General features: G+C 37.8%; 2 protein-coding genes and 1 non-coding gene across 4 annotated transcripts; all 3 read right to left on the bottom strand.

Moving 5' to 3' along the window:
• Positions 1-63217: 63217 nt before the first annotated feature.
• On the bottom strand, positions 63218-86154 carry LOC141605703 (uncharacterized). 2 transcript variants are annotated; one of them, XM_074424578.1, is made up of 11 exons: positions 84604-86154; positions 78655-79061; positions 78065-78264; positions 77349-77516; positions 74694-74751; positions 74437-74585; positions 71786-71941; positions 71561-71713; positions 69449-69649; positions 66545-66677; positions 63218-63616 (listed from the first exon to the last, which is right to left on the bottom strand). In XM_074424578.1, exons 1-10 carry the CDS (start codon positions 84938-84940, stop codon positions 66554-66556), a joined length of 1953 nt encoding a protein of 650 aa, XP_074280679.1. In that variant the 5' UTR covers positions 84941-86154; the 3' UTR covers positions 63218-63616; positions 66545-66553. The 2 variants fall into 2 exon arrangements, with proteins under 2 accessions (XP_074280679.1, XP_074280677.1); XM_074424576.1 differs by having other exon boundaries at positions 74437-74751.
• A 3539-nt stretch (positions 86155-89693) lies between these two features.
• Positions 89694-98675, bottom strand: LOC141605702 (zinc finger BED domain-containing protein DAYSLEEPER-like). Its single transcript, XM_074424575.1, has 3 exons — positions 98107-98675; positions 97964-98011; positions 89694-89797 (listed from the first exon to the last, which is right to left on the bottom strand). The coding sequence occupies exons 1-2, from the start codon at positions 98644-98646 to the stop codon at positions 97964-97966; spliced, it is 588 nt and encodes a 195-aa protein (XP_074280676.1). The 5' UTR covers positions 98647-98675; the 3' UTR covers positions 89694-89797.
• A 38843-nt stretch (positions 98676-137518) lies between these two features.
• Positions 137519-137625, bottom strand: LOC141609727 (small nucleolar RNA R71). The gene has a single exon (XR_012527643.1). It is a non-coding gene; the product is annotated as a small nucleolar RNA R71 (small nucleolar RNA).
• Positions 137626-144179: the final 6554 nt, after the last annotated feature.

The raw sequence follows: 144179 nt of genomic DNA, 5'->3' as shown, positions 1-144179 counted from the left end.
GGGTACTTTGTTCTTCGGTGCAACTAGAAGGAGGTCTTCTCTTTGAATATTGGTAAAGGAGGATCTTCCATATTTCATTAGCTCAAGAACAAACTAGATAGGTGATCTAGTTTGTGCCCAATTTTACCATCAAAATTAATGTAAGGAAATTGTTTTTCCTTAATCTTTATTATTATGCTTTTACATTAGCATGCATGTTACATAGATCACTAAAACAACATATTATAAGATAATTTGTTTTTAATTAGAGAGTTTAATTAGGATCTATGATCTTTCATAGACTTCATGGGATCCATTCCCAACTCATGCGGCAATGAATATATTTTAGTCGCCGTGGACTATGTTTCGAAGTGGATAGAGGCGGTTGCATCACCAACCAATGACTACAAGGTTGTGATGAAGTTGTTCAAAATAACAATCTTCCCCCGGTTCGGAACTCCACGAGTTGTGATAAGTGATTGTGGCTCCCATTTCCGGAAGAGCACGTTCAAGTCATTGTTGGAAAATCATGGAGTGTGGCATAAGACCGCCCATGCCTTGTAACACCCCCATCTACCAAAGAGCTTAACAAGACCTTCCCTAGTAGATAAGGACGTTACCATCTCGGTTGCCCGAGGAAAGTAATAATCAAATGTCGATAGAAGAACAGTTTTATGAATTTACAAGTGATATAAACAAAGTAAAAGGTACAACTCGTGACAACTATCAACTAGAAGAAACTATCTCTGCCATGACTCGTGGTAGACTCGTCCCTCTAAGCACCCAGCTATGATCCTGACATCGACCTGCTAAGACCGACTGCTCACCATAAAGGATCATGGCATACACAACACAAAAGACAACACAATAACACCACACAAGGTCAGTAACTGAAGGAACAAAAAAAAGGCTGACACAACAAACACATTAGCACGCATACACCACCTCCTCCAAGAACCCACACACCCCTGACTGCTCGAAGGTCCAGTCCTGCCAGATTATCAAACGCAACCAGTAATCCACACCGCCAGTTGGGGACCGCAGCCGTTCCCACCTAAGCCCCGCTCATCCAATCCGAGCGATAACCCATGTTCCTTAATGTGCACATCCCCTCTGTGGTGGGTTCCACATAGGGTGAATCAAGAGCATAAAGCCACTCCCGCAAGTTACTCCACTCAGCCGAGGACACACCTCGAGAACCACAGACAAACAACCAACAATGAACAACAGCAACCAGTCCACACGACCACCATGACACTAAGACAAGTAAACAATATAATCGACACACTAGACAACCAACAATACTCAGAAGGAAAACCTATTTTTAGCAAACCGCGACGATTCCGCGCACGACCATAAGATAACAAGCAATCACCATAACCACCTATAAAAACCAGCATAACCATCTATTACTACTACCATAATCACAACTGAAACCAAGGGAGACAATGACGATGATGAAAACATATTTATACAAAGCAATCCAGCGTCAAGACCGCTACCCGACTCATGCTTCCAATCCCCATGGTGTCTCCACCCTCAAAGGCTCCAAAAGGGTGACTCAAGGTGAAAGAGAAATGATATGACGGCATCTAGGTTTAGGAGAAAAGGAGAGGAAATTATTTGGGTTTGACGATAACACGACTTATAATTCCCCGCTGAACTCCCGTTACTTGATCGAGTAGGCAACTTACTCGATCGAGTGGCCTCTACTCGATCGAGTGGCCTCTACTCGATCGAGTGACTAAGTTACTCGATCGAGTAGCCTCCACTAGATCGAGTAACACGAACGCAAAGGCTCTCAATGTCACAAGATTAACTCGTAAGGTTCCCGAAGGACTAGATAAGTGTCTAAGGTCAGTCAACGATGGCCAACGGGTCTCTAAAAGGCCGAGTATTACAGTCTTCCCCCCTTAAAAACAACTTCGTCCCCAAAGTTCAACTCATCCTCCCCCACGACACAAGACAGAACGGAACTAAGGCAACCTACAACTATCCATTTCGACAAAGACAAGTACAACCATTCGTGAATACCACCCCGATATGAACGCTCACCAACCATCATCATCTACCTTAGCCCACATCATCCAACACGGCTTCCTATCAAGTCGTCAAACACACATTATACACGAGAACAATCAATACAACCGTTACTCTCACCTATTTCTATCATTACACAAGTATAAACCAACACAACTATCCGTTTACTTACCAATCAATTATTTATCAACAACAATTAGCTATCAATCACCAAGATGTAGTAACTTATCAATCACGTATATCACCAAAAAATTAGCATTCCTTTTCAAATTAATTCAACAACATTTATATTACCCCCCATAAACCATTTATATTACTCAACAATGCAGCAACAATTCAATTACATAACAACGTTGCGCACAATTACTCGAAAATGAAATACAACAAAATACAACAACATGATGAATTTGACCAACAACAACCAACCATTGTTCAAAGTACGATATGAATTACTTAAAATGCGATAGGATTGGCATAACTTTGTCATTTTCCCATGCGACGTTACTCTTCCCCTCTTAAAAGGAACTTCATCCCCGAAGTTCACCTTCCAAACAACTATAACTATTACACGAGACGTTAACTTTTATTCCATATTGACATTACGAGCACATTATACTATGAGTTGAGACTCACAACAAACATGGTACTTCATTGACATTACCTAGACAGAACTTTTGCATATTAAAACCATAGGAAAACTGGACAACACAATTACACATTCCGTCATCCCATTATTATATATGAAAATCAAGAAATTTCTTGCGTGATGTTACCAAAACATGGAACAAGAACTATGATCACCAATTAATATGTTAAATCCAGCAATTCAATTTAGGATCCAAAAGGTGTGAAGGCACCAAACCATAATTATATCGGATAACCGTACTTGAAACATGACAATGTCATTACCAACACGGACAAAGGAGCATATCATCAACAAGGTATACAAGTATGAAGACCAAAAACAATATTAGAACAAAACAACCGGCTTGCAGGGGTACTCGATCGAGTTAAGAAGCTACTCGATCGAGTTGACGCTACTCGATCGAGTTCATCAGCTACTCGATCGAGTAAGTCGAGTCCAATGAGCATTTCTAACCCACACCAGCTGTTACTCGATCGAGTGAGGGAAACTCGATCTAGTAGCCACATGTCACATTTATTCAAATAAATACGTTGCAATACCAAGGAAACATAACCAAGTCGGAGTTTCATTTCCGACGCTATCCACATGCATAACAAGTTTTAAAATCATCCAAAATACGGCCTTATGGCCAAATACAAAGCAAAATGTAACCAAGTGCCAACCAAAATAAGTACTAACTACGATGAATCCATGGAACAGAATATATATAAAACAAAAGAAAGAACATCACTCCAAGGTCGGCTCCTCCATCACCTCATCTTTGCATCCTCCTCTGGACGTGCCAGCTCCAGCTGTACCCTCACCTGTGGTAGCGCATGTACCAGAGTCGGCGCCCACTCCCCATGGTGTCAAACAACCATAGGGGTAAATCTTAGGGTCCCCCCATGTAGTCGAATCCACACCAAAGGAGTGAAAGACTCCATTGTCATCTCCAACACCTCTCCACCACACCGGTTGGGCTGAGGCGGTCCCAATGCTCTGGACATATGCCATATCGTATAGGTTCAGAGGCATAAAAGTGGCAGATACCCTCTCTCTAAGCTCGCTCACCCGCATCTTATGACTAAAGAACGAAGGGTAGTTGGAAAACTGATGTTGTGGAGGCACGGGCTGCTCTGGCTAGGTCTCAGCAACTCTCTCCCTCACCCGTCTCGGACCCCTCCCCACTCTAGGTTGCCGATCCTCAGGTATATCCTGATCCCCCTTAGTCGGCTCTTGCATCACCTCCAGAATACCATCATCAATGAGGTAGTACTGCCAAGTAGAAGCCTCCTCATCATCATCTGATTTCGACGTCACTACCGCCGCCGCCAAAGGCTTAGTCACATGAAGGTGCCCGGGGTCAGGTAGTCTCATTCAGCTCATACCCTATACTCTTCAAGCCAACTCACCACCCTCCAAAGTTCTCAACCATTTCTGGTCGAGGAAATAGTCGTAGTCCAAGGTAGGCACAGAGGGAGCCATAGGTGTAAGGGTCGAGGAGGCCTCAAAGGTGGTCAACCGCTCAGCTAACCATGTGGCAATGGCACCACAACTCAAGTACCGGGTCGCAGAGGTGGCCATCAAAGCTAGGCTAGCACAGACTATGGTCGGGGCACTGTAAGAAACTCTCGGGGCTTAGGTGGGGTTAAGATAGGCAAATAGCAACATCACCTCATGTGACTTCAACTTACTCACATTCTTCCGGTCATAGAGCAGACAAGTCAAGGCACGAAGAAATATCTTCAAAGTGACATGTTGAACGTCATTTATCAACATGTTACTCGAAGTGGGGGCGTTGTTACCGGTAAAACAAGGCATGTAACTACTAGCCCCACACTCAGTCGGGATATTCCTAAGGGCTCCCTTCTCCGGTCGAGCAAGGCCAAGGTGGGTAGCAAACATGTCCATGGTCAAGAGGAAACTGGTGTTCATGAGACAAAACTGTACGCTCTTAGCTGCCGCATCATAGGTGAAAGAGCTCATGAACTCCAAGGTCAAGAAAGAGTATGAGTGCTTCCTAAGACGATACAACCCTGTCAAACCCAAGGTCTCAAATATATGCCTCACATCCGCCTCTACCTTAAGGTCCTCAAGGATTGTGGTGTCAATACATCGAGTTGGTTTCAAGCGACGTTTCTATAACTCAACAAAAGCCTCTCTTTGCTTAAATTCAGCAAAGACAGCGGTACGATAATCGGGAACCAGTGGCACAGTGGGTCCCTGACTCCCCTCCCTAACTTCGGGCTTAGAAGCTCTTCCCCTCTTACTCTGACGGGCGGCAGCTGCAGGTCTCGATATCTGTTTCAACATACATTTAGGCACACAAACGGACACTTACTTGAAGAAAATAAACTTTTCAAGTACACATATGGAGGAAGAAAGAACAATGTAAACTAGCTTCCACCAAAACAATCAAAAATTTTTAAACGTGCTACTCCCACAATTCATAAAAGACGGTCTTATAGCTTTCAAAATACGAAAATTGTAACATCAATTAACAAAGGTAATTTATTTTCGCAGTACAAATTTTACTCATTGTAGTACTTTTTGCCTAATATTTTCCATTATCATACCGTTAATGAAAGAGAGCTCTAAACCAATTTCTCTAAATTTCTAACAATACAGTTCTCTTAAATTAATCATATTTCACAAATTATGTATGATAATTTGTACGTTGATAGCTAATTGATTTGTTAATTGCAAATTATTGATTAAATTAACGCATTTTTCCCCCAAATTCAATACAATTAAGTGAAGTACTTCCTCCCTTCACAGCTTTACACAAACCCTAGCTCACCTTGCTATCCCCAAATCACAAATTTAACATCGAACAACCATCGCAATTTTAATTATCCTACAAAATCCAACAATCAACCCGCCTTGATCGAACTAATTGAACTAATTCCCTTTTCAAGCAAACTCTAAATTTTCCATTTCTGTTCAAATCACGTAAATCTGGTGGTGGTATGTGTGGAGGGTCGTCGGGTTGGTGGTTTCCTACACCAGCAAATAGGTCATCCAGGCGGAGGTTATGGTGGAGGGAAGGTTAGTGATGGAAGGAGAGGTTGGTGATGGGGTGTTTCAAATCCCACTTTTTTCAATTCTTTTTTCTGTTGATGTAGCATCGTAGTACGAGAGAGAGAATGAGAGGGACATTTTTTCCAATAGTGTACTATAATGAGTAAAAATCGTACTGCGAAAATCAATACCCTTAACAAATTAAGGTATTAATCCCTTCAAAAATAGTTTCACAAAAAGGTAATCATCATAAAGATTTGAGGCGAATTTCGGTTTGGGGCACTTTTAAGACGGAGTTTTAAGACAAAATTTTGGGCAAAACTAGTCAAAATCAATCACCAAATATGATACCTACAACATACATTACTCAATTTTTCCCTTTACATACTCAAAAGACAAACAAAAATTCAACTTGTAACCCAAACCCTAGAAATTTTGGTCAATACATATTCTCATATAGGTTTGATTTTTTCTACTTCTAGCATCAATAATCAACAAACTAGGGCAAATTACAAAAATACAACAACCATAAACAAAAAATCATGAGTATAAATCGGATTTTTCAGAAAATCTAACACTTTCATATGGTTCTAATTGATTTAAAACAATGAAAAGATTAGCATTGTTACCTTGAATGATTAGTAAAAGGGTAGAACGAATTAATCAAGAAGGAAACAAAGAAATCAAACACAAACTTCACCAAGGTTTGAGAGAAAAGGATGATGATAGAAAATTAGGGTTTAGAGTATGAAGAAATAAGAGAAGAAAGAGTTTGGGAAAGTATAAGAATCCCGTGTTATCCCGGGTATTGTAGCACTTACTCGATCGAGTAAGTTGGGTACTCGATCGAGTGGCCTCTACTCGATCGAGTTGGAGCTACTCGATCGAGTTGGAGCTAGCAGTTCCAACGTTTTCGATCTAATAAGTCCACAACTATATCGAGTAAGGTCTACTCGGTCGTGTAGGCACTCGTACTCGGTCGAGTAAGGTTAGGAACGAGGTCAACAAGTTCGGTTAACGATTCTAGCAAAACAACAACTCGTGTCGATTCCAAAGTATATTTGGAACTCGTCACTGATTAGTTCATCCAATTACGATACATTAATACTAACTCAAATGTAACACAACTATTTTATCCGAACATTACACATATTATTCCGTCCTATATCAAACATTATGCAAGATAATTTGCTATGATATCAGCTTATACATATATACAATCAACACATTATTTCATGTTTGCTTACGCATATGCAAATTCAGTTATTCAACATGTGATTACACTACACCAAGCATCCAATTAGCAATATAGTCAACAATTACTACTCAAGTTTGCTCAAAGTTTCAAACATGTCATAACAATTCCCCAACCAGATATCTAACATAACTATGCCATGTCAGAAGAGTACGCAACATCATTCACCTATTGCATTCCAGATCATTACTTGACAATATACACTAACTAGAACTCATATAAAGACTCACAACCTATTATCACCATGACATTATCCAAGACCCGTATGCAACTCCTAGTACATTCACCATCTCTACCACATCCACACACACACACACTTCCAACGACTCACAACTCTTCATAATTCATCGTTACTATTTGCACGCACTAGACATTGCCATAGATTCCATCACAACTATTTCTAACCTATTTATCATACACATCTATGTACACAATTCCCGACTCGATTGTTAGGTTTATTTACCTCTTATTAGACTCCTCTAATAGTTAACTAATTAACTTCTTAATTATTTGTTCGTTAGATCTAGTGCATGCATAACAAAATAAGAGATTTATGAGAAACATAATGTCCCTTACATTATTATTTTCGGATTTATGGGCACAAGTAAGGTCTCCTACCTTCACTTGTTCTTGAGCTATGATGAATATTAGGATGATCCTTCAAAACTTTAAATTAAGAGCTCTCCTCTTGATTGCACCCAAGATTTAACCCTTATCACTACCAAATAATATGTGCTAGATATTTGTTTAGTAGTTTACCTTAAAATTGATTACTAATACTCATATATTACACTAATAATATTAGTAATGTTGTTTGAACAATTTGGATCATCGTTTCTCAAGTTTTTAGAGAAAGATAAAAGAGTAAGTGAGATTGCGAGAGTTTAGCATAAAATGCATGTGAAAAATTGAATGAATGAAAAATAAGAGCAAAAGATGCTCTTATTAGGAGGGGAGGCCGGATGGAGTAGTCCAAATAGGGCATCTTACTTTTCTCTTTTTGTCTTCACAAGAATTGGATGTGTAAGATGTGTAAGAATAGGTGTAAGGCTAGTTGTAGGTAGACATCATCATGCCATTTTATCAAATAAAATAAAACAACCAAAACCCACTAACAATCCCTCCATTTCGGTTCAACCTACATAAAATGGACTACCATTTTATTTTGTCAATTTGTCATTTGTCACATAATATGTCACATGTAGTATGTTACATGTTAGTAATTAATTTAATACATATTTATCACATAAATATTATTTTATAAATTAATTAAATTACATACAACAAATTGACTAGCGATACTTGATCACATAAATAAAATGGGTCATATAATTATAATTCACAACATCTTGTAATTATAATTAACCATTCATTCTTATCTCTATTGTTTCACAAACAAAATCAATTTTAGTAATAAAGTATTTTAATTACTAAAATAAATCTTATTTAATCCCATTACAATAAGATATAAACATTCTCTCTCACAAATTGAATTGTTCAATTTTATGGAATTGATTAACTTGTATCATCATACAGTTAATCAACTTTACTGATAAGGGCATCATCCTTTAGGTGTGACCTTAAGGGATCAACTGATCACCACCGTCCTACGACAGTAACGTCACACTCTAGCAAGTCAATCGTTACCGATTAATGTTGATCAGTTGACTATATAAATGTATCATCCCTTACGTATTCTTAATATGAGATTTAATTATGATATTTAAATCATGTGATCGCATTATTGTTGAGGACACATATTCCAACAATCTCTCACTTGTCCGAGACAAGTGTGCATCACCAATTCTCTTGTCCTATTACAATCTCCCACTCAATGCAAGGTGTCTCGCAGGTCGTACTTGCATTTGATCATATCTTGAGTGGTTTCCTCGATCTGGAGAGTAACTGTCTGACCGGAACTATCTACCGTAGATACCTTCCGAGCGTGGCCTCGCATTTCCAGTTCACTACTCCTCGAGTGGCCTTGAGATTTTAAACAACCCTGACAAGGGGGTGGACAATTTCTATCGCACTATTCCCTTCGTTTAGCCACAGTTCATCATAACCCAAAATATACCCATTTGACCTCATTTACGACAGTCGTAGAGCATAAATCAAAGCCAATCAGAAATTTGTGCCAACTTGGGCGAATAGTCTCTAGTCAAAAGAATTGACACATAAGAATATTATAGTAGCTCTTGCCATGACCAGGCTTTATGAATTACCAGAACTCTATAAGCGGTCACTGCCCGACAGAGTGTCCCATACAGTCTGCCTATGTGATCGACTAGTCGTCCCATATGACTCTATGGCACTTGAACTTGCCATCAATCGCATCACACTCTAGTCACTTCGAGACGTCACCTCATATAAGTAACTAGGGGCGAATACCATGTCAATCCAGTTCACTTTAATGAGGTTCAATTTGTCTCTACAACACATTTGGATATAACAAGGTAACGGGTGAGTTTAATAAAACTCAAACGATAAATGCGATTATCATATATGAATAGTCAATACACTATTACTACTTCATATCTTATAATCTTTAGTGTACCTTTTACACTTAGTTGAGACGCAATAAAAGCTTGGCAAGTGGATATACCCTATATCCATATATTCCAACTTTGTCGATTGGTATTTCCTTCTATTCAATGTTATTTCTTATAACTTGAATTTATCTCTAAGTATTTGTCTAGTCTTCTTACTAGACTTGGGCTCTTTAACTTGAAAGATGCTCCCATTGTTATCACATATCTTGACCAACTTATCACAATTTACTTAGATTCCTTTTGTAGAATCTGCAATGTACGAAACTAAAACACTTTTCTTTTTTTGGTGAAATGTGAGTATATATATATTGATATCAAACAAAAACAATTACATGAGAGACTTGACAGTTTATGCAAAACAAAACAACTCCCTAACAGCCAATACTTAGATCAAGCTACCACCAGATTCTAGACTACAATGCCCCATCTCTGGAGCCAAGTCCTTTCTTCATTCACTGCAGGTCTTCCCAGTTTTGACCTGATCCTTCTCATGGCATCCTCCCTGATCTGCATAATAAAACACTTTTCTTGTCTCTTACTCCTAAGTCAATAAGACATCCTAGGATTTCAACAAATCTTTTTCGGTTTGGAAACTAAACTTTGTGCAACCCTTCGACACATAACTTAGTTTATCATCCAGACATATGAACGAATCCTTAATTCTTCTCAAGAATCTCAAGGATGTTCTTTAAGTATTTCATAAGCCATATTATAGGAATTATCTTGTTATTGACTTATCATGCTTTAGGCATATGATACATCATGGCATGTGCGTCTCTTGGCATACATGATCATTCCAATGGCGGAAACATTAGAAATCGATTTCATGTAATCAACAACTTAATAGGTTCAGTGAACGACTATGGCTCCATCATAGTAATTCTACTTTCATCAACATGAACAGCCTATTCAACCTTGTTGATGTACAACAGATACGAAAGATCTTATCCTCATAAGATTCTCAACTTTATGCCAATATTCTCTCTCATAGATTCAAAAATCTAGAATACTATGCACCCATTTCCAAGTTTCCCAATCACTCTTCACAGAAGAGATCATTGGTACATTATTCTCAATAAGTAATATGTCATCAACATATAAGACATGGAGAAACAATTCTAGCTCCCACTTAACTTCATGTATAATCATGATTCTTCAATCATGTGAATGAAACCATTCACTATTATCACATGAACGAAAAGTATAATCCTTTAATGCTTGCTTAAGACCATCTTAGGATCACTTAAGAAAGCTACGCATAATATGTTAGGATTCTTAGATCTTTATCTAAGGTTTTGTGTTCCAAACACTTCCTTCTCTAAATTCCATTTTAGAAAAGCGAATCTTTAATATCATTTGCCATTCTTCATCAAAATGAAATGCGGCAATTCCTAATATAATTTATCTTGATTAACCTCTTCATGTCAATCTATGCACTTAAGTACTTTAAAGCTCTATTTACTTTTGAGGAGACCCTCGCCTTAAAGTAAATCTACACTTGAGTAACATTTTTTGGATTGTAATGTTATGGCTCGTATGTAACAAGGTCGATTTGGGACAAGGTCATAATACTATCACTTTCACAAAGCAATATTTTAACCAATAAGACATGTGCGATAAACTCCCACTGAACTATGCTCCCAATCTATCTTTATAGATTTATAGTTTAACTATACTCCCACTCTATAGTTCCATTACTTTCACAAAGTAACACTATAAGACATGTTTGTAACGATCCAATCTACTCCCACTCTATCTCTCAGAAATACATATATCTTCTTGAGAGATAGCTTTGTGAGATACAAATATAGATATGGTGGAGTATTTAGGAGTTTATCTAGACTATGCATTAGCTTTCAAAAGGCCATCCCTATCATGGCAGCTTGATTTATGTGATATGCGAGTCTTATCCATGTCATCTGTTTAATAGACTCCCTATTTTAGGTATCTTATGGTTGACCATCCGTTTAGAATTAGTTGTCCGTTTTGAATTGCAAATTCCCAAAATTGAGTTCAATAAGTCAAACCGACTCATTTTAGTTTGATCTTATGGGTAGTGACACTTGGTCATAATCCATATTTAATAAATCAAATTCATTAATTAGATCTTTGCCACTACGATCGAATCGTAATGCTTCAGTATTTTGTTCAATTGGTTCTCTACGTCATTTAGAAATTTCTCAAATTTCTCAAATGCTTCACTTTATATTTGATTAAGTAAATATACCCATATCTACTTAAATCATTGGTAAAAGTGACGATGTAGTCATAAATTCCCTTTGCGGTGATGCTCATTAGAACACATACATCGGCATGTATTAGTCCCAACAAATCACTTGCTCATGTCCCTTTACCACTAAAGGGAGTACAAATCATTTTGCAAAGGTGACAAGATTCGCATATTCCATATGATTGAGAATCAAATGGTTCATAAAATCTAGTCGACACTAGCTTTCAATGCGTTTCTCATTTATGTGACCTAATCAAAAAAGCCAAATGTGCAAATCATTTGGATCACTAGTTATGAGTCTTTTGGATTGTATTATGAAGATATCTTTGCTTGAGTTAGAAGTGTCTAAAACTTGTATATCATAAAGATAAGTGACATAGCTCACAGCCATGTCTGTTTTCAATAAAATACAAATCCTTTCATGTCTAACATAGAAATAGAAATAATGTTTTAGACAAAATGGGTACATAATCACCATTATATTGATTACAACTCAAAGTTATTAGCTAAAACAAGTACACAAGTCCCTCTTAAAGTGGCGGCTACCCTAGCTCCATTTTCTTGTCGGAGATTTATATCACTCTTGTTTAGCTTTTCCATATTTCCAAGTCCCACTTGGAGTAACAAGTCCAACTTTGATATCTCCTAAATACTTGGGGCAATTTCGCTTCCAATGGCCCATGACATTACAATAATAACATTCCTCATATGATTGGGCACCCTTCTTGGTTTTGGTAGTCCCACTATCCATTTCCAATTCATTATCAGGTTTGGGTTTCTCACCCATCTTTGCCTTCCCTTTAACAATACCAATACTCCTTTCATTTGCAAGGACACTTTTGCTAGAACTCCCACTTAATTTGATGTTTCTCCTTGCTTCATCAAACAAGGATACCTTGGAATTTTGTGAGATTATCCTCATATGATTCCCTTACCAAGGATGCGGTGGGCATGAATATAGAAGTGGGAGGTGTAGAAGTAGTAAAGTAGCAAAGATTTCCATCCTGACCAATGCCAATGCGTAATTCTCTAATCGTACCATTGTCATACTCGGAGCATTTTTTATCGAATGATTGGAGCCATGAATTAATGGTGATTGGTGTAGGAGTATTAGATGAATTCATTGCGTATAATTAACTACAAAAATGGAAATGAAGGAAATAATTAAAATCTATCGTTTTAATAATACTTTTAAATAAGTATTGCAATTATATAGTGACCTCTATCAACCTATTATAAATGATTCCGAGATCCAAATTCATATTAATACGGGTACGGTGAGCCGAGTCATCCCTTATTAATATAACTCGGTGGATTAACCTCTTAATCGATTCTAATTCTAGAACTCTCGGTCGATTAAAATTACTCTAATTTTCACCTTTAGCCCGGAACACATGCGACTACGGTCACGAATACTTCCGTTGAGCTCAATCCAAATTTCGATGTAATAACATTTTATTACCCACTTACCCAACGTAACAAGTTTAGCACCCTGGTGAGCCGAATCTACTTCCTTATGAAATTGGGATTCATGGTTTTGTTAGAAAACTAGATCTATAAACTCAACATATTCATATATGTTTTATGTTAATTTAGTCATAAAATTAAATGGTGATCTTATGCATGCAAACAATAATCAATTAAAAGGGAAATCTTCATCTTACATTGGTATTTCGGTTTATATGGGCACAAGAGAGTTCTCCTACTCTCTTGTTCTTGTGCTCTCCTTAATGGATGAACTAGGATTCAAGTGCAGAATCCCTCCCAAAGTAAAATACCCAAGGCAAACTCTTAATCAAATGAATATTATGATTACTAGAATAATATTAATTTAGTGTAAAATAGACCCAAAATAATATTTTGGTCTCTCTATAATTCGGTCAAGAGAGAAGGAAGAGGAAGGTGTTTATCTTTCTAAAACTTCTTATTTTAGATGAATGAATAATGAGCTAATACACTAAAAATTATTCTAGTGTATAAGATAAAATTTTTTAAGGCAAAAACCCTTGGCTTTGCCTTATGAAAAACCGGGTAAGGGGGAAGAGAAGGGAGCCAATGCATGCATGAGTTTGTCTTCACAATGACCACTAGGTTGCATGGCTAGTTTATTAGGGAAATGATTATGTTTACCACTAACATAATCAACACAATATCATCCTAATACTCTCCTTAATTTCGGTACATATGGATAAAATGGACTCCATTTTATCTTTGTCAAAATGTCAATTTGTCATATGTCACATGTCATATGTCACATAAATTTGTTATGTATTTTTAACATATTAAAAATCAACGTATTAATAAAAATACGTCATATACAAAAATCGACTTAGCAATTCATAATTGCTTGTACCAAAATATTTTACCAATTTATAAATCACAATAACTTGTATTTATAATAATTCATTCAATTTCAATTGTTTCCTTAAACAATAATTTCATCTAGGTAATGAAACAATTCGATTACTTAGACCGTATCTTATTTAATCAGATTATAATGAGATACGTAAATTTTGCTTCCAAAATCGTCCGTCAATATTTTAAGAAATTTAATTAACCCGTATCTGCATACGATTAATTAAATGATCAATTAAGAGTGTTACCCTTTAGGTATGACCTAAGGGGATCAACTGGTCACCACCGTCTCACGACAGTAATGTCAAACTCTAGTCAGCCAATCATTACCGATATGTGTGGACCAGTTGACAGTAAAATATTACTTCCCAATTGTATTCTTTAAAATGAGACTTAAACATGTGATCATCATGATCAACAGTTGTGATCGCATTATTGTCGGACGACACATATTCCAACAATCTCCCACTTGTCCTCGACAAGTGTGCGTCACCAATTCTCTTGTCCTATTACTATCTCCCACTCAATGCAAGGTGTCTTTCAGGTCGTACTTGCAAGTGATCATATCGAGAGTGGTTTCCTCGATCTGGAGAACAACTGATTGACCGGATTTATCCACCATGGATACATTCCGAGCGTGGCCACGCATTTCCAGTTCATTACTCCTCGAGTGGCCCTGAGATATTGTTATAACCCTGACTAGGGGTGGACAATTTCTATCGCACTCATTCCCTTCGACTAGCCACAGCCATCATAACCCAAAATGTGCCCATTTGACCCCATTTACGAAGGTCGTAGTAACACAAATCAAAGTTAATCTGAAACTGTGCCATCTTAGGCGAATAGTCTTTAGTCAAAAGAATCGACTCATTTGAATACTATAGTAGCTCTCACCACGACCAGGCTATATAAATTTGCCAGAACTCTATAAGCGGTCATAAGGCCCGACATAATGTTCCTAACAGTCTGCCTATGTGATCGACTAGTCATTCTCATATGACTCTATGGCACTTGGACTTGCCATCAATCGCATCACACTCTAGTCACTTCGAGACGTCACCTCATATAAGTAACTATGGGCAAATACAATGTTAATCCGTGTTCACATTAACAGGGTTCAATTGTCTCTACAACCCGTTTGGATATAACAAAGTATAAGGTGAGTTAATAATAACTCAAACGACAAATGTCGACATCACACTCGGGTGGTCAATACTATATTACAACCTTGTGATGCATATCGTAAGTGTGTAAACACTTGTTAATTGCAATAGAAGTTTAACATATCAAGTGTCCATGTGTTCAAACTTCTTTTTATTGCATTTTCCTTTACGTTCATGTTATCTATCATAGCATGAACCTTACCAAGTACAAATCTAGGTTCACAACCTCGGTTTCGGCTCCTTTTCTTGAAAGAACTTCTTTGTCGATTATCACATAACAAACGAATTTGTGGTGAATGATATGACTTGCACTGATCAAGTACTCCACCCACACACAATGCACTAGGTATATGTTTTGCAGAGTCTTGCAACAATTTGTCAAGATGATTAGCCTAGCACTTCTCACAAGTCCTAGCATTTTAGGAAAGATTAGTTTTGAGTAACTTCTTATTCAACTAAGTATCTTTCCAAACTTCCTATTTCTCCTTTTAGCTTGAAAAGTTTAGGATTTTCATAAATCCTTACGCGTGTTTGGATTCCTTAAATATGTGCAACCTCTTGACACATAACAGAGTCTTTCGTCCAACACTAAAAACGCTCATCGGATTCTCCTCGATAATTCATGACGTTTCTTCTATGGCTTACCAATGAATCATCATGTTCTTATGCATATGATTCATTTTGAACATGTGCATGATTATTCTAATGGCGGAAACATTAGTAACTAATAATCATGAGATCAACCATTCTTAGGTTCAAGGAACGACCATGACTGCTAATGGCAATTCCGTTTTCATTTACATGAATAACCTACGTTTCTCGTTGATTCGATGTGTATGTCTCAATACTTATCCAACATCTCATGATGTGATTGGATTCATCATAGTCCATTTTCATCCAGAATTGAAAACTTAAATACTCCTTTGTGAAGGAAGGTATTAGCTCGTCATTCTTCAATGAGTGATGAGTTATAAACTTTTACAAGATGATTGCTCCCACTAAATCCCATGTCTTCACATGATAATTTTCAACTCCCACTCAATTCCACATGTTTCGAAATTGACTACTCAATCGAAACATCTCAAGAATTGGAATATATATTTCTTTGCCAAGTTATTAAGATAAAACCATATATGTTCCCATCATATCCTTTCAAAATACCTATTTTGAAGTGGTCTCATTTTAACCTTATGGAAAGAGATTTTAATCTCTAACTTATTCATATCATAATGATGTGTAGCAATGTCATTATTCAAATATAAATAATATCTAAAACACGTCCTTCGAAATACCCTTTTGGAAGGAGGTTTAACCATTTCATTTTCAAAATGAGGTTAAGTAATGACATTTGCGTGGTTAATACTTAACTTAGCTATTGAGGATATCGGTATATCAATTCTTGTAACCTCTAGTCATAAATCTCGTTTATTTTCTAGGATGTTACTTTGGTTCATTTTAGGCTCTTAAGTAAATATCAAGGTTGAAACTATTGGTCAAAGTTTATCATAAACTAGTCAAAACTCTTGTTAAGACTTTACATTAGTCATTTTTCTTCCAAAACTTTCTTTTGGTATCCTCGTGTAGTTATCTTGAGAAAATATTCCTTTGATTACTTCACTTGGTCTCTTTTGTCATGTAGTTTTATTCGAGACCATAGATCTCATCTATTGGGTATACTATATAAATAGATATACCTTTATTCAAATCATTCTTCCTTGCGTAGATCTCGTATACACAAGTACACAAATTTATCTTGATGTTGTGTCCTCATTTTCTCCCACTCTATCTTTAGAATAAATACACTAGAGATTCAAAGATAGCTTATGGGACACAAATAATGATTTGAAGTATAAGGAGGACTATCTCATAGGTTTGACTAATAGTTTTAGATTTTGTAAGTGTACTTGGTGATTGACATTCCTTTAAGAGAGTTCATAAACTCAATGACACTTTGTAAATGATCATACACAAGCCTTAAGCATGTGGACATATAATGAATCTCATCATTATAATTGTCTATTAGATCACTTTAAGTGAATAATCATATGTTTCTATGAGCAAGCATGTAAAGACGAATTTTAGAACAAGGATAAAACGATAAAACGAGTGACTTGGGTTGCAAACCAAGCCACCATTATCCAAAATACAACCAATTATCCAAAATACATTTCCATGTCGAACATGGAAATTAAAAGGTTCTAGAATCCGAAACATAATTAAAATAAGACAATAAAAAAGCAAAGCTTCATGGAAGCTATTCCTAGCTTCTCGATGGTTTCTCAAGCTTGCTTTTCTTTTCCTTTGTCCTTGCTTGGTGGAGGCCCTATTTACAATAAAAAGGGGATACATTATCACAACTTTGTATCACAATACCATAGTTGAAATAGAAACATAAAAGAAAGGATAGTCATTTACCTACTGGAGTAATCTTTCCAACCTTAATATCACCAAGGTATTTGGAACAATTTCTTTTCCAATGTCCAACACCATTACAATAATGGCATTTATCAAGAGGACCCTTCTGGATTTTTGAAGTGCTAGCTTCATAAGTCTTAGCTTTGGTGAAAGTGGGAGCTTGTTTCTTACCCTTCCTCCCATTCTTCTTGAACTTCCCCTTACTTTTGGTGCTAATGTTAAGCACATCCTTGGGTGGGTTCACATTTAACCCCATGTCCTTCTCGGCTTGCACAAGTAACTTGTGCAATTCTTCAAGAGACATGTCCTTGTCTTGCATGTTAAAATTCACCCGGAATTGAACATACGCTTTGACTTTGGATAAGGAGTGTAGAATCCTATCTACAACAAGTTCTTTGGGGATTTCAACCTTTTGAATCTTCAAGGTCTCGACTAGCTCCATAAGTTTGAGCACATGAGGGCTAACCTTTTGGCCCTCTTTGAAGTCGAGATCAAAGAATGCCGCGGCCACCTCATATTGGACGATCCGCGGAGTTTGTGAAAACATTGTCACAAGCTTGGAGTAAATCTCATTAGCGGTGCCCATCTTAAAGGCTCTCCTTTGGAGATCCGCCTCCATCGCAAAGATCAACACGTTTTTCATTGCGGCGGACTCCTTATGGTAAGCCTCATATGCTTCCCTAGTGGCGGCGGTCGACCTAGTATTAGGTTCAGGTGAAGAGGCCTCGGTGAGGTAACGAAGCTTGTCGTCACCTTGGGCGGCTAATTTGAGTTGGGCATCCCAATCGGAGAAATTTGACCCATTCTTTTCAAGTTTACATCGATCCATGAAGGATCGGAGCCATGACGAATTAGCGAGAGGCGTGGCGTTTGGGTTTGGTGTAGCCATTTGTTATAAGAAAAAGAAGTGGTCTACAAAACAAAATAGAAGGAGTAAAACAAATGTCGTTTTAATAATAATACTCGTAAAATCAATTTAAACAAGTTTATAGCATTTTTCTAGTGACCTCTACCCAACTAGATAAATGATTCCAAGACCCAAATTCATATCAACTTAGGCACGGGATAGCCGATGCAACCCTTATTAATATAACTTGGTGGATTAACGTTTAATCGATTCTACTTTTAGAACTCTTGGTTGATAAAATTACTCTAATGTTTATCTATAGCCCGGAACACATGCGACTATGGTCACGAATACTTCCGTTGAGGTCAATCCAAATATCGAATAAATGTGTCCATGATCCAAATTCACATTAACTTGGGCACGGGATAGCCGATGCAACCCTTATCAACACGAATTCGGTGGATAGACATTTATCACCCACTTCCCCTACGTAACAAGGTTTGTACCCCGGGATAGCCGAGTGCACTCCCTCGCGAAATAGGTTTTCATGGTTTCTACTTTTGGTAAGGCTATGTCTCAATTGTTTATTTTAGCGAGAGGTCATGTCAATTTATTATCTATCACGTTTTAAGTGAACTAAAGCGGTGAACTACGATAAATCTAATTGACACGGTCGATAAACCCAATAAAAGATGATGCATGTTTTAGTTATGGCGATTTAGCGATGCATGCGACATATAATAAAATGCAAAACATAAAATAAATCCTAGTATGGCCTTCCTAAAATATAAAAACTATTTAACTATTACATATTCGGAAACCAACTCCATTGGTCCCTTGAACTTCGGTTGAGGCACGCATCTCGAGGTAACACCGTCTTTATGTATCGCCTTCTTGAATTACACCGTCTTCAAGGAACTCCGGAATAAATAAATTACATAACAAATTACATAATTTCCTATTATACATTTGTAATTAAAATAAAATAAATCTATTAAATTACAAAACGGTGATACGAGATCACAATAAATTACAACCGAATCGATATTCCCATACATTTCGGGTAATATCAATTAAAAACTAAGGCCATACTAAGTAAAATTACATAAAATAAAATTACATAAAATAAAATTATGACAATCATAAAGAAAATGCAGCATTATAATATGTATGAACATGCCCAATTTTATGCTAAATCGCCTTTAAGTAGCCAATATCGTATATTACACGGTTTTTACGGATTTGCGTGATTCAACGTTTTAAAATCACAATAAAATACATAAATTCATATTTATGCATAAGTTAATTACCCTAACCTCTTAGGACTCAAAATTAGTCTCCACTAACTATTTTACCATAATTAACTCATATTTCTAAAATTGTTCATTAATGGACCTAAAATTACAATAATAAGCTATAAACTTCAAATAAATCACAAAAATTCCAAATAAATTCAAAATTTGAAATTTAAAACTTGTGAACATTATGGAAAAATACCATGACACTCATAATGTTCAAAAAATTAGGTTAAAATTTCGTAAAATTATCGGAAAAACTATGTTGCGATTTAACGGATTTATCAATAAAAATCATAAAAACATGAGAAAAATTATATTCATCAATTTTTCAATTTTAGATCTGAAAAAGATAATAAAATGCAACATGTGATGTTTTTCCATAGTCATTGAGTATGTTTTAGGAATTATTCACTAATTAAGTCACTATTTATGCTATTTTTCTTCAAAAAAAAAAAAAAAAACATAAACCATGCAAAAAGACTTCAATATAGCCTATTATTTTACACACATCTTGTAAAATTGCATGTGACAACATACTAAATTTCTATGACCAGATTCAAAATTTATCTCATATTAACCTATTTTTCATCTAAATCCGATTTTAAACATGAAAAATCCATTTTTCGAGCATAAGAACTCCAAAAATTATGAAAATTTACAGGTCATCTCAAAATAATACATGTGATAACATATCCAAAAATCACTGGACAATTCGAAGTTCTCTAATTTTAGTCCGAAAATGACATTTTAAACATAAAATCACATTTTAATGTCATTATTGTATAATATGAACAATAAAAATCCATAAAATAACCAAATATCCTAAAAAAATTTAGGACCAGAAAATTTAACATGCATAAATTATTTTCGTGATATATCATAATAACACAAATTTACAAGTTTTATATGTTATTCGTATAACTCGGAAAAACTATAACCGATTTGCATGCAAACAATCAAGGCTCTTGATACCACTTGTTAGAAAACTAGATCTATAAACTCAACATATTCATATATGTTTTATGTTAATTTAGTCATAAAATTAAATGGTGATCTTATGCATGCAAACAATAATCAATTAAAAGGGAAATCTTCGTCTTACATTGGTATTTCGGTTTATATGGGCACAAGAGAGTTCTCCTACTCTCTTGTTCTTGTGCTCTCCTTAATGGATGAACTAGGATTCAAGTGTAGAATCCCTCCCAAAGTAAAATACCCAAGGCAAACTCTTCATCAAAATAATATTATGATTACTAGAATAATATTAATTTAGTGTAAAATAGACCCAAAATAATATTTTGGTCTCTCTATAATTCGGTCAAGAGAGAAGGAAGAGGAAGGTGTTTATCTTTCTAAAACTTCTTATTTTAGATGAATGAATAATGAGCTAATACACTAAAAATTATTCTAGTGTATAAGATAAATTTTTTAAGGCAAAAACCCTTGGCTTTGCCTTATGAAAAACCGGGTAAGGGAGAAGAGAAGGGAGCAAATGCATGCATGAGTTTGTCTTCACAATGACCACTAGGTTGCATGGCTAGTTTATTAGGGAAATGATTATGTTTACCACTAACATAATCAACACAATATCATCCTAATACTCCCCTTAATTTCGGTACATATGGATTAAATGGACTCCATTTTATCTTTGTTAAAATGTCAATTTGTCATATGACACATGTCATATGTCACATAAATTTGTTATGTATTTTTAACATATTAAAAATCAACGTATTAATAAAAATACGTCATATACAAAAATAGACTTAGCAATTCATAATTGCTAGTACCAAAATATTTTACCAATTTATAAATCACAATAACTTGTATTTATAATAATTTATTCAATTTCAATTGTTTTCTTAAACAATAATTTCATCTAAGTAATGAAACAATTCGATTACTTAGACCGTATCTTATTTAATCAGATTATAATGAGATACGTAAATTTTACTTCCAAAATCGTCCGTCAATACTTTAAGAAATTTAATTAACTCGTATCTGCATACGATTAATTAAATGATCAATTAAGAGTGTTACCCTTTAGGTACGACCTACGGGGATCAACTGGTCACCACCGTCTCACAACAGTAATGTCAAACTCTAGTCGGTCAATCATTACCGATATGTGTGGACCAGTTGACAGTAAAATATTACTTCCCAATTGTATTCTTTAAAAGTAGACTTAAACATGTGATCATCATGATCAACAGTTGTGATCGCATTATTGTCGGAGGACACATATTCCAACAAGTTTCTACTATTTGGTAAGGCTAATTCTCAATTATTATATGTGAGAGGTCTTGTCAATTTATTATCTATCACGTTTTAAGTGAACTAAAGCAGTGAACTATGATAATTGTAATTGACACGGTCGATGACTCGATATGATATGCATGTGTTGTTATGGCGATTTGGCAATGCATGCAACATATCAAAATAAATGCTAAGCAATAATAATAAGTTCCTAGTATGGCCTTCCTAAAAATAGAAAATCAAATAATCTATTACATATTCGAAAACCAACTCCTTTGGTCCCTTGAATCTTCAAGTGGCACGCCTTCCAAGAACACCGTCTTCATCGGATCACCTTTCCGAATGGCACCGTCTTTGAAGATACTCCATAATTACAAATAATAATAAAAATACAAAGCTATTGCTATTATACATTTGTAAAATGGAAAACTTGTGAAAATAAAAGTGATACGAGATCACATTAAATTACAACCGAATCAATATTCCCTTTCATTACGGGTAATATCGATTAAAACTAAGGCCATACTAATATAAAATTACATAATTCAAAATTATATAAAAGACATTCAACAATTGAAATATGCAGCATTATAATATGTATCTATCATGCCAAATTATGTGCCAAATTGCCCTATTTAACTTATATCGTATATATAACCCGGTTTTATGGAAATGCGTGATAATAACTTCTTAAAATCACAAATTAACATTTAAATCACATCTAATCTCAAGTTAATTATCCTAACACTCTTAGGATTCAAAAATTAGTCATCACTCAATTTTTGACAATAATTCAACTTGATTTAAGTTTTATGCTCATTTTTTACCTTAAAATCATAACATTTATGAAATAAATCCAAATTAAATTAAAATAATTTTGAATTTTGAATTTTAAATTTTTGAACATTCTGTAATATATCCATGACACTCATAATTTCAAAAATCATGGTTAAAAGTTTCGAATTAACTTTGAGAAAATATAGTTGCATTTTATCGATTTTATATCAAAAAACATCTAAAGTATTCAAAAATTAATCCAATAAATATTACAACCTCAGATCTGATTAGTGGGATATTTATGTAACCTAAAATAATTTTTTTAATGCCATGCAATTCGTTTTAGCTATTTATGCTAAAAATAGTCACTATTTATGCCATTTTTACACTAAAAATTCATAAATCATGCTAAATGAGATCATTTCATCTCAAAATTTACATACACTCTGTAAATCATGCATGTGACAACATATTAAAGTTTCATGGCCCAATTCGAAATTTAACTATTTTTAACCATTTTACCTCTTTTAATTCATTTTTATCTCATAAAAATCATAAATCATTTTTACAAAATATGCACGTGAGGTCATATAAAATTTTCAAGGTGAGAGAGTAAGTTTAACCATTTTTAGTCATTTAACCTCCATTTATGCCATTTTTAAACTAAAAATTCATAAATCATGAAATATTAATCACATTAATATGATATTTTACATGCAAAACATAAAATATTCATGTGAGGTTATACTAAAATATCACGGCCAGTAGTGAAGGTTAACTTATTTTAGTGAATAAAAGTTCATTTTACTCATAAAAATGTAATAAAATCACTAAAACTCATTAAAATGAGCAATAAATTTCCAAAAATCATAAAAATGACCTAAAAACACTTTAGGACCAGAATATATAACATGCATTATGATTTCGTGACTTACTCTTATAAATCACAAATTTTTAGTTTTATATGTTAACATTTTAACTCGGAAAAACAATAACCGATTATGCATGCAACATCCTATGCTCTGATACCACTTGTTAGGTTTATTTACCTCTTATTATACTCCTTTAATATTGAACTAATTAAATTCTTAATTATTTGTTCTTTAGATCTAGTGCATGCATAACAAAATAAGAGATTTATAAGAAAAATAATGTCCCTTACATTATTATTTCCGAATTTATGGGCACAAATAAGGTCTCCTACCTTCACTTATTCTTGAGCTATGATGAATATTAGGATGATCCTACAAAACTCTAAATTAAGAGCTCTCCTCTTGATTGCACCCAAGATTTAACCCTTATCACTACCAAATAATATGTGCTAGATATTTGTTTAGTAGTTTACCTTAAAATTGATTACTAATACTCATATATTACATTAATAATATTAGTAATGTTGTTTGAATAATTTGGATCATCATTTCTCAAGTTTTTAGAGAAAGATGAAAGAGTAAGTGAGATTGTGAGGGTTTAGCATAAAAATGCATGTGAAAAATTGAATGAATGAAAAATAAGGGCAAAAGATGCTCTTATTAGGAGGAGGAGGCCGGATGGAGTAGTCCAAATAGGGCATCTTACTTTTCTCTTTTTGTCTTCACAAGAATTGGATGTGTAAGATGTGTAAGAGTAGGTGTAAGGCTAGTTGTAGGTAGGCATCATCATGTCATTTTATCAAATAAAATAAAACAACCAAAACTCACTAACACTCCCTCCATTTCGGTTCAACCTACATAAAATGGACTACCATTTTATTTTGTCAATTTGTCATTTGTCACACAAAATGTCACATGTAGTATGTTACATGTTATTAATTAATTTAATGCACATTTATCACATAAATATCATATTATAAATTAATTAAATTACATACAACAAATTGACTAGCGATACTTGATCACATAAATAAAATGGGTCATATAATTATAATTCACAACATCTTCTAATTATAATTAACCATTCATTCTTATCTCTATTGTTTCATAAACAATAATCAATTTTAGTAATAAAGTATTTCAATTACTAAAATAAATCTTATTTAATCCCATTACAATAAGATATAAACATTCTCTCTCACAAATTAAATTGTTCAATTTTAAGGAATTGATTAACTTGTATCATCATACAATTAATCAACTTTACTGATAAGGGCATCATCCTTTAGGTGTGACCTTAAGGGATCAACTGATCACCACCGTCCTACGACAGTAACGTCAAACTCTAGCAAGCCAATCGTTACCGATTAATGTTGATTAGTTGACTATATAAATGTATCATCCCTTACGTATTCTTAATATGAGATTTAATTATGATACTTAAATCATGTGATAGCACTATTGTTGAGGACACATATTCCAACATCGATATTGTAACACCCCGTATTTTATTAAGTTGGATAAAATTCTTTTAATTGCTATTTTGAATTTAATTACATCATTTAACGATTTATATATATATGCTTAGCTAATTAATTAATTTCATCATAATTCGATACGTTAATTTTAATAATCATTAATAAGTTTATTTAAAGTTAGTTCGAGTTTATTGAAGTTAGTTCGAGTTTATTTATTTAATAATTTCCGTTTCTTTACGAGTCCTTATGAAAGTTGTTTTAAGTGAACCCGAGATGGATTTTGGGAACAAAACCGTCCAATTAGCTATTTTGAGCTTATTTCACTAAATTAGCAATTTTTATTAATATCCGTTAGTTTTGTAAAAATCGCTAATAATTCCGATTCAAGCTGATATTGTATTATTTACGTTAACTAGCTGAGTTTATTTTATTTTCACTCATTAAATTTATTTATTATTGATTCCGTTTTATTACTGAAACTTTTACTTAAATCGGTTAAATTTAACTCGACACGGTTTTAATAACGATCGAAGTTTCTTAACGACGAAGAAACGTACGTATAATAAATAGCAGGATGGCAGGCTGCTGCCTCATTTCTTCATCCCTTCACGTCTTCTTCTTCCCTTCTTTGTTCTTCTTTTCCTTCGTTTTAATTTTGATCTTCAAAATTGATATCGATCTCCGTTTGTCATCCGTTTTCAACTATTTTTGTTCCATAGCGCTCCTTTCGTCGTTCTCGTCAATCCGTTGTAAGTAAAATTCATTTTCGTCATGTATTTTTATAAACCCATTTATATTTTCAGCTTTATTTATGATAAGACGGTTGTATGTAATAAAATAGACGGTCTGGTAGAAGATTAAAAAGGTAACGATAACGGATTACTCGATATTACTTGTAAAATATGTTTATTTCGAATGCTGGTTAGTCTGTTTTATAATTGAGACGGTGTATAATTATATATAGGGATCCTTATGGATGTTAATTAGTCAGTTGTATAGTTGAGACGGTGTATACTGATATGTGGAGATGATTGAGACGGTGTATACTAACCTCTAGGGATCATATGGGATGCTAGCTAGTAAGTGGTATATTTAAGACGGTGTATGCTAACATGTATGGATTGTTTTGGGTGATAATTGGTGTGTTTTATAATTGAGACGGTGTATACTGACATGTAGGGATTGTTTTGGACTAATTTGGACTCGTGTGGGGCGATTTTTGTAGTCTTTAGGGTCTGTTTTTGAGTTGCTTTATACTTGTGGATTTCCGCTCTAAAACCGTTTTAAATGCTGACTTAGTTGGCTCAGCTAGGACTGTTTTTAGGCGCGAGAATGGAGTCTTAAGGGGACGATTGGTACTCTGTTTTGGGCAGGGACGAGAGCTGTCATCGTGGGTTTTCACTTTGCATTTGAGGACTAGAGTTGGGGTCGAACTTAGGCATCTTTTGGGTTCTGTTTTGGACTGATTTTTGGGTCAGGTTATGAAGTAGGGTGAAGGGTGGCTATGGGTAGTCGGGTGGTGGTCGTGTCGGACTCCTAGTGGCCTGGCCGTGGCCTAGGTAGTGACCTAGCTAAGTCACGAGTTTGAGGCCATGTGTAGTTGGTGGTTAGGCCGAGTTTGAGGTTGTCATAATAACTTTTGAGCCGTGTCCATAAATTGTTTTGACGTTAGTTTGGTTTATTTAAAATATAATTAAATTAATTTCCGTCTCATATTTTATATAAAGATAATTCGTTAATATCGTCCTTTCACATAATTATTTTAGGTGGCTCATATGTGGTTGAAGATGAAGAGTAATTTTGGGTTTTAGAAGCTTTCTCAAGTTATTGCTTGTCTCTTTGCTACCTTAAGGTAACTATTCCGAGTTACTCGACGAATTAATGTCACATTAGTAGCTGATGTTGTGTTTGTTGTTTGTTAAGTGTTTAGGTGATTGATAATGTGTTACTTTCGTTTTTCACATGATAGAAATTGGAAATAGCATGAGAATAATATTGCGATAAAATTTGTGATTTGGGCCAAAGTAGGCCAAGACTCTGAGCTGGGCCAGATTGACCGAACGAGTTTGGTCAAACTAGGTTTAAACCGGTCAGCCTCGATTTGACCGATGACCCGTCGCGGGACTCGGGTCGAGGGTTTGTCTTTGAGGTGAGATTGGTTATTGGATGTTTTACGTTGATGCCTTAATATTTGTGACTATCATTTCACATGTTGGTTGTTGGATGAATTGGTTGCCTTATACTTCAGTCTTCTTGTCTTGTTGCCATTTTAGCTTGTTCTCATGAATTATGAGATTAACGGTTAGCTGGAATTTGGATTATTATTGATATTGGAGATTTTGTTGGATTGTCAGCTGAATATGCTCTTGCGTAACCTTTCATATGCTAGGGTGTGTATGATCTTTTGTGTGTACAAGTTTGGACTCTTTGTCTCTCTTATGGTTAATTGGGTATCCTACTTGTCTTGTGTGGTGTGGGCTAAAGTATTCAAGCTGGGACTAGCTGGGACTAGGTCCTAGGTGAGTATTTCGGCCTTCATCATAGATAGGTCATTATAGTCTTTGACGAGTGTATGTTCACTGCTTAATAGCCTCTGTGTTCCTGACTTGGTGGGTTTATATCCAAGTTGGGGCATGACCTCGTTACTTATTTTGAGAGTAAATGGTCAGCTTAAGTACTAGCCAACCCTTTGGTGGACTCCTTAGGGTACTCACTTTGTTTTAAAAAAATTGTGGGTCTTGGGTGCGGTGGTGTGTATCCGCATGTCTAGGTCTGCGCAGATTTTAGGCTAGGGTTGTGTTGTGTCTTGGCCATGTTTTGATAGAACCTCTGAGCCAAGATACCGGTTCGATTACCTTCCCTACCTCGTGGTATAGACTCGATTCTGAGTGACTATTGACGGGACTAAGAACTTATGCCTGTCTTTGATATATTGCCCTTTCTTGTTTGATGATTCTATGAATCATAGAAGGTGAGATGCAAGCCGGCTATGGTTGATAGAGTTTGGATTCCTGGATGTTATGTGATTCACATGATAGTGTAGTATGAGTCGGTCTAGTATTCGCATGCTAGGACTATGTGTTGTTATATTGTTGTTCACATGATAAGCACGATTGTCTAGCATCTATATGCTAAGGCTATGTGTTATTCATATTCATATTCTTATGTTTACATGTTATATTAATTATGACATTTCGTGGCTGGGAGAACTCGGAGTTACTCCCCACTGACTGTGGCTTTCGTATTTGTATAAAATGCGATTGACAGGTAGGTGATGCATATATGGGGTACATAGACGAGCTAGCGAGCAAAGTAACATTGGAACCTAGATTGACTTTATTTTATTGTGACCCTTAAACACTTTTTATGTCACATACATTTTAGGGACATATGTCTCCCTCTTTACATTTGGTTGTATAATTTGCTATTCGCGACTTTAGCGATGGTTATGTTATGACACTTCTAGTTAGACCTTGTATGTTTGACACCTTCCAATTTGGATATTTTTATAACAGGTTCAGGTTTTAAAAATTACAGGTTTTTACCCAATTGAACCTATTACAAACATATCCATGCAGTTTTATTCTAGATTTACGTGTTTACTTTTCCGCAATAAATGAGGGTGTCACAGTTGGTATTAGAGCATATTTGCTCCCGACGCACGTTTGTGCATCCCAATATAAATAACTTGACCTTAAAATAATAAACTTGAGAGATGGGTAAGATGGGTAGACTTAGGACCTTATGTTGTAGTCTCTTTGTGTTTGCTCTTTGTTAGGTACTAACCTGTTTGTTGATTGTCATTTAATAATTGTTGCGTTCTTGGATCAATGACCGTGAGCTTATCTATAGCCAATGGAGTTATTACCCTTATTATAAAAAAAAAAAATTTGAACTAAAGGTTTTGAAAATATTTTATTGTTTTTCACTGGTTTTAACGTCAATTAGTGTTAAAGCTTGTTATTGGAGACGTCTGATAATTAGTTTTATCATTTGTTGGTGTAAAAATGTATTTTTATGTCTTTGAATTGGAATATTGATGTTCTTGAGCGATCGCCAAGAGTATCTCCGTTCCATTGAAAAGACACTTATATATTTTAAGAAGATCAAGATTTAGTGCCTATTGTTGAGGATTGAAGATTGTTCAACCTTTGAAGAATGCTTATACTTCCTTGAAGATGTTTCTCGTTCTTTTTGTATCTCGCCTTATTCTTAATCTCTTGGTGCTTATCCTCCTTCTAAACTCCCTTCTGTTTTACTTTAAAAGCTAAGCTTGTACTCCTAACTTGTCCTTTGTTCTTTGCTTATCCTCCCTTAACGCCATTAGATAGTACTCTTTCTTGTGAGGAATGTTGACCTTGGTTGGAAAATTCGACTTTTGAGGAGATTGTTTGTGTCTGACCCTTAACCCTGGCTTTGAGAAGTCGTGATGTTAGAAAGACTTAGGTAATGTGATGAGACATACTTAGTGATTCTTATACCTAGTTCCTTGACAAAGTGAGTATAATCGATTGGTGGATTCTTTGTGTTAGGAATGAGTTGCCTATGTTACTAAAGTTATAGAACTTAGCTTTGTTGTTTATGTTTGGGATTTGAAAGCTTAGTAGGTTGAGCGTCGTCGCCTTAGGAGTAAACATGAGATAAGTTTAGAATTTGAATTTGGAAGAAAACCCATTTTTAGATGTTAACAATCCCGTATAGATTGGGAATGTGATTTGGTGTTAGTGTTGTTTCTTGAGAACTTTGTTGAGAAGTCTTTGTCAATTTATTCTTTGGTTTTTAAAACATTGAGGTTGTGTCGAGTGCTTGAGATACAGAGATGCTTTTATACTTGAGTGGTATATTTGCTTTAGGGAAATCCTAGTATGTGATAAGATAGGTGGAAGAAGTATCTAACCGATTTATCACCCCTTAAGCGAGCGTTTATTTTACCTTGACCCTTGTTTGGGATTTGGTCGCTTTGTCATGAAGGTACAATACCCTAATAGACGTGACCTTGTTAGAGAGAACCTTAAGTTTTAGGAAGCGTATGGATTAAGCCTTAAAATCCTCTTTCGTACCATTAATCGTTTTCCTCTCTTTCGTTCATACTTTGGTTGGATTTGATTCTTAAGTATAAAAGTTTACTCGTTATTTCCTTGCCTTGAATACCTTCCTAATTCTGATATCTCTTACTGGTTGGTAACTAGTTATCTTTATGATTCGACTCTTTTAGTCTCACATCTTGACATGTTCATATATTCCTTTTTAAATTTCCTATCATTTCCTGACCTGGTTATTACCCTTTGTTTCCTTAGTGGAGTGATGACATTGTTGTTTGAGATTTGAGTATCTGGCGTTTCCTTGTTGTCTAATTTCCCTTTCTCCTTGATCATAAGCGTTACCGTTCATACCTCATTTCCTCGCTTCATCTTGCTCCTCCTTTAAGTTTGACATTCGTATCTTGTGAAACTCTATCTTTGACATCCTTGTAATTTTGACTTCAATTTTTACCCTATGAAAGTCATTATAGCTCTCTTGTTGGTTAAGTTTGAGCTCTCTTAACATACTTTGTTTTTATGCTATCTAAGTTACTTTCCTTTTTGTACAACTTCTAAACTTTCAAGCTACCAGTTTCGATTCATTTTTAAAAGTTTATGTCACTTCTGCAAACCTAACCTATTTTTAAAGATTTGAAAATGAAAATTTGATTTAGTTCCCTATTTCTTTCTTGAATATAAACTCATTTATCGTAATTTTAATTACTAGACCCGAGATTTCATTAAGTTTTGTCCAATTTCTGTTAACTTTGATCTATTTATGACTTCTTTGTTAAAGTTTAATATTATATTTCAGGAATTTAACTCCCCTTTTAGTTTAAAGGTGAAACCTTTATTTCTATTTTGGCTTTTTGCAAAAGAAAATTTGAGTAGATTACCTTTCTCTTATTTTGATTTTAACGTTGATGGGATGTTAGGAATCGTTATTAAAGGCGTCTAATAACTTGCCCTGCGCTTATCGGCGAATGATTTTTATTTTAAATCTGTCTTCGACATGGAAAGTTAGCGCTCTTGTGTGCACGACAAGGGCAATTTCGTTCCATGAATGAGACTTATACTTTTGAAAACTTTTCATTAATGTTTCTGAAAGTATTTTGATTTTCGATTTATACAAATAATTTGCTTTTTGACCTTATCTTTGATTTGGAATGTGATGTTCTTGAATGCGCGACGAGAACACTTCCGTTCCTCTGATGAGAATCGGTTCATCGGAAAATTTTATTTGAAACTTTTGAAAGAATTTTGATTCTTACGATAAGTGACCTTTTAAATGTTTTGGTTACCGATTCCAATTTCAGTTTTATTTTTATAACCTTTCATTTATACTTTCAAGTTTCGAGGACGAAACTTTGAAAAACATGGGGTGATTGTAACACCCCGTATTTTATTAAGTTGGATAAAATTCTTTTAATTGCTATTTTGAATTTAATTACATCATTTAACGATTTATATATATATGCTTAGCTAATTAATTAATTTCATCATAATTCGATACGTTAATTTTAATAATCATTAATTAGTTTATTTAAAGTTAGTTCGAGTTTATTGAAGTTAGTTCGAGTTTATTTATTTAATAATTTCCGTTTCTTTACGAGTCCTTATGAAAGTTGTTTTAAGTGAACCCGAGATGGATTTTGGGAACAAAATCGTCCAATTAGCTATTTTGAGCTTATTTCACTAAATTAGCAATTTTTATTAATATCCGTTAGTTTTGTAAAAATCGCTAATAATTCCGATTCAAGCTGATATTGTATTATTTACGTTAACTAGCTGAGTTTATTTTATTTTCACTCATTAAATTTATTTATTATTGATTCCGTTTTATTACTGAAACTTTTACTTAAATCGGTTAAATTTAACTCGAAACGGTTTTAATAACGATCGAAGTTTCTTAACGACTTAAGAAACGACGTATAATAAATAGCATTTGTGTCACGCTTTGCCTCATTTCTTCATCCCTTCACGTCTTCTTCTTCCCTTCTTTGTTCTTCTTTTCCTTCGTTTTAATTTTGATCTTCAAAATTGATATCGATCTCCGTTTGTCATCCGTTTTCAACTATTTTTGTTCCATAGCGCTCCTTTCGTCGTTCTCGTCAATCCGTTGTAAGTAAAATTCATTTTCGTCATGTATTTTTATAAACCCATTTATATTTTCAGCTTTATTTATGATAAGACGGTTGTATGTACTAAAATAGACGGTCTGGTAGAAGATTAAAAAGGTAACGATAACGGATTACTCGATATTACTTGTAAAATATGTTTATTTCGAATGCTGGTTAGTCTGTTTTATAATTGAGACGGTGTATAATTATATATAGGGATCCTTATGGATGTTAATTAGTCAGTTGTATAGTTGAGACGGTGTATACTGATATGTGGAGATAATTGAGACGGTGTATACTAACCTCTAGGGATCATATGGGATGCTAGCTAGTAAGTGGTATATTTAAGACGGTGTATGCTAACATGTATGGATTGTTTTGGGTGATAATTGGTGTGTTTTATAGTTGAGACGGTGTATACTGACATGTAGGGATTGTTTTGGACTAATTTGGACTCTGTGTTGGGGCGATTTTTGTAGTCTTTAGGGTCTGTTTTTGAGTTGCTTTATACTTGTGGATTTCCGCTCTAAAACCGTTTTAAATGCTGACTTAGTTGGCTCAGCTAGGACTGTTTTTAGGCGCGAGAATGGAGTCTTAAGGGGACGATTGGTACTGTTTTTGGGCGGGGACGAGAGCCGTCATCGTGGGTTTTCACTTTGCATTTGAGGACTGGAGTTGGGGTCGAACTTAGGCATCTTTTGGGTTCTGTTTTGGACTGATTTTTGGGTCAGGTTATGAAGTAGGGTGAAGGGTGGCTATGGGTAGTCGGGTGGTGGTCGTGTCGGACTCCTAGTGGCCTGGCCGTGGCCGTGGCCTAGGCAGTGACCTAGCTAAGTCACGAGTTTGAGGCCATGTGTAGTTGGTGGTTAGGCCGAGTTTGAGGTTGTCATAATAATTTTTTAGCCGTGTCCATAAATTGTTTTGACGCTAGTTTGGTTTATTTAAAATATAATTAAATTAATTTCCGTCTCATATTTTATATAAAGATAATTCGTTAATATCGTCCTTTCACATAATTATTTTAGGTGGCTCATATGTGGTTGAAGATGAAGAGTAATTTTGGGTTTTAGAAGCTTTCTCAAGTTATTGCTTGTCTCTTTGCTACCTTAAGGTAACTATTCCGAGTTACTCGACGAATTAATGTCACATTAGTAGCTGATGTTGTGTTTGTTGTTTGTTAAGTGTTTAGGTGATTGATAATGTGTTACTTTCGTTTTTCACATGATAGAAATTGGAAATAGCATGAGAATAATATTGCGATAAAATTTGTGATTTGGGCCAAAGTAGGCCAAGACGAAAGTGGGCAGATTGACCGAACGAGTTTGGTCAAACTAGGTTTAAACCGGTCAGCCTCGATTTGACCGATGACCCGTCGCGGGACTCGGGTCGAGGGTTTGTCTTTGAGGTGAGATTGGTTATTGGATGTTTTACGTTGATGCCTTAATATTTGTGACTATCATTTCACATGTTGGTTGTTAGATGAATTGGTTGCCTTATACTTCAGTCTTCTTGTCTTGTTGCCATTTTAGCTTGTTCTCATGAATTATGAGATTAACGGTTAGCTGGAATTTGGATTATTATTGATATTGGAGATTTTGTTGGATTGTCAGCTGAATATGCTCTTGCGTAACCTTTCATATGCTAGGGTGTGTATGATCTTTTGTGTGTACAAGTTTGGACTCTTTGTCTCTCTTATGGTTAATTGGGTATCCTACTTGTCTTGTGTGGTGTGGGCTAAAGTATTCAAGCTGGGACTAGCTGGGACTAGGTCCTAGGTGAGTATTTCGGCCTTCATCATAGATAGGTCATTATAGTCTTTGACGAGTGTATGTTCACTGCTTAATAGCCTCTGTGTTCCTGACTTGGTGGGTTTATATCCAAGTTGGTGCATGACCTCGTTACTTATTTTGAGAGTAAGTGGTCAGCTTAAGTACTAGCCAACCCTTTGGTGGACTCCTTAGGGTACTCACTTTGTTTTAAAAAAATGGTGGGTCTTGGGTACGGTGGTGTGTATCCGCATGTCTAGGTCTGCGCAGATTTTAGGCTAGGGTTTTGTTGTGTCTTAGCCATGTTTTGATAGAACCTCTGAGCCAAGATACCGGTTCGATTACCTTCCCTACCTCGTGGTATAGACTCGAGTTACAGAGTGACTATTGACGGGACTAAGAACTTATGCCTGTCTTTGATATATTGCCCTTTCTTGTTTGATGATTCTATGAATCATAGAAGGTGAGATGCAAGCCGGCTATGGTTGATAGAGTTTGGATTCCTGGATGTTATGTGATTCACATGATAGTGTAGTATGAGTCGGTCTAGTATTTGCATGCTAGGACTATGTGTTGCTATATTGTTGTTCACATGATAAGCACGATTGTCTAGCATCTATATGCTAAGGCTATGTGTTATTCATATTCATATTCTTATGTTTACATGTTATATTAATTATGACATTTCGTGGCTGGGAGAACTCGGAGTTACTCCCCACTGACTGTGGCTTTCGTATTTGTATAAAATGCGATTGACAGGTAGGTGATGCATATATGGGGTACATGGACGAGCTAGCGAGCAAAGTAACCTTGGAACCTAGATTGACTTTATTTTATTGTGACCTTTAAACACTTTTTATGTCACATACATTTTAGGGACATATGTCTCCCTCTTTACATTTGGTTGTATAATTTGCTATTCGCGACTTTAGCGATGGTTATGTTATGACACTTCTAGTTAGACCTTGTATGTTTGACACCTTCCAATTTGGATATCTTTATAACAGGTTCAGGTTTTAAAAATTACAGGTTTTTACCCAATTGAACCTATTACAAACATATCCATGCAGTTTTATTCTAGAATTACGTGTTTACTTTTCCGCAATAAATGAGGGTGTCACAGATATCCCCATACTCGGTGGCTGTCTTAAGTATATTGGGGCCATGATTTTGAAATGAGGGCGCCTTCTCAGCCAAAACAAAGTATCATCCGGGGCTCCCAACATACATACACCGGTTCATTTTATTTGACTCACTACGTTCATTGGGCTTATTAGTTACAGGTTCCAAAATCGTTGCTCTGATACACTTTGTAACACCCTCATCTACCAAGGAGCCTTAACAAGATCTTCCATAGCAGATAAGGACGTTACCATCTCGGTTGCCCGAGGACAGTAATAATCAAATGTCGATAGAAGAAGAGTTTTATGAATTTACAAGTGATATAAACTAAGTAAAAGGTACAACTCGTGACAACTATCAACTAGCTAGAAGAAAATATCTCTGACATGACTCATGGTAAACTCGTCCCTCCAATCACCTAGCTATGATCCTGACATCAACCTGCTAAGACCGACTGCTCACCATAGTGGATCACTGCAGACACAACAGAAAAGACAACACAACAACAGCACACAATGTTAGTAACTAAATGAACAAAACAAAGCAGACACACCAAACACAGTAACACGCATACACCACCTCCTCCAAGAACCCACACACCCCTGACTGCCCGAATGTCCAGTCCTACCAGATTACCAACTGCAACCAGTAATCCACACCACCAGTAGGGGGACCGCAGTTATTCCCACCTAAGCCCCGCTCGTCCAATCCGAGCGATAACCCATGTTCCTTAATGTGTACATCCCCTCTGTGGCGGGTTCCATAGAGGGCGAATCAAGAGCGTGAAGCCACTCCCGCAAGCGACCCTACTCAGCTGAGGACGCACCTCGAGAACCACAGACAAACAACCAACAATGAACAACAACAACCAGTCCACACGACCACCATGACACTAAGACAAGTATACAATACAATCGACAAACTAGACAACCAACAGTACTGAGTAGGAAAACCTACCTTTAGCAAACCGCAGCGATTCTGCGCACGACCATAAAACAATAAGCAATCACCATAACCACCTATAACAACCAGCATAACCATCTATTACTACTACCATAATCACAACTGAAACCAAGGGAGACGATGATGATGATGACAACATGCGTATACAAAGCAATCCGCCGTCAAGACCGCTACCCGACTCAACTTCCCATCCCTATGGTGTCTCCACCCTCAAAGGCTCCAAAAGGGTGACTCAAGGTGAAAGAGAAATGATATGACGACATCTAGGTTTAGGAGAAAAGGAGAGGAAATGATTTTGGGTTTCACGATATTATGACTTATAATTCCCCGCTGAACTACCATTACTCAATTGAGTAGGCAACTTAATCAACCGAGTGGCCTCTACTCGATCGAGTGACTAAGTTACTCGATCGGGTAGCCTCCGCTAGATTGAGTAACACGAACTCAAAGGCTCTCAATATCACAAGATTAACTCATAAGTTCCCGAAGGTCTAGATAGGTGTCCAAGGTCAGTCAACGACGGTCAACGGGTCTCTAAAAGGGCGAGTATTACATGCCTACCACCCTAAAATGAGTGGGCAAGTGGAAGTGTCTAACTGGCAAATCAAGGCAATCCTATAAAAGGTGACAAACTAGAACCGGAAAGATTGGTCACAAAAATTGTCGGATGTCTTATGGGCTCTCCGTACGACATGAAAAACACCATTGGGAACTACGCCCTACAAGCTTGTGTATGGCAAAGCTTGTCATTTACCCATTGAGTTAGAGCACAAGGCTTGGTGGGCTCTTAAAGAAATGAATTTTGATTTTGATGCCGCCAGAGAAATTCGATTCCTTCAAATGAATGAACGAGAAGAGTTGAGATTGGAAGCTTATGAGAGCTCCTAAATTTACAAGGATCAAACGAAGAAATGGCACGATGCCAAAATTGTGAAGAAAGATATCGATGTAGGAGACCTTTTCTCCTTTTCAATTCCAAAGTAAAGGTATTCCCGGGCAAGCTTAGATCGAGATGGTCGGGACCCTTCAAAGTGATGAACATATCTCCTTACGGTGCCTTTGGATTTTGGAGTGAGGAAGGAGGAACCTTCAAAGTCAATGGGCAACGAGTGAAGCGTTACTATTGAAGTGCTCTACCTCGGGGAACCCCTTCCCGAGGAGGAGACAAGATAAGATTTTTGAACAATAAATGGGTTTGGTGGAGTTCCTCAAGAACCACCACTTGTAAATAGCATGCATTTTGGTAGTTAATAAAGACTTTGGATTGTTCATACTTTGTTCAAGTTGGTTAGCGTGAGGAAATGAGGCGGTGTCACCTTGAGGAACACATGTTTAACCTTCATTTGACCGATTTCCCGATAAGACACTCGGGTTTGAATGTGGAAAACACGACCCAATAGTCAAGTGAGGAAGTTATTTTTCTAAAGAAATTACAAGATGCGATTCTACAAGCAAAGAAGTGCCCGTACCGGTGGACCGGCAACCGGTGCCCACCATCGGTAGCGAGCACTCTTAATTTTTGATGAAAAATCACGAACTGAAGTGAAGGAGGGGTGTGTGCCGGTAGTCCGGCAACCGGCTCACCAGTAGGAGCATCCCCATTGATGAAAACTGAAAAATTTTTAAGGAAGGAGTATCCTCTACCGGCAGGCCGGCAGCTGGCTCACCGGTAGAGGAACCCAATTTGCAGTTACCACGAAGAAATTTGAAGGAGGAGAACTCTCTACCGGTAGGCCGGGTAGCCGCTCACCGGCAGGGAGCACCTGTACTGAGGAAAAAACGAAGGAAATTGGAGAGGGGGGTCCTCTACCGGTAGACCGGCTACCGGAACCCCTACCGGTAGCCAGCTACTTTTATTTTGGAAAGAATTGAAAATTTTGAAAAACTAACAGGGATTGACACGGCTGCCGCAACCCTATCAAAAATAAACCAACCGGCGTTAACTAATATAGCAGAGGTAAGTCGGGTATCGTACTCCACAGGGAGGCTATTGTATCTACTTATCACTTAGTCTGTCACGGTCACAAATGGGGGGGTTTTTGAGTTGTTTAACTAAACTAATGAATGATATTAAAAGCAATAAAAGATGGAATAATTAAAATAGCAAGGACTGAAATAAGATGTGATCAAATAAGAGAGAAATATGCTAGGATGTCGGTTCACCATGATATCACACAATTCTGCTAAAGGTAAGGTCAGTCGGTCTGATGTGAGAAAGGTAAAGGAAAGGTCCTTCTGGTCCGCTTTTCGCCCTAAAATACTACTAACTTAGCTTCCGCCCTCATTAGAGTAATCTATTGTTCATAACAGGTCTATTCAATCCAATCTTCCAATCTATGTCTGAATTTAACCAGGTTAATTAATTTAGAAGCGTGCACTCAACTAAACAATTACAGTTATATTGCTATGAAACAATTCTCACATGTAAACCTCCTAATCTAATTAGAACATCATCGTTTTACTACCATGGCTCCCCTAACCCTAACAATAAAGGATTTAGCTATGCATATTCATAGTGAAACAAACAATGAATAATGAAATAATAGAAGACATGATATTAAGATGAATAAGAAGAAATTGCATAAACTAATAACAAAACAAATAAAAACATAAATTAAAGAACAAGAAATTAAATATGCAAAAAGAGAATTAAATTGAATAAAAGGGAGAAAGAAAGATTAGAAAAGTTTGGATCCGGAAATATAGAGCAAAGTAACGTCGAACCAGATTAATGATGAAAACTGAATGATTAAGGTAAAGATGAGATGATAAAAGATAACCTAAACCTAATGACGTCTTTCCTTTATATAGGAAAGATATTTATTCTTAAACACGTAACTTAAGAAAATAAACAAATAAGTTCACGCGATAAAAATCTCGCGTTCAGATAGAAAAGTGACCGACCGAGTACAATTCAAACTCCTCGATCAAGTACTTCCAGCCAAAAACCTCTCGATCGAGGACTTCTTCTTCTCGATCGAGGAAGACCATTTTAGCACATCTCGATCGAGCTCAGCAGGGTCTCGATCGAGGTCCTCTCACCATCCATATGCTCTCGATCGAGCATATCAGCCACTCAAACCTCTCGATCGAATACATTGCCACTGAAATCAACATACTTGGACGTTTGATTGCTTCCGATACGACTTCACGCTTCCCAAGGCAGTAACATTCCCGCTCCAATTCTTCCATCTCCATAAATGCAGGCTAAAGGGATAATAAAAGGTTCAATTTTGTCTTCTTTGATACATTCTTGCCAATAAGACAAAGCAAGCCAAAGTATACGATTCGGGGCATTTCGTAGTATAAAACTACGAGAATCGCATAGAAATACGTGCATAGAAGTCTTAAAAAGACTATATAAAATGCAGGAATCGGGGATCCCCTACCGGCAGACCGGCTGCCGGTCCCCCAACCGGTAAAAACCCCAAAATCAGTTTTAAAACCCACGACGGATCCCCTTTTCTTTCATTCTTTCATCTTCATTCTCCAAAACCTTTTCCTCTTTCTTCCCTCAACCAAACACCCTAACTCACAAAACTCCTTCCTACCTTCACCAAGCACTCAACCATGGCCGCCAAAAGAACAATAGGCGGTCTAGCAAGGGCTCAAGCCAAGCTTGTGGCTCAAATGGCTTCCGAGCCCAACCCGAATCCCGATTTTCCCGACGTTGAGTTTGTCACACAAACTCAAAAAGGTAACTTCGTCCTATTCAAGAATCGCCCTCTAACCCCAACTAGGTGGATATGTCGTCCGTCTATGCATAGTATAGGGTTAGATAAAGAAACCGAGTTGTTGTTTGAGGGTGTGGGAATGAAGAGCATATACGGTATGGTGGAACGGACTTACCCCCGTCTCACTTGGGAATTCTTGAGTAGCTTGAGAATCGACAAGCACAAGAAAATGGGCATGGTGGCAGCCATTCAGTTCCGCCTCATGAATAGAGACCAGTCTTTCCCTTGGCCGCCTTTGTAGAATTTTTGGCCTAGAAAACGCGGAATCCCATAAGGCACCCGATTAGCTACACTATTCACTGGTATGGACCGCTATTTCCGGTATTGATGACAAGGTCGAGGTGAAACGACCAGAGATTTCATGCCACAATGCCGCCATGAGAGTTTGGTTTCGGTTCATGGGATGCATGGTCTTCGCCCGAGATTAACCATGGGACATTCGAGCCCATGAGCTCGAAATTCTCGGCTCCTACTTGATCGCCCAACCATCAAAATACAAGATAAGCATCGGCCACCACATGGCCCTTCATCTTGGTAAGCTATCAAATGCACCGGGGGTAAAAGTGCCCCTCCATGTGGGTGGAATAATCACCCGAATTACTAGGTCCATTGACCGACCGGTGGATGTGTCCACCATAAACTTTGTGCCCGGGGAGATTTATCTCACTAAAGACTATATGACAAAGAACCTCGAGTGGTTCAAGACCAACCCAAAAGACGGGGTGGGGTATTGGCAAGTTAACAAAAGGAACTCCATCCCGCTTCCCAATGCTTGGAAGATGAAAATTAAACCCGGGGAAGCCTCCTACCTCCTTGAGCTTTAAATGGAGGAGGATCCTTCCGCCCTCATGAGAACCCACCGATTGTTTATGGGAGGGACCGCCGTGGGGAGGTACAATCCTCCCTCCGATACACCTTCCCTTCATCTCCTTTCTTCCCTGGGCCATTCCAACAAGGGGAGGGATCGTCACAACAACCCCCTCAACAACAACCAATCCATTCCGACTTGGTTACATTCATGAATGACATGAGATTGGAAATGCAAACCGCCGCGAGTGAGAAGCTTGGATTGCAATAAAGGATGGACCGAGCTTACTTTGATCACTCGGTCGGGCAAATTAAGGTCTATGATGACTATATGCGGAGGGGATATGAGCATCCTTCCGGCCTCCACCCTTCTTATTACGTCCTCCCGAATGGCAGACATCCGAAAGACGGGACTTATTGTAATACTACGTATTTATGAGTCTCTGGGTACTCTATCGAGTAGGCCTTACTCTGTCGAGTAAGGGTGAGTTGCAGTTTAAAATAGTTTCTGACCTGTTGGGTACTCGATCGAGTAACGTGGATACTCGGTCGAGTAAGGGGGTACTCGATCGAGTACCTTGGCTACTCGATCGAGTAGCCGGTTTACGGGGGATGATTTCTCGGGTTTTTTTAATAATGCGATTAGAGTATATATTACTTCCGTCATTGTTCTTTAAACACTTTTTAAAACCTATTCACTGTGAGACGAGAAATCAAACTACATCATTCGCTTTAATCGCATTGTTGGCAAATCCCGGAGCTTGAAAGGTCGGATTTTACCTTTCTTTATACCGTTGTGATCCTTGCGTCGAGGGTAAGACCTATATACCGTGTTTATAGCATTTCATTAAAGTTGGTTAAACCCTAATATTGGGATTTGGGTTTTTGTTGTTTTGTATGATTGGTAGTGATTATATGTTTGTATGTTAGGAGGAGAATCCGTAGAGGAAGCGTTTTGATATCAGCTGTGAGATCGTCTAATTGTGTTGTGCTTTCCAGGTAGGGATTCCCTACTCAGTATTAGTCCCATAATGCGTTGTTGGTGTTGTGTAATTGCTGATTATTATTATCATATTGGTTTTATGACGGTTGTTGATTGATTGTTGTTGATGGTTGTGATTGTTTGTCTCTGGTTCTCGAGATGCGTTCTCGGCTGAGTGGGGTCACTTGCGAGAGTGGCTTCACGCCCTAGTTTCGCCCTTCGTGGAACCCGCCACTAAAGGGGATGTGCACATTAATGGAACAGGGTTATCGCTCGGTATGATGAGCGGGGATTTGGTGGGTACGGCTGCGGTCCCCCACTGGCAGGGCTAGTCCAGTGGACAGTCGGTGACGGAGATTGATTGGTGTGGGTGATTGTGTGTGACTTTTGAGCTGTGTTGTTTACTGTACGGTTGATTATATAAATTGTGTGATTAGTACTGACCCCGGTTAATGTTTTAAAAACTGTGGTGATCCATTCGGGGATGGTGAGCAGTTATTGAGCAGGTATGAGTCGAGTTACTGGGATAGCTGGAATGTGCCACGGTTTGATGATAGAAGTCTTCTGTTGTAGCTAGTAGTTTAATAAACATTTCAGTTAGCTGATTAGACAGTTGGTTTGAAACATGTACTCGTATTTTTGGTTTTGGTTTTGAGATTGTAACCTTTCGCTAAAGTATTTCTATTTAAATGTTGTTTCATTATTGTTTATTTAATTATCATTGCCTCGGGTAACCGAGATGGTAGCATCCTTATACCTGGGTGGTCCTGGTAAGGCACTTGGAGTATGGGGGTGTTACAAAATGGTATCATAGCGACGATCCTGAAACCTGTAACCAATGAATATAGGGAGTCAATTAAAATAAACTCGGGGTAAAGGTTGTAGGAGCTAATGCAAAGGCTTGGGAGACGTCCTAAAGTCGCGAAATCGCCCTACAATTTTAAACCGGTCACATGGGGGGTGCACGTCAAGGTCGTATGTGTTGTTTGTTAGCTTGTGTGTGGATGTGATGAAGTATGTTGTAATTGTTGGATGTTTGGAGTAGGAGGTTGAGTTTGTGAATGAAAGGTTGATGAAGTATATAGAACTGTTGTTTGAACATGAAGCATGTTGGATGTTTACTATGTGGCGTTTGATAACATGATATAATTGTTTTGTTGATCGTATGAAAAGCTTGGTAGACTCGCATGCTTAACTATAGTATAATGTTGAGTTTATAAAGTTGTGTAGTATGTTGGGATATGATATAACATGTGGGTAGCATATTCGAGTTAGCATGACTCGATCGAGTGGGTCTGACTCGATCGAGTGGGTATTTGACGTTTTTGCAACCAGAATCGTGTTTTTGGGCACTCGATCGAGTACCTCGGGCACTCGATTGAGTAGGGGGTCACTCGATCGAGTAGCCTGGCTACTCGGTCGAGTATGTTAGAGATCAGAAGGTCTGTTTGGGGTCTGATGTCGAGGCACTCGATCGAGTATGGTGGGCACTCGATCGAGTAGCCTCTTACTCAATCGAGTAGGTTTAGGCACTCGATCGAGTGTGTTCTGGGCAGTCCGCTTTCGTGTTTTGAGGTTTTAGTACGTATGTTTATGTCTACCCTTTCTTATATAGTTTCAAGATGCCGCCCAAGAGAAACGCTTATTATGCGAGAGTTGAGACCATGAACATAGATGATGTAGTTAAGATGTTGGAGCATCAAGATGCTCTTACTGAAGCTTTAAAGAAAGTGGGAAAGGACAAGGAGGTTGATCACTCTAAGATCAGTCTCTATATAGCGAGGTTCAACCCAAAAGAGTACAAGGGGACCGGGGAACCAAACCTTCTTGACAACTGGCATCGTGAGATGGAGAATATACTAGACCTGGTTCATTGTCCAGATGAGATGAGAGTAGAGCAAGCTGTGTTCTACCTGAGGGAAGCAGCTGGCGAGTGGTGGGATAAGGTGAAGGTGAGTGCTAGGGAGATGTATGCGAACCAGGGCTTACCTGCTATACCTTGAGAAGAGTTTCGGAGGGCTATGAGGAAAGAGTTTGTACCGGAGCATGTGAGGAGTAAGCTGGGTAAGAAGTTTGATGGGTTTAAGATGACATATGATATGCCAGTTGCTGAGTACTACAAGCAGTTCAATGAGAAGTCTAGGTATGCTGTGGATATGGGTTTGAGTGAGGAGAACCTAGCGCTGAGGTTTGAGAGGGGGTTGACCCCAAAGATCATGGATAAGCTACCTGTAGGAGTCCTTACTAATGTTAAGGAAGCTTATGAGAGGGCTGGGAGAGCTGAGAGGTTAGTGGAGATGGCTCAGGAGAGAGTGGGTGTTGAGAAAAGAAAGGCGGAGAGTGAGGGTGGAGGCCAATCTAGTCACAAGAAAGGCAACCACAATCAAACTAAAGGGTTTTCTTCTGGGTCAGGGTTCAGTGCTGGGGCTTCCTTTGGGCGTGGCCGTGTGAGTGGTAGTGGTAGTTGGGGGATGACCTGCTATGGCTGTGGCGGTGTAGGCCACAAGAGACATGAGTGCACGAGATGCCTGGAGCTTTTCAGGGATCGGCTCGGGGGAGCTATTCTCAGGGACCTGCACAGAGTTATACGAGCAATAGACCGTCTGGGTCATGGTCTAACCGGGGAAGTCAGAGCTATCAGGGTGGAGGTAACCGCAATGTCGGTAATTCTTATCAGAAACCAGCTACGAACAACAACAACAATCAGGGGTCGGGTGCTAAGCCGGCCACATCAGCCAGTACTGTCCAGGGAGGTGGACAGAAGACCGGTGGAAAGTTGTTCATGATGGACAAGAAAGTAGCTGAGGAGGATGCACATGTTATCACTGGTACTGTTCTTGTTAACGGTGTTCATAACTTTGTTTTGTTTGATTCGGGGGCGTCTCAGTCGTTTGTATCTTTGAGTCATGTTAAACGGTTGGGTTTGAGGGTATATGAGTCTGTAAGTGAGAAAGTTTTTATACCTTCGGGTGAGTATGTATCATGTGGGAGGTTGTTTAGAGATGTGTCTATGATAGTTGGGCAAGTTGATCTACCTGTAGACTTGCTAGAGTTTCCTTTTGACGGTTTTGAGATGATAGTCGGGATGGATTGGTTGGGAAAGTATAAAGCTAAGATAGACTGTCATCAAAAGAAAGTGTCTTTGAGAGGGCCTAAGGGTGTTAGTGTGTCTTATCGTGGGTTTCTAGTCAAACCCAAAGTTAAGTTGATTGCAGTTGTCACCTTGAAGTCTTATCTGAGGAAGGGATGTCCTTTAATCTTCTGCCATGTGAGAGATGACCGCATAGAGAGTCCGACAGTTGATCGGATACCGAGTGGTGGGAGAGTTTGCGAGATGTTTTTCCGGAGGAGATTAGGGGTTGCAACCGAAGAGGGAGATAGATTTCACCGTTGAGTCGAAACCAGGGACGGGGCCAATCTCTAAGGCTCCGCACGGATGGGTCCTAAAGAGATGGAGGAGCTCAGAAACAGATTAGATGATCGATAGAGAAGGGATACATTAGACCTAGTGTATCGCCGTGGGGAGCACCATTTCTTTTCGTGAAGAAGAAAGATGGGAGTTTGAGGTTGTGCATAGATTACAGAGAGAGGTGAACCGAGTGAGTGAAGAACAAGTATCCTTTGCCAAGGATAGATGACCTGTTTGATCAGTTGAGTGGTGCATCAGTCTTTTCTAAGATTGATTTGAGGTCGGGGTACCATCAGGTGAAGATTAGAGAGGTGGACATACCGAAGACAGCTTTCACGTCGAGGTATGGCCATTATGAGTATGTGGTGATGCCATTTGGGTTATCTAATGCACCGGCTGTGTTTATGGACTTGATGAACAGAATCTTCAGACAGTTTTTGGACAAGTTTGTGGTGGTGTTTATCGATGACATCTTAGTCTACTCTAAGACTAAGGAGGAGCATCTGAGGATTGTGTTGCAGACTTTGAGGGAGCATGAGTTGTATGCTAAGCTGTCCAAGTGTGAGTTCTGGTTAGAGAAAGTTGCTTTTCTGGGGCATGTGATCTCTAAGGAGGGAGTAGCTGTAGATCCGGCAAAGATTAAGGCGGTGACAAAGTGGGAAGCACCAAAGAATGTTGCTGAGATCAGGAGTTTCTTGGGTTTACCTGGATACTACAGACGGTTCGTGAAAGATTTCTCCAAGATAGCTAGACTTATGACAGCTTTGATGAGGAAAGAGAACAGGTTTCGCTGGGATGAGAGTTGTGAGAAGGCGTTCCAAACATTGAAGGAGCGTTTGACCACAACTCCTATCTTAGCGTTGCCTGAAAGGATCGAGAACTTTGAGGTTTATACAGATGCCTCAAAGAATCGGTTGGGATGTGTGTTGATGCAGAACGGTAAGGTGATTGCCTATGCTTCTAGGCAATTGAAGTCGTATGAGGAGAACTACCCTACTCATGATCTAGAGTTGGGCGCAGTGGTGTTTGCTCTCAAGATTTGGAGACATTACCTTTATAGGGCGACCTTTAAGGTATTTTCGGATCACAAGAGTCTCAAGTACATCTTCACTCAAAAGGAGTTGAACATGAGACAGAGGAGGTGGATGGAGCTGATTGGCGATTATGACATGGATATTATCTACCATGAAGGAAAAGCCAATGTTGTTGCAGATGCTTTGAGTAGGAAGAGTGTACATTCCCTATGTACAGCTCTATCTTTGATGAGGTTGAGAGATGAGGTGGGGAAGTTTGGGATACATATGATGCAGAAAGGGGATGCTGTGGGAGATTTGACAAGACATGACCTGATCTTTACGATGATATTCGCGGTAAACAGGCTCTGGATCCTAAGATGGTTGAGTGGAGAGCTGGAGTAGAGAAAGGGACAGTGTCCCGATTCTCTATTCATACAGATGGTAGTTTGAGGTTCGATGGTAGGTGGTATGTCCCTAATGATGAGGAGCTGAAAAAGACAATCATGACGGAGGCACATTGTATACCGTATTCAGTACATCCAGGTGGTGACAAGCTATACAAGGATTTGAAGAACACGTTTTGGTGGCCTGGGATGAAGAAAGAAACAGCTGAGTTTGTGGCCCGTTGTTTGACGTGCCAGAGAGTTAAAGGGGAACAGCGACAACCACAAGGTAAGATTCAGTCTTTAGAGGTACTTGAGTGGAAGTGGGAATCCGTTTCTATGGATTTTATCGTGGGTTTACCAAAGAGTCAACAGGGTAACAACATGATATGGGTGATAGTGGATCGACTGACCAAGTCAGCTCACTTTGTACCAATAAAAGATACATGGACTAAAGCACAATTAGCTCTGGCTTATCGAAAGAATGTGCTAAAGTTACATGGAGTCCCTAAGGACATAGTGTCTAACAGAGATGCGAGATTTATCTCAAGGTTTTGGAAAGAGTTGCATGAATCTTTGGGAACAACTTTGAAGATGAGTACAGCTTTTCATCCTGCGACAGACGGTCAGACAGAGAGAACAATCAAAACTCTTGAGGATATGTTATGAGCTTGTGTGATGGACTTTGGTGGTAGCTGGGAACAGAGGTTGGATTTGATAGAGTTTTCTTACAACAACAGCTATCACACTAGTATTGGCATGGCACCGTTTGAGGCTTTATATGGGAGGAGATGTAGGAGTCCGATTTGTTGGGACGAAAGTGCTTAGGCAGTGGTTCTAGGACCAGAGATAGTACATGAGATGGTTGAACGGATAAAGATGATCAGGGAATGGATGAGAGCAGCTCAGGATAGGCAAAAGAGTTATGCAGATCTACATCGCCGGGATATAGAGTTTCAGGTTGGGGACATAGTTCTTCTGAAAGTGTCTCCTATGCGTGGGGTTATGAGATTTGGGAAGAAAGGCAAGCTGAGTCAGAAGTTCATCGGGCCTTATGAGATCTTAGAGCGAGTTGGGGAGGTTGCATATCGTCTGGCTTTACTAGCTGCGTTAGAGAGAGTGCATAATGTGTTTCATGTATCGCAGCTGCGGAAGTATGTGAGTGACCCGTCACATGTGTTAGAGGTAGAGAGCTTAGAGCTAGATGGGTCTTTATCATATCTTGAGGTACCTAAGCAGATTCTTGACCGGAAGGTTAGGAAGACTAGGAGCGGTGAGACAGTTTTGCTTAAGATCCTTTGGTCTAACCACGAGACTGAGGAAGCTACATGGGAGGCAGAGGATGCCATGAGAGAGCGTTACCCTTTCCTTTTTGATCAGGTATGTATGGTTACGGGGACGTAACCTTGTTTCTTTTAGGAGGGTAGGAGATGATCGCAAAAAGTTTTTAAGAGTTTTTTTATACCCTTTTGTGTTATGTCGGTATAGTTGTTGTCATTGAGTCGGGTTGAGTTTGGGTTAGTAACATGTTTTATGTTGAGTTTGTTTTGGTTGTTGAGTCGGGAGTGTCGTAGTGTGAGTCTTTGTTTTGTTGTGGTTAGAACTTCGGGGACGAAGTTCTTTTTAAGGAGGGAAGACTGTAATACTACGTATTTATGAGTCTCTGGGTACTCTATCGAGTAGGCCTTACTCTGTCGAGTAAGGGTGAGTTGCAATTTAAAATAGTTTCTGACCTGTTGGGTACTCGATCGAGTAACGTGGATACTTGATCGAGTAAGGGGGTACTCGATCGAGTACCTTGGCTACTCGATCGAGTAGCCGGTTTACGGGGGATGATTTCTCGGGTTTTGTTAATAATGCGATTAGAGTATATATTACTTCCGTCATTGTTCTTTAAACACTTTTTAAAACCTAATCACTGTGAAAAGAGAAATCAAACTACATCATTCGCTTTAATCGCATTGTGTGCAAATCCCGGAGCTTGGAAGGTCGGATATTACCATTCTTTATACCGTTGTGATCCTTGCGTCGAGGATAAGACCTATATACCGTTTTTATAGCATTTCATTAAAGTTGGTTAAACCCTAATATTGGGATTTGGGGGTTTTGTTGTTTTGTATGATTGGTAGTGATTATATGTTTGTATGTTAGGAGGAGGATCCGTAGAGGAAGCGTTTTGATATCAGCTGTGAGATCGTCTGATTGTGTTGTGCTTTCCAGGTAGGGTTTCCCTACTCAGTATTAGTCCCATAATGCATTGTTGGTGTTGTGTAATTGCTGATTATTATCGTATTAGTTTTATGACGGTTGTTGATTGATTGTTGTTGATGGTTGTGATTGTTTGTCTCTGGTTCTCGAGATGCGTTCTCGGCTGAGTGGGGTCACTTGCGGGAGTGGCTTCACGCCCGAGTTTTGCCCTTCGTGGAACCCGCCACGGAAGGGGATGTGCACATTAATGGGACAGGGTTATCGCTCGGTATGATGAGCGGGGATTTGGTGGGTACGGTTGCGGTCCCCCACTGGCAGGGCTGGTCCAGTGGACAGTCGGTGAGGGAGATTGATTGGTGTGGGTGATTGTGTGTGACTTTTGAGCTGTGTTGTTTACTCTACTGTTGATTATATAAATTGTGTGATTAGTACTGACCCCGGTTAATGTTTTAAAAACTGTGGTGATCCATTCGGGGATGGTGAGCAGTTATTGAGCAGGTATGAGTCGAGTTACTGGGATAGCTGGGATGTGCCACGGTCTGATGATAGAAGTCTTCCGTTGTAGCTAGTAGTTTAATAAACATTTCAGTTAGCTGATGAGACAGTTAGTTTGAAACATGTATTCGTATTTTTGGTTTTGGTTTTGAGATTGTAACCTTTCGCTAATGTATTTCTATTTAAATGTTGTTTCATTATTGTTTATTTGATTATCATTGCCTCGGGTAACCGAGATGGTAGTATCCTTATACCTGGGTGGTCCTGGTAAGGCACTTGGAGTATGGGGGTGTTACACTTATCTTTACGGCGACATGAACCTTCGCACGGATTACTTTAGTTCCTCGGTATTTTCCACACTGGCCTCTACTCAAGGGGATGGGCACAACACACAATGGTTCGGAGGAACCCCCTCCATCTTTGGTGATGTCGGTCAAGCTAGTGCCTCCGGGGCGGAGCCTGAGGTTGACATTGACCTCACGGTTGAGGAGCATGCCATGGGTGGCGCCGCGATGGCAATGAACCCGGATGACTTCATCCGAGACTCCGAGTTTGGGGTTAGAGATGATGATGATGATGATGATGATATGGACGGAGAGTCCTAGGTGGCCTACCCTTTTGACCTATTTCGCTCCCTTTACCAATCCAAAGCACAAGTATGATCCCTATAATCCAAATTCTCTCATTCATATTTATTTTCTCGTATGCATTTAGATAATTTGTAATATACTTAGCATAATTACTCATTTAGTTGCATTCATATAAGCATGCATTAGATTTCAATTTTGTAAAATATTGTCACATATAGAAATTGTATTCATATAGAGTAATTTGCATCATATCTTCCATATTCCATATAGGATAGCTCATGCATTTGCATCGTATCATCCATATTTCAAAAATATAAAAAAAATAAAAAAATAAAAAATCCTACAAAAACATGTTCTTTATTTTCGAAAAAGCTTTGAAAAATCCAAAAATATGTCATTTTATTTTGAAAAATTGCCTTCTCACCACACTTCATCCGTCATTGGATGTTGTAAATAATAAGTGTGGGGAGGAGGCCCAAAAAAAGAAAAAAAAACATGTAATTTAATTTTAAGAAAATAAAATTCAAAAACAACAAAAATATATTTTTCAATTCCGAAAAATTGCAAAAAACTCAAAAATATGTTTTCTTATTTTTCCCATTCACTCCATATACTTTTTTCCATTGAAGACAATATAAATTTCAAGTGTGGGGAGGGAAATATCCACTTGTGTATATTTGTTTACATTTATATATATATTTGTAAGGGTATGGGTATTGGCTTGGATTTCAACATTGTCAACGTATTTCTTAGCAAATTCAACTGCGACCTCATCCCAGGTAGTAAGGTTTTTCGGATCAAGGGAGTAGTACCACTAATGAGGGATCGGTTCCAAAGAGGACGGAAAGATCCGGGTGAAAAGTTCCTGTTTGACCACTTTAACGGCCATGTAGTCTTTGAAGGCACGGATATGATTGAGCGGGTCCTCCACTCCTTTGAACTTAGGTACATCAGTTAGGGTAAAGTTGTCAGGTAATTGATCCCCAACAGGTTCGAACCTTCGGTTGTTCTCAAGATGGATATTGTTACCCCGGGCTAGGAGCTGTTCTTCCAAGAGCTTTAGCCTCTTCTCAATTTCAGTCAGAGGTGGAGTATTATGTTCTCCAGTTTCCTTGTTTTCTAGGGCGTCGATACGGGTCTCGACGCGATCCAGGGTGACCTTAAGAGCGGTGAGCAGGCTGGCTAGCTGATCAGTCGTGACATCTCTGTTGTTATCATTGTTGTTGTTGTTGTTGACAGGCGAAGTTGAAGACGGGGCCATGGCTTTGAGGCAGAAAAACGGCTCACATTACAACTCAATTTGACACGGTTCAAAGACTGAACGCAGACAACACAAAGGACGAGACAAAGATCAGACTCAAAAAGACGAGGGTGATCGTGTGTGGTCCCTCGGTGCTGACTCAATTTATGACGTGACGGTGTTGACCGAACTTTTAGCACGTGTCCAGCATAACGGCGTAACGCCATTGGACGGGTCTTATGGTGAAACGACTCATAAGTAAAGACCCATAAGTACGTTTTCTTCGACTCGATAGACACGAGGCGGAATTGGAATGGTGGACTGAAGTTTTCGAAAATAAAAATTTTCAAAAGATTCATTTGTCACTTTGCGGACGGCTTCCAAAGATAGAGATCTCCGTAAGTCGGTCAGTAGAAAGGGTTGTCTTAAGTTTATTTGCAAAAGACGGTTTTGAGTTTGAATCGGCTCGGAAAACAGTGTATTGTTTCCCAAGACGGTTTTGAAATTCAAAATTGTATGTTTTGAAAATCGAGTTTGAAATGTTTGAAGAGGTCTCGGGGATGGTGCATGGTCCTCGGGATCTCGAAAGTGTCTCGAGAAAAGGGTGTGTGCTTTTCTCGGGTTTTGAAAGAGCTATTGTCGGCGCGAAACGGGTTAAAATCCGTGTCTAGACGCGGCGATTATAACGGCATGAAAAGGTGATTTGAAATGGTTGTAAAAAACCGAGTTTGAAAATCGTTATTACGACGGCCTAGAAAGGCGTGTTTGAAATGGTTATAAAAACCGGGTTTGAAAATCGTCATTACGACGGCCTAGTAAGGCGTGTTGAAATGGTTATAAAAACCGGGTTTGAAAATCGTCATTATGACGGCCTAGAAAGGCGTGTTGAAATGGTTATAAAAACCGGGTTTGAAAATTGTCATTACGACGGCCTAGAAAGGCGCGTTGAAATGGTTATAAAAACCGGGTTTGAAAATTGTCATTATGACGGCCTAGAAAGGCGTGCAACGGTCGGCGAAAGACCGAGGTTTGAAACGGCCATTATAACGGCGCAAAAGGTGTTTTTTTTTTAAGTTTGAAAATGACACGGAAGGACTTATGATCAAGTAGCACATAAGCACTCACAGTTCATTATATTATGCATTATGCTGACACGGGTTTTAGTTTAGAAGGGTGGGTTACACACCAAGCAATCAAACCCCGATTTGCGAGAGGGATACCAATCCAAACAAAATGTGTAAGGAGGGTGCCCTAGCCTCGTGCTAGAAAGTGATGAAAGCTCATTGACGAAACAGAAATGTGTAACGTCAATGGTATGCTTGACTCAATCGGGATTCGAAACGCGGAGATGAAAAAACTCACGCCGACGAGACGAGCCAATTGGTCGATAAAGGGTTAGGTTGTGGGCCCGGACAAGGAACCCGACCATGACCGTAAGATCAATTAATGCATTCCAACCAAGACCTCGTTCGAGTCTCACCATCTAGGGATCACAAAGACGTAAGTGTCCTAGTTCTCCCCAGCGGAGTCGGCAAATCTGTGGACGTAGCCACCTGCAGGTCCGGTTCGATCTGTGGATGTACAGCGGTCTTTCGAAAGCCACGCTCGGCGGCGTAAAAATGCTTTCGACCGGATCGTTTTAGATCGGTCGGTTTCGTCTTGGTAAGGGTCTCGAAATGATTAGAGATGTTCGGAGTCGCCACCAAGCATTTGTGGGATGCTTGGAACCCGTTCGAATCCACTTTATACCTCAGTCAAATGAAGCACAAAGCAGGGTTTGACATAGGTACTAAAGATAAGGAATCGTCCCTCTTTAGCATCCTATCTCTAGAATGACTCTCGTACGCCCTGGATAAGGTCGTCCACTATCCAAAGTTTTTGAGTAAGAGGTGAAGGTACGTATTGGGAAGCCTTTTAATCAGACACCCAATCCCGCCCGCGGTAGCGGCCTCTACTGATCGATCTTGGTTGGTTGAATGCAAAAGTTGATAAAATGGTTTAAATGCATGAATGCGCATCCAATAATTTAAACCTAACATGTGAGAGCTTTCTAAGTCGGTTGATTTAATCCAAGTATCAAGTATAAGATGTTGAGTTGGATATATGGTTGATTTGCATACAAGACGGGAATTAAACATCCATTTACCGTATTAGGTTTATGGTGCATAACGTGATCCATTTGTCTTAGTGAAGCATTTTGCAAATATGATTTTGAATGAGCAAATAGTCATCTGATCCGTCCTGTATCCAGGCTAACCAGAGTCGGGATCATCCTAGACTAATGCTGAAAAGGGAACACGCCCTGTACCAGACGGCTACATGAGGCGTGAGCCAGCCGGCGGTGTAAGGGGCCTCCCCTGGTTTTGAAAATGAGAATTGATAGGCCTGTTTTAGGCGCGGGTCAACCTACGGTGATATACCGTGTTCTGACCTTTTGAAAAACGTTTATAAAACGTATTGAAAAATGGGTATTTGACCCGATTTGGTTTGAAAGGGTCGTTTAGACCGCATTTGTTTATTTGAGAAACGAGACTCGAATAATCATCATTATTTGATAATCTTCGGTGTTGGGTTCGACTTTGACAAACTTGACATGAATAGTTTTTGAAAATAATTATGAACTAATTGTTTTAAGTTCATTTGAATGTAATTAGTCGATATTCATCATCGTACCCGGGTTAAAATCTGGCATGGTATGTAGAACCAAGGATGACTTTGTGTTGGTGACTAATATGCTTGTTTTGAAAATGTAAAGAAATTATGAAAGGCTTTAAAATACCTCCCAAAAATGAAATAAAAGGCTTTAAAATACCTTTTAAATGTTATTAACCAAATGTTATCACCGAAACACGGATTTAACCGTCATGGTATGAGGAACCAAGGGTGAAAAATGTTTTATGGTTAAAACAAATGAAATAAAATAAAAAAGGTTTGAAAATATTTGAAATGGTAAAACCTGATTACAAATATGAAAATGGATTAAAGGGAAATGATGAGAACAAACACGGTTGAATTCTGACCTGGACACCCCATTGAGGCGCGGGCAAGCCGGCGAACCAAGGGGCTTCTGTCTCAGACTAAAAATCAGTTTTGGCTCGTTTATTCCATGTTTTGGTTCATGTTATGCATGTTTTAGCATGTTGTAGTCATTAAACAAATAAAAACATGATAAAAGAAGGATTTTTACACCCTCATACTTACATGTTTAGTTATGGCGAGTGACCGACGTAAGTGTAACAACTCGTTTGGTCGGAAAAAACTCGGTTTAAAACCGTTTTGGTAAGTAAAAAGAGTGTTTTAAGATTAGTGATGGTGTAGTGGTCGAAGTGGTCGGTCAAGTGATTTAATGCACGATGACGGTACCAAACAATGTGTAAGGCTTGTAAGTACGATCGGTAGGTCGTAAATACGCGTCGGATTGTGACTTAAGAAGTCGAGTCGAGAATTTTAAGGGAGAAAAGAGGGGGTGGACACTCGCGTAAGTTCTCAAATGGGGGCATTTGAGGGGTATTTATAGGAAAATGAGTGGTTGTGTGAGTTTTGAGCGACGTGGCCACCTGGGCTGCTCAAAGAGGCGTGAGCCACGTCGCGGGTCTTCGAGTTGTCTTGTGGCTTTCACACAAGTGCAATCATGATTTGTTCTATCCTAGGATTTATAGTCACATGTTTGGTACTTGACCATTCATGAATCCGGGAAATCTTAGTATAGAAGGCTTTGAATGTTTTGTTTTGGTGGTTGACTCGGTTTGACTCGTTGTTGGAGTCGGGATTTGAATTTTTGAGTCGGCTTTTGGTCCGCTGTCGGTTTTGACTCTAGTTAGTGTCATTGTGATCCCGTCATCGTGCATTAAACACTCCAGGTACTTTTGAAAAGTTTTGAAATGTTTTATTTTCGAAATCGTTTAAAGTTTTCCGACGTAAAGTTGTACACAAACTGTCGATCAAACGCCGCGATTCCAAAGCATGTTATAGTCCGATAATCATCGGGTGTTTGTTGGAGTCTCAGCAGATACTGGATATCTACAAGTATCAACAAACTGCACAAATTGCAATCTAACTACACAGCAGATAAAGCAAGTATTCATTTAAGCAACTAATGAGCATCAAGACCGATCTACTTATTCAACTATTATGCGAACATTAGGTTGTTGATATCCTTGGGCATGGAGTCTGTTAAGGCGAAAGTCGTATCACCTTAATCAAAGAAATCCTATCTCGGTACTAACAAAATAGCTAGTGGTAAGACAAGCATCGAATCCACAGGGAAGCGGTAATATTCAGTTCGCTAAGATTTAGATTGTCTTAAAGTAACCGGTTTTCTTGGGGGTTTGTTTGGTTTGTTTGCTAACAACTAATTGCAAGTAAAATAAAGATTGTAAAACAATAATATTAAGAAGTCTAGGGCGCGGGTTCACTAGGTCAATTATCCGGGGGTGTATCTTAATCAGCTATTAGGTCAATCAAACTATCTAAGGTCACAAGATTGATTAATTCTATTATGTTCTTTAGATTAAGTTTAACATGCAATCGCCATAATTAAACACAACCTATCTGATTATCGCAGCCTATATTAATCCTAACCCAGTCGGTGAAAGTATTAATTCGCTACACTAATTATCGATTCTGGCCTTAAATCAAATAACTAGAATAAGAACAATAATCAAACGATAGTTATACGATATTACTAACAATCAATTTATAATCCCCCTTCTAATCAACCTAGATCCCCTTTACCCTAGATGAAAGGTTTAGCTACTCATATTAATAAGATTAACAACGATAATAATTGATGAATACATGATTAGAGACATATAACAAGAACAAAGAAATAATAACATAAACTAGATTAATGATTAATGAGGAAAGATTAATGTACCTTAACAAAATTAATGAGGAACGATTGTAGATCTCAATGTATGCTAGCCGACTAAAACTTAGAGTATTTTCGAGTTCTAAAAGTAATAAAAGCGTAACCTAATAATTCTCACAAGTTTAGAATATATAATACAAATAAGGCGTATTTTAGGAAAATTCGGAAAAGTGCTTAATATAAAAGATCCTCGATCGAGCCTTAGCATACTCGATCGAGGACAACACACTCGATCGAGCCTTCATGTACTCGATCGAGGATTCAGCCTTCCTCAGCTTATCTTCTACTAAACTTCACTTCTTTTCTTCAATTCTCCTCGTTTCCCGTGCCATGCCTCGTGTATCCTGCTATGCCATATCCGCAGTGCTCAACTCCACTTGTTTCACCTCGTAAATGCGTCATTTCTGCATTTAAACACAAAGTAGCGCCAGTATCGACATTCTAATGTAAAAGGCATATAAATGACATAATAAGCACGGAAACCGTATCAAAACCAACATGAAAGGAGTCATAAAAGTGTATATAAAAGTGATACATCAGTGACCGCGCACCTAAAAATGTAAAAGTATACAAAAGGAAAAGCGAAGCTCAATTTTTTAAAAAAAAAAACTTAGAATTTAATTTTACAATAAAAACTAAAACGACGTTTTGAAAAATCGAAGTAAAAGGTGTTTTGGTGCTACTCTCTTATATGTATTTTTCGGACTAACATTGTCTGAGTTTGAAATGAGCATGATGGAGAACTGGGAGTTTCCATGTCTTCAAATTAAGCAAAGGGTAGATGGAAATGATCCACTAGCAAAAGTACAACAAGTATAGGCTAAGTAAACTCGGGATTTCAAGTGAAAATCCTTACTCAACAGGCAACACACATAGTATCTACTTTTAAGTTTAATAAAGATGAAAATTGTAAGCGTGTTGATGAGACCGTATATAAAGGTATGATTGGTTCACTGCTGTACTGGTCAGTCGTCTTGACATTTTTTTAGTGTGTTATGTGCTCGTTTTTAATCAAGTTCCAAGAAATCAAATTTTCATTACGGTAAAACGAATTTTTCGGCACTTGATTAGAACTCATAATTTGTATCTTTGGTATCCCTCATATTATTCTTTTGAACTTGTACGAGGCTCGGATGCGGATTATGCCGGGAGTGTTGTGGATAGAAAGAGCAACTCTAAAATTGCTACTTTCATGGGTCCTTACCTCATCTCATGTGTACCACCTCGTATTTTTAGCAATCGATTAGCGATAATTAAATCCGATTATGAATTGCTTACTCAACCCTTAGTAAATTTAAGATGAGACTTCAATTTCTTAAACGAACCTTCATTTCCAATTCCTAAATCGTTTTATTTAAACACGATTTTCATTCCTGCGTAAGATGGAAATGGCATAGAAAAACGCAATGTAAATTTGCATACTGTCTTCGACAAAACAAAACCCTAAATTTATTATTTTTTTCTGAACCCAACGCAATGATAATATTTTCAGTTGTCATTTGCCCATTCTAAAATTCGTGTTGCTACTGTTTTGAATTGAGACTAGGTAGATTAATTTCACAAACTGAACTCATAAGTATGCCTCATGATACCTTGGCCCGTGCATCATTTAAAACTCTTAATATACTTTTTTGAGTACTGATTTTCGCAGTACACATTTTACTCATCATAGTACAATGTTTACAATTATATCACTCACATTTCTCCTCGTTGTCTCTCTCTAATTTCTCTCTCTAATGTATTATCTCTCCTTTCACACATCCATTTTCCTTTAATATTTCATTGATCAACATACGATGTACTACAATGGAAAAAAAAACTAATTGGAGTTATCCCAAGTTCGAAGTTTCTTGCATTTCCCACGAATCTACAAATTTAGCCAAGAATACAAGACATCAGAGATAGATGTGCAGTATCAACAAACTGCACAAATTGCAATTTAATTACATAGCAGATAAAGCAAGTATTCATTTAAGCAACTAATGAGCATCAAGGCCGATCTACTTATTCAACTATTATGCGAACATTAGGTTGTTGATGTCCTTGCGCATGGAGTCTTAATTAATTTGGACATAAACCACCACCGATAAATCATAAATCCCACCATACCACACTACCATTTTTAGTGGATGGTGCTCATTCATGGACGGATTTTACTCTTTTATGGAAGTGAATTACCATTATACCCTTGTCATTTAACAAAAATTACAAAACATTTAACAAAAGAAAAAAAGAAACAAACAACACATCACACAACGTAACTCTCTGCCACCACCACCATGCCGCCACAACCAGTACCACCGGCCGACACCACCCAATGGACCGGTGAGTCGTCCCCACCACAGAGTGAACCTGCAATCGCCGCCACACGAAAAATAATTTCAATAACCCTAATTAATTTGTGTCATTCAATTGGTATACTTACAAAGTTTAAAATGGAATTATTATTTGATTAATATGAGATCTAAGATGCATAATTGATGAATTTTACTAAGAATTTGATTAATATGAGATCTAAGATGTATAATTGACCAATTTTACTACAAATTTGATTAATTTTTGGGAGGAATAAGGAAAGGGGAAAAAAAGAGAGAATTTTCTCTAGAAGGGTAGAGGATGGAAAACTTATGAAAAAAAGTCCATGAATAAGTAAATCCCGTACATGAAAGAGCAACTACGTTTTTAATTAATACAAACATAGACCCTAAATAAAAAAAAGGAACAAAATTTTAAGAAAAAAGATAATCTAATCCCCTATTTACTAAAAGAATAGGCGAAATTCCAAATTTTCCCGCCTAAAACATATTTCCTAGAATAGGGCTTGATATTTTTAGCATATATTATAGGTATGAACATGATAGGTTATAAATGAACTTAAATGTAAATAATCTCTTAGATTTAAATATTTATAAATTAAAAGAGACTACCCAAGAGAAATACATAACATCTCCGGTGTTTTAATGATAAAGAAAGTCTTTTTTTTTAAAGAACTTTATGATAAAAATTCATCTTTTTATGATAAAAGATTGCGGCTAAAAAATATGTTATTAGTAAATATTTGTAAAATAACATCATTAAAAAAAATCAAAGAAAAAAGACTCATTTCATTACTTCTTACGATTGAAATTTTTATTTCTCAAATCAAAATACAATGATGAGAAATATGAAAAATAAATGAATTGTCAATTTAAATTTATAAATTATACACTGAAAAGTAAAACTTTATAGATACCGTGCATACATTGCACGGGGTCTATACTAGTTATTAATATAGGATTAACAAATCAAATACTTACTCTTCACTCGAATAATCATTCATAAATGAAGAATTTTGAGGTTGAAAAAGGTTAAAAGTTTAAACAATATAGCTATAGACGGATATACCCTGTCTATAATGAGAATTTGTGGAGAAAATAAGGTTTTGTTTTTTTTTAAGGCAAAGCGTCTTGCTTGTGACGGACACTATCCGTTACAAGCTGAAAATCTGTGTCCCTCTCACAATAAGGCAAGTGGGAGAGCATGGTGGTGGGGGGATGGAGCAACCCCACGGATAGTGACACTTGCAAATTGTGAGAGGGAAACTATTCGTGTTCAGCTTATAACGGATAGTGTCAGTCTTCAATAAGAATTTGTGTTTTAAAGGATAGACAAGTGGAAAGTTTGGTGCAAAAAGTAGTGTAATGAGAAAATTGTATTATGAAAATAAATTACGACTTTTTTTTGTTTGATAATTTTGCCCACAAAAGACCAAATTGCCCTTTTCATTTTTCATTTAATTTCTACCCTCCTCTATTTGTTCATCTAACATAATATACAATGAACTTAAAATCTGATCCATCTCTGCCCACGATGACCTTCTATAATCCCTTATATACTTTTGAATCTAGAGATCAATTTTAGATATATAATTTCTTCGCGATTTCCCCTCTTTTTCTCTATCTTAAAAAACCCTAAAATCCCAAACTTGAAGCTACTGCTACCCCATTCCACCCACCGTCCCTCTTGAGCCTCACGCGTTCGCCGGAGATGGGGCCGTCTTCAATGCTCTATCTCCGGCGACCTCCCACTCCTATCTTCTTTTAACTTCTTTAACCCGGTTCCATTCACTCTATTCGTTCCATTGTTCCCTCGTTTTTTTCGATCGTTTTTCCTTCCTGCCTGTGGGTTGTCTTTACGGTTCACCATCGACTTCTTCGTTCATCCATTTAGCAATTATGGTTGTGGTTGATGTTCTCTTTATCAATCCAATGATGATACTTTTTTATCAGAAATCAATTGATCGATGGTTTTTAGCAATCTGGATTTGAAATTTGGGGATTTGGGGGAGGTTTTTTTATTGCTTTCCTAGGTGTATGCGGAATGATTGCGCGTTGCAGGTTGCGTATGGGGCGTCCCTGTGTTCTGGTATTGTTGTCTATGTTTGATGCTTCGTTTTCGGTTTCGAAGTCTTTAATCGTCTTGTTTGCATCCTGGTGAGTGTCCCATTTCTTAGGTCTGGCCTCCCTTTCATCTTTGTCGTGTTTGTGTGTTGTTGTCCGAGTTCGTCTTGTCTCAGGGGTGGCCGTTTGACTTTCGCTGGTGGTCTTTGTTTGTGTTGACGGGTTTTGTTTGGTGTTGAAGAGAACATGGTGCTGCTGGGTGTTTTGGTTTTGGGAACATGGTGCTGCTGGGTTTTTGTCTTAGAGGAGTGGGAGTTGGGTGGGCTTAAGGTGGGTTTAAACGGTGTTGCTGGGTTGGGTGCAGTGGCTTTTCCGAACTTTCCTGTGTGCGAGCTCTTGTTTTTTACGATTTTTCTTTGGTTTTCTTTTTTAAAAAATAATCTACTCTTAGAAGAGTATTTGCTTTAACTTTCACTTATTAAAGGTTTTCTATCTTAGCTTTCCGAGTTGGGGTTGTTTTTGTGAAAAGTTATGGCTGCCATTTCTATTAATGCAATTTTCCTAAAACACTTTGTTATTGCACATGGAAATGGTGAGTTTAAGGAGGATGATTGGTCACTTTTTAGTTCTTTCTTACCAATGGAAGGAACCCTTTTGACTAAGGTTAAATTTCTTAAGGAGAGGGGTAATGATTTTTTTAAGCAAAATATGTTTGACTCTGCTGGCGGCTGCTATGAAATGGCATGTCGACTTTTATGTTTGGTTTTGGAATCGATGGAGGATTATGACGCTGAATCTGTATTGCAACTAGCAATATCTTTAAATTTGAATCTAGCGGCTTGCGCTAACAAGCTCCATGAGTATGAGGTGGCTATAGCTTGTATGAAGACTAAATGTTAAGGCTTTTTTTCGTCGAGCTATAGCTTGTATGAAGACTAATATGCTCATGGAAGCGCAAACTGATCTTGAAACTACGTCAATGCTTGAACCTAAGAATAAAGATATCCTTAGAGAACTGAATGTTGTCAAGAATCTACGGGCTATTAATCATAACGGTAAGAGAAGTATAGAGGACCAGTTGTCATGTGAGGTGGCTAGAGAAAGTAAAAGACCTATTCCTGATGAAAATACCGTGGACACCTTAGTTAAGGATAATGGGGGGTCTTCTTGTGGCTCTTGTGTTTCTCCACTTTCTGACTCCACTGTCATGGATACCTGCATCTCGGACGATGGTATTCCTATAAATCTCGAAGGAAATTCTTCTCCTAATTTTGAGTTGGATCACAATCACAAATACTCTCAAATAGGTGATAACGAGTATATTCTTAAAAACTCGGTTCATGAGTTCTCAAGAAAGGGTGGAGGAAATTCAAGGCTAAGGATCTCCGGTCAAGCTTATCAACAAATGCTTCAAGGTAGTAAGGTGAATTTTTACAATAAAAGAGACTTGTCTACTATGACAATTCGGATCCTTAATACCAAGGTCGCAAAGGAGGGAGGAATTGCAAGAGATCATTATAAGGGAAAGAAGAGGAGGAGACGCTCTAAAAAGCGGAAATCGAAGACGGAGGTGGTAAATGAAGACACGGTAATTGAAGACACGGTTTCTTATTCTGGAGCCATCAATGGGATTCATGTTGTTAATTCGAGGGAGTCCTTTATTGGGGATGTTAACTCGAACTCCTTCTCTATTTGTGACGACTTATATCCTTCTGGTTCTCAAATCCTCCAAGGAGACCATACGGTTGTCGCCCCTAATTCCTGCTTCCCTGTTTTTTTGGTGCATGACACGACCAACACCTCTATTTGTTTCCAAGCCCATAAGGATCCAAGTGATCATGAGTCATTCCTTTTTTCTGGACGTAAGAAGTGCAAGATTCCTCTGTTTGGTAAACGGTCACGTGCCTCGCCTACACGTAGGTTTTGCAGGAATCCCTCATGTAATCGTCAAGTGAGTGAGACGAAGAGAATTTTTAACTTCAAGAAGAATCATAGGCAAGGGGATGAATCTCCGAGACACAATGTATCTACTTGCTCTACAAGTAGGTCTTTCTCCCGTAAATCTCTACGTCCTCGAGGCGTAAGTGTGTCTTGTTGCAGTGTCTCTCTCGAAGCCCAACCGACAAAGAAGAGAAAAGAAGAATTCGCTCATTTGGGAAACCCAGATCGTCCCCTCAAGAAGCCTTTTCTTTTTGCTAACCCCATTCTTAGTTTATTTTCTATTTCAGATAATGTAATAATAAAGGCTGGCTCCGAGAGTCGGCTAAGCACTATGTAAAGAACCTTTCTTTCTCATTGCCAAAAAAAAAAATCCTCTATATACTAAAAGATTAACAAAACTATAAATTTTCCCGCTCAAATTTCCCCCCTAAATATTCACCATCTAATAGTGGCCCCCACTCAACATTAATTTATTTCATCATCTCTTTTTATTTATATATATGCCATAAATAAATAAAATCATCTTCTTAAGATTTTATTTACTAATAAGTAGTCTCTTTAAATTCTCACTTTGAAATTTATTTGTGTAAAATAAATTTATTGTCTATTAATTTGCCTAAAATCATCTCCTTACGATTCTTCCTATTGTATTTTCCAATTCTTATTCGTTGTATTTTCCAGTGTTTGATATGAAACACCACCAATAGAATATTTTATCATTAAATTTAAGGAGTTAAATTACCGTATTTTAATTGTTACAAACTCAAACATCCTTACCTATAAAAATCGTGCATTTGCACGGGAACTATACTAGTTGTGATTACTTGCATAAAACCCAAGTTGAACATCATCATCATAAACTCGCGTGAATTATTTTAGACCTGTGCATAAAACCCAAGTTGAACAACATCATCATGAACATCTAGTAATTTGATGTATTAGTAATTAGTGTGGGTCTGTGGGACAACCAAACAAGTCCGATCAAATTTACAGCCGATGGACAACCAATGACGAAAGAGAATTTTACACTCAAGAGTTAGGTTTCAGTAACTGTTAGTTGTTCACAGGTTTGAATCCCAATTGGACGATATACAGAAAGAGCTTTACACCTTTACCACTAATGCCTTGACTAAAAAAAGTCTAATGAACATGGTCTAATACTTTAAAAACAGTTGCGAATGCTAAACTCCTATTGACAACTGAACCACCATTGATCACAACCTTCATCTCCACCGTCTTTCAACAATCTCGACAAGATTGATAAAATCAAGCCCTTCGACCTTCAGTTCAGAACCAGTATCAAGCTGCGTTCCTGAATCATCATTGGACATGAGGACCATTCAAAGCAGACAAATTCAGTAGCTAGCTTCTCATGTTGACTAAAAGTTAGGTCGCCCACAAACACACCTGTGACATAGAACGCAAGAGCTTTAGCATTCGTGTTTGGATCAGTAATCTCAGTTAGAACAAAAAACATCATCTCCAATTAAGATTGAAAAAGAGGATAGATTACTTCAAATTTGCAAGGGAAGTAGGAGGCCAGACAAAATCTCACACAGGAGAACACACACAAGAATTGGATACGCAACATATTAGATAGAATGATGGTCAATCGACTGCAAGGACGCTATAGCAAACTACAGTTTTTTATAAAATTCAGGGCAACAAACGAAAGTCAAGCAACATGTTTATTGGCCGCGTGCATAGGGGAGGAAATGAACTAGCTAAGGAAAGCCGAAAACAAAAGAAATAAAGCAAACAGTGGAGCTCACAATGCTGGCCTGTTAATAAAAAAATAGCATGGGGGATTGTAAACAGAACTCATGATCTAATTAGCCCAAAAAAACACAGGAACCTCCCAAGTCCACACTAGGTTTAAACTTGCCAGCAAAAAATTTAATTGTGTTTCCTACCATTAAAGCACATGTAACTTGTTCCGTACTCATCACTGTCTTAGCAAAACATCTCTAAAAACTAATCATGCGTAGCTCAAGTGGTACAAACAGCAGGACATGAGTATAAGTGTAAAGAACAAAAGAAGCCAACCTGTACAAATGCCACGAAATACGATTAAACAAACATTTCTACTCGAGCTTCTTCTATCACGTACTCAATTTAGCTGTTCATGATACCATGGTTACCAGATTCGCTATTAATACACTCTAACCGATTAGCGATTCGTTCTTTTAGGATATGTGTTATTTTTATTTTTAGTAAGCAGTAGAATAGAATTCACTCTAAAACGATTCGCGGTTTGTAGGGTACCGAGTGAATCCGGTAACCCTGCATGATACTCAATCACAGATGTCTCAACTGCCACTACAAGTACCTGATGAGGCTACACAGCTAGTTATGACGCTGTTCAGCTAATAGCCAGGGCTCAGAACCAGATGGCATACACTTACAACAAGGAAGCATATGTGAATATTGTAGTTTGTCGATTTGTTTAAGTTATTCCCTCACCTTGATGGACACTGCTTGTAAACATCTCTGACAACATAATTTCCTTTACAATAACTACAGCGTAATGAGATGAGAAATAAGGTCACATACCCATTGGTACCATATAGCCTAAAAAGCAAAAAAATGATGGTGGCTCATTATATTCAACATTCTTGTTAAGATTTTAATACTCACCTTTTCTCATTTATATACTTTATTTATTGTTCAAACAATGTCAACTTTACCAAATGACACATGACTAACCCTAAGTCTCTGTCGACATAAATATTAGTTTGGTACATCCTTAGAAGTAGAGGCATGGCTAGCCTTTTAAACTCGATATGGCCGTCCGGAACGAGTCAAATGGTTAGACTCGAGGGCGGCCTTTCTAGCTTAGTGTGTGGGATACTCGCACCTTCCGCGAGGTATACATCATCTCTGTCATCCACCCAAAGTCCCAACACCGTCAACTTCGTTGGCACTTCAGAGGATAAAAGTACAATCAATAGCAAAGCTCCCGATTTGAATTTCATTCTTCGTGACTGGAAGGAGATGGGAACAATCGACAAATATATCCCCAATAAACACCTCATTCAGTCGGCACGGATGAGGTGAGAGTAATCAACATTTTCTTCAACGAAAAACCCCATTTGTATATTTCCGAAGGGATTGTTGATGTTGTTTGGTTTGACCGTTGGTATTGGGAGTATCCCATTCTCAATCATATCTTGAAATTCAACAATTTTGTTGAATTTTGTTCTTTAGTCGAAAGCACTTCTCAATATCATGGCCTTCTTTTCCTTAGTGAAAGGCACGATAAGCATTTGGTTTGTACCATTTGCCTTGGGTCCGGAGTTGGACCAATTGGTTGGTGCTCAGCCCTGTGCCATAAGTCTTTGTGCGTACGTGTAAGAGCCCATTCGTATATGTAAGTGCAGCCTATGTCGGTGAAGGTCCTAGGAGGGGGTTGCGCCTTTTTTGACGGACTATCTAAGAGATTGACCGTTTCTATATGATGGGCGTTAGCACGAGCCCCTCGTTTGGAAGAGGAAGGAGCTTGGTAGCCCTTCGATGATTTTTCGGCCTCAGCCAATTGGACACCGTCGTCTTCGACTTTGGTCCCAATATGCATCAACTCCAACTCTTTGAAAGTGCGTAAGTTTTGATATTTCAGAATATCTTGGTAGATAGATCGGAGATTCTTCACAAACTTATCCACCATAACCATTTCTTCAGGTTTCTTAGCTAATTTCACACTTTCAGTGTGCGATCTCGCTAGTGAGGTGAGGAATTCATTAAATCCTTCCTCTTTTTGAACCACCACTGTTCAAAACCTCTAGAGTTCGGATGTTGGTTAGTATTACAGCATTATGCGGTGGAATTTTCTCGACATTATGCCAATAATGCTGAAATACAAACGAACATCCAAACTCTAGAGGTGATGGTTCAAAAAGAGGAGGAATTTGGAGAGATCAATTTTCCCTCCTCCAAGACAAATCAAAATCCCTCCCCCATAGGAACGATTTGGAGGGAAATTGAATCCAAACACCCATATCCCATTCTCCCTCCCCTTCCCACCCCTCCCTTTCTTTCCCTCCTATTTTGGTGTTCAAACTAGGCCTAAACGTATTGGCCGAATTTGCATTACACCTCACTGATTAGTCATATTAACTCTGGACCGCTTCCACATCAATAAAAAAGTTGATAAAAAGAATAGCCATTCTTTAACATCTTGTGTTTTTTCATTGTTTCCAAGTCTTTTTCGGGGAAGATTCAAAACCACAGTTTCCATAACCTTCAAATAAAATTGATGGGAAACAACTGGAAAAAATCATCCCAGGATGTGATGGTAAGGGCTCCATTAAGTAAATATACAAGAGATAAGAAACTTACATTCGATGCTCAACGTTGGCGAGAGAAAGCTTTATCAAACAGAACTGACAATGGCAGATCTTCCCATCCTTCTAATTCCTCAGTCTTGACCTTGCTTTTCTTGTGTTTCTTTTCAGCAGTCTTCTTGTTTGAACTACCAAGGAAATAATCAGAAAATTATATTGTTAGTTGTCAACCCATCAGATAAGCAAGGCCCGCACATTTGATCAAATAATAATGTATCTACTATACACGGCCAACACAGGTGGGATTTTAACTAAACTTGCCAAAGCAAACACTAAAAATCAATCAGAGAAGGAGTTGATTTTGAATTGATATTCCATTGAAAACCTCGGAAAATTAACCTCAATTGCACCCAGAGTCCTATTCAATCTAAATTGAATCAAAATTTAACCAAAAAACATTGTGCCCCAAAAAAAACCCGGAACCCAAATGAATCTGATCTGACTTCCAACTGAGCTGATTTGACCCCAACCAAAAGAGACTAATTTTCTCATAAACACCCTCAGTCTACAATCTACATTAGTTGGATCATTAATTAAGGATTTAACAATAATACTTTGAAATACTATATAATCTATAATGCTCGTAATTAATAATGTTACTCGTGAACATTGGCTGATTTCTTCACATTTGATCAAATAATGTTGCAATTCGCAAAGTAGCACAAACCTATTAAAGGTAAGTGACCGAAAAATGAACATGAACTTAATTGAAACAAAATGTTGCTCCGACTCTTCTTATTCCGTTATGTAACTGTGTCCATTTGACACTCGGACATGGCACATGGATATGACACTAAGACACCTCATTTTAAGCCATAAGACACCTCATTTTAAGCCAAAAAAAACAGCATACTTTTCAAGAAAATAGCCAGGTCCAACACTTAGACACACACTTGTGTCAGATACTTTTAAAAGAGTGTAAGTAGCATAGCTAAGGCTCACCCGAATGACCTTGTTTTGATTTGAACAGATTGAACCCGAACCAAATGACCAGTTGACCTGCTCTAATTTTAACCATGTATCCTAGTTTTAGACTCATCTTAAAATACCTAAACATAATGTCTACTCCAAATATTTGTCGAGAGGTTCGAACTTTGAGCACTGTGCATGGAATACCAAAGACATGGAAAGTCTATGGTGAAAGAATAAAGCTATTGCAGAAGTAGCAAATGCATCTAAAAATAAATCCATGAGTACTATACAGCTCCATTCAATACGTAGGCATGCACAGTTAGGTACTTGGGTGCTATCAATATAAATTAGCTACTAGAACATTGGTCCATGAGAAAAGTTCCTCCTATCAGTGATGAAGACAAAGAGGCTACAAGATTAAGAAATAGGACAGTAGAGATGGATAAAACAAGAGAACTCAAAGGAAGAGACCATGTAGGACCCTGTAAAGATTTAAGGTAACGAAATTAAACAGTACCGAAATCAAAGGGTTAAAACATGGTACCATAAGATATAATAGTAGTAGGAAACATTTATGGTTTCTAAAGTTTGATTAAAATAACTGGTCAGAGGAAAAACAAGGAGACGAAAAACATAATATGAGAATGAATACACAGAAATCTAGAGTATGGAGTATAGAATCGGACAATAGGAAGGAGATATAGATAAGAACCCATATGAGTTGTGTTGTGACAGAAAAGGGAGACCCAACTATATAATAGATTATAATTGAATTGAAGTAAGAGTTTCAAAGGAAAAAAGGTGACAAAAAGTTCTCACGAACACGGTAACTGAATAGTACGAGTTGCATTGGTTCGCTTGATGCTCTATCAGAAACATTCATCGGTCATCACATGCATAATTTTATCTAAATCATAATGCTCCATGATATACTGGTAACAGGGGACCTCAACATGCATGTGCAAATAAGCTATCATAGTGTTTGCAGATTATTACATAAATGGTAGATTCCTGGAGGGTGATGAAAGATCTATCCACCAGTAATAGCATGACCGGGTGAGGAAACTATTTTGGGGGCAGAAGAAGCTTTTGTTATTGAGAATCCCTAAGAGTGTGTTTGGATTGAGGGATTTGGAGGGAAAGGGAGGGGAGGGAATTGGAAGGATGAGAAATCCGTTGTTTGGTTAGCAAAATGAAGGTAGAGAGATATGGAGGTGAGGGAAAATAGATCCCTCCATTTCCCTCCTACAAGGAAAATTATTTCCCCACCAACATAGGCAAGATTTGGAGGGAAAATCATCTCCTCCATTCTCCCTCCCCTCCCCTTCTTTTCCTTTCTCTTCCCTCCTTCCCCTCCCTTTCCTTTCCCTCCTTTTTTCCTATCCAAACAAAGCCTAAGAGTGCAGAGCTCTAATACCATGTTAAAGTATAACTCCAACCAAGACCTTAAGCTAACAGTTCGTGTTTAATGAGATGACTTTATTACTAACAAGCCCCCTCAGGTATGCCCTGTTGGGCATCAAACTCTACCTTGTGCAGAGAGGTTTCAAAACCATCAACAAAGGTTCCAGGATTTGAACTCAAGATATCTAGCTTCATCCTGCTTTCTTACCATATAAAATAATAGATACCCACATAATCTTAACTCTTACTAGAATAGCCTGAACACAATAAAATTGGCTAATAATTTTTTTTTACTATAATCCTAAATCTGAATGAAATAATTTCCAATATGCCAAGGCCACACTATCTGTTAAAAAAATTTTGGCATGACAAAGTTTAATGGCTGAAATTAAATACTAGTGGTACAAAACAGGATGAAGTAAATCATAAAAGCAAAGAACAGGCTTTTGTGGGAGATAACTTTTTCTTTGGCTCTATTTTTACGTTTCCTAAAGTAGATACATTTATATGAAACGTGTCAATAAAAAGCTGTAAAAAGTTGACAGGAAATAAAATCAGTTGAAAATGTGCATTCAAAATATACCTTTGCCTTTTCGGATTCTTTTTACCAGTCCCATTCTCCTCATTTGCTGAGTCTTCAATAGGCAATGAAACAAAGTCCTTTGGCCCAAGGGTAGGTCGCTCTTCTTCCCTGTCCACGAAATTGGATATAAGAGCAAGTTTCTGTATGGTTCGAGCAGCTTGAATCTGGGGAAATTCATGTGGACATAAGCTTTTCCATCTCCTGTTCCATTAAATAAACAACATATTTCAAATCAGAAAAAAATTAGCAATACTAGAACCATGCACAAAAGAAATGCCTATGAAAAATGGCCCTCCCACCAACAACAACAACAACAAATTCCAATTGGCGTCCATAATGGCCCTCCCACCAACAAATGTAATTAAAATAGGTTTAAATAAAGAATCATCTTTAAAAATATTTGGACTTCAAAGTAACTAGTTAAAGACTTTCAATCCTTTTAGATATACTTTCAAGTTTCAACATGTCTTTAAAAAGCAATTGGGATTTTTAATCTCTTATTTTCAAGTGTGGCTCTTGGGCCATATATAGCAAGCAACATGGGTCAAAACAAAAAATATTTGTCGCCAAAAGCTCCACCAGTCTGATTTTTCATCATTGGGAAAGACAAAAAGGCACCATTGCGATATCGCAAAGCAAAATTGCAGCTTTTGTTCATTAGTAACCTTAACCAAACAACCACACAAAAACCATTAGAACCACCATCCCATATGGCAATATAGCATTAAAATTGCAAAAAAAAAAAAAAAAAAAAAAACATGTGGGCTGTGATTTTACTGTTTTTCACAAGTACAAAAAGTAATAATCCCTCCTTTTCTCCATTTCTCCCTATTTGCTTATTACTCCCTCGTCTAAGAGGAATGATAACATCTAACTTTAGAGGTCAAACTAGAATGCCTATGATCATCTAACTCCCTACTCTTCTCTAAGATTTTTGCAGTTTACTTATACTTTGACATAATTTTTTTTAAGATAACTAACTTTATTCACTTAATCTCATACCTTAATAATCTATTTATGTTATAATCACATTGCCTCTCCTCCCACAAGGTCAGCCAACCATCCCTTGCCTAGTTACCGCATCCTAGCCCCTCACCTCCGAACGAAACCTCTCGGCCAGAACTGGACCAGTACCCTACAACCAGAAACTGTCCATAGCCACCTTCTACCTTACAACCCCTCCCCAAGTCGAAATTCCCTCTCCCACACTTCCCCTTCAAACTCGAATACCCCCCACTGAAAACCTCTTCCTCTGCTGAAACCCCTACCCCTTGCCAGAATCCCCTCCCCTTGCCGAAATCTTAACGTCCAGATGGCCAGATTCCCTTCTTTCATATCTAGAGTTTTTGGAAATGTGGTTAACAGTGGAGATGGGGGTATGATGGTGATGGGGAGAGACTGGGTTGACAGTGGGGAATAAGGAGAGACAATAACAGCAGAAATAGGGCAGTGAGCCAGTGACGGTGGTTGGTGGGGCTGATAGGTAGTGCGAGGCTTAGGTGGCAGAGGAAAGAGGGTGGGTGTAAGGTGGGTAGGCTAGGTATACAGGATTGTTAGCTGTTAAAAGGGGTTAGGGTTATTGAATAATTAAATCGATTATGAAAAGTTAAGTGGATTTAGTAGGTGTCATTCTTTGCTGACAAAGGCCATGGAAAATTATTGCGACATTGATGTAAGGAAATTTGGAAAGGAGGTTGTATAAGATTTAATCTAACTCGACAAGTATTTTCATAAACATTATACTGTTTATAGTGATCACTAGCATGAGTGCTAAACACTTGGTTAAAGATGAACATGTTTGACGATTGAAGTCATTGTGTCATTCATTTTGGGACAGAAATTAAACCAGCGTTGGCTTACAATCGATTTTGTGCCGTATTGTGATTAGCTTAATAAAGAAACAAATTATGATATTCCCAATATTGAAGGAAAGAGTTAACTAAAGGGTAAAAGCCATTTTTTTTTTAAAAAAAAAAAGGAAAAAGAAAGAAATTCAGCTGAAAAGAGAAAGGCTCCAGTTAAGAAGATTTCTAAATGATTACGAATTTACGATTAAGCAAAGCAGGAAATATGAAACAAATCACGGGAGTTGTTAATTTAAAGCTCTTGTACCTTAGGCAATGGTTATCTGTTCTCATAGGAACACATGTAGCAACTTTAGACCAGGAATATCCATGTTGTGCTACTGCTTCTCTAAGCTTCGTATCTTCTTCTTCAGTCCATTCACAGCGATTCCTTAAAGAAGGATTGAGACAATTTACCCATCTACAACCAGAATAAGCCATTAGAAGAACTTAATGACAATCTAATAGCGGACAAACTATCAAGAAGTTGTACCTTTCTCTACACTGTCCTTGGGTCCTTCCAGGCACAAACTGGGCTATTCTATGCCAGCTTCTACGAAAAAGAGTAGCGGCAACCTTTAAGCGCTTATCTTCATCGTCATTCCATTTCCCCACCCTTTTTCTAGCTGGGATCAAAGTTTTCTTCCACCTATAAAGATAGTCAGAGAGCATTTATGTTTAGCTTCGTACGTGCATCATTGGTTGCACCAGGTCCTTGAACCGACCAACTCACGGGCCAGACGCAGTAAAGCGACAACCAGCCACATTTAAAATAACAGCAGTGCAGCTCTACTGATTAAAATAGAAATACAGTTGCTGAAAAGCAAATGGCCGCACTTTAAATGAGAAATATCTTCTAAACCAAACTCTTCAAAAAAACAGTAATTAACAAATCAAGTTCAGTAAATGAGGATTGATGACAACAAATGCTTGCTCTTGGAGAAAAATAAGCGTCAGTTTTTTAGATAGGTTGTCTCTCAGCTATCGGTAGATATGCAGTCCAATATGAATGTCAAATGCCACTGGTGGCTCAGAATCAGATGACCCATGGAATGTTTCGGCCAAGATTATAAGCAACTTTAGCATGGTTTCAAGAGAAATGCAGCACCTGTGTGTTCTATAAACTGTATCACATGTCAATCAAAGAATTATGATATGCAGTCCACTAAGACTACTCTTATTTGTGCACATTATTTAGGGGAATTAACAATGCGAAATGAGTAATATCTGTTAAGAATTATGATATACTAAGAAGTGAAGATCATTGAGAAGGAAATGGAATTTGGTGACATGAGGACAATCTCTTGTCCTTGCTTTGAAACAAATCTAAAGAGAAGTTGCTACAACCTCCAAGCCGCCAATACACCATGAAAGGAAGTTAGAGTATAGACTTGAGCTAAGAGAAAGATATTAATTTTCAAGTACGTCTTAAAAGAATGCAGGCACACCAATAAGGATAATCTAAGGACATCAAAATGCATCAGAACACAAGAGGGGGTTTGAGAGGTGAGTTGAGGTGTTCTTTCACTTCCATCGTATTTATTATTGTTTCCAATGATGATAGTGGTATCGGTCGTAGCACCCATAAGTGCAGTCAACAGTGCCTCATTCTATATTCACGATAACGTACAAAACCTTCATAAAGCGAACAACTGGAGGAGGGATGATTTAACACGGGCGGCCTTTTTTAGCACGACATTTTTTACAAGTTAGAAAGTACCTTTGGGCCAGAATCTGACCAAGTAGGAAAACTTCCTTACAAGTTGAAAATCAATTACTTTTCTTATTTTTTCCGACGCAGAAGAAATTCCGACTAGTTAAGAAACGGAAGAGTTGATTTTACATCCTTTCACCCTCGCTTTTGTTTTCTTATGTTTTTCATAATTACTAATTTACCTTCACTTCAACCTTAATTAATCATTTCTCTCAACAAACATAACCTGAACAATTCATATAGAACCGCCATGAAACATCCTTCCTCTTCTAAAAATCTGTGATCGCCTACATGATTATCACATCAGTCCATGATCCATTAGACCATTACTAACTAGATGCCAATTTTCACATTATGGACAGCTGTAACTTTTTAATCAAGTTATCAACAGCTCAAATTTGTGGGATGGATGGGTATGATTAGTTACAAGAGATTAAAATGGAAGACACAATATATGATATGAATAGGACCAGGTGTGGGAGGAAAGGGCTAGAATAAATGCGCAAGGAAATAAGAAGAATATGACAAAAAGTTGCTCATTATTTGTTACAGAGATAACCGTTGGCAAACATAGATGTCCTATTGATTAAATTTCTCATCAAATGTAGGCTGAGTGAGTAAGGTGACAAATATGGCATTGTCATGCCAAAATATTACTCTATGAAATTGAGGAAACAAGACCTACATTTACTAAGTTCAAACACAACAGTATGATATGGATGTCAGGATGTGCTTTTAAGGGTTTTTTCACTAGGATTTAGGCTGTGGAGGAATGTCCTTTGGATTCCTTTTCTCGCATAGGCATTTTAACTGCAAACTACCAATAGAAACGGTATCAAGGGTCACTCAAACACACCATTTATAGCCAAATACATGGCCTTAGAGCAATCTGGCTACAATCCCAAATTACAGCGCGACTATATTTTAGATGGAGCTGAATTATAGCTTTTATTGTAATAAAACCAATAGACGACGCTATTTTAGGCTGTAAATTTCTTATATTATGTTCAACATACAAAAAAAAAATATCCAAAACAGTTTTAAGGGATTTTCCAAAGTTCTACTGATCAGCCACATCAAAAACATGATTACCTGAATGAAACAATTAAGAAATGATGACCAGCTGATTTTACATGCTCTTTTTTGACTAATATATGGACTATTAATCTGTACTTTAGCATGCATAATAAGAACAGCATTATCCTAGATCCTCAAAAGCAAAAGCCTATGGCGGTAAGAGGGTAGCAAGAATGCAGCCTTCATGTGTGAATTTCAGAAAGGCCTTTTATGCATGACTTTATTCAAAATGTCGTCAAGAATTGCATCAACCCACTGCTAATATATGATGTCCATATACAAAGGAAAAAAACATTTTCATATTGCATGAGAAAGCCCGAAATAGCCTGAAAATTGTTCGTCTGTTAACTGACCTGTTAGAGCATTGGGGACCTGTTCGTCCTTCCAACATAGATGCAACAGCTTGCCAGTTGCTGTCCCCATACAATTCTACAGCAGAGCTGAGCTTAGCATCTTCATCATCTGTCCAGGCCTTTTTCAAAATGCTCGCATTCAGACTCCTCTGATAGTGAGCCAAACATTCAAAAGGAGTCCTATTGGTTCCCAGATTTTGAGCAACAACCCTCCAACTATTGAATCCATTCTTCTCAATGAGACTTAATAGTTTTACCTCCTCTGCTTTTGTCCAATGATCCGAGTTTTTCAAGTGGTTTTCACGATTCAACCACCTAAATGTTTCAGCAGAAAGTATCTTATGAGAACTACATCTGAGGTAACCATCAAAATAATGTCCTTACAAGTAGATCAAACACAAAGAATGAAACAACGAAATCACAAATACCCCAATGTCTACTGTTTTATGAAGCTTCTGTCAAAGTTACCTTATCTAACTTATAGCGCAAGTTTACAAATGAATATTTTGCCGAACATTACCTAGCATTTACCTCATTTTCCTAAGAACTACCCGATGTTTTATTTTTTGCCATGAACTACCTAATATTTAGCCTTTTTTGCTTAACTCCATCAAAACTCATTTTCCATATTAAAAAAAAAAAAGTCAATTTTCCATCCTCGACTTATGGAAGCACATGACTTTGTAATGAAATCTGTTCGCACATTTTCTTTCCTCTATTTTCATTTCCCTTCAACTTTTAACTGTTCTTATATATAATTTTGCCTTTACCTGTTCATATATTCATTCTCTCAATCCTCAAATTTGTTCTCACTCCCTATTTTTTCACCTTCCTACTTATGTTCTCTCCTTGTGACCAATACCAATACCTAAACAGTAGCAATGTCAAGTAACCCCTCATAAAGACAAAGAAGCAGGTGTGCCATCTCGCCTTACAAATATTCAAGCAAGTACTCATTGATTCAAGTGTATCCAAGCACAGTTAGCACACATTGATATATTCATAAAGACAACGATGAAGACGACAGTGGATGACGACAAGGAATAAAAAAGGAATTCCTTATCAAATACTCCCTTCTATTCCTTGGAATTGCCTCCTTTTCTTTTTGTGATGTATTCAATGGAATTTCCCCATTTTTATCTATGGCCAATTCTTGGATATAAATCTCGTACACCCTTACTTAGAGCATGTTTGGCCTCGCTTTAGCAAAACTGTTTTTGCTTTTAGAAATGAGTTTAAGCTACTTCTTGATAAAACTGTTGGTGTTTGGCCTAACATTTAAAAAAAAAAACGACAACAAGACTTTTCACGTAAGCGGATGAAAAAATGAAATTTTTTGCTGAAAAGTATATCAAGATGGGTCTCGATTTGTAGAGAATGAAAAAATATGAATTAATAAGAATTAATTTTAATTTTTTTGACATGCTTACAACATACAATTTGTCATTTATGCATTAAATTTTTTTAAAATAAAAGTAAAAGCTAAGCACCCAATCTTCTTGGCTCTCAAAATTGACTTTTGGGCTTAAAAGAAGTTGTTTTAACTTCTTCAAAATAGTTTGTTTGGCCTAGCTTGTGCTTGTGCTTATTCAGTGGAAAAGCTCTCCCAAAAGCCAGGCCAAACAGCACCTTATATTCCATGTCCACCTAATTAACCCTCATCTTTTCGCCAAAAAGCACATGGGGTAATTCGAAAGAAATCAACTTGCCTTAATAGAGTCATGCGCCAATGGCAGAAAGTTGACTTTTTTTTACGGAAAATGGCCAATTCATATGTAACACCTATTATTCCCATGAAAAAATATACGTTTCCTGGTGAAATTATGCCTACCCATGAACAAAGGTACACCATATTACAATAATCAGTGGGCCTGGAGGGCTCTACAGTTCAAATTCGTATGCCTTTAATTTGGTGAGCGGTGGCATTAACAGAAACATATTCATCGAAAAAATATCAACACCTTCATCATTTAGTCAAATGAAAAAATTCATAACCGTGGAAGACACACAAAGTAACCTGATGCTAGTCATCCTGGTCAAACTTCAGCAATCTATAAGTCTCAGACAAGCCAATTTCATATCGGCTCTTTTCAGTAACCTCATGCTAAAAACCTAATTACTATAAAAACCTAGTGTAACACAAAGTCCAACTGCTCGCATAATAAGGGGTCATAACAGCAAGAAAGTTTCTCTCCCATTGATTTGCATTATCACCTAATAACATCTGTGAAGGAGGGCGTAAATTGTAATGTATTAAAATAAAAAAAAATAAACAAGTTTTTAAATGTGAAGCTTTATAATCTTCATCTAAAGGAATCTAGTTCAAATTAAACGCAAACTAATTCTCAATACCTCAACTTGTTACCTCCTAAATAAATAAGCTGTGAGACCAAAGTTTATAGTCTCGGGTCAAGCTCTCAGAGCCTGCATAATAAACCAGCCATAAAGCTTTTCAGCAATAGCATCACTACGTGATACTTGAAGTAAATGAAATAACAATTACGTCCAGAGAAATTCCAACTTTATTTCAGGAAATTGACGTTTTTGGATTGCATTTGGGGTAGAACTTTTAAGCTATTATTTTTTCGGCTATGATACTACGGTTGAGGATGCTTTAAAGGGTGTCACAGACTCACAGCTACATTCAACCAGCAGAACCATCTTCATTTGTCGAACCAAGCAAGACTGTTTTCTACTGCTTCTTCATTATATTATTATCAATAATATTTTAAGGGATCAAATCTAACAACAATTATGAACATGAAGAACAACCATGACAGTGAAGATTGGTCAATGTTTGAATACCGGGTTTAAAACCTTTATTCCACTGTACACCACACAAAATGAAAAAGAAAGAGCAGCAAAGGTTGATCATGCAAGTGAATGCTGTAATCACAACATAAAGCACATACCTCGTTTCACATTCTTCTCCAGAGCGATGAGGAAGATATATAGTAGCAAGCTGCGTCCAGTTTACCTCGCCTGCAAAGCATTGGATTGTCTCCGGAGTAATTTTATGATTTTTTACTGATAACATCATAGCATCAATCCCATTGTTAAAACCAGTTTCCTCGTCAGAACTAATAGAAAGCATAGTAAACATTAGTCTCCAAATGACACAGTTTTGTCATTCTATCTCCAAACAATATAATGAGAGCAATACAAAAGGCAGAATAAAAGCAGCAAAAAGTTCAGTTTTTCGCCATTTATGATTTTGTATTCATAACATCATAGCATGAATTTTATGATGTATTCAACACCTTTAGTTTCCTACATTTATGACATTTGTAGAAGACACAACATTTAAAAAATGTAAGAATGTCGACCACTAATACCAAAAGCCAGTAAATCATCTAATTATCCTAAAGGCTCAACCTGTCTATATTGCAGTCAGAACAAGTCAGACAGCTTAAAAGAAATTAGCAGCCTTTTTTTAACAGAGAAATAAGAGCTCGATGTAACAAAAGTAGGGCAGAGTGGGAGCACAAGGATTGCACATCTTTACATCAAAATGAATGCAACTATCAATGATAATTATTTGAGCCTTTGATCTGCAAAGATAAGTAAGAAAAAGGCTTACAGAGCCTATGTTAATTCAGTAAAAAAAATTAAAGACAAAAACTGATACCTTAAGACATGTGCTTGTCTCTGGAGCAACTTTTCTTGATATTGCCGGACAATTCCTTTCTCAAGATTCTGTATATCCTCATTTGACCATTTGTCCCGATGAAAGGAAAGTGGATATTTTTGGAGAGCAGCCTTGTACCAAACAACATATGAGTTCTCAGGAGGACCATAACATATGGCAGACCCATTACTCTCTCTGCCCTGCAAAAATAATCACCACTTGGTGATTGATGGGTGATGCATAGAAAAAATAGGAACGTCCTACACTGCAAAAAATACTAATCCATTGTCCAATATGAGCAAGAACTAACATCAGCTTCTCCATTACATAAAGAACATTGCAACGTTACACTTCCTTTCCTAGATACAAAACATATATTGATTGAAAGTTGCTAACTTCTCACTTCTACTGACAAAAAAGTATAGAACTTTCATATAACGAGCATAAATGTGATGTGAGTATTCGAGTAATCAAGGATTTGAAAGTTATGGGGACCACATTTCAAGATCAAGTCTTCAATTAAAATTTAATATTATGCATGCAAATATGATGCGATAGAGAGTTAAATAGGGATGTGCAGTAGATGAAACCTTTGCATTAGCTCTATGCTTAGCAACTGAAATCAGCTGGATGCGATCATCTTGCTTCTGAGACAACTTTTGCCCAACTTGCTTCTTGCATTGCACTTGGTAGTCTCGAAGTGTTTTGATGCGCTTGTGTAGCTCATTTATTTGTTCCATCTTTGCTTCAATATGAAGCAACTTATTCCGTATAAATTTCTGGCAAGCTCTGTTTTTCTTAATGGCATCAATAAATGTCTGTGCAGCCACTGGGAAGCTAGAGACAGAAGTAAAGGCACCCTCTTTCTCAGTGGTAGCATATCGCTCTCGTTCAGCATCATCTATATGCTCATCTACAAACTCCCTCCCAAAAGAGGCGCCAACATCATTTGACACGGATTCATCTCTACAGCTGACATCATTTTTTTTATTCGCATCTACATACCATGAAATAAAATAAATAAATATTATAAAAATCACTCACCATCATTAAAGGGGGAAACTACTCCGTCATTGGCAAGTTAAAAATCATGAGTAGCACGAAGAATCAACCTGGCACGATATACATGTAGTCATACATCATTATTTCATAGTATTAAGTGACCCTAATGGCTTTTTGATACAAAGTACAAACCACATAACAACATTACATCAAGTGCATCAAAGCCTTCCATATATCACCTTACCCTATGTTGAAGACACAAATACGGTATCTGATGAGCAGTTCATTTATTAAATTGGAACGAAAATAAAAATAACAGAGAGAATGTTAAAATACGGCTTAAATCAGTAACTACCGACATAGCACAGGGGGTCTAAGTCATAACCTAGCCGTATTACTCTGTAATTTGTTCTCCTCGAGACCAATAAAGTTTTTCTCTTCTCTGCCGGTGGACGTAGCTAATCCCCTTAAATTTGTGTAATTTAATTAAGTTCATTATTATCTTTCTTGCATCCGTGATAACAAAGAAATCATATGTAAACGAAGGAGCATTACCATAGGAATCCAAATAGATCATGTAAACCTAATTTATATTCAAAACTTGGCACACAATCGAACATCATCATCATAATTGTCCAAAGCACTACTAACAATGGTACAGAAATCAATTGAACGTCATATTGAAGAATCAACCTGGCACGATATACACAATTGAACATCATCATCATAATTGTCCAAACTACTACTTATTGAGAATTTATCGTATGCCTAATTCTCATCTTTGTAATATATTTAGATTAATAGTTATGGTATATAATTCCTAGATCTAGCTTCGTATCTTCTCCGTATCTTATGTATAATTCGCTTTCCTTATTCCGTAATTATGTAACCCTAGAATCGTAGCCTTGTAATCTAGTATATAAACTGTATTCATGTTTCGTAAATAATGCAATTTATTCTTTACATGGCATCGAGGCCCTAACGATCCTCTCTAATTTTATTCAACCTCACGTCACCCCAAGACCTCACGTCACAAATCGACGAACATCAACCATGTCTCCAACCCCGTTTCACATCCCAAACGCCGCCGACCCCAAACATCTGCTCACCCTCGTCACCTTCAACAACTGTACCCAACTCAAGGATACCATCACCTTCCGCCAAAGGCGGCTTCAAGTCCGTGCTATCATGAACGGCCTTGAACTCTTTGGCTTTCTTGATGGTACCACAGCAGCCCTGCCGAAACCCTAACCACCGAACCCACCCCACCCGACACCAAAATAGCCACCACCCCAAATCCGGCCTACTCCACTTGATATCGTCAAGACCACTCATTCTTGGCGCCCTCGCTGGAACCTTAGCCCCACCCGTACCCGTTGCCGCTTTAATCGTAAACGACCCTACATCCCATGCCACCGCCTAGACAACCCTCACCAAAACGTTTGCCAACTCCTCCCGTGGACACCGCCTCCAAATTAAGGACCGCCTAGAAAACATCTCCGACACTGACATGACCATAACCGAATATATGACCGCCATCAAAGCCTGCACCGATGACCTTGCTCAACTAGAACGACCAATGGACGAGGATGACATCACATCCAAAGTCCTAAACGGCCTTAACCAAAACACTTATCGCTCCGTCATAGAAGCCATCCGAGCCCATGACACATCCATCTCCTTTGAGGCACTTCATGAGAAACTTATTCAACATGAATTGCGCCTCAACAATTCGACACCAAATCCGGAATTTAACCCCGCTGCTCACGCTGCCAGTTATCGTCCCCATAACCGCAGCAATTACACCCCCGTTACACCCCTACCACGAACCAATCCACCACCCCGAATCCCGAATACAAAAACCCATACAAAGGTCGTTGTCACTTCTGTGACACCGAAGGTCACGTGGCCTCTAATTGTCGTCTGCTCTCCATACTGTTGACACGGGGCCTCCCATCACGCCACGTCACCGATGACCTGAATACTCTCTCCCTTCACTCGGTCTATGATGGACCCGATGATCTCACAATTGGTGACGGAACTCCTCTCGCTATCACTCACACGGGTTCTTTCACAATACACTCCTCCGTCTCAACTTTTAGCTTTAATAACGTTTTAGTAGTTCCGCAAATTTCAGTAAATTATTTTCTGTGTCTCAATTTTGCTTTGACAATAACGCCACTGCTATTTTCTTACCCGATTCTTTTCTCATTTAAGGAAACTCTGACGGACAAAATTCTCATTCAAGATCGTCGCACTAATGGCATGTACGTCTGGGATCCGTCACCACCTCACGCACACGCAGCTATTCTACTCGCTCACTCGCTCGACTCTTGGCATCATCACCTTGGTCATCCGTCTATTAATACTTTAAAGATTTTAAATTCGAAGTTTAACTTACGTATTTCTAATTTCAACTAATGTATTTCATGCCATATCAATAAAAGTCATAAACTCGTTTTCGGCACATCTTCGCTCAAATCGTCTGCCCCTCTTGATATTGTCTATTCCGATGTTTGGACTTCGCCCATTTTATCGCGTCAATCGTTTAAGTACTACATAATTTTTATCGATCATTTCACTCATTATATTTGGCTTTATCCTCTTAAACGCAAACCCGACTCTCAAACAACATTTAATCAATTTCGTGCTATTGTCGAAAATTATTTTCAACGAAAAATTCGCGAGTTTTAATCCGATAATGGAGGTGAATACATCACAATTACTCCTCACCTACACGACACTGGTATCACTCACTTGACGTCACCGCCTCATACACCCGAACATAACGGATTTGTTGAACGATTGTCGAGACTAATCATTACTCACACACGCCCAACTTCCGCTTGACCTCTGGCCCTACCCCTTCACCACACCAGAGCTGTACACCTCCTCATTAACCGTCTGCCTACTGCCACCCTATCCCTTCGGTCTCCATATTTCCTTCTGTTCAAACAAGAGCCCAATCTTCGGAAATTACATGACTTTGGTTGTCTATACTTTCCATGGCTTCGTCCGTATGCTAATCATAAACTTGACCCTCGTTCTACTCAATGCGTTTTCATTGGTTATTCGCCCACACAGAGTGCCTATCTCTGCCTCGAACCCGTCACTTCACGGATTTACACCTCACGACATGTCCGCTTCCTCGACAATGTATTTCCTTACATTCGCCTTCTTAACTCACCAGATCACCATCATCCACCACGGCCTCCTAGGACTGGTGTTCATTCACTCTCTCTGTCTCTATACTCGCCTCCTCTCCACTCACGACCACTCCCACCACCGTTCACCCCAACCCCAACTCACCCGGCTCTCCTACTTCCCCGGACTCACCCTCTTCCCCTGTATCACTTGTAAACACCCCTGCTTCGCCAGCCACCTCACCTATACCAACTCCCCCTCCTCCCGTTCCTCCCCCACCTCCGCATGTCACTCGCCTATCCAATAATATCCGTAAACCAATTCCCAGGTACGCCAAATTCTCCCACTCCTCTGCCACCCCTGTTTACACCACGCCCAATACGGTAAAACAGGCACTTCTAGACCCCCTATGGCGCGCTGCTATGAAGTCCGAATACGATGCTCTTATACGCAATGACACTTGGTCACTTACCCCACCCAACCCGTCTCAAAACGTTATTGGTTGCAAGTGGATATTCCGTCTTAAATATAACCCAGATGGTTCTCTCAAGCAACACAAGGCCCGCCTAGTTGCTAAAGGGTTTCATCAACGACCTGGCATTGGCATTGACTACTCTGAAACTTTCAGCCCCGTTATCAAACCAACCACCATTCGCCTCATCCTATCTCTCGCTGTAACACATGGTTGATCCCTCCGTCAACTCGATAAACAACACATTACGCTTACTGACAATGTTTACATGATGCAGCCTCCTGGTTTTACCAACTCGACCAATCCGTCCTTTGTGTGCAAGTTGCGTAAAGTTATTTACGGCCTTAAACAGGCACGAGCTCCGTAATTACCTTCTGCAATTTGGTTTTTGTAACTTCATATCCGATTCCTCTGTGTTTATTTATATTCGTAATAAAGTTCGCATATATACGTTAGTCTATGTTGACGACATTGTCTTCACTGGCCCACCCGTCTGACATTGCCTCGTTTATCAAGACACTGTCAACTCGCTTCTCCCTTAAGGATTTGGGTCCTCTGTCCTATTTCCTAGGGGTCGAAGTCACGCCTTCGCCTATGGGTCTTCACTTAAATCAGACAAAATACTTAGCAGACCTCCTCCAACCACATAATATGCTTGATAGTCGTCCCATGCTCACCCCTATGGTTGCTCACCCACCCTTGGTGAAACAGCCTGACGCTCCAGTACATGAGGATTCGACCTATCGGGCTATTATAGGTAGTCTTCAGTATCTTAGTCTTAGTCTTAGTCTTAGTCTTAGTCTTAGTTTGACTCGCCCTGACATAGCATTTCCCGCCAAAAAACTTGCCCAGTTTCTGACTCATCCGACTTCTGACTACCATTGGACTACACTTAAACGTTTATTGTGGTACCTGAGTGGTACTCTTGATCGTGGCATTACTCCTCATCGCCGTTCTCCTCTTGCATTACACGCCTTTTGTGATGCCAATTTGGGCGGCGACTAAGATGACTATGTTTCGACAACAGGTTACATTGTGTTTATGGGCAAAAATCCGGTTTATTGGTCCTCTAAGAAACAATGTGCTCTCTCCCGTTCCTCTACCGAAGCCGAGTATCGAGCAATTGACACCACTGCTGAAGTTTTATGGCTGAAGTCTTTGTTGTCTGAGCTCGACATTTCCCCGACCACAGCCCCTGTTTTTTGTGATAATTTGGGAGCCACAAACTATTCTGCTAATCCGATATTTTTCATTCCCGTATGAAGCACCTTGCTCTTGCATTTTACTTTGTCCGTGAGCTATACTATCCGAGTCCAACATATCAACGTAGATGATCAACTCGCTGATACGTTGACTAAGCCACTTCCTAAAGACAGGTTTCTACTTCTCACTTCCAAGATCGGCCTCATTACACGACTGTCCGTCTTGCGGGAGTGTATTGAGAATCTATCGTATGCCTAATTCTCATCTTTGTAATATATTTAGATTAATAGTTATGGTATACTCCCTCTGTCCCTGTCCAGTCATTTGTTGTCCTTTTCCATTTTAAGGTGTCTTAGTCAATTGTTGTCGTTTCTATTTTAAAAATAAATTTAATGAGCAATTTAATCATTCACACTCAATTTGTTCCACTTGTCATTTGGTAATTGGCCCCCTCCTCTTTCCTTGGTCTTTGTGCCAAAACCAAATGACAACAATTGACCGGGACGGAGGTAGTATATTTCCTAGATCTAGCTTCGTATCTTCTGCGTATCTTATGTATAATTCGCTTTCCTTATTCTGTAATTATGTAGCCCTAGAATCGTAGCCTTGTAATCTAGTATATAAAATGTATTCATGTTTCGTAAATAATCAAGCAATTCGTTCTTTACACTACTAACAATGCTATAGCAATAAATAAAGAAAAAGTAATTGAGCATACCAGTAGCATCAGCGTCATGTTGCGAAAAGCGAGCCTTAATAGCTTGATAAAACTCGTAATCATCATCGTCATCGGAAACGGGAGGAGGAAGAGAGGCCAACGGTTTGATATTATCAGCAACACGGTCACCATAACGTGCTTGTATAGAACGAACCAATTCCAAATCATCGAAATCGTCATCATCGTCGTCGTCGTCCTCAGATAGAATTCCAACGGCAGGTGACGATGTATTGAGAGTAGTAGGTAAACATGCTCTGGTAAGAGCTTCAATATCTTCACGAAAAAGATCGTCGCAGTCACTATCTGACAATTCTTCGTTCAAATCGAAATTTACCATTGATTACGCCAAGTTTGGGGATTGCAGTAGCTATCGACGGTGACGGAAGCAGGATTTTTTGAAATAAGAGGGCACACTAAAATTTTGGTCTAATTTTATGAAGAATTTTGGGACGTATGTGTAACTAGAAAAGCGTCATCGGCGTGATGGGGAAGGAGCAGCAGCCGGAGTGCGGGTTGTGGTATCGTGGGGTATTCATGTACGGCAAATTATATCCTACTCTCATCAATATTTATCTATATCTATATTTCTATCTATATCTATCTATATCTATCTATCTATCTATCCTCTTTATTAAAAGAACAACCACATAGCCTACGTGGCGCTCTGTGGTTAAAAGTCAATAAGTCAAAGTGAATCTTTTATTTCCTGATTTACAGGAGCCACGTTCTAGGAAGGATTTAATTGCAACAACTTTCTTTCATACTTCTTTGAATTGTTCAACTCTTCATAGTGCTGTATATAAAATTGTTCAATTACAATACTAAACCAGCATGAATAATATGACTTAAATATTAAAATTACAAACATTAAATATACAAGTTTCGTTCACTGAACATTTTTATATACCAAGCCAATCTTTTTTTCTTGAAAAATCATGATCAATTTGACAAATTAATCAGATATGTGCTCGATGGAAATTGCCCATTAATTAACTTAAAAAATACAGAGTAATTATTAGTAATTTTTATTGTTAAAATGACTATGATATTGAATTAACAAAATCACAAACTGAAAAATACAATTTACAATTTTAATATATATTGTACATCAAAAAAATACACTACAATATCATTATAGATTTTTATTTTAAATGTGAAGTACTAATTAATAGTTAGCCAGTAGATTGCTTACAAATTTACAATACAACATAAACTCAAACTTCCATTGAAAAAAAATTAAATATCTAGGAATTTGACATTCTTTTTTAAAACAAAAAAAATACACTTTACATGTGCTTGATTTGCTTTACGAAGATCTTTTGTAAAACTAGAAAAATAGAATGAAAATGAAAATATACTTACAAAAAATATTAAATCTGGACAAAGTACTGAATCTTTTTGAAATGAAGCAATACCTTGACATTAACAGACCTGGCTAATAATACGGGCAAAATCATTTTATAGTGAACTGAATTAAAAAAGAGTAAATGGAATGATGAATATGTTGATAAAGAGTGAAATGAAGCGCATTGGAGAGGGTGAGGGACTGACGGAGAGTATGAGTGATGTGATAAATCCCTTATATAAATGACTTAAATGTTATTTTTTGGGGTTAATATTAAGGTGGGTTTATGGTTTAAAACGTTTAAAGGGCTGGTAAATGTCGGTCATGCAAATTTAGCCCAAACTACTCTTAGTTTACTAACCCATTGTTTAAGTGATTTATTTTGCTTCAATATCCCAGTGTCTAATTGTTTATTACAAATTATCATTTAAGATGGGATATGTCTGTGCTAACCTTAAGACGGGTCACATATCTTACATTTGACAAAATATAATGCATTAAAATTACCAAAAAAATTGTCTCATCCATGAAAGCGGGGTGTTATTTGACCCGTTTTATTCTTAGAATGGATATATCCATTTTAAGGAAGACATATTGTTTATTTATTATGATGTATGTATATATTGTTTACTTTATTATAATGGATATCCTCCGTATGTGTTATCTATTAGCTATCGCCTCATATAAGATTATAAAAGTCGGATTAGAAGACATATAACTGATATAAGGTCATACGAGTTTATTGGTCGCGTTATAATTAGCATACGGGCTAAATGAGTTATTGACGCCATTTTTTTTTACCACTTTCTAAATAGAAATATAATTTAAAACTACAATTATATAAAATCTAATAATATGTTTACCATTTTTAAACCCGTCGACGAGTTTAGTGACAATTGCAATTTGCACGGGTTTACACGTGTGTCATTATATTTCAAATCAATTTTTCAAAAATTTAGATTATTTTTCATTTTTCATTAGTTTTATTAGGTTTAAATACAATTTTTTAATAAATTTATCTATTTTCGGGTAAACTCACGTGTTGAACAGGTCCTAACCCTAAATGTGCACATTACTATCGGATCGGGTTGAGAAGAGCGGATTATTTTTAAGCGAGTTTCAGTATGATTTTTGGGCGGCTCATCTTTTGAGAAGGTTACTTGGAGTACATGGGTTAACCAACATAATAACAAACAGCTATAAAATAATATTGCTTCATTCGGTTGAATTTTATACGTTTGATTAAAAGACACTTTATATATATCATAATTCAAAGAGTTTTTTTTTGTCAAAACTGCTTTATATTTAAGGGTATTTGTAAAAAAAACTACCTTATATTATTTTTCTTATTTTAGACTACCTTTGTTTTCTCCTTTTTTGGTCAAAAACTACCTATGTTGAAAATCCGGCCAGATTTGGTCGATTTAGCGACACTAACCTATTTCTCATGACTTTGTTAACATCAAATAGCAATGACCAACCGCATCCAAACTACAATTTAACTATGATAAGCAAGATTTATGTTTCCATATTTCAATAATAACTACGAACATTTACTAAAAGTTAAATGTAAGTACATCATGACATCCCAGAATAAGACTAAGTAAGATTAGAACATAAAAGAGTCATATGAGATAAGGTAAAGATGGAAAACTGACCAAATATATCTAGACTCTTAACGTAGTTAGTTGATAAAAAAAAACAAGGAAAACAAAAGTAGTTGATAAAAAATATATAAGGTAGTTTTTTTTTTTTTTTTTTTTTTAAATACCTCTAAATATAAGGTAGTTTTTGACAAAAAAAAACCCTAATTCAAATATAAGAACTTTTAAAACACTGTACATTTTTTATTGCCGTTTAGAATCTCCTACTCGTAAATATAATTCAAATGTGAGAGCATAAATATACGTTCACACAAAATGTAGCCATTATTTTTAATATCATTTTTAATAACAATGTTTGAATTGTACTGTTTTTTTTTTCTTTCAAATTTGTCTACTTTTGTCATGCTTTGAAATTTTTGAAGAATTATTGTGGTATTTTTATTACGGATTTTATTTTCGCAGTACGTTTTTTACTCATTATAGTACTTTTTACATCAAATTTTCCATTTGCTACCCTTGACTAAAAAACACATCAAACCTAATTCTCTCTAACTTCTCTCTATTGTTAAAATTTTAACCATATTGAACCTCAGAGTTCTTTAATGATTGACGATTACTCAATTAAAGAGCATGTATTAAATGCGTTAATCCCATATTACTAATTTAATTGACTCTTTCTTATATTTTTATTCCTTTTTAATTTGGGTTTTACGTCTAAATTAATATATTGCTAATTAGTGTAGGTGGGTTTGCCGTTAGTGGTTTAGCATATGGCGTCGCCGGAGTCGTTCGATGGTGGTCTGCCGGCGACGGTAGTAACATGGGTGACGGGTGGTGGTGATTTATGGTGTTTGTTACGGTGATAACTGATAATGGAGGGGTAGTGTTAAGGTGGTAACGGGTGCGAAGGGTTGGCCTTAGTGGCCTTGTTGGTGAACATTGTACGACATGACTGCAACTCCTTTTTTTCAACACAATACATTGTTGGATTTCTTTTTGTGTACGTACTGTATTGCGATTTGCGATGCTTGTTGGTGAACATTGTACATGATTGATGATTTCCTATCGATATCGATATTCCTCCACCGATGTCGACAACAACCGTCGAGTGTTAGCTTTGTGAAATCAGAGGGAATGAGTGTTTGAAATTAGAGAGAATATTGGGAGAGAGACTAGAGGAGGAAAATGGTAGGAGAAATAAAAGGGTATAATTGTCAATAGTGTACTGAGATGAGTAAAATGCGTACTGCGAAAATCAGCACCCTTTTATTATTGCCATATTTTAGATACTCCCGATAGATGCAACTTTATTATTACTGTATTTTAGATACTGTCGATAGATACTTCAATTACAAAGCAACCACTATTAACACATTTTATTACAACAACCTAAACAACAAACCCGTGCAATTTGCACGGGTTTAAAACTAGTATAATACAAGAACCACTATACACTAAACTTGACACATGGCGCTTTTATATGCAATGTTTTCCCGCCTACTTTCTATACTTCTATTGACTCTAGAATATAATCAAGTCTATCAAGTCTAACCCTAATATAATAAGTCAAAACCGAAATCTCTTTAGTTAGCCTCCATCCATGCTCTTCTCATCTCCACAGATGATTTTTCTGTATTATTTTCTTCCAATTTTAATCTATCTTCGCCTTTACAGTATTTTCTCAGGCGAGTAACCCTAACGCTAGGGGTGCTAACGTGCCGAGTCGAGCGCGAGCCCAGGGGTGCTCGGCTCGAGCTCGAGAAGTGTGAAGGTGTGCTCGGCTCGAGCTCGAGCTCGTCGAGCTTCAAATGGGTAGGCTCGAGCTTGAGCTCGACATAATCAAATTGGCTCGAGCTCGGCTCGTGGACTCGTTTTGAGCTCGGCTCATTGGCTCGTTTCGAGCTCGACTCGTGGGCTCGTGAGCTCAGCTCGTGAGGTTCTCGGATTATAGCTCGTGACAGCTAGGAATTTATTTAGATTTTTAACGCATTACAATTTTAACAACCAAGTCTCATGCTACAATACGACAAATTAATAGTTTGAGTACACATTTCCGTAATGTCTTTCTACGTTATTTTGACCAAAAACAATAATTCCCCACAAAGTCTACTAAAAATGTAAATAAAAATTATATAATCCATAACAAATCCATCTGTCGCCTCTTTAATCTTCTCATATCCCGTCCCGTCCCCTCTTCATCTTCTACGAGCAATACATTATGACCTCATATGTCTCAGCGCATCTCCTACAACAAAGTATACATTACACAAATAAGTTTGTAACGAAAATAAATAAGTTGAGTCCGGCAAATAATTTTGGTACTATAAAAAGTGTTGATGGGGCATATTCTGCACCGCTGACCAAGTCAACATACTGAGCAAGGTCAAAGATGTCCACAGCAAGTCAACGACTTAGACAGCCTAGCCGATGCCGCCCATCGGCCTGTCAACCTGGGTCCCGGCGTGACAACCTGCCAGCCGGGACACATACCCGCGTACTCATATCCAAGACCCCTCGGCGGTGAGTCAACAGGGCCCGCCGGCCTGCCATAGGTCCCTCGGCCGAGGGGTAGATCAGTCTTTCCACCTGCTGGCCACTTGGCCACTACGTGACAAAAGGAGAAGTCTATAAATACTCCTCAACCTTCATTGAGGAAAGGATCCAATCCAGAAATACACAACTTGACCTAAATACACTATTCATCTGGTATAATCTTCCTTATCTCTCTACAATATATTCCTAGCCAATTAGCATACAACTTATACATCTAAGTTACTGACTTGGGCGTCGGAGTGGGTACGCTTGGCACAAAGCCAAGCCCTCAGTTCGTTCATTATTGCAGGAGAGGCCGAGAGGAACGATTAAGACCAAGGGAGAATCCAACTCAAGATATCATTCAACAAGCCACGGGTGGTAACTATACTTGCTCTGGAATTACACCCGGAACAATTGGCACCGTCTGTGGGGATAGACACTAGAAGCTAGTCACATTCATTCCCAAACACAAAAAAAAAAGAAAACAACAAAAACCCACCCAAAAAGCTAAGAAGATGTCAAAAGAACAAGAGGTGTTCGTAACCGACGAGCCCCTCCACCCGGATGATACCTTCAACAATTCGGAGTCATACTGACCCTCTCCGCCGGCGGAGTAATCCAACCGGAGTTCGGGATGCCAATAACACCGGATGCGACGCGTCGCCAACCAAGTCACCCTCATGGGACATGTGGTCGACGTGGCATTGCTAAAGCAAATCCTGGACCTCATCGGTAGGACGTCGGCTCACACTGTCACACCGACAAGAGCGGCGGGACCCGTCCAGAGACCGGGGCCTTAACGTGACTCCAAGAGACTTGAACGAGCACCTTTGGAAGAGGTTGGCCCTGTTGAAACACCGGAGGAGCCAGAATGCTAGTAATGGACATAAGTCCCGACCGCACTCGCGGGGGACAGCGTCACCGCAGCAGCCACGAGGCCCACTCCGGAGGAATAAAAGAAGTCCGACCCATCAGAGTCGGAGAATAAGAAGCCCGACTCGCCGAGTCGGGAAGGAGTCCCTCCCGCTACGAGGAGAGGAGTCGGGCTAGGAATGCGAGGAGCCGATCGCCACGTGTCGTCCGCATGTGATCGACACCCCTCGGCGCCTACGTCCTAGAAGTCCGGTGCCAACTAAGCTCAAGTTGCCACCCATATCATACAAAGGGGAGGGTGATCCACCACCACGCCGAGGCTTTCGAGTCTCACATGTCGTATGGGAGCAGCCCGATGAAGTATGGTGCCGAGTTTTCCCAACGACATTGCATGGGATGGCTCAAAGTTGGTACAAGGGGCTCCCCGACGGCTCGGTGTACTACTACGCCGACCTAAGGGACGCCTTCCTAGCCCAAGACTCTTCTGCAACAAGAGAAGGGCCGTGGAGACATCGGACCTCCTAACTATCAAACAAGAAGGGGGCGAGTCTCTACGAAGCTACATGAAGAGGTTCGACGGAAAGGTCCAGCAGATTCGGGAGATTAATCCCCGAATCGGCGGCCTTCGCGGCGATGAAAGGCCTCCCAAGGGGAGATTTGAAAAATGAGCTCATCAAGTGCGGAGGCCTGGGCTTGGATGCCGCCAGGAAGAAGGCCGACCAAGCCATCAAGGTAGAAGACTATCACAAGACGTGGCTAGGCCCGAGCGAGGCCGAGCACTCGTAAAAGAAGAGCGCCGGGAGGACAACCCGCATGAAAGACGCCGTGACAACAACGGGTCACGGTCCGAAGAAAGACGCCGTGACAATAATAGGTCACGGCCGACAATCTGCCAGGAAAGGACTCGGCGGGCGCGGTGGAGTTCGGGAACGTACCACCGAGGCGGTATAACGATAAAACCCCCTCTCGTCGTATCGCCGCCGAAGTCTTCGCCCGAGCAAAAGCGAGGGCCGAAGTGGGAAAGACCCCAAAACCAAAAAGTGACGGTGACACGAGCCAAGATCTTTGTGAGTACCACGGCCACACCGGCCATCTAACCAACGATCGCGGCATCTCGAAGAATGCCATTGAAGAGCCGATCCGGAAGGGGAGCCTCGGCAAGTACGTTGCCAAAAGCCAAAAGACCGACGCCGGCAGTTCGGAGAAGAAATCCGTCTTCGAACGGATAGGAGTGATCCACGTTGTCATCGGGGGCCACGAGAACGGAGGGTCCGCTCATGGGTACAAACGACACCTGAACGAGCTCTATCAGGCCATCAACTTTGTGCCCAACACAGCCACCCCCTCTTCCAACATCCCCGACATAACTATCGGAAGAAAGGACTACGAAGGAGTCATCGCTCCTCACAGCGACCCACTTGTAGTCAATTTGGACATATCCAACCACTTGGTCAAAAGGTGCCGATTGACACAGCGCATACACGAATGTCATGTTCGGGAGTGCTTCCTCGGCCTCGGCTGAAGGTCAAGGACTTAAGCCCCGCACCAACCCGCTATACAATTTCTGCGGGGCCGGACTGGTACCACTGGGATCAATCGGACTCCGTAACGTTCGGCGAAAGGAACGCGCCAAGAATGTCCTAGCCGAGTTCGTGGTCATCGACGGCTCATCCGCCTACAACGTTCTCGTAGGCCGCGTCACTCGAGCGAGGCCGACGCAAGAATGTCCATCGGGCCCTAACATTGATGTACGTCTCGGACCGGGGGGAAGCGCATAAGCTCGTCTCCAAAGACGAGAATGACGAGGTGGTGAACGCCGGATAGCGCCGGAGGATGCAACATGCAATCCCTTAAGGTGGCAAAGAAATCGGAGAAAGGGAAAGGTCTATCCTTACAACGAGAGAGAGCGACCTCATGGATGTAACCAGCGTCTAACTGGGGAGGCACGCCTTCAACGGGCCATTAGGACGCCGGAAAATCTCGGGAATACTCCATGTAACGTCGGAGGTGTCCAAAACAGCTGTGGGCACCCCGACGCATGTTTTTAAATGAAAAATCATCCAAGTCTTCCATCAGAATGTACGCTCTTCCCATAGTCACTAGGAAGGAGCAGACGCCGCTCACACATCGTCATACCGACAAGAGCGGCGAGTCTCCAAAAAAAATGACGCCGACTCACACACCTTTGTCATATCGACAAGAGCGGGAGTCTCCTTCAAGACATAGGCACCGTCGCAGTCACTCCAAGTAGTAGACGCCACGGCGATCACCCCAAGGGGTGTGACGCCGTCGTCGATCACTCCAAGTAGTAGACGCCACGAGAGTCTCCTTCAAGACATAGGCACCGTCGCAGTCACTCCAAGTAGTAGACGCCACGGCAGTCACCCCAAGGGGTGTGACGCCGTCGCAGTCACTCCAAGTAGTAGACGCCACGAGAGTCTCCTTCAAGACATAGGCACCGTCGCAGTCACTCCAAGTAGTAGACGCCACGGCAGTCACCCCAAGGGGTGTGACGCCGTCGCAGTCACTCCAAGTAGTAGACGCCACGAGAGTCTCCTTCAAGACATAGGCACCGTCGCAGTCACTCCAAGTAGTAGACGCCACGGCAGTCACCCCAAGAGATGTGACGCCGTCGCAGTCACTCCAAGTAGTAGACGCCACGGGAGTCTCCTTCAAGAAACAGGCACCGTCGCAGTCACTCCAAGTAGTAGACGCCACGGCAGTCACCCCAAGAGGTGTGACGCCGTCGCAGTCACTCCAAGTAGTAGACGCCACGGCAGACGACGGCTCACACTGTCATACCGACAAGAGCGGCATGCATCCTAAGGAAGCAGACACTGCGACGGTTATAACCAGTAGCGGTTGATACTCATTTGAAACGATCAAGATGCCTTGGAAGCGTTAACACAATTGAGACACGCACTCTAGACTGCCTCGGCCAAGCCGAGGCGGGAACATAAGAGATACTCAATTAATAACGGAAAGAGACAACCCGGACAAAGACGGAGACGCTAAAAGGACAGTCGAAGCTCGAATACTAGCACAAGGAAAAGAAGTGAAGTAAAAACGAACTCTTATTAAATATATTCAACGAATCACAAGAAATTACAAGGATAAGCCAAAAGACAAAAAGTTACAAATGCTATCCCCCTATGTCTGTTGTTGCTCGCCATCGGCGGCAAGAAATGCACTTTCCTCGATGGGTACCCCAAAGCTCCTTAGCGGCCTCGGCTTTCGGCCTCGGCTTTAGCCTCGCGGCCTCGGCCGCCTTTGCCCGCTTGGCTTCCTCTTGGGCCTCCTTAGCCTTCTCGGCCCGAGTTGCCTTCTCGGCGCCGCCTCTTTCTCTCGCCTTCGCCCTCACCGCCTCTTTAGCCTTCTCCGCCACGGCTTGCTCCTTGGCTTCGAGTTTGTCATCAAGCGACTTGTCATATCCGTCCCCACGGAAAGGAACCATCAAGAGGGAAGAGCTCCTCAATCACTTCCCTAGCAGCTCCTTCGGCTAAATCCCGAATTCAAAGACACATGTTAGGGAGCATGACGGTTTGGAGCATCTCAATGTCCTTATCCTTTTGCCTAATGACGGCATCTCTGATCCGAACCACCTCCGCCTGGGCCTTAAACAGTCCCCGGATTCATTCCTCTCGCTTGAGGTAGAGGTCGGCATGCCTCGAACAAGTGTACACTTCTCCGCACTTAGCAGATTCACTGCCGCAGCCTCGGCCTTGGCTCTCTCTCAAAGAAGGACCTCTTTCTCAACGTCCCGCTCGAGTTTTCTTTCGCCCAAGAGCGCCCTCTCGGCCTCTCCCCTAAGCCTCGCTCATTGAGAAGATCCTGCTTGGCCTTCGCGGCCACCTTCTTAGTGGCATTTAGCTCCAAGGTGGATTGAGCCACGACCTTCTCCTGCTCTACGATACGAGCACCCAGAAGACTGTTCCACCTCGCCGGCTCCTTGATCGCCTCCGTGCCTTCATCTATGAGCCGGGAGAAGGAAACCTTCCGGGATGAAGAGTTCACGGTGACGTGTTGATCACCGGCCCGCACAGAGCTCCCCTCCACTTGCTCGCCCAACAGAGCGGCGGACGACCGGGGCCGATCTACAAAATTTAAAGCAAGCATAAGTATCGACATACGCAGACATGCCGAAAAGCTGTCACACAGCGGCGCCTAAGGAACCGGCTAAATCTGAAGCCACGTAAAGAACAATACCGTGCTTGGCCTTCTTGGCCGAAACGCGTCTCATCGTCGCCAGCGAGAATCAACGGTCGCGGTATAGGCCGTCTGCTTTTTTCTTTTTACGGACAAGGGCGAGCCCTCCCCCTTGTCGGAGTCATCCCCGTTGGAGATACAAATGACCTCCACCGTCTCCTTCGAACGGGGGGGATGGAAGGCGGAGCCGGTGTCGACGCCACCACCGCCGAGGACTTCGTTTTGCGCGTATGACGCGGCACGTTACTAACAACCTTCGCCTGGGTCTCCACCGCACTCAAGCTTTTCACCGCCGCTCTATGAGATCACTCGGCGACCTCTGCGGTCATTGGGGAGAGCTTTGGGATGTAAGTTAGCAACGGTTTTATCTTTGTTCAATCCCATTCTCCGGAGGATATCCTCGTACAGTCCGGTCCAAAATGGCTGCGAAGGAAACGAAGCAAGAGTTAAGTAGAAGAAATAAATCAAAGTTCAAAGACACAACGAGAACGGTGATGGGCCTCACATCGACCCCACTCACCCTGCGCTAGGGCCGGTATGAGGCCGACATGGCAAAGCGGCTCATCCTGAAGAATGATCTGCGTTGGAGGAATCCATCTTTTCGGCAGCCCACCCTTGTCTACCTCAAAAAGCCGCATTGCCAACCTCTCGTCCTCCGAGAGAAGAACCCCGCCAAAGATCCATTTTAAGTTTCTTCCGGAGACCCATCCGTCATGCTCCGCATTAGTCTCACACCGCAAGTTAACTTGATCCGAAAGGAGCAGGAAGCGGATAGTCGTTCTAAGCACCTTAACGTACACCCACCGACCCCGCCCCCTTGCGCAAGAGGAAAGTTTGTCGCCAGTGACATAACCCTTCTCCGTGTGCACGCTGAACCACCCGGCGCGGCCAGAGAATGACGGCTGGAGGTAGTGAAGTCGGCGAAATAAGTTCACCGTTGGGGCCTCCCCCTTGAAGAGACAAAGCCAGACAAACCCGATTATGGTCCTCATGGCCAACGGGTGCAATTGGGCAACGGCAACGTTCATGGCCTTAAGGATGGCCACAACATACCCATTCAGCGGAAACCGGAGCCCAAACTCCAAATGTCGCATATATACGCCGGTGTGGCCCGGTGGAGGGCAACAGACAACTGACCCTCCTCGGGATAACGATTTCGTAGCCCTCACCGAAGAAGAAATGCTTCTCGAAAAATATCTCACCGGAACAGCGGGCTAACTTATGGGTCCAAGTACAGTCAAGACGGACTTTACAAGCGAGGCCGTGATCCATAACGTACTTCCTCACGTTATTAGGACGAGCCTCCTCAGCATCGTCACCAAAATCTTCTGCATCATCATCGACATCAGAGTCATCCTCCCATTCCTCCAGAATTCGAGGATCGACTTCGGGAGAAGGGGACCTACGGCCCGGCTTACTAGGCCCGGCGTCGGCAGAAGACATGTTTACAATGAAATTACAAAATTAAAAATTGGAAAGTTTGTTTGTTTACCTTGAAGAAAACGCTCACGGAGTAACAACTCGGAAATTAGAAGACAAAGAAACCCTTGGAAGTTTAGAAAGAAGGAAATTTTGGAGAATGAAATTGGTGGCCAATTTTTCGGAGCAATTGCCCTATTTATAGGGAAAAGCCCATGAAGCAGGACCAATCAAAGAAAAACTTGAGCCCATGAAGCGTCAACCAATCAGCGTGCGCGACACGTGTCGGACATGCAACCACGGATGTCAATCGTTGCAACAGTTTGTGTCAATCAACGCGGTGACCAAACGTCTTCAACACGCCTATTCAAATCTCTCCGCCTATTCAACTTCCTCAAACAAATTCCCATGCACCTATTCTCCGCCGGCCACATGATCAACCAAGCTAGACACCGCCGGCCGGGGCAATCAAAAATAACCTAGCCTCAACCCCGGTCTCGGCCAGCGTCCCTTTCTTTTCCACATCGGATGCCCAATACACATCCATGTGGAGGGGGGATATGGTACGGTCTAAGAAAGACTAGGCAGAGCACAAGAAGCCGCCGCAGAAGAAGCCGATGCAGGAAAATTTTCTACAAACTACTTGCGCAGAATATACGCTCAGACGTACATCGAAGCCCATACCACGGCATAGACTACGCTGGGGGCAAATTGATGGGGCATATTCTGCACCGCTGACCAAGTCAACATACTGAGCAAGGTCAAAGATGTCCACAGCAAGTCAACGACTTAGACAGCCTAGCCGATGCCGCCCATCGGCCTGTCAACCTGGGTCCCGGCGTGACAACCTGCCAGCCGGGACACATACCCGCGTACTCATATCCAAGACCCCTCGGCGGTGAGTCAACAGGGCCCGCCGGCCTGCCATAGGTCCCTCGGCCGAGGGGTAGATCAGTCTTTCCACCTGCTAGCCACTTGGCCACTTGGCCACTACGTGACAAAAGGAGAAGTCTATAAATACTCCTCAACCTTCATTGAGGAAAGGATCCAATCCAGAAATACACAACTTGACCTAAATACACTATTCATCTGGTATAATCTTCCTTATCTCTCTACAATATATTCCTAGCCAATTAGCATACAACTTATACATCTAAGTTACTGACTTGGGCGTCGGAGTGGGTACGCTTGGCACAAAGCCAAGCCCTCAGTTCGTTCATTATTGCAGGAGAGGCCGAGAGGAACGATTAAGACCAAGGGAGAATCCAACTCAAGATATCATTCAACAAGCCACGGGTGGTAACTATACTTGCTCTGGAATTACACCCGGAACAAGTGTAAATAATATACAGCCATATCCTCCACTTAAATACTTAACCTATGGAAGTGGGAGATGAATTTCCTTCGGCTGATCCTCGCTTTTGTTCTGGAAAAAAAACATTCACAAATCAAACAACAGCTAAAATAAAGTAAATGAACCAAATAAAATAAAGATTGTTTTCGGACTTATCAGTTTATCACCTTATTCTTTCGTTTCAGTCCATATAATGATCGACACCAATCTCCGATGCATAACAACATTTCTACTGCATCCGAACTCAATGAAGCACGATAAGGATCAATAACTCGACTACCAGCACTAAACGTCACCTCAGACGCAACAGTGGTAATGGGAACAGCTAAGATATCAGCTGCCAGCCGAGATAATATACGAAACTTCATGGATTTATCTTTCCACCATGCCAAGGCATCAAAACACTCATCCTCATGAGGAACATAACACCCCTCGTCAAGATAATCATCAACTTCAGATTTCCTCGACTCAATTGTATCCTCACTTCTCACTGCTCGTAAAAGTTCAGATAATCCTGGAGTGTTGCTCCTTATACTCATAGAAGAGCTACCTTCAGTTTCATCACTCTGCCCCGTAGGAGAATACATGGTAACATATTCTTTATATAGCTCATACAAGGTCTCTCTTACCTTATTAACATTATCTCGAGCTACATTACCATCATCAGAAGGGAACATCTTTGGAAAAGTAATCTCCACAACCTTCATTTTCAATCGAGGATCCAACACAGCTCCAATTGCCATAAGAAAATTACATTGACCCCAATACTTATCAAACCTTTCTTTCATTTTTTTTAACTAATTTCTTAACAAATTCATCGGAAGTGACAAACTGTGTATCCAACAACACTTTTATTCTATAAATTTCAGCCAAAAACAAATTAGAAGTAGGGTATTCAGATCCTGATATAATGTTGGTCGTATCATTAAACACTTCCAATATCTCGCTCAATTTTTCAATTTTCACCCAATCTTCAGCACTAGGACAATAAGTATAATTACGATCTTCTTGAGCTAGCCTTGCAAACACCTTTTTGAACTTGATTGCACAAGCTAACATTTCATACGTTGAATTCCAACGAGTCTTGCATTCAAGAACCAGTCTTCTTTCTTTAAGGTTGAATTGTTGTACTAGTTCAGTCAACTTTTTGAGTCGTAGATCACTTTGATTAATATAATCAACACTCTCATGAACATTAGAGATAATAGTTTTCACTTCTTTAAGACCATGTTGTACCATAATGTTCAGAATATGTGCACAACAACGAACATGGAACAACTTACCATCACAAACCAACCTTTTAGTGAGAGATAAAGTGTCCTTGAGAACTTGAATGCAAGTATCATTTGCTGAAGCATTATCAACTGAAATACTGAAAATCTAAAAAATAAAATAAAATTTGATAAGATATTAATATAAGGTGTTAAGTTATGTTCAAGTTAGTATGAACATGCTGAGTAGAAAATAAATCATAAGAAAAACGAAATATTATAAGCGAAAAAAAATACTTACTTTATTCTCTATATCCCACTCCTTTAGGCATTTGAAAATGCAATTGGCTATGTCTCTTCCTGCTCGGGGAGGAGGTAAATGAACAAAATTCAAGACCCTCTTTTGGAGCTTCCAGTCAAAATCAACAAAATGACCCGTTAAGACCATGTACTCAATCTTTTTAGGCTTTGATTTCCATAAATCCGTGGTCAAAGAAATTTTCTCAACACCTTTCAACAATGATTTTAGCTTCTTTTTTTCACTCTCATACACTTTAAAAGAATCACTTCTTATGGTATGGCGAGACATACTTTTATATTGCGGCATTCCCCGTTTCATCATCAAATTAAACCCTCTTCCTCCACAATTCTAAAAGGATGCTCATGCATAAGTATCCAGTGTGCAATTCCCTCCCTCATCACTGACATGTCAAGTTGGCCATCATGTAAAGCACTAACTAAACCAGGTTGTGATGCACTCGCACTCGAATTAGATGGTAAAAAATTAATAAGCTTTTGCCTCTTAGAAAACAATGCTTTCTTCGGACATTTACTTGAGTGCCTATTAAACTGAGATGTTACCCCGGATTTTAAGTGAGACAAAGCTTTGTCACAATACTTACACTTAGATTTCCATATACCCTTAACCAAAGTAGGGTTTAAAAAATCCTTCCACACTTCGGCTTTCCTTTCTCTTTTGAAAGGATGGGGAGGTGGGCTTTCCTCAGCAAGCACATCTTCGGTAGAATTAGGACGAGGGTGAGTATCCTCCTCCGTTACTTGTGCCTCCATTTCTTCTTTAATTTCCATCTCATCGTCAACATTCACAAAATATTCTTCCACTATAGGGCGAGTGAGTGGAGAGATAGGCTCTGATGGTTCTGCAATGCATATAAGTAGACAACAAATAGATCCATGTGATTAAATAATTTACATTGAAATTCAAGTGCAAGATAATTAAACAATAAATAGAGAATTTACCGGTCATGGTTGTCCTTGTTTCTCCGACTCTCTTATCCTATACATTAAGAAATTTAAGTATCAAACTCGGTTCACCGAAAAATGGTAAAAAGTGGACCATATTTATCCATAAGTTAGTACAGGAATAGTCGTAAAAGGGATGGAACTCAAGTTACATTGGCTGATAGCAAACAGAAGTGGTATAATGCACGAAGTCAGTTATGGACTTATGAGAACAAAAGTGGTATAATGCAATTCATAATTTACATTGGCTGATAGCAATTCATAATTTAAACCAGCAAAACATTATGGTTTGATTCATCCTAAACTCAAGCCGTATTCGTGATGCATAAATCAATCACAGCAACCAAAAACTCATATAAAAATATTTGATTCTGAAACCAGCAAAATATTTGATTCATCATGTAAAACTCAAGCCGTATTCGTGATGCCAGGGCTCTTATGAAGGATGGTTTATAGAACATAAAACTCATATAAAAAAACCATCTTAAATCAACCAAAAACATACTTGATCGGTAGCAGCAAGAAATCAACCCAATAATGCATAAATCAATCACCAGCAAGAAAAGCAATCTACACCAAAAATTCATTTCATCTCGGATAACTATGAATCAATCAAACAAAAGACGGTTTCAAGGGATTGAAAATTAAGACGATTACTAAAAATGAATAAAAACAGAGGCTTATGAACTCCTTTCATAGTTTTATGATTTGTGTTGTCATTAGACGGTCTGAGAAATCATCTACTCAGTAAAAAAGCCAATGGTGGATGATCAATTAATGGAGTTGGCGATGATTAAAAACAGCGGCGATGATTAAAAACAGCGGGCGATGACCCAATTTGGGTAAAAAGACGACCCATAATTCCAGAATTTAATCAAAAAACATGAAAGAATGAAGTAATTAGCCATAATTAAATAGAGTACCTGGCTTGAAGGTGAAGGCCTGACTACGTGACGGTGAGCGACGGCGAGTCGGCGAGGAAGAAGATGATGTAAAATTGTAAACAATTTTAGAAGTTAGAACGGCAGAGAGTCACAGACGGTAGTTTAGGTTTTTTTTTACTGCTTTGTGGATTATTGGGTAATTGGGTTAATGGACTAGGTAGTGGAGTCAGGACTCAGGAGTGTTGGGTAAACATTAATTAATTATGACTTTTTTTAGAATATATAAATATATTTTACTCTATTTTAAAAAATCGAGCCGCTCGCGAGCTTTTTGAGCCGAGCCAGGCCTTGCTCGGCTTGACTCGAAAAGTATTCGAGCCGAGCCAGAGCTCGAGCCGAGCTCAAACGAACCGAGCTTTGACCGAGCTTTGACCGAGCCGATCTCGAATAGCTCGCGAGCTGTCTCGGCTCATTAGCACCCCTACTGGCTAACGCCCTCCTTCATTTAGTTCTCCACTAAACCGCACTCTTAACATTTTTCTCTTGATTTTTCAATAATCCCGAAAGTATATCTTAAAAAATTGTAGCACATCCAAGATGTATGTTAATAACAATGATCCAAGGAGATATCAAAATATATGACGGATTTAATGATAATGGAGTTTCAAGGTAAATTGTACTCAGTACATTTTATTTACCTTAACATTTCATCTTTTTTTTCGATATGTGGCTTTTGATGGAGAAACTCTTCAATTTATGATATATGCTATAGAATACACAATGGAAATTTGGAACAAGTCTAATATTGGGAATTGTGCGAGGGATTTTGAGTTCATTTCACTATGATTTAGTGCTATGTTTCATTGTTCGTTTCAACATTCAACTGTAATATTTCTTAACATTCAGGCTCATCGTTTCATTTTAATTATTTGTTTTCGTACGGAGTAATTAACGTCCGTCTTTATAAGGAATTGGGACTCCAATAAGCGTCAACAGTTTTGTAATATCGACTTCACTGTCCGTTACTACTCCACGACTGATAGCCTAACTATTTTTGTTAGTTTGATATACGATCTTTCTTCAGCGGAGCGGCGCGACTTATCTTTCTCAACGTTGATCACCTGCATAACTCTTATCACCCAATCGAATTAGTTCTCTAGTGAAATATTAGGATTTGTCTTCTAATGGAATTGCGAATGTTAGTATCGGTAATTTGCTTAAAATTCCCAATTAGTTAGGTCAAGTGATGGACATTCAAAGAGGATTTGTTAGGTAAATTATTGATGGATGTTTATCACTATCAATTAGGTTGGTTTAAAATCCTCAATGGGTTTGTTGCACTATTACCTGGTATGTTTCAATTAGTTACGTAAAATTATACTAGATGTTTGTTATGGAGTATGTATTTTTTATTGCAATAATTTCTTATTTGGTATATAATGCATAAAAACGGTATTTCACAATTATACTCGCTCTTTTGTTACGAGTTTCTGTTTCTAAGGGATATGTATGGAGTCTCTCAATTCATTTTAAGCTAAATTAAGAATCTATTAACTTGAACCATTTTTTCTTATGTTGCTTGGTCTTAAATTGGTTTATACTAGACCTTGGTGTCATGCAGATGTTCCTGGATGCTTAATCCTCCAAATGCCAAATCGCAATATCTTCGTTGTTACCGTCGAACAACTTTAATCACCCACTGATCTTAGGAATGCTTCCCAATTAAGAATCGGGAAAAAGAAAGCAGAGGGAGAGGCAGAGCCCAAGTACCTACATGTGCTCGGAATAGCAAGGCAACCATCTGGCAATAGTGGACGGGCTAAGGACAACAAGCATAGTGGTTTTATACTTTTATTTAGCCAAATGCTCTGTATACTGCTAAGAAGATAGATATTTTAGTTAATCATAAGCATTCTCTTGATTGATTAGATTTTCGAGAACCTCTTATGACATACGGGTATAAGCATGGTGGTTTTATACTTTTATAGATACTGCGATCAAAGATGTAATACACGTATATAAACAAGGTACAAAATATTATATTTTAGGTTGATTTTCAAGTGCATTAATGTCCATTTATATGAGATGTACAATCATTTGTTTTGCTTTTCAAGTACAATGTTGTACATTCGAACAATACATTATCGTAACTAAAATTAAAAGCTTTATAAATATATCTTTTATACATGTCTGTGCAACTTTGCACGGGTTCTAAACTAGTAGAGGTTATAAACAAAATTAAAAAATAAAATAAAAAGAAAAATAGTTAACCACCTAATATATGAATAACTACCCGCTTATCAAGAAAAATCATATAAAATTAGAAGTTTATTGTACGTTTCTTTTTCTATTCCAAATTACTCAACTTATCAATTTTAAAATCATATAAAATTCATTAAATATATAGTTTCATTTAGTCGTACTCAAATTTACGAAGTTAATAGTCATTAAAATGAATATAATAAGGGTTATACAATAAGGAGTGACTATGACTGGCTTTGCACTGAACAGGCTGCAGCAGTATGGTCACCTGTTGTTTGGAATAATTGAAATGTCCCTAAGCATTCCATGGTTACCTGGTTGATGATGCATAATGGGATGAATGTCAAGGATAAGTTATTCAAAATAGCCTGCTGCACTGATGATTTATGTATGCTGTGTGAGGCTCAAACTGAGACTGTGGAACATGTGTTTTCTGATTGTGCACCAGAAGTCAGTCCTTTGGAAAGCTAGAGCCACATGTCTTACTGCCTACCATTAGTACGTGTCGTACCAAAGAAACAATGCAAGAATCAATGGTTGTCTGATGCGTCCTGAACTGGTGGCCAAGAGAATTGAGGAAGATGTTACGAGGAGGATTAAAGATAAGCTTGGGGAAGCTAATGTAGGTATTGCTTGGCTATGTACTCAGACGAGTTAATTAGGCTTTCCTTTGTCTTTGTGGGGGTTTGAACCCTTACTTGTTTGTAACTATTGGAAGTTTTTTTATATTTATATATATATTCACATTTTCACCAAAAAAATAAAATGAATATAATAAGGTCATTTAGTGAATATGACATTAAATCTCTCATATTCATCAAATTGTACTATCATATTCACTGAGCTCAAAGTGAATATGATAGTGTCATATTGTGAATATAACACTACATAATACATATTCATCAAATTACACTATCATATTCACTGAATTCAAAGTGAATATAATAGTGTCATATTTTGAATATGACATTCCATAATACATATTCATCAAATTATACTATCATATTCACTAAATTTAAATTAAATACAATAATGTAATATGATGAATATTACACTAGATGACATGTATTCATCAAACTAAATTATCATATTCACTAAATTAAAAGTGAATATGATACTGTCATATGATGTATCACACCGCCCCAAAATCACAAAACTAACCCAAATCAATTCAATTAATACACTTATCTGATAAGTTAGAAGATAATCAATCAAAATACAAATCTAGGATTACAAAACTAATAGGTTTGGAAGAAAAAATAAATTTTATGCATAATTTTTTTTTGTAAGTATGAAAGATCTAGGTATGAAAGGGGAGGGGAAAGGGTTTATGGTAAGCGTTGTTAACTGCTTAATATTGTGAGTGAAATTTTTTATCTTTTAATTTTATTTATTTTATTTTTAATAGTAAGAGTAGGAAGTACCATACACCTGGGTGTATGGTATAAGAATTGATTCATGTACTCAATCCTCCTGCGATTGATTTGCCTATTTATTTAGGCCATCCAAGTATCCAACGCCGCCTTTTTAGAGCAATGACACTAAAGAGGTGAATTATTTCCCATCTATTTTTCTCTTTCTTCTTATATTTTTTACTCCTCTTCTCTTTTCTTTAACTCATTTTCCACTATATCTTAGGGGTAGAACTTGCAAAATCAACCCGACCCGATTGACCCGACCTGAAAAGGCTAACTCGAGAACCGAAATCGACCTGAACTACCGAACCCGAATAACACCCGAAGCCCGAATTGACCTGACTCGACCCGAGATGACCCGGGTTTTCATGGGCCCGAAATGACCGGACTCAAAACTAATGAACCCGAAAATGACCCGACAAAATATAACTTGTATTGACCTTAAAAGACTTGAAATGCCTTTTGCTCTCTTAATCATTGACCTGAAAATGACCCGACGCGAAATAACCCGACCCGCTTGACCCGAATTAGACCCGGCCAACAAATCTGAAACAGACCGAAAACCCGAAATGACCCGACCCGACCCGAACTAACCCGAAAATTTGAGAAACCCGAAATGACCCGACTCGAATTGACCAGACCCGTTGACCCGTTTTGCCAGGTCTAGTTCGGGGTGTTTGATTCGCGAGTGGGTATGGTTTTGGAATCAGGAATCATACCCGGGTGGTATGGGTTTGGAACTTGATTCCCCATACCTTGTGTTTGTTTCAGCTTTGGGTGGAATAGTGTTGAACTTCATCAAAGTTTAAAAAATCTAAAGTACGTCATTAAAAATAATTATTTTTGATATTGAAAAATCATGAAAATAAAGATTTGATCAAATAAATGTAAAAAATATTCATTTAAAATGTTCCATATAAGTTTTTTTTTTCATGGTTTTTGGTTTTATTATTTGATACCCACTAGTATTGGTGCCCGGTTTCGCCCAGGCTACCTCTACTTACCATTAAATTTTTCTTTTTCATTAAATAAAATTACTTAAAGTTGCATAACCCATAAATTTATCATTAATATATTTTTTATAAGATATCCTAAAATTACGATGAAATAAATTTTGAGACAAATTCACTACTCCCGCTATTAATATTTTACTCTTATTAATGAAACAATAGTAATAACATTTCACTACTTGTCCGTAATCATTGTTACTTTCACTACTCCCACCATAATTATTGTTACTGTTATTACTGCCGCATTAATATTGATAATTTCACTACTCCCGCCGTAATTATTGTTACTTTCACTATTGCCGCATTAATATTGATTATTTCACTACTCCCGTTGTTGTTTCTAGCACTCTCACTAATCTTGTTGATAATATTGTTACTTTTACTATTCAAATGAGTGGTTACTATCATATAACTACATCCAATGTTACTACAATTCTTTTATTTACTGACGAAATTACTTTTACTACTTAGGCATGCAATTTTAAGAGGATTATATATTTATATAAATATATTACATATATGCGATAAATCAAATCGAAAGAACTATGCAATATTATATATTATGGAATCTAACTTGAATTATTTATAACCTACTTATTATATTTTTGTATGTTAAATAATTAACATTTCTATACATCTAATAAACTATAAAGTTTAATAAAATTGCAAAGATTTTAAATTTAATATATAATTTTATGATGATAATAATTAATACCATAAGTGTGCATGTTTATACTAATTAATTATTTTATTTTAAGGAAATTGACCATCTTCTAGTCTTCTATAAATATTTATGAAAATTACCAGGCATCTTCTTTCTTTTAGTATCCTTGAAATTGACCATCTTAATTAATTATTTTATTTTAAGGAAATTGACCATCTTAATGAATTATTTTATTTTAATGAAATTGACCATGTTTAGAAAAATTACCAAGCTTCTATATAATTTAATTTTAACCCAAACTATATAATATTTGCATTGAGATCCCTTAATCGGGTCCATCACACAGTGCTATTGATCTAAAACTATATAGTATAATTAATTTGTACAACTTTTTTTAATTACATTGAAGTCCCTTGGTTTCTGGATTTAATATATAGTATTGATTGGTATCAATCTCATACCCACCTCCCCCCTTGGGTATGAGAAATCCATACCTCATGGGTTTGAGGTATTGGTATGAAACCCCTGTTTTTGCCAAACAAACACCTAGTATGGGTTTGCTCATTCCAAACTCATACCTCATACTTTTATGATTTTTTACTCATTTTTCTCTACAATAGAGAGGTTTCCTCTTCCCTTTTATTTGACTCCACTATATACTATTTACTTTTACTTAACATTATTAAATAAACACAAATTTTCAGTTAAGACGGTCACTATTGATATCGTCCTAATTTAGGACGATTTAGCCCCGTCCTATTACTTTATTCTGACTCGATTTTGCGTGCTTAGATGACTAAATAACTCATTTATTTACTAATTTATAATAATTCGTCGTGTTAGTATATTTAATAATTAGTTGTATTTATATATAATATTAGTATTATTATTATTTTATTAATATTATGCGCATGTGAGACGGGAAAGCAAGGCGAAAGTGCGAGACAGGATCTTTAGACGGAATATCGGAGGGTGAAAATAAGCCAAGTATGGGAAACAAGCAAGAAACAAGCTACATCGAGCATGTTTGTGACGGTCTTTGCTGAGCTTTTTCAACCACCTTCGGCCACCGTGGCAGCCACCACTCATCACCACTGATCACCCTTGACTTCCACCATCACGTACCGACACTCAGCAACCACCATGGACCACCACAGCAGCGGCCACGACCTCACCTTCTTCCTCCATCCGTCAACATCAACAAACTACAACCATTTCAAAACCGTCTTTACTACCATTTAAACCACCACCACAGTTGCCACCGTGGACCACCAGGCCCACCACCATATCCCTTTAGCACCCCCGCAGTGCCGAAAACCCCAGCAGCCACCGACGCCCACCATGAGTGGACCCAACAACCTCGACGGCCTCCTCTTTGAAGTCCTTGCGCGCCTCCCCTGTTTCTCTATACCGGCTCAGCGGCAGCCGTTCTCCCCACCGGCAGCCACAACACCATCCATACCCTTGGCAGAAAATGCTCGGTGTCGGCCTTGTCACCGGCGGCCGGCCAACCGGCACGCATCACTCCCCTTTATGATAACTCGCAACACGCATCATCTCTTGTTCTCTATGCCGGGCTACCGGATACCGGCAAGCCGGTTCCCACATCAACTCGCCTAATTCCTCCCCTTGTTGAAGAAGCTCGCTACCGGTGCCATGGCCGGCGGCCGGCTGGCCGGCAAGGGTCCTCTGCTTCCGTCTGATTGCCCTGTTTCAATTGTGTCGATATGTGTCCTTTTTGTTGTTGTAATGTGTCGACTAGTTGAGTTATTATTATTATTATTATTATTATTATTATTATTATTATTATTATTATTATTATTATTATTATTATTATTATTATTATTATTATTATTATTATTATTATTATTGTTATTATTGTTATTATTGTTATTATTGTTATTATTATTATTATTATTATTATTATTATTATTATTGTTATTATTGTTATTATTGTTATTATTGTTATTATTGTTATTATTGTTATTATTATTGTTATTATTGTTATTATTATTATTATTATTATTATTATATTTATTATTATAATTATTATAATTATTATAATTATTATTATTATTATTATTATTAGATTTCGGATCATATGAGAATGGCACAAGCGTGAGAACCGTGAGAACGCACGTCAGTCGTTGGATCTTGTCTGACGCGGCTAATCTAAGGGCCTATAACGCGCGCTGCTTTACCAAAACTTGAGGGTTTTGTCTTTCTTTTTCACTGAAATTTACCTCGCGCTTCTTCGTTAAGCTTTCAACCATGGATTCCGACCTTCTTTGTTAAGCTTTCAACTATTTCTCTCTCCTTATTCTCTGTGGAGTTGCATTTTCGTCTTTCTGTTGGATTTTCTCTTACCTATTTCGTCATGAAGGTGAGTACTGTTTAGCTTCAAGCTTTTCTCGATTTCGTCCTTAATTTATGTAACTCTACTGTAATCTAAATTAATGTTTCTTATGTTCATTTTACCGGATTATTCATTTTATTGATGAATTTTGAGTTCAGTATTGTTTTTAAAATCGAAATTTGTGTTTTCATTTGCATGCTATCGGAATTTGTATTTGTCGCATTGTTTGTTGAGTTCGTAACTTGCTTATACATTTCGATTTGTTTGTTGTTTTTTTAGTTTGATCTAATTTGTGATTTTTTGAATTTTTGTTGAACTTTAAGTACTTTTAACGTAAGTAGCATCAATTTAAGACCACATGCAAAAGGTCATAATTGCGTGCACATTATTGTTGTAGATCATGTACATTTCAATAAAACTGATAGGACATTTCTTCGTGAAACGTGTATAACACAACAGAATCGATTAATATTACATGCAAAATCGCTTTCGATTATTGAAGCGCAAAGGCGATCCGGGCGTTACACGCCGTATTTCTCCGAGGTTGAACAACCTCGGTCCTCTCGTTGATGATCCTACTCCAACGTTCTCCCGTATTACCACCCGAATGTCACCTAAAAGTTTTGTTGATGTCCTTCGATACCTTGATTACAATCAATGGTGTGCTCTGGAAGAGATTGGTTTTTCTTCATTGTTTTGGCTAAGGGTTACAAGGCTTCCTTTACGCCTTGGTTATTGGTTAATTGAGAACTACAACCCGTATTCGGATTTCATCATTCTACCTGATAAACAACGCTTTCGTGTTTTTGCTTCTTGTATTCATAATCTTTGTTGGCCTCCCAATTGGAGGAAAACCTGTTTTACTTTCATCTTTGTAGTGATGAAGATGCGAGAATGTGATGCGTTTTACGCGCATTGGAAAGCTCAATTTCATGTTGATGGTCAAGTGGATATCAAGACCCTTGCAGAGCATATTATTTGTCATGATGATTACAGTGATCAATTTAAGATTAATTTTGTGGTGCTTTCTGTGTCTTTGTTAATGCGCAACAATCAGAAGTCGTTCGTCAATCACCATGTACTAAAATCGCTGAGGAATGTGTCCGCCATTGGTCACTTGATTGGTGTCAATTTGTCATGGAGAGTTTGCGGTATAACACAAAGGATTGGGTCAAGAAGGGGAAGAAGAATCACTTTGGTGGACCTCTCCTGTTTCTAATGGTACAAATCTTCCTGGTTACATTTATTGTTATTTATTATGGTTTTAAAACTGCCATTTTCAGTCATAATCTGTTTTCCCTTGCAGCTTGTTTATGTTGACCGTGTTGTCCATGAAAAACGATTCGTAGAAAGAGATTACTATACTCTTTTGAATTGGACATCTCACGCACTTTTCTCAAGGGAAAAGCGAGAAGATGGAAGTGGTCGATTTGGGCTTGGTCGTGTAAAAGGTCGATTCTTTGGAAAGAATTAGATTTTCTAATCCATGTAGACAAGTGGTTGAAAAAGTACGGAGAGTGTCGAGGGATGTTAGTGCGATACAAAATCTCCAATTTCATACTCGTCTCCGGAGGTATATCCATTAATTCTCGAAGTATTCACTATTCCTTTTCAAGATTCACTTTGAAATATTTTCTTTGTACCTTCATAGTACTAAAGATGTACCTTCATAGTACTAAATATGTACCCTCATCCGTGCCTTGTCCAGAGTTTGCAGATGACTACATTGCTTCAAAGAAAGAGAGTCATGGAAGATATGGTTGTGTTAGATGAGAAATACGCGGTTGGTTTGCAATGTTTCCCAGGCGAAGAGTGTGTCAAACAGGCCCATTAAGAACTGAATTTGAATATTTGACATATGGTGGTGGTACCGAAGATGTGTCGTGTTCACCACCGTGGGAATCCAAAGACACTAGATGAGGATGAACAGTTTATTCTTTGTAGCAAATGCGGTGAGAAAGCGTACAAATTGAAACTTGCTCGTGCTAAACACAGAGAACAATGTGCTAAGTGGAGAAATTCATTTGTACCATCCTTTGGTGAATTTTCATTCGATTTAGGGGTGGAGAAAGACTTTCTTGAGAGTGAGGCAAGGTTAGCGCGACTAAAGGGGTTAAACGGGATCGCCGTGTCACTTTGGTGAATCTTCTTGACTACCAAAAGGGTTCATTTCATGGCAAGTCCTTCTTATATACCTCTATCCGAACAACAAGCAATGATCATCTCGTTTTGATCCGTTGTTTTTTGCTATCCAAGATGACACCAATGTGTTAACACTCTTCTTATCGGTGCACCTTCAAGTGGTGATTATGTTTTCAAAGTGACCAAGGGGCACTAACAATCGTCGTTAGGTAATCTAAAATGTGTCTTGCCTAAATTACCATTTTGTGTATGTCATTTTCAGTGTTTCACACCTGACAAGTAATTTGTTATATTTTTTGCTCTAGTGAGCACTTATATTCGTACAAGACTTATTTTGCAACGCGAATGCATTTCTTTGTCATTAAAGCCAAATCGAACATGTTTCGAGTGTTGTAATTGATTTTTGGTCATCATATTTGAATTGTAAAGAGGAAGAAAACAATCTTGGTACTCTGAAGCGGTTCTTTTTTACCACGCTTGTGCATGTAAGTACATTTACATACACTCTTAAATTTTGTGTGTAATATGTATTTTGAAATATTGTACTTCCCTCTTTCGTTACTTTCCCATGCGATCAGTATTAGCGAAACCCAGCCCAGGTTTAAGTGATGAAAAAATTTATGAATTATTCGAGGCTCGTGTAAAAATGGAGTTGCAGCTTTTCCGGGAATAGACATAACTTCAATCGCACTCGTAAGTTGTTATTGTTTGCTTGACATACTTTGCAATTTTCTTTGCCATTGTTGTATTGCATTTTTAAAAAATTGAGACATACTATTATCGCATAAGTCCTTTCTTTTTTGATTAATTCCAACTACTAAACTCATTTGAACCTCAACTTGTATATACCCATTTTATATTAAAAAAAATTCAGATTAGGCCAAAGTAGGATAAATGGCCATTTAACACAATGTTAATGCCATAATTTCTCAATGTACTTTCTAAACGTACTAAATGTACTTTTTAAACATTTACAATGTTAATGTTGTAATTTCTCAATGTGAGGAATATCTAATATGCATGAGCAGTTGCAACTATATGCACACGTTGGGAACATAGACCATGAGTCATACTATCATTCCATGTCTCGCATTCTCGCTTTTGTTTTATTTGAACCGCTTGAGTCAAAGGGAATTTTCTTTGCGTTTGTATTAAATAAGGTCACTTTATATTGCAATGTCCTGTTCTCATTTTTTACATGTGCCTCATGATTAGTTAAAATGTACCCTTTGAAGAGTTTGATTGTACTTATGGTTGTACGTCATTTGTTTTGTAATTTCAGTTTTTTTTTCCCAATTGTACACGAGAAACACTTTTTCTTATACGTGGTTGACCTGGTGAGGAAGCGTTTCGTCATTCTTGACAACTCACTCTCAGATGAAGATGCCATCAAGAAATATGGTGTATCTCCACTTTGTTATATGTATGTTTGAATTTGACACATTTTTGTTGTTCTATTGACTTTTGACTATTAGTCACGCTTAACCTTTGGTTTACAATGTTTTGTCATAGATTGATGCTTTTGGAAGGTTTTTGGGTGAGAACCCAAAAACTTCCGACTCTAGCAACATTGTGTTGGCTATGGATCCCATTGTTGCAAAGCTTAGTTGGAGAAATAACTACAATGTTGATGACTGTGGTATATACACAATGAGACACATGGAAACATTTATGGGATTAATCTCTTGGAAATGTGGCACGATGAAAAATGATGTGAGTGTTGGTTCTTATTTTAAAGAAATTCATGTTCAATGTGTTTTGCCTATCTTGTTAATTGTTGGCTTGTTTTGCAAAATGGGAAGCGTGCTTAAAGTGTTACGATACAAATATCTATGCACATTACTTATGTTCGAGCACAACGATTGCCATGAAACTGTTGCTGATCATGCGAAGAAGGGTCATTTCTCTAAAGCTAGTGATTACATTTAATGTTCAGATATTATCTACGCAGTATGTTAGAATTTGTCTGATGACATCCCTGTTCATGTAGTATGATGTTTTAAATTCTAGTGTACGTTAGTATGTGTAATGATTTGTAATTGCATAAGCAAAATGTTGAATTTGTGAACCAATGTTTTGTTGCACTTAATTAAAGTACTTTTTGTCTATTTTTGGCGTGCTGTTTACTTGAACGTTATTATCTCCTTGAATAGCGACTTATGATGTATTGAATTAGCAAAATAATATAATGTACATTTCAGTCCGCTTTTAAATCTCTTTTGTAAAAAGTACATGCACATTATAAACATACATAATGGACATTTGAATTAAATTGAAAGCACATTTATTTCTATTATACATTGAAAACAGGGAAATAGGTCTAAAATCACGTCAAAGATCTATCTATAGCGACATCATAATCTAAGTATATGAATGAACTTTTGAAGTTTTCTATCTTATTAAACGATCACATGCATTACAATTTAATTAATCTTTCATGTTCTTTTTAAAATAATTTAATGTACCTTTAAATATAATATAATGTACATTTTCCAAACAATGCTTAATGATATTTTAGTTGCACCTAATTATCAAAACATGCACATTATGAATATAGATAAATACATTGACAAATTATAACATTACCATTGTGTTAAATGGCCATATATCCTAATTTGACCTAATCTGAAGTTTTAAATTATAAAATGGGTATATAAAAGTAGAGTTTCAAATGGTTCTAGTAGTTGGAATAAACAAAAAAAGAAAAATAAAATAAAAAATGGACTTGTGGAATTATAGTATGACCCAATTTTTTAAAAAAAAACCGCCACTTTAAACTTCTTCTCTTTAATAATATCTTATTACTTTTTGATAAACCTGTCAATTAAATTGTACCTGCACGTTTTCTCATTCTCAGATCGTTCATTTACTCTTATCGCTCTCTATCGGAATGAAGGTTATATTCTTTGCCTTTAATTATTTGCTAAAAACAACTGTGTTTACTTTTCATCTGCTTCGAATTTAACATAGTTTCCTTAGCTGTTAATGTTCGAAGATGTTCATTATAAATCAGTCCTACTATTATTTCTCAGGTGCATCAATATGTCTAAATTTATACGCATGGTTTCCTAATGATTTTGATGTACTTTGCTATGGCTTAATATTTTTAAATGTTTAGGATGTATTTTCTTCATGTACTTTTTTAATGTTTAGCATTTACTTTCTGGATACGTGTCCTTCATATCAATATGTCGAATTTATACGAATTGTTTGCTAATGATTTTGATGTAGTTTGTTACTAATGTTTAGCATTTACTTTCTGGATACCTGTGCTTCATATTAATATGTCGGAATTTGTACACATTATTTCCTAATAATTTTGATGTTCTTTGCTATGGCTTAATATTTAGGATGTATTTTCTTCATGTATTTTCTTAATGTTTAGCATGTTCTTTCTGGATATCTGTATTTTTAAAGGCTTTATGTTTCTGTCTAATATGTTTTTTTTTCTTTTTATTTTTAAAAAAAAATAACATTTAAAACTGAAGAACACAGATGTCACTATGGTTGTGCAAATCAGTCCTGATTCACCTACTGTTTGTCAACCTCCATCAAGATTCACCACAGACTCTTCTTCTGCTGAGATAATTGAAGTTTTTGACAGTCCTACAATAGGAGTAGTACATCATCCTAGCATTTGTCATACTTTACAAACAGTTGACAAAAAATATTCTTCTGTTGCGATAATTGATGTTGCCGACAGCCCTACAATAGACGAGATTGTTAATCGTCCTAGAGTTCGCCGCACTTCGTGTAGCATCTTAAAAAACTCCTCTTATCCTTTGTTGATTGATGTTCCTGACAGCCCCATTGAAGATGGGATTGTTGATCCATCTTGTAACTGGCCACGCATAAAACAGACTGTGAGGGACAAACATGACATTGTTAGGGCTACCTTAGGAACAAGCTGTGCAGAAGTGCCACCGATAGAAATACTTGCTCATTTAACTGAAACACCAATTCAAACGTCATATCAAACAGACCAAGTTTTCAACAAACAACCCACTTCTGCTAGCAAACACATAGCGGCTCTTCGTAAAGTGAGAAAATTAATTCTTTGAAAGGAATAAGGATGCGCCTACAAACGCTGCTTTGTGTCATTCGGTTTAGGTGTGTTCCCGAGAAGATGAGGACTCTTGTTTATGCAAAGACCGGAGCGGGGTAAAAAAAGAAAGAAATTGTCTGCGATCGTCCATCTTTATATCCAAAAAACAGGGAATCAATATCATTTTAGTCGAGTCCTTCCGTGAACCTCTCCTTGATGCTATTGACGACACGAATCCCTTCATACCTTTGACATCAATGCAATATCGGATTTCAAATTATGTGTTCTTGCCACGGCTCTGTGGATAACAGTTAGTAATTACATACGAGAAGATTTAATATTTTATATTCATTTACATAGTTCATCTTTACATATCTGCTGCTAATCATAATTCTATTACTGTTTTTTGTGCAGTAATACGTTATTTGAGTTCAAAAATAATGTCCTTGGTTGGGATCAACTGTTGTCATTAAAACCGTATCACTATATCTCAAGCTTTGTCATAGATTCTTGGTCGGCATATCTAAACTACAAAGAATAGGATGGGAATCCAACCAATCCCACACGATTCTTTTTTAGTACACTTACATATGTAAGTTTGGTCATTGTTTTCATGTGTTTCAGTTTACTATTTCCAACATTTTCACATTACTAAAATTTTATCTTCATTGTGCAGTTGTTATTAATGAAGAACACAGGTGCTTCTATTGATGATCATCGTTACAAACCTTTCAAGCGCCGCATCGAAGTAGAATTAAATGAGTTTGAGTGGATTGATCTTCCATCCATTGAACTAGTGAGTCCCTCACTTCATTTAGTAATTGAAATTAAATTAAATATTCGTTGTAGTAGTCTATTTAAATAGAAGTCGGTGAATGTCTTGTCAAAGTTTTCAAAATGTGCTATTACTTAACATGAAATTAACCTTTATTTGTCAGTGACCTTACAATTGTTTCTTTCCCTGATGCTAGTTCTTCTTCCCTATTGCACTTGAGAATCATTTTGTGTTGTATGTTTTCGACCTGCCAAGGAAATGTCTCATTATTCTTGACAACCGCATTAGAAGGGGGAGTGTCTTAGAAGAGTATGGTGATAGTGTACTTGAACTGGTAAATTTACATTCTCCTCAACTATGAATTATTATCGTTCACTTGCATTGGTAAATTCATGTATATTATGGTTCATCTCGTCTAATTTTTATTATTGTGTTACATGGTGATGCTTTTGCACGGTTTTTGGGTGAAAATCAATCAACTATGGAGAAAAGTAATATAGTAATGGGCATGGATCCTACAATAGCAATGCTTCCATGGAGAAATAACAGAAATATTTTTGACTGTGGTATTTAAACCATGAGGCACATGGAAACATTTATGGGAATAGCCACTTGGGACTGTGGACTGTCCAAAATTGATGTGAGTTTTACATTTTAATTGTAACTTATTTAGAACAAATCAATGTTATTTTGTTGGTTATTAAATTCTAATTTCATGTTTTTTTTTTTGCAGATGAGATCGTTGACAATGCTGAGATTCAAGTACCTATGCACGCTACTAACATTTGAGCACAACAAACATCGTAATAGCATTATTACACATGCATTAGCGTGTAACGACATTCACAAATAGTTCCTGAATATGATTTATTAGTTTTCTTTTGTACTTTTGATCTTTGGCGTATGTACATCGAAGTTGTACTGGATGTGCATTCACCCAAGGTACTTGTTATAATGTACATTCTATAATGATCAGTTGTCCATTTTAAGGAAAACAAATGTTCACCAAAATCAATGATGTTCTTGCTTTAATACGAGAATGTTCATTTTAAGGAAAACAAATTTACATCTTGTGTAACTTTCTTGCTTTAGGATCTCACAATTGATACAATTAATTTATATCGTGCGTGGTCATTTTAATACAAGAATGTTCATTTTAAGGAAAACAAAAAAATATACTCCGTATACACTAATACTCCGTATACACTAATAGCAATATTCGAAATTGAGTAAATATGTACAATTAGTACGTAGTATTTTAATTTAACTATTACTTCTATATCATATGTTGCACACAATTTTCCTACTTGCCCAAATAACCCCAACACACGTAAATCTAGGGTGGACCTAATAATACCCTATTATGGAAGTATAGCCAATTTATGTTCAATTATAAAACACACAATTAGGTGTAAATCTAAAATAGATAAAAGGAATACTTCTTTCAAACAATCTTTCCAAAGAAAATAGTTCTTTCAACTACGGAGTATTAGGTAACTTCTCCATAAATTTTGGTTATACTCCACCTTCGTTTTCAATACTTCTTCATTGCCAGGTAATCACGTTCATTTACTAAATTGTCCTGAATTTCGTCCATTCTTTTGGTGTATTTCTTAGGTAATTATACTTGGTTGATTTAAATCATTGACAAAATCACCTGAAAATCACGCCTCTTTTGTTGGTTACATTTTCATCGTTTTCAGTTTAATTGGATGTTCATGTCAAGTTTAATGGGATGTTATTTATTGATTACAATTGTGTGAGATTTTACGTGTGTTGGGATAATTGGGGCAAGTACGAAAATTGTGTACAACATATGAAATACGAGTAATAGGTAAATTAAAATACTAATTGTACAATTTACTCAATTTTGAATATTGCTCACAGTGTTCATCGTTTAATTAATAGTGTTTTTAAAGTTTACAGTATGATGTTCTAAATGCTATCGTCCAATGAACATTTTGGCATAACCATTTTAAATCATCTACTGAGCAAATCATGTCATTATTTTGCTTGGGATTGGTAACAAATTCTGAAGAGGAAGACAGAAAACAATTCATTGCACATCATCTTGATGCAAAGAAGACAATGCTAGGATGGCTATTCAATGGCAAGGACGCCATAATTGCAGGGGTGGAGGATAACTATGCAAAAAACACAGTATTACAAGATGAAACTTACATGCTACAAATCTTTCAAAAAGTTAATCAAGCTGACAAACATAACATGGAAGCAGTATGCAAGTGTTGGGGCAAGATGTTTATCTTACACAATGAGGAAGCCCGTTTAAGAGAGGAATATGAAAGCAGATTACAGACAAGCATTTCATTTGGGGTTAGAACGACTACCAGGGATAATGTAGTGGTTTTCCGAAGGTGTCTTTGTTACTTGACAGACAATCTCTTAACAAGGAGGACATTGCACCTGTTTCAATATCATTTGGCACCCGAGTTAGAAAATCTTGTTGTTGTAGACAGTGATGAAGAAGATTTTGACTCTATCCCAACGTCAATTTCCCGACCAGCGGTCGAACTTGCTTTTATTCTATTAAATCAAACCGAGTAATACTATATATAAACAATTTGAGGTACATTTGAGTATAAGTTTTATATTTACCTCATACCCCTTGTACCTCTTTGTTGATTTTCAATGTCCATTCAGAATATAAGAATATAAGTACATTCTCTTATTTGTTAATGATATTTCATTATATTGACGTAGTACCTTTTGTAATTTTTGAATTTTCGATACATCATGAAAAGAATTGTCCCATCACTGTATTTACAATGTCCATTACGTGCATTAACAATGTACCATTTAAATTAAATAATATAAATTAATGCATCTAATAATTACACTCTCGGATGCAAGTTGTAAAATAATTCAGGTGAAAAGACACCACTATTCATGATTATTTGCTTAAATGAGACATGTGTCAAATGGCGATTTGTAAACTAATGCATGTGAAAAGACAAATAATACTACACTCATAAATTGTAACTTCTCCTATTCTTATCCAAAGCAGTTTATATATAAAAGTCACTATAAATACTTACCTAAAATAGTGTGGTAATTACAAAATCTAAGGAATAATCATACAAACCGTCTTCTTTGCCTTAAAAAGGTACTCTAATTTCTTTTTTTTTTTTTGTTCTTATTATTTTTCCCTGCAAAAGAAATGCATATCTTCATGTAAATAAGTATATCGAATATTATTGCAAGAATAATGCAGTAATGGAATTGTAATATGCTCTGGTAATTTATTTTATACAAATAAATGTTTCTATCTAATGTATTCCTGCCAATGTCCATTGTCATGCCTTTAAAGGAACATTTATTTTATTGATAATGTTCATAGGAAATATTGTTGTGCACTTTGATATAGCATATATAAAAAATGTATTGAATGTTAATGACAGTAAACGACACAATACTATTTAATTAATATTAGAAATACTTACAAAAGCCATTCAAGATTTGTTTCAAAATCGGTTTAAATATAAAACTCACTATAAATACTTGTCTAAACAAGTGTGCTAATTACAAAATCTATGGAATAATCATATAGAAAACGTCTTCACTCCCTTGAAAAGGTGATTTGGTTTATGTAATATAGTAGCCTATATAACATTCAGATTATTTCATTTATAAGTATTATTTGATTAATCAGTATGTTTTTTAATCTTGTGAAAAGAAATATATACTATAGTCCCAGATGAATTAAAAGTTGTTTAGTCGAAAATCAAACTGCATTTGTGGCTCGAACGTTTTGCCAAAATTAAGTATAGTAGATATTTCAATCTGGCAATGTGCTTAATATTTGCAGGAGAAGATTATTTTACCTTTTGCTGTAATCTGTTTTCACAATAACATTGTTTGCTCTTTGCATGATTATACAATGTGAAAGCCCACGTTAATTTGTTTTACCCTACAATATGGCCTTAAATATGGTTGAAGTTGGTACTTCCCATACTGCCTTAAGTTTATTGTCACTCTTTTTAAAATACGTTTATTTTTTGCCTGAACCAGAATATGAGTTCGGTTACCAATGTGGAAATAATGTCGGATATCGAGCAAAAACTCGCTAACGTTGAGTATGATCTCGCTGAAACGAAACGTGAAAGAGATTCACTGGATCAACATCTTATTGAGGTGCTTGGTAAAAACGAAGTATTAGAAGAACATCAGGAAGGGTTGTACGAGAAACTGGACATAGCTGAAATGAATGCAAAGTCACTACAACAGAGAAATTTGGACATTCTTGAAGCGCGAGATGAAGTTTATCACGGTGAAAGAGACAAAGATAGCCCGACAACTTGAAGCTAATAGACAAAAAAAAGATTACACAGAGGTGACATGGACCGTCGTTTCTCACCGGTGTCACACGGTACGAGAATCATATGCTCTTCTTGATGGTGAAAATACTATACCTTGGCCAGTGATCGTGAAGGCTATGGAATTAATAGACGGTTATAAGAGACATCTAAAGGAGGACTTGCTGGAGGGTGAGAGCAGTGTTCATCCATCTGTTTGCGGTAAACGCAGAAAGCGTTAAGAACTTTGATGTTAATTTATGTATAATTATAATATGCGGTTAAGTTTAGAAACATATGTGTTTTCATTAAGTATTATTGTCAGAACATATTAGCAGTTTATTATGAATGTTTATTTGAATCTAAATTATTATCATCTACCTAAGCTTTAACTGTTTAGAATTGACCCTTTCTAATGTAAAGCCAGTTACAAGACTGATCAACTATAATGTACTTTCAACATTTTACAAATGTCCATATTACTATGTAACGATGTACCAAAGCTTTAACCCCGTATTTCTTTCAAAGATTATCCTCTTAAAATAAGGGAATGGGTTTGAGGTTGCACTAGGCAGACCGCTGTCTGCCTAATCCAACCATAAATCCTTCACTGTCCCGTTTTAGGATACTCAGCCCCCTAATTTTAATCCCGTCCCCCAAAAGGGTTCACTCGTCCCCTCTAGGGTGTCTTTTTGTCTTGCCGCCTTCGAATGATAAGCAAGGGAAAGGGTTTAGGGTTTAATTAGGGGGATCCGCGGTAGCGGTCCGCCTAATCAAACCCTAAACCCTTTCCCGTCCCGTTTTAGGATACCCGGCCCTCCAAAAAAGGGTTCACTCGTCCCCTCTAGGGTGTCTTTTTGTCTTGCCGCCTTCGAATGAGAAGTAAGGGAAAGGGTTTAGGGTTTGATTAGGGGGATCCGCGGTAGCGGTCCGCCTAATCAAACCCTAAACCCTTTCCCGTCCCGTTTTAGGATACCCGGTCCCCCCAAAAAGGGTTCACTCGTCCCCTCTAGGGTGTCTTTTTGTCTTGCCGCCTTCGAATGAGAAGAAAGGGAAATGGTTTAGGGTTTGATTAGGGGGATCCGCGGTAGCGGTCCGCCTAATCAAACCCTAAACCCTTTCCCGTCCCGTTTTAGGATACCCGGCTCCCCAAAAAAGGGTTCACTCGTCCCCTCTAGGGTGTCTTTTTGTCTTGCCGCCTTCGAATGAGAAGCAAGGGAAAGGGTTTAGGGTTTGATTAGGGGGATCCGCGGTAGCGGTCCGCCTAATCAAACCCTAAACCTTTTCCCGTCCCGTTTTACGATACCCGGCCCCCCAAAAAAGGGTTCACTCGTCCCCTCTAGGGTGTCTTTTTGTCTTGCCGCCTTCGAATAAGAAGCAAGGGAAAAGGTTTAGGGTTTGATTAGGGGGATCCGCGGTAGCGGTCCGCCTAATCAAACCCTAAACCCTTTCCCGTCCCGTTTTAGGATACCCGGTCCCCCCAAAAAGGGTTCACTCGTCCCCTCTAGGGTGTCTTTTTGTCTTGCCGCCTTCGAATGAGAAGCAAGGGAAAGGGTTTAGGGTTTGATTAGGGGGATCCGCGGTAGCGGTCCGCCTAATCAAACCCTAAACCCTTTCCCGTCCCGTTTTAGGATACCCGGCCCCCCAAAAAAGGGTTCACTCGTCCCCTATAGGGTGTCTTTTTGTCTTGCCGCCTTCGAATAAGAAGCAAGGGAAAGGGTTTAGGGTTTGATTAGGGGGATCCGCGGTAGCGGTCCGCCTAATCAAACCCTAAACCCTTTCCCGTCCCGTTTTAGGATACCTGGTCCCCCCAAAAAGGGTTCACTCGGCCCCTCTAGGGTGTCTTTTTGTCTTGCCGCCTTCGAATGAGAAGCAAGGGAAAGGGTTTAGGGTTTGATTAGGGGGATCCGCGGTAGCGGTCCACCTAATCAAACCCTAAACCCTTTCCCGTCCCGTTTTAGGATACCCGGCCCCTCAAAAAAGGGTTCACTCGTCCCCTCTAGGGTGTCTTTTTGTCTTTCCGCCTTCGAATAAGAAGCAAGGGAAAGGGTTTAGGGTTTGATTAGGGGGATCCGCGGTAGCGGTCTGCCTAATCAAACCCTAAACCCTTTCCCGTCCCGTTTTAGGATACCCGACCCCCCAAAAAAGGGTTCACTCGTCCCCTCAAGGGTGTCTTTTTGTCTTGCCGCCTTCGAATGAGAAGCAAGGGAAAGGGTTTAGGGTTTGATTAGGGGGATCCGCGGTAGCGGTCCGCCTAATCAAACCCTAAACCCTTTCCCGTCTCGTTTTAGGATACCCGCCCCCCCCAAAAAGGGTTCACTCGGCCCCTCTAGGGTGTCTTTTTGTCTTACCGCCTTCAAATGAGAAGCAAGGATCCGCTTAATCCAACTCTAAACTCTTTCTCGTCCCGTTCTCCCCGCCCCTGTTATACTAAAAAAAAAAAAAGGTTTACTTGGTCCGTCGTGTGTCTTTTTTTTTTGTTTTTTTTTTTTTTAAAAAAAAATATGTTGACAAGGGGGTTGAATCCCCCCCGGGTCCATGCATTCTCGCACCAACACATGGAGCATGTAAGCCACCCTTTTCGGGGACTGCAGTGGCCAAGCTTCAAGGTAACTAACTAACTATTTTAGGGTATTAAATGTATTTATCATTTCCTTTATTTTTTAACAGTTACATTACAATAGTAACTAACTACCTACAAGAAAAAAGAAATGGAGTAAAAAAATAAAAGTAGTAACCAGTTTTTAGCTCAGTCGTTTTACATTACCAGTGTAGACGTTGTCATAGGAGAATTGTTCAACAGTAGTATAATTTTGAAGTTACGCCCAATTTCCTCCGTTATACTAAGGTATTTTCTTTTCAATTTCGTTTCTTCTCTATCATAACTTAATATAATGTTTACTTTGGATCACTTAATTGTTCAATAGCAGTATAATTTTGATGTTTTGATTTTCGATATTTATCTTTGCTTTCTTGTTAAAAATTAATTCGGATTAATGTGCATGAATTATTTTTTCTACCTTTAGAAACACATTCGCATTGTTCTTCTCCAATTTTATATCTCTGAAATATTCTTTTAACATTTACTTTCTAGTTTCTGTTAATTTTGAATTTTTAATTGAAGGAAATAATATATATTGTTCATACAGCTTTAAATTAATGTGCGTATTGTTTTTAATATAGAAATCTTTCTGAATCATCTAAAAGTACATTATCTTTGTGACTAATGTACATTTCCTAAAATTAGGTAACTGGTGATTATTTCTACATGTTAATTTTATATTTTCAATTGAATGTAATAATATAATACATTCGGTTTAAAATAATATGCCGTTTGTTTTTAATATAGGAACTGTTCTGAAATATGTAAAGAACATTATATTTGTTATTAATGTACATTTCGTAAAATTAGGTAACTGATGATTATCTCTAATTCTGAATTTTTGGGTTTTTAATTGAAGGTAATAATATAATGGACATTCAGCTTAAATTAATGTGCCGTTTGTTATTAATATAGAAATTGTTCTGAATCATCTAAAAGAACATTATATTTGCGATTAATGTACATTTCGTAAAATTAGGTAACTGATGATTATCTGTACTTGTTTCGTAATTTCATTTTATTATTACAGACTATGGAGCAGGAAGATAAAAAATCTGAAAAGCGGAGAAAAGTTACTTTTATTTTTTCACCAACTGAAATTTCCACTGATGGTAAAAATGAGTGTGCTCCATTTACAAGAAAGCGTAAATCAGCTACTATTAACAATAAATCTAAGTCTATAAAATCTTTCGCAAATAAGATAAATGAAGAAAGTGACGATGATCTTGCAGTTAAGAAACAAATTGTTTCTGTTAATAAACAAATTGTTATTGCAAAGAAAGAAAGTCCTCAAAAGGGTAAAGTAAGTAATAAGATGGTATTGGGTTCCAAGTGTAAGCAGAAGTTTGATTTCTCTTCGTTTAAAAGTGCATATACGAGAATGTCTCCTACAGGAGTAGTTGAGGTAGTTGAACATTTGTCATACGAACAGTGGTGCGCGCTAGAAGAGATTGGATTTAGTGGGCTGTTTTGGTTAAGAGTTCGTTCCATTCCTTTAAAGCTTGGGTACTGGTTAATTAAGCAGTATAACCCATACCAAAACTCAGATCGATCTTCTTGATGGTGAGAAGTTGTACTTGAAGGTTTCTGATGTAAGATCAACATTTGGATTTCCAATAGGCCCTAAAACAGTTGAATTATCCAAAACTCATCTTGAATCGGAAGAGTTTCAAGAGTTTTATGGCAAATGGAAGCAACAATTTGGTATAAAAGCTGGACAAGTTCCACTCAAAACGCTTGAGAATTGGTTGATAAATCATGATCATGGTGGTGATGAATTCAAGGTTAACTTTGTTGTGTTTGCTGTTTCTTTGCTAATGAGAAACACGCAAAAGCCTTTGGTTAATTATCATGTTTTAAAATCGTTGATGAATGTTGATGAAATCAAAGATTACAATTGGTGTTCCTTTTTGTTAAAAAGTTTGCAAGAAAGCAAGATTGAGCGGGTGGAAAAGGAGACTCACTTCGGCGGGCCACTGTTGTTTTTGGAGGTAAAAAGTCCCAAAAAATATATTTGAAGTTCATAAATTAATTTAACATTGGAAGGTACGTTTTCATTCTCTTGTAATTAAACTTTTTTTTTTTTTTTTTTTTTTTTGCAGCTTATCTATGTTGATCGCGTTGTTCACGTGGAACGAAAAGTTGAAAGAGATTATTATACGTTGGTAGGTTGGACTAGTAGTTTGTTAACATCGAGAGAGAAGGATGAGATGAAAAGCGGTATGTTTGGAAATGGTAAGTTGGAAGCACCAATGGAGGAGGTGGTTGACAATACAGGTGTCGAATCTGTCTATCAAAGAAAGGACTACACGGAGGAGTATATTCTTGATCTTGCTAAATGTATAACTAGTTTAGCTCAGAACATATCATCTGTTAAGGCTAAGTTAGAAAAAGGAGCATCAATAATTAAGGAGAACAGGACTTTCGGAAGCTCTGTGATCATGCATTTAGTTTACTCAATTTGTCAAATGAGCACAGCTCATTGATAGTGAAAGTTCTGTTGGTATTAATGTTGCTGATATTCCGGATCTTTGTTCTGCTGCTTTGAGATTGATGTTAGTAATCATCCTTTGGTTGTTGAAACTTTAAATAATGTAAACATAACTTTAAAAAATAGTATTCAGGTTGAAAGCATGTCATTGAAGAGGCCGATTTTTTATACATACAAAAAGGTAAATATGTTGATCATATTTTTTTTTATATTATGTTAACTTGGTGCTTAAGTGTATTGTTCTTTAATTTGATACATTTCAACTATTCCAGAAGCCTTGTGCATTGAGAAAAGAAGGTGAATTAGTTGACAATGGGAATGAAGATAACAAGGAAGGGGTGTCAAAAGGAGAGTCAGAAGAAAACAAAGTTGAATCAGTTGAGGTTGAAAATGGGAATGAAGACAACAAGAAAGAGGTGTCAAAAGGGGAGTGTGACAACAAGAAAGAGGTGTCAGAAGGGGAGTGTGAAAATGGGAATGTTGACAACAAGAAAGATGATGACAAAAATGTACGAAATGATTCGAAGCATCTTTATGTTGACAGTGACGTGGAGAATGAGGAAGAAGCCAATACGGATAATCTTATAAATACCCTTGTATGTAGCATGTTATCTGAAAAAAAAGGCATTACAATTTACTAAAATTAGGTAACTGGTGATTTTTTATACATACAAAGGTGAAGCAGTATCAAGAGAAGCCCTTCCCAAAGAAACTGGATTCGTCTGATGAAGAATTCTACGAGGGTGATGAGACTGTTGGGGATGAGAAGATAGAAGATGAGGTAGTTGGAAAGAAAGAGAAGAGTACCGATGATATTGGTGTCCCTGACAACAATGAGACTGTTAGGGTTAAGAAGAGAAGAATGGAGGTAGGTTGTACAGAAGGGAATATTATACCAGATGGCTATGATGCTTCTGAGAAGAATGAGAACATGACAGATGTAAGTAATACAAACGACAAGAATATAAATGAGCATAATCTGGTTGACAGTGGTGACACTACCAAGGGCGAAGTCATCAACAATGAAAATGTTCATGAACATGAAAGAAGTCAACCGACGAGTCTCGAGCATCCTTGCAAATCGTAATTTACTAAGCACGGATACATGCATTATTACTCCTCTTACTGAGTTTCAGAATTGCATTGTTGATTATGTGTCGTATAGTAGAGGAAAACATACCGATTTAGCTAGGTATATATATATATATATATATATATATATATATATATATATATATATATATATATATATATATATATATATATATATATATATATATATATATATATATATATATATATATACTAATGTACAATATTTAAATTTAAAATGTTCTGTATCCTGTTTTGAGTTAACACTGGTAGTCCTGAACCGGGGAACTTCTTGTGCATGTGGGTGAAATTTCTCTTCGGCGTATTAAAATGGCAACGCTACAACAATCTAAATATTTAACGAGTGATGTGATCGATTGTTGGGCAAAACTTTTGAATGCCAAGGAATCTAGAAGAAACTCTTCCGAGCCTTCTCGATTTTTTTTTTACCACATTTTGTGTGTGTCTGTAAGTCAAATATTTATATAAACTTATTTCAACAAATAAATTTTGTAATGTTTTTTCCCTTGATTAACATCAAAAACTTTACTTGTCTTGCATACAGATGATGCTTCATGGAGAACTGGACACTGTTGAAAATTTTATCGTGATTAAGGATATAATGAAAGAAGAGTTTAACCAATTCTCGGTTAACCCAGATAGAATTGATTTGGTTAGCATTGACAATATACACTCTTTCTGCATGTTATATTTAATTTGCTTGTTGCCTAATTAAATCTTTTAAAATCTACAGTTCTTCTTCCCAGTTATATATAAAAGGCATTACAATTTACTAGTCATTGACAGCAACAAGTATAAGTTCATCATCATTGATAATGTGCATCGTGAAGGAAACCAGAAGAATTTTTCCACAATAGACCACTGTCTTTTGTAAGATTATATGCTCTGTTTTGCTTAACAGCACTACATACTGTTCTTATTCATTATTGTGAATGTACAATGACTTTACATAGAGTGTACCTTCCCCAAAAATTTTGTGTCTGTCTTAATTTTCTAATTTTTGTGATATTGTACCTCATAATTATTAGTGTCCTAATGTTTTCTTGTACCCCTTCTCCGCCAGCGTAATGTTCTAGCAGAATACTTGAAAGACATCGGTGTTTCAAAGGTAAAAGTTGATTGCATTAAAAAACTGCAGCCTATTCTTGCAAAGATGAAGTGGAGAAACAAAACTAACAAGACTGATTGTGGTGTTTACGTTATGAGACATATGGAGACATTTAAGGGTAATCTAAATTGGACCTGTGGGCTTAAAAAAGGCGATGTGAGTTTCAGAAGTAATATAATTATTTCTAATACATAATTCAGTACACATTTGTACATGTTCTAATCCCTTGTTTTCTTTATTTTGCTAGGATGCTCCCCTACGATTCTCTGCGGAAGAAATACATTTCATATATGATTTCAACGAGAGAAGGCAATGTATGTTTTGATTTGTACTAAAGAAGGCAATGGATTTCCGTTCAAACCCCTTGCCATGGGAAGAATATGATGATGAAGATGAGGAAGATCTTTGAATTGAAGCCGTAAAAACTTTTTTTAGTTTCGTTTGTGACATGTGTGTGAGTAATGTAACATATATTGAGGAAGTCATGAGTCATACAACCTGAAGTTTGAAAAAATTTTAATTCAAGAGAGTGTTATATTCCGGAAACAAATTTCAATAAAGTTTATTATGTTCTTGCTGAACAACAATAATGTTTATTGTGCAAAACGTCTTAAAATTATTGTACTCTGGGAAAACAATTCCAATCAAGTTGATGTTGTCCTTGCAGAACAACAATAATGAACCTTTAATACAAATGTAATATACTTTGGCTATAAGAGTAATGTACTTTGGCTATAAGAGTAATGTACATACAAGCCTTTAAGAATGTTCCTTGCAGAACAACAATAATGAACCTTTAATATACTTTGGCTATAAGAGTAATGTACATACAAGCCTTTAAGAATGTTCCTTGCAGAACAACAATAATGAACCTTTAATACAAATGTAATATACTTTGGCTATAAGAGTAATGTACATACAAGCATTTAAGAATGTTCCTTGCAGAACAACAATAATGAACCTTTAATACAAATATAATATACTTTGGCTATAAGAGTAATGTACATACAAGCATTTAAGAATGTTCCTTGCAGAACAACAATAATGATCCTTTAATAAAAATGTAATATACTTTCCCTATAAGAGTAATGTACTTTGGCAGTATAATCGAATTGTGTATACAATCCTTTAAGAATGTTCTCGTAGTGTATATTATGGATGTCTATCCTTGAATCAAAAATTTGCACCTTCCACTTCGTTATCAGATTCATCTTCTTCATCGTCGTCCTCCACATCATCAGATTCATCTCCTTCATCGTCGTCATCTTCATGGTAGTATTTGGTGAATATGCATCAAAATGTAAATTAAATATCAGATTTTATAAGGAGAAAATGGCCAAAATGAACAACTAAATTGATAATAGATTTAATGTTAACCAAATATACATTGCTGAAATTCTCATCTGTGCCTTTAGAACAACCATAATGTTCATTGCACAAAGAGCTTATGTGCCTCCATATAAGATTGATGATTTTGGAAGGTAAACACTATGCGCTATGCTTGTATAATTTAATAATTATTTAACATTAATGTAATATGCTTTAACAAGAAACCAAATTATACATACCGTCGGATGGTTTGTTTCTTTGCAAGTCCTAGAGTTGTGTCCTTGCCGGCCACATGTTTTGCAGTACCTCTTCTCTTTTCCTCTCTTCTTTAGGGCTTTTAACATTTGTGATTCAATTCTCTTGCCCTTGGTCCTACCCTTGTTTTTAGATTTTTTAGGAACATGAATCACCAACTTCTCAGGTATTTTGCAGCCCACGTACTTTTCTATTTCTTTCATCTTGTCTTTCTTTTTTTTGGTACACTTCGTTACTAATCATATCCAATCTAATATCTCTCGGTTTTTCAATCAAAAGCTTCATGTCGTTATCATCACACTCAGCTACGCTGACATAAGAATAAACCTCTTGCCACATTTCTCGGTACTCAAACTTTTCCGGTCGAGAAAACTTTTGAGAGACATCTATCGATTTGCCATCTTTTTCAAAGACAGCTTACTCATTGCAGCTTTTGTCCATCTTTGCGTTATGTATTGTTCGGTATTTTTCGAAAATCTTGGTTGTGTAGAATCCAAAGGCGGTGCCTCGCACAACAAGCCCATTCTCCGAAACATAGAACAGAACAAGTAATCTCCATGTTATCCGGTGAATATGCTACGTTCCATGACTTATTTGGCATCTGCAAGTCTGTTAGAATATATATTTTTGTCTCATCAATCTTCTCCACATCTTTAAAACGGCAATCGACAAAGTGCAACCAATTCTGTTTGGAAGTCTTTGAAAATGTTGTGCGAGTACATTTCAGAAGCATGGACTTCAAGGTTTGACTTTGTTTTCCGTGGGATTTTAGAGTGTTTGTTGTCACTGTTCAATTTAGATGCTTGTGTCTTTGTGCTTCCAAGGCACTCTCATAGCACACCCAAAACTCAACAAGGGTCAAATGAGGTGTGAGGAACCTGTCAAAGAAACTGTTTTCACTCTCAGACCTAGAAGTAACCCTCATCAAGCCAGACATTGAAACATCTTTAAAGTAGGCGGGGATCCACTTTGTTCCTCGAGACCGTACAAATCGAAAACCACTCGTGTTCTACAAGTTGATAATCGGTCATTATCTTCCCCATTGTTCTTCGAATTCATCAGGCTCAAGTTGGTTGTTCCAAACACACCTATTGAGCCTGGTCTTAAAATCCTCATCTTGAAACAGTTGATAACTGACTTTCTCTCTTAGTTTCTTCATTATGTGCCACATGCACAGTCTGTGTGTTGACTCCTTAAACACTTCCGGGACCACCGACTTCATTGATTTGTCCTGATCAGTAATTATAATTCTCGGTTGGCACCCGCCCATTGCTTCCAAAAATGTCTTGAACAGCCATGTATAACACTCAATACTTTCATCACCTATCAACCCAGCTCCAAACGTTATGCACCTTTTGTGGTGATCAACTCCTGTGAAAGGCACAAACACCATATCGTACTTGTTTGTTCTATATGTAGCATCTGCTGATAAAACCTCACCGAACAGCATGTAGTTCTTTATGCAGATCGGATCTGCCCAAAACACTCCAGCCAGGCACTTGTTTTCATCTACTATAAAATCAAAGTAAAATGAACTGCATGTGTCTTTTCTCCCTATAAGATTTTCAACAAACATTTGTGCATCAAAATTACCAATGTAGGTTTTTATGTCCCTGACAAAGTTTTTGAAATCAACCTCAGTAGCCCCAATGTTGTTGTAACCTCCACACATCTCCTTCCAACCTCTATAGGCTTTCACACCACCTAGTTTTAGCACCTTTACCTTTGTGACAAATTGCTTCTGTACGTCTGTCATTTTTCGGTTTCCTTTCAAGAATATTGTAGATTCAGGCGAAGCAAGTGGATGGTTATGCGCTTCATTGAATCTGCTAACAATATAAGTTCCATTTTCTTGGTATTTAAACTGCACTAATGCACGACAGTCAATTCTTGTAATCGGCCTCACATGGCTTATATCATCACATCGAATCTTTGCATCATTCTCGCAGATATCGGTATCGATATCGTCCTCTTCCTTTTCCTACTTTCCTTTACACCTTGCCTATTGCAGACAACATTCCTTAATGCAAAACTGTTTGGTAACTCATTGCCTTTAATCCTTTTTGTTGTTTCAAGTCTTGGCGTAAACCCACAGATTGTACAATATTTTTTGTAGAATAACTCTGCTGATTCTAGCGTTTCGAATACTTGTCCTACTTTAGGTTTCTTTTCCTCTGGACAGAATGGAATGTACTGGAGTGCATTTAATGTTTCAATTTAATTCCTTGGTGTTTTAAAGCTGTTATTTGTAGAAGAAGACGTAGTTGCATCACTTGTACTCATTGTCTGGTTCAACAGTAGTTAAGTAAGTAAGTATATTAAATATTATTGCATCAATAATGCAGTAATCCAATTCTAATATGCAGTAATCCAATTCTAATATGCTCATTGTCCATTATCATGCCTTTAAAGAAACATTTATTTTAATGATAATGTTCATAGGAAATATTGTTGTCCATTTTGATATAGCATATATATAATGTATTGAATGCTAATGACATTAAACAAAGAAATAGTCATAATATTATTTCATTAATATTAGAAAAATATTTACAAAAGCCATTTCAGGCTTTCAAAATGGTAAAGCCTACTAAGGCTTATACTGAAAAAAAAAACACAAGATAATACCTAATAACAATAAACAGAATATAACACAACATATTTCTAAACTAATCTAACAATGAGTCATAATAACCCTCATCCCAGATTGTTCCTCAATTTCATATTCTTCTTCTCTTTCCTTTAAAAATCGTCGTTCTTGTCTTTTGTGATGTCTAATTATTTCTGCACGATTAGACATAGTCGTGCAGATGCGAGAATCGTCAAGCGACCGATTATTCTTTACGATAGTTATCACACCATTTTCATTTCCGTGAACCGCGCCTCGGTAATAATCCCTCTCCTTTACCTCGGGTCGTTCCTATAAGGAACCACTTTGACCACCCTTGCACACCATGGCCATGTTTTTCTTTTCTTCCCTCCCAAGTCGCTCAAACAAAATCTGGAGCAAATCCTGAGTAGTAAGCAAATGATGTAAAGGACGACTGGGAGATGGTACATCCATCTCCACGGGAATGTCATCTCCATCAAACCAGTTTGAAGAAAACTGGCTTACTTTCCATTCCCTATAATGGGCCATGAAATTTTGTTTGTAAGCATCATTCTTGTAGGGAACTATCAGGCATTTTGAGTAGTCCATTGTTTTTTTTTAAAGAAAATTAAGTACTTTTCAGAGGAGATTAAAAGTTTTGGTTATTGGAAAAGGTAGGATGGAAAACTAGTTGTGTACTCTTGGGTTTATATAGTGGATTAATTGATTATAAGAGATTAAATTCTGTGAACAGTTGTGTCTTTTCAACTGACACAAACATAATCATGGTAATTAATAAATTGGGTGAAGTTATCTATGTTACTTTAATCTATTGCATAAAACAGTATATGCACATTATGAAAATACGTAATGGACATTTGAATTAAACTGAATTCACATTTTTTTCCAAATAATGTTCCATGTTCTTTTTTAAATAATTTAATGTACCTTTAAATATAATATAATGTACATTTTCCAAACAGTGCTTAATAATATTTTAGTTGTACCTAATTATCAGAAAATGCAAATTACGAATATAGATAGTTGACAATTTATTTTATGGAACATGTTTTTTTATAATTAATATAATGTACATTTAGAAGTAATATTCAAATTAATGTGAATAATTGCGTCTTTTCACCACATAAGCAAGTTATTTCGTACAAATAAAGGTTCATATATAATGTATTCCTTCGAATGTCCATTATCATGCCTTTAAAGGAACATTTATTTTACTGCTAATGTTAATAGGAAATATTGTTGTCCATTTTGATAGAGCATATATAAAATGTATTGAATTCTAATGACAGTAAACAAACAAATAGACACAATACTATTTCATTAATATTAGTAAAATATTTACAAAAGCCATTTAAGGCTTTCAAAATGATAAAGCCTACTAAGGCTTATACTGAAAAAAAAAAAAACACAAGATAATACAAAATAACAATAAAATAGAAAACTAACTTACTATATTTCTAAACCAATCTAACAGTCTGAGTCATAATAACCCTCATCACCAGACTGCTCCTCGATTTCATATTCTTCTCTTCGGTTTCTAAATTGTCGTGCTTATTGTTTATGATGTCTAATTATTTCTGCACGACTAGACAGAGTCGTGCAAAGGCAGAATCTTTCAAGGAGCCGCTGATCCTTTGTGACAGTGATTATACCATTTTCTTTGTTCCCGAACCACCCCTCGATAATAATCCCTTTCCTTTACCTCTGGCTCCATTCCTATAAGGAACCACTTTGACCAGCCCTTGCACACCATTGCCATGTTTTTCTTTTCCTCCCTCCCAAGTCGCTCAAACAAAATTCGGAGCAAAGGCTGAGTAGTAAGGAAATAATGTAAAGGACTCTTTGGGAGATGGTACATCCATCTCCACAGAATGTCATCTCCATCAAACCAGTTTGAAGAAAAGCGGCTTACTTTCCAATCCCTATAATGGTTCATGAAATTTTGTTTGTGAGCATCATTCTTGTAGGCAACTATCGTGCATTTTGAGTAGTCCATTGTTTTTTTTTTAAGAAAATTAAATACTTTTCTGAAGAGATTAAAAGTTTTGGTTATTGGAAAAGGTTTTAGAAATGAAGGTAAGATGGAAAAGTAATTGTGTACTCCTTGGTTTATATAGTGGATTAATTCAGTATAAGAGATTAAATTTGGTGAACAGTTGTGTCTTTTCAACTGCCACAAACATAATCATGGTAATTAATAAATTGGGAGAAGTTATTTATGTTAGTTAAATCTCTCGCATAAAACAGTATATTCACACTATAAATATACGTAATGGACATTTGAATTAAACTGAAAGCACATTTATTTTCCAAATAATGTTCCATGTTCTTTTTTAAATAATTTAATGTACGTTTAAATATAATATCATGTACATTTCCAAACAGTGCTTAATGATATTTTAGTTGCACCTAATTATCAGAAAATGCAAATTATGAATATACTATAGATAGTGGACAATTTATTTGATGGAACATGTTTTTTTATAATTAATATAATGTACATTTAGAATTAATATTCAAATTAATGTGAATAGTTGTGTCTTTTCACCACTTAAGCAAGTTACAAACCGTCATTTGACATATTGAACAGTTGCAAGACCACTTGCAAAAGGTAATAATTACTTGCACATCCTTATCATATATAATGCACATTTCACTAAGACTGATTGGACATTTCCTTATGAAACGTGTACAACACAACACAGTACATTATTTTTACATGCAAAATTACTTTTTAGTTACTTCAAATTGCACACTTTTCCTTTCTCATTATTTTTAGTACATTTTTTCTCACCACAAAGTACATTTGCATTTATCATCCTTCTAAAACCAAACAAACAAACTATAAACCCTAATTTAACACTTTTCATTATAAAATTAATGTTTTTGTGGTTCTGTACATTACATCTAGTTAACTAAATTTAATCAAATCCGAAATTAAGTTGAATTTAATCAAATTTAACTTTAACATCATCATAAAATCAATTCAACAACGATTCAGAAAGGAATTAAATAATATTGAATGAACATACCTCAATATTGACTGTAGAAAACAATAATTCCAGATGAATGACCAAATCAATTCCGATTTTTCTTACAAAGTTTTGATCTTGAAATAACTGAATAGCCGATGAATGCAAAAGTTTGAACAAATTGACTCTGATTTGCGCTTCGAACACAACAATTGATGATGAATAAACGATTTTAGATCACTAAATTCGATATCGAAAGACAAAAATTTACAAATTAAGGAAGGATTAATGATGAAATCGATTGATTTTGTTTCGTGTGGTTTGATTTTGTTACGTAGGCTTGATATTGCTGACATGTACACTCTTATTTTTTGTTTTCCGTGAAATTTTAAGAGATGCGCGCGTCTAATCTCAGCCGTGAGTCTTATTTGATGGACGGTTGAGAGCTGTTCTCACGGTTCTCACGATAAGCCCCGTTCTCACCGGAACTCTACCCTTATTATTATTATTATTATTATTATTATTATTATTATTATTATTATTATTATTATTATTATTATTATTATTATTATTATTATTATTATTATTATTATTATTATTATTACTATTATTACTATTATTATTATTATTATTATTAGTATTAGTAGTAGTAGTAGTAGTATTATAATTAGACGTAGTATTATAATTAGACTATATAAGACACTACACCTTAGATTATTTGAGACACCTTAGTTTACCTTAGTTTATTCTACTCTCACACAATTAGATTAGTCTCTCTATTATTGTAACAAGAACCCTAATATTTCTCTCTTTAATTTCTCCTGAACAAAAATTGTAATCTTTCTTCATCATTAATTTAATCCCTCTTTAGTTTATTCAAGTTCCACAATTCTCATTAGTTTACATTTAGATTAATGGGTTACAATTTGAAGGGAAAAGAGATTCATCCTCCTTATTTCACTCAAAGTTTTCTCCTTTAATTAAGATTTGTATAATCCTTCTCTTAATTTCACTTCCTTTCATTTGTTTACATGCTTATTGTTTGTTTAATCACTTGTATTTATATTTTTTTTTGATGACGAGGGGGTTGAATCCCCCCCGGGCCCATGCATTCCCGCACCACCACATGGACCATGTAAGCCACCCCATTTGGGGGCTGCATTGGCCAAGTGATCATCGCCTCAACTGGTAGTCGAACCCGGGACCTCTCAACTCCTGCATTTCTGCAAGCTTCAAGGTTTAACCCGGCTACCACGGGACTAACACCACTTGACTTTGTCTTTATATTATGCTTCCTCTTGTTATTTACTTGTTGAATTGTTCATCTTTTGCTTCAATTTTCATTAGCATGTGTGAGTAGTGCTCTACTAGGGTGAAGGGGGGCCTATTGTGGACTCTTGGGGCTAATTATTGGCTTGAATTAGTGGAAACCATTGAGTAGTTGGTTTAGAGTAGTTGCACACCAAGTGTTTGTGGAATTGCTAGAATGAGGATTCTGGCCTTTCTCTATTGGTTGACTTATTAAGGCGAGAGCCTTGAGTTGTGGATATGCACAATTACTCGGTCTTAGTTAATCTAAATGAGGGCTTGACTTCCCTTGGCCTAGGGATCGACTCACATCGAGAGGTGGAGCCTTCCCCTACTCTACTTCTCGGTGACCATTGATTTAGGCTCACTAGTTGACCCTTGTCTACAGTAGCAAACCCAACACCCTAGTTTCTTAGTTTCTTGAGTTAATTCGTCTCATTTATTTGCTTGCTAGTTAACTCTCTTATCTTAATTCGTAGTTTAGCATTAGTTTAATGAATCATTTAATACTTGCTAGAACTAAATTAGAAACTCGATAATTAATCTAAGAGCCAAGCACCGTCTCTGTGGATCGACCTCCTTACCCTACTACATTCATTAGTTTGGTATTGATATTACAAATATTGTTTGTATACTGAGGAGCACGACAAACTCGGTATCAAAATGGCGCCGTTGCCGGGGACGGTGATATTGGATTAGATAAATTGTTTGTTTCTAGGCTTAGTTTACTTTGCTTGCTTGTTTTTACACCCTTGTCCTAGTGCATTAATTGCATTAGGGCCATTTGATCTCTTTTTGAGTGTCTTTATAGGTGTAATACCGGCTCTCTTGTCCATCTTGATCGAGAGATTGAGAAGTCTTTCCGGGTAAGAAGATGGTTAGCACTATCGGCTCTAAGGAGATCTCCACCTTCACGAAACCAACTACAAACACATCCATCTCCACCACCAATTCTCAACCAAACCATTCACCTAACCATTCACCAAACTACCCTCCAAATCACTCACCCACCCATTCACAACATTCAAATTCTCCTAGCCCACCAAATACACCAAGAACCAATTTCATTGACAAAGAAATGGTAGACCAACCAATGGGTTATTACCATAGACCGGATCCCAATCGGTCTAGCTCGGCAATTGATTATGGAGTTCTTGCTCCTAATACCTTTGAACTCCGCTATCATACAATCTCCTTTATTCAAAAAGACACTTTTCCTTGCTTGACGAGTAAAGATGCTCATGAACATCTTGTCTTATTCAAAGAAAAAGCGGGTATGATCAAATATGAGGGCATCACGGAAGAGCAAATTCTTCTTATGCTCTTTCCTCTTTCATTGAAGGATAATGCTAGAAAATGGTTGAATTCACATGAACCAGGTACCTTCACTACTTGGGAAAGCTTGTCAAAGGCTTTTATCAACAAATTTTACCCTCCTTAAAAAACCGCTAGAATAAGACATGAAATCCAAACCTTCAAGTAAATGCATCATGAACCTTTAAGTGAAGCATGGGAAAGATTTAGAGACCTCCTTACCTCTTGCCCACATCATGGAATCCACAAATTTTCTTTCGATCCCTTGAGCAAAGGTCTAGGGATTTGATTGTGGCGGCTTCCGGTGGAAATTTTGACAAGATGAAAAATGCCCAAATCACGGAGTTGATCCAAAATATTTCCGACATGGAAATTAGCTATGGAGGTAGAGAAGGTGACTATGGAAGAGAAAATGAGTCCAAGGGGGAAGGACCTTCAAAGTTAGAATTCGAAAACAAAGCTGATGCGTGCATTTCTTATAGTCTTTTTAAGCCTTATTTGCACGCATTTCTATGTGCTTTACGTAGTATTATGCTATAAATGTCCCCCGAATCGTATACTTTGGTTTGCTTTGTCTTATTCGCAGGAAAGTACCAAAGAAGGCGGAATTGAGCCTTTTTACTGTCCCTTTAGCCTGCATTCAAGAGATGGAAGAGCTGGAGCGAGAATACTATCGCCTCGGGAAGCGTGAAGTCGTCTTGGAAGCAATTCAACGTCCAAATGTGCTGGTGCAGTGGTAGTTAATCGATCGAGAGCTTTTGCTTACCATGTCACTCGATCGAAACCTTTTAGATGATGAACAGTCCTCGATCAAACACCTTGCTGTGTTCGATCGAGAGGTGCAAATATGGTGTTCCTCGATCGAGTAGTGTGGTACTCGATTGAGAAGTTTTTGGTTGAATATTACTCGATCGAGTTGTTTCAATGTACTCGATCGAGTACTTTTTCATATGACGCAAGATTTTAATATCTTTTTATCGTATCTTAGGTTAAATAAATATCTCTGCTATAAATAGGAGAGACCGAATTAGGTTTAAGGATATCTTTCATACGACCTTTTTCACAATAAAATTTTATCTTAGTTTTTAATCTGGTTCAAGGTTGCCTTTCATTTTCCGGATCTCAACTTTTGTAATTTTCTTTCTCTCTTTTATTCAAGTATTATTTCTCTTTTGCACGCTTTTATGTTATTTCTCTTTAATCATCTCTTTACCATGCTTAGTGTAGATTTATTAATCATTGTTTTTTTATTTATCGTCATGCGTAGCTAATTCCCTTAGTGCTAGGATTAGGGGAGCCATGATAGTGAAGCAATGACGCGATAATTAGATTAGGAGGTCTTTCTTGTGAGAATTGTTTCATAGCAATATAACTGTAATTATTAGGTTAAATGCATGCAACTGAAGTAATTAAACTGGTTAAATTCAGATCTAGATCAGAAGATTGGAATGAACAGACCTATTATGAACAATAGACTACTCTAATGAGAGCGAAAGCTAAGTTAGTAGTATTTTAAGGCGGATCGGAAGGACCTTTCCACTACCCTTCTCACATCAGACCGACTGATCTACCTTTAGTTGATTTGTGTAAAATCATGGTGAACCGACGTCTTGACATCTTTCTCTCTTTTTTCTCTCAATCCTTTTCACTCTTACTACTTTAATTGTTGTTTCTTTATTTGCTTTAATCTTAGTTCATTAGTTAGTTTCCAATCAAAACCCCAACTTGTGACACTGACAGACTTAGATTAACAAGTAGATAGCAACATAGCCCCCCCTGTGAATTCGACTGCGACTTCCCTGGCTGCATTAGTTAGAGACCTTTCGGGTTTATTTTTGATAGGGTTGCGACAGCTGTGTCAAATTTTGGCGCCGTTGCCGGGGAGGCGACGCTTTTTACTTATTTTATTTAGTCTGTCTTTAGCCTCAAAGAATTTATTCCTTGATGAAGTTTTTATCTTTTTCCTTTAGTGTCGTTTTGATAGGTCCTACAGGTCCTACCTAGACAGGATTTTAGGAGAAATATCATCAAAGGGAAGGCTTGAGCACCTTTGATTTTTCTGCCAAGATGTCTGACATCCCCATGCTAGCACAGTTGGAAGCTCTTAATGCCAGATTTGACAAGATAGAGAGTAGACAGTCTTGGGGGAGTCCACCTATGTTCCATTCTATGGTGCAATAGGTGGTATTTTGTGAGAAATGTGGTGCTACGGGGCACGCTGTTGTTACTTGTTTAGCGGAGTATGACCAAGTCTATGCCTATCAGCAATATAGACAAGGTCACTATGGTTATGGTTATCAAAGTGGGGGTTACGCAAACTTTACCCCCCCTCCGCCGCAGAGTTATTATGTGCCACCACATCCGATTCAGCATCAAGGATTTCAAAAGCCTTCATTTTATTTTCCGCCGCAACAAGTTCCTCCCTCTACTATCAACAAGGAAGAGATTGCTTAATTGAAATCTTTAGTGAAGATACTTGCACTTCAAGTGCAAGAATACGATAAATCTAGAGAGGCTCATTTCAAGCTATTTGAATCTCAAATAGCTCAAATAGCTGTCGAGTTGGATTTTAGGCACTCAGAGACGGTATATGCTATCTGTACCGAAAGCGGTCTTTCCTATCAAGGACCTGAGTTGCCAATTGACGATGATGATATGTATGTCTCGGAATTTGAAGATTTAGCTGAAAATGAAGCATCATACAAAGACTTATGCACTGTACAACAACAAAAATTCGATCGAAGAACCTACAACATTCGATCGAATGACTTATATGAGGAAGTGTTTGATCGAACAGCTTACAACACTCGATCGAACAGTTTGTACGAGGAAGACCTCGATCGAACACCCTACATTGTTCGATCGAGCACTGTTGAGGAAGAAGACCTCGATCAAACAGTCGACATTGTTCAATCGAGTGGTTTGGTGAAGAAACCCTTCGATCGAGCACTATTCATTCTCGATCGAATTATTGGGCTATGAACAGTGTTAACTCGTCATTTACGCCTATCCCGGATGACGATAAGAAGGTAATTAAAGACCAATCCTATTCAATTGGAGGTAATGCTATTCCTTTTATTGATCCCGATGGGGTTCATTCTAAACCTTCCGTTAAATCATGTACTGCTGTTGATTTGACACCTCCGCCCCAGTTTGGGAGCAAGTTGGAGGAATATTGCCTTGTTTCTTCTTATACAAGTCTTGACATGTTAGAAGACCCGAGAGGAGGATTTGAAGATTCCATCCCACATAAGAAGAAGGCGTGGGATAAAGCCAAAAAAGGTGGTGGCATGGTGGATGTTGTAAAGAGTCGATGTTCTTCTGATGCTGTGTTGTGGCGACCAAAAGTAAAAATCATGGATGCGGAAGGGACTGCATTTAGTTAGAAGCCTTGTTGTGGGCCATTGATTTCCGTGGGTGGGTGAAGAAAAGAAGGTCGAGCTGGGACCTATCTGAAACTAGCGCTGACCGGGAGGTAACCCGGAGTTTAAAACTTTTCAGTTGGATTTGAAACATTTCAGTTTTTGTTGTGTGTTTAATAATTTGTTTTTACGATTATAGACTGTGGAATAATTTAGACTTGGTTTTGGTAGTTTTGGTGGTCTTTTTGTGAGTATTTGCAGGTACCTCACGAGAATCCCTCGATCGAGTACTTTTTTGTTCTCGATCGAGCACTTCTGCAGTTCATTTCACTCGATCGAGTACTTTTGTACCTCGATCGAGTACCTTCGAGGTTCCCGTCTACTCGATCGAATGCCACATGTTTCGATCGATTACTGTTGCTGTGACTTGAGTCTTGTGACGTTGCTATTAGCAACCTCCCTTGTTGCTAGTTGGTTTGGGGAGGTCCCTACTTCGCGTGTTCGTGTAAGTTTTCCGAAGCTTCACTCATTTCCTTCCCTTATTTTTGGGTACAATGAGGGCATTGCATGGTTTGGTTTGGGGAGGGTATATGCATCCATATCTATGTCTGAATATTGTTTTTATTACATTTCAGTTAGCACGTTTATTTTCGCATGCATTGTTTGTATTAAAATAAAAAATGTGAATAATTAAAAAAATAAAACAAAAATATTTCACGTTTACTTTTGCATATAGGTTGAGTCGGAACGGTGTATTTCAATGATCAAATTGCACTATATGTAGTCTTTTTGCTTAAGCCTTGTATAAACTAATATTCTTTTAGCATCTTATTGCATAATCTACGAGTTAATATGAAAATAGACTTGACCTGAGATTTTGGCAACCTACTTATAATTTCTAAGGATTTAGAGCCGTATAAATTGGTGTCATCCATGACCAGTTTTGATACGTGCATTTTATATAGTCCTTTTGAGCCTTTTATGCACGTATTTCTATGCCGTTCTCGTAGTTTTATATTACGAAATTCCCCGAATAGTCTACTTTGGTTCCTTTGGCCTTAATTGCAGGAATGGACCCGAAAGTAGCGGAATCATGCCTTTTGTTGCCCTTTAGCTTGAATTTATGGAGATGGGAGAATAGGGGCGGAATTACTACTGCCTCGGGAAGCGTGAAGTGGTCTTGGAAGCTAAGTCAACAAGCAAATGAGCTGGTTCAGTGGTGATTGACTCGATCGAGGACTTTTGCTAGCCTAACTGTTGGATCGAGTATTTATGAAAGCGGAGAAGACCTCGATCGAGACCCTGCTGTTCTCGATCGAGAGATGCCATTTTGGAGGTCCTCGATCGAGTACATTAACTGTTCGATCGATAAGTTTTGATGGAATAGTGTTCAATCGAGGAGTCTGGAAGTACTCGATCGAGCACTTTGCTATTTTACGCGAGATTTTATCGCGAGAACTTATTTATTTCATTAAGTGCGTGTTTAATAAATATCTTTCATTTATAAAGGAAAGACGTCATTTAGGTTTAGGTTATCTTTTAATCTCTTAATCTCAAACTTTACTCCTTAAGCATTCAGTTAGCAGATACTTTTTCTTCCCTTGCGACGTTACTTGTTCTTTGTTTTTCCGGATCTTAAACCTTTGTAATCTTTCTTTAATCTCTCTATTTAATTTAATTCTCCTTTGCATACTCTTAATTACTCGTCTTAATTTCTGTTTTAATTAGTGTTGTTATTAGTTTATGTTATTTCTCCTTAATTATTCATATATTATGTCCTCTTATTATTTCATCAACTGTTGTTATTTTCATTATGAATATGCGTAGCTAAATCCCTTAGTACTAGGATTAGGGGAGCCATGATAGTAAAGCAATAATGTTATAATTAGATTAGACGGTTTTGATTGTGAAAATTGATTCATAGCAATTTAATTGTAATCGTTTAGTTGAGTGCACGCTTCTAAACTAATTAACCCGGTTAAATTCAGACCTAGATCGGAAGATTGGAATGAATAGACCTGTTATGACCAATAGACTACACTAATGAGGGCGGAAGCTAAGTTAGTAATATTTTAGGGCGGATAGCGGACCGGAAGGACCTTTCCTTTACCCTTCTCACATCAGACCGACAGACATTACCTTTAGCAGAATTGTGTGATATCATGGTGAACCGACATCCTAGCATTCTTCTCTCTATTTGATTACACCTTTATTTTATTTTACTATTTTTATCGTTCTCTCTCTCTTTGCTTTACATTTCGTTCAGTAGTTTAGTTAAAACAATTCAAACACTCCTAATTTGTTACCGTGACGGACTAGAATAACAAGTAGATATAATAGCCTCCCTGTGGAGTACGATACCCGACTTACCTCTGCTATATTAGTTAGAGCCGGTTGGTTTATTTTGATAGGGTTGCGACAGCCGTGTCAAATTTTGGCGCCGTTGCTGGGGAGGCAATTAGCCTATTTACTCATTTTATTTTAGTTGGTCTTAAGTCTCAAGGGATTTCTAATTCCTTGAGACAATTCTTATTTTCTTTCTCTTAGTTTTGTTTATGCCCAGGTCCTATAGGTCAGAGTTAGTATCAACTGATCCTGAACCAGAGAGGACTTTTCGCCGTAGACAAAACTTTTTGAGGGAGATTCGTCGAGAGGACGTCTTGAGTACTCTTGAACCCGTTCTTGAAAACTTTACTTTTGCAGAAGATCCGTCTTTAGAGGAAGACGCTTCTATTTCTGCAACTTTTACTGAGTCTGTGAAAATGCCTAATATTTCGAGTCATTCTGAGCCGACAGCTGCTTCCATTCCTAAGGGTTTTAATCTATCGATACCTCATTTCTGCACCTCCCGCCAAACACCCAGTGATAATTGGATCGCACGTTTGATACGCGGAATGATTTTATGACATTTCGTAAGTTCATCAACAAGTGATAGCTCAAACACTTGAGTCAACCTCATGGTCGTTATATACGCGCCGATACGGTCGTTTTAACAGTAATTAGAGTTCATTTGGAGACCGGGTCAAAAACCGCTTCATTTTCTAAAAACCGTTTAAATGCCGAGTCGGAATGTTTCGGAGTGTTCTAGAATTCTATGGATATTTATTCCTAATTAAATCTAATATTTTTAAGGAAATATCTTCCGCGTATTGTGTTTCACGGAATAAGGAAGTGTATAACTATCGAAATTCCATAAAAAACGCGGAAGTCTTTCTTGCTGAGGAAACCTTTGGAGAAATGATGCAGCCAGTGCTGCGCCTCTTCCAAGGGTCGCAGTGGCTGCTGCGCCTCTTCCTCAACCCTCTTTTCATGCTTTCCGGAATATTTCTGTGATTTGTTTCCGTATCCGTGCCATTCCTAAACTTCTTCGTATGTTTAGTATAAATAGAGACCTTCGGTCTCCATATTTGGCACGCAAGTGTCCGCCCTTCTCTT

This window comes from Silene latifolia, chromosome 10 (genome assembly GCF_048544455.1).
Source record: "Silene latifolia isolate original U9 population chromosome 10, ASM4854445v1, whole genome shotgun sequence".
Taxonomy (NCBI): domain Eukaryota; kingdom Viridiplantae; phylum Streptophyta; class Magnoliopsida; order Caryophyllales; family Caryophyllaceae; genus Silene; species Silene latifolia.
This window is presented reverse-complemented; position numbering and strand designations above follow the sequence as displayed.

Excerpts from the sequence above, each read along its gene's own strand:
- LOC141605703 (XM_074424576.1), bottom strand. The coding sequence starts at position 84,940 with ATGGTAAATTTCGATTTGAACGAAGAATTGTCAGATAGTGACTGCGAC. Across the intron at positions 71,942-74,436 it reads GGTCCCCAATGCTCTAACAG|GTGGAAGAAAACTTTGATCC; the intron begins GTCAGTTAACAG and ends CTATCTTTATAG. Across the intron at positions 71,714-71,785 it reads CAAGGACAGTGTAGAGAAAG|ATGGGTAAATTGTCTCAATC; the intron begins GTACAACTTCTT and ends TTCTGGTTGTAG.
- LOC141605702 (XM_074424575.1), bottom strand. The coding sequence starts at position 98,646 with ATGAAGGTTGTGGAGATTACTTTTCCAAAGATGTTCCCTTCTGATGAT. Across the intron at positions 98,012-98,106 it reads GACTGAAACGAAAGAATAAG|AACAAAAGCGAGGATCAGCC; the intron begins GTGATAAACTGA and ends TTTTTTTTCCAG.